General features: G+C 49.2%; 4 protein-coding genes across 7 annotated transcripts in view; 2 read left to right on the top strand and 2 right to left on the bottom strand.

Moving 5' to 3' along the window:
- LOC119096397 (platelet glycoprotein V) overlaps positions 1 to 2818 on the top strand; it is a 30249-nt gene extending 27431 nt beyond the window's left edge. For all 3 annotated transcript variants that reach the window (XM_037219271.1, XM_037219273.1, XM_037219272.1), the window contains one exon: positions 1 to 2818. This exon is cut by the window's left edge and continues 631 nt beyond it. In XM_037219271.1, the coding sequence (XP_037075166.1) occupies positions 1 to 912 (912 nt within the window). In that variant the 3' untranslated portion in view covers positions 913 to 2818.
- A 28130-nt stretch (positions 2819 to 30948) lies between these two features.
- On the bottom strand, positions 30949 to 74722 carry LOC119097414 (serine/threonine-protein kinase par-1). Its single transcript, XM_037220456.1, has 8 exons — positions 74353 to 74722; positions 62529 to 62741; positions 59561 to 59699; positions 56197 to 56323; positions 52690 to 52738; positions 37755 to 37934; positions 33692 to 35879; positions 30949 to 30957 (listed from the first exon to the last, which is right to left on the bottom strand). Exons 1-8 carry the CDS (start codon positions 74538 to 74540, stop codon positions 30949 to 30951), a joined length of 3093 nt encoding a protein of 1030 aa, XP_037076351.1. The 5' UTR covers positions 74541 to 74722.
- Positions 74723 to 80195: 5473 nt separating this feature from the next.
- On the top strand, positions 80196 to 83198 carry LOC119097043 (uncharacterized). Of its 2 annotated transcripts, XM_037220064.1 has the most exons (4): positions 80196 to 80223; positions 80319 to 80706; positions 81000 to 81129; positions 82925 to 83198. In XM_037220064.1, the coding sequence occupies exons 2-4, from the start codon at positions 80477 to 80479 to the stop codon at positions 83024 to 83026; spliced, it is 462 nt and encodes a 153-aa protein (XP_037075959.1). In that variant the 5' UTR covers positions 80196 to 80223; positions 80319 to 80476; the 3' UTR covers positions 83027 to 83198. The 2 variants fall into 2 exon arrangements, with proteins under 2 accessions (XP_037075959.1, XP_037075957.1); XM_037220062.1 differs by having other exon boundaries at positions 80203 to 80706.
- Positions 83199 to 86802: 3604 nt separating this feature from the next.
- Epac (Exchange protein directly activated by cAMP) lies at positions 86803 to 124921 on the bottom strand (the record flags this gene model as incomplete). Its single annotated transcript, XM_037219675.1, is given in 14 exon segments — positions 86803 to 88826; positions 89271 to 89390; positions 90371 to 90600; positions 91432 to 91610; positions 92482 to 92607; positions 93463 to 93563; positions 94722 to 94868; positions 100315 to 100552; positions 106951 to 107098; positions 108959 to 109141; positions 117238 to 117411; positions 119690 to 119834; positions 123581 to 123726; positions 124735 to 124921. Coding segments are annotated over 14 exon segments (2252 nt in total), but the record flags the coding sequence as incomplete, so codon positions are not given.
- Between the last annotated feature and the right edge of the window lie 79 nt (positions 124922 to 125000).

Here is a 125000-nt window from a genome sequence, read left to right as displayed (position 1 = left end):
GCCGGCAACAGCATCACGCGTCTGTCGGCCGACGAGCTGGCGCTGGCCGGGCCACGCCTCACCGACCTCAGCCTGGCCGGTAACCAGCTGACGGCGCTGGCCGGGGGCACCTTCCGTCGGCTGACGTCACTGCGCCGGCTGAACCTGGCCTCCACGGCGCTGGCGACTGCCGACGCCGAGACGTTTGCCGGCCTGCATCGGCTGGAGGAGCTGCACCTGGGCGGCAACCCTCTGTCCCGTCTGGGAGCCGCTGCGCTTAGCACCCTGCCGCGGCTGCGGCTCGTCGCGGCACGCGCGTGCCCCGGCCTCAACACGATCGAGGCGGGCGCCTTCGCGCACAACCCGGCGCTGGACACGGTGTTGCTGGAGGAGAACCCGAGCCTGGCGGCGCTGCCGCGCGAGCTCTGCCTGCGCCTGCCACTGTTGCGCCGGCTCAGCCTGCACGCTAACGCGCTCACTTCGCTGCCAGCCGACGCGGCGGACTGGACGCGCGTGCACGCGGATCTCAGCGGCAACCCCTGGCGCTGCGACTGTAAGTTGCGCTGGCTGGCGCAGCTGCCAGCCGCCGCCAACGCGAGTGGCGCCATCTGCGCTGCGCCGGCGGCGCTGCGCGGCCGCCTCGTGCGCGACGTGGCGCCGGACGAGCTGGACTGCGGCGGTGCTGAGGCCAGCTCGCTAGCGCTCATCGTGGGCTTGAGTGTGGCGGCGGCCCTACTGCTGCTGCTCGCCGTGCTGCTCTGCTACCGCTACCGGCACCGGCTGCACAAGATGTTCAAGGTGCTGCCGTGGCGCGACCGGGTCGGGCTGAAGCGGAAGGAGCCGTACCACCACGGCACCACCTACTACTGCCATGACATGTATGACCCGATCCACCCGCGGGACAGCAAGCCCATCCCCGTCACCGAGTTGTGATCGCGTCGCCGCGCCCGCGGCTGCCGGTAGAGTAGTGCTAGTTACCAAAGACAGGGTGACCGCGGCCGGTCCCTCGATTGGTGGCGGTGCGTGTTGGAGGTTGGATCGCTCAGTGGCCTATGAGGGGTTGACGTGACGGTGGTGCTGGAGTGAGGCCACACGACCGCCGGTGGGCCACGAAGTCAAGCATATCATCTGTGTTGAGCGCTGTTTGGCGGGGGTGCCGCGTCAGCTGCCTCTGAGGCTGCTCTGGTGCCGCCAGCAGACTGTGAGGCTGTTGCGGCGCCGTCAGCTGTGTATGGGGCTACTGCGGCGCCGTCAGTCGTCTGTGAAGCTGCTGTGGTGACGCCAGCTATCAGGCTGCCGTGGTGTCGTCAGCTGTCAGTGAGGCTGCTGCGGCGCCGTCAGCTGTGTATGGAGCTACTGCGGCGCCGTCAGCCGTCTGTGAAGCTGCTGTGGTGACGCCAGCTATCAGGCTGCCGTGGTGTCGTCATCTGTCAGTGAGGCTGCTGCGGCGCCGTCAGCTGTGCATGGGGCTACTGCGGCGCCGTCAGCCGTCTGTCAGGCTGCTGTGGTGACGCCAGCTGTCAGGCTGCCGTGGTGTCGTCAGCTGTCAGTGAGGCTGCTGCGGCGCCGTCAGCTGTGTATGGGGCTACTGCGGCGCCGTCAGCCGTCCGTCAGGCTGCTGTGGTGACGCCAGCTATCAGGCTGCCGTGGTGTCGTCAGCTGTCAGTGAGGCGGCTGCGGTACCGTCAGCTGTCGGGCTGCTGTGGCGTCGCAGCATTTCGCCTCACTGTACGGTCGACGCTTGGCCACCTCCTCCTTTCATGCGAGTCAGGTGACGCGAGCTCCGCGTGGCGAGGTGCCTGCGCGCGGGCACCGCGGCGGGGGCGCACGGCCCTCCGTAGATGCTAGTCTTCCCTCGGTCGTGGTTTTCGCGCACGTCGCGTCGGCATTGTTGCGGAAAGTTGATGGCCTCGAACAGTGAGCGTGCTTCAGCTGCCTTTGCTCCAGCATGTGTTGCGCCTAGTTTAGTGTCGTACCCGTTTTACCACAAGTGATTGAAAACGCGTTATCAATCATGCGTAATCCTTGGAAGCGTCATTTTTTAACGCAGTTATAACTAGCTGCAGCCGAATATGGACGTTGCGTGCCTCACGCACCCAAGCTGTCACGGCTATGCAGAGGAGTGACCTTTGTTGCCGGTAATCCTGGTTTGGATATTATCAGATCGCGCAGACTTGACGTGATTTTGAGTGCGGAGCCGAGCGCCTCAGTCTGCGCCTGCCGCCGCCGCGCCTGCTCAGGGCTACTGGCAGCTTCCCGGCGCGGCGCGCTCTAGTCGTCGGTCGGCGCCGTCCGTTCGCCGGCCTCCGGCTTCTCCGGTGCAGCCGCAGGATAAAAGGCGCCCGTCCGCTTTCTGTTGCCGCAGCCGTGAGCGTTTGTTTTTGTTATGATGCATTCCAGTTTCAATGGGGTGGCAGCGTGCCATTCGCCAGGCTGCCTGGCGGGACCGCCAGGCGCTCGGCCCCCCTCTATCAGCACAGAGGCGAACTGCGCCGGTGCAGTCGGCCCTCTGAGTAGTCGAAAGACGTCGGCGACCGTGGCCTGGCTTCAGACTCGCCTTCGGCCTTCGTCATGGGCTTCAGCGGTTTTATGCTGGCAGCGGTTGTCGAGCCCAAATCACTTCATCTATGCAAAATGTACATATTGCTGTGCGGAGCTCGTGGGGATTGAGGTGATGTGAACGTGCGCAACAGAGGCGTGCACCCCGAGTCCGCGTTTTGATGCTCCCGTTTGTCCGTCGTCTTCGACCGCTTTCGATTCTGGTAAGATGCTTCGTATGTTCCGGTATGTGCCAAGCCTGTCATGACCACGTATTTGCATATTACAGTGAGTTACATTGTGATGCGTTTCCGTTGCAGCTGTTGTGAGCTGTCCCCCGGTTCATCAGTCAGGTTGAGCTTCTGACTGAAGCGGAGCTGGAGCTATCACTTTTGTCCCTGCATGCCCGTAAAGTGGGAGCAAAAATCCCGCAGGGTTAACAACGGGTGCTGCCGGTACAACTGTGGGTCTCGAGGAAAATGAAGCCTAGAAAAATGGCCCACTAGTAAATCAATTTTCAGACCATGAAGCGTCAACAAAGTTTTACGTCACTTGCCAAGCCGGGCAATTTAATAACAAAAAGCAATATTATGCAATGCAGAACTACCCATGCATTTGTTGGCAGTTGGCTAATGGACGGCAGTACGCTATCAATAGCATGGCACAGTAATAGTGAACATGCTAATCAATACTTACAATAAACACCAAAACAGGCTTTATTCGTTATGAAACTGATGCTTTACGCTACAACCATAAATACGTGGTTTGTGACGTGGGATGACGAAACGTATCAATGGAAGGTAGCACGTCGCCGATGACAGAAGTGATAACGAATGTATGTTCAGTGAATACATGCACTATTTTAAGACTAGATTGAAATTCATAGACATAGGCATGAAATTACATCGGGATAAAAGACTATCAAGCACTAAGGGCCCTTGCGCAACGCTCACCGCCTGTCGTTGATTTTCAGTCAGATCATTTGAGAGAATCATTGTCTTTGGAGCGCTAACCACTTACCTTATTCAGCTCACTTACCTCTTACTCGCTTCCTTTTTAAACACGCTCGCGGGTAGGGGTCAAACTGAGCCCCCCGAAGGTTTTTCTAGAGCGATTCTCGAGCGTCGCGGCATAGCCGCGCCAAAATTTTCATAGCCGTAGGGAATTGGATAGCGGATCATTCCATGTTAATAAATAAGAGACACCGTGTGAGGTCGCTGACCTGTGACAGGTCAAAGTCAAGCCATGACTGTCAGCGAAGTCATTTATAGGGAATCATTCAATGTGATGGAATAACGGAGTGTTTGACGAAGCCAGACATATCTGAGATAGCTTCTTAGGCAGTAAACCAGCAAGGTAAATGGTTTCACGGCGGTTGTATGGGGAGTTCTGTAGGCACTGAAACACCAATCTGGATTTTGACCTTGCTTGACCTTATTTGACCCCAAGGTCATGATCTAGGAGCCTATAATTTTGACACAAGTGAGTTCACGTACAGATAAAGCTAGGGCTAGAGATCTCAATGGGTCAAATTGACCCCTACCCGAACGACAGGTAGTCAGCCGATCACCCGGGCGCGTGTCAATCGACGTATTTAAAATGGAAACAACGGGGATTGTGCTAGGGCTATCGCACCGCTGCGATATGACTGAAGCCAATTCAAAGTTTGTTGGCATATCTTATATTTCCTTTTTCCTCCGGACCAGAGTATAAAAGAAGTTTTTCAACATTTGTATGGGATTTTGACCGAAATGACTATCTTTAGATCATTCGGTGCGGTTCACAGTCCTGCCCCTCTTTAAACCTAAAGCCCCCTTGTTCGTGGGCTACACGCCCGTGAAAATGTGCAGATCATTTCGTGCAATAACCGAAAGTGTGAATGCGAGTCGTCACGTTAACATCACGGATAAATTTGCAAGAATATGCGAGAAAAAGTCCACTACGATCCCAGAACGATAACTGCTTCATCAAACACGTCCAGTACAGCCAATGGTATCTCTTGGCAAGTTTAGGTACTACAAGTGGGTGTTCAAGCGACAACTCCGCACGGCCAGACTAACATTACCTTAAACGTCATTTGAACGTTCTATGACGCAATCAAACAATGGCACGCTGAGGATTACATTTATTAGGTCGGGAAATGGTATTGATGAGAGTAGTCTTTTCCACTTCAAGCATACTAGCAGTTACAAGTGAGCATGTTTCATCATGTCTGATGATTGCTTCACTATCTACAAATGTGCAGCATTCTCTTCAAGTCCATGAAAACATGCATATATTTCCGTGCATGTTATCTTCCATGATGTGTGACCGGTGCAGAAGTCTATGCAATTATAAGTTTGTTTGTATGATAACCTGTACAAAATAAGCCCTGAAAATGAGCGGTGGTCAACGTGAGTGGGATAAACACGCATTTCGGTGGAGGTAGGCAATCATCACCTCTACTCGGCTCCTCCAGTCTCTATACACAGTAAGGATCCCGTCACGCCATGCTACAACACGGCCACCCTGCAGCGAGATGACCCCCTGTGGCCAGGTAACAGGCCACGATCACTACATACCTAATGTTCAGAACTCGGAGCTAGCAATCCGCTTACGAAGAGACAAACTCGGTGCTACGGAACACAAGTCATCGAATTATCTTCTAACCACGTGGTCGGCATTCTGGTGATGAATCGTCTTCTGCTACAAATTTTGTGCTGCACAAGTGTTGAAACACCGTTTGATGCTTTTGATGTCTATGCATCTGCATTATTGTCCACATAGGTCTCGTAATTTTCTGAAAAAAATGGAGGCAGAACGATGCCTCTGTGGCTGCAGATAAACTTGACGATTTTCTGCCCAACAATCGACGACACGAATGTTTCACACAATGGGACGTAGTAGTTGAGCGATTAGGACGGCGGGCTTCTACGTGGGGGCCCCCGAGTTCTTTCTGTAGTTTTGCCATGGTCCCTGAGCGCTAATATGGTCAATGCAATGACTGGCGCGACATGCGACGTGACCGCGTGTATCGAGCTCCTTGTTGTTAAAAAGGCCACTTAAGACCTGGCGGCCCTGTCCTGTAGGCGGGGGCCAAGCCTCACTGGCGCGGCCACGTCAGATGGGCTGGAAGGGGTGCGGCGGCGCCCGGCGGCGTCCCCTTCGTCCGCGCCGCCGGGCTTTCACCGCCAACCAGCCGGACTATCGGAGTCGATGGCTATTTGCCCGCTATCGGCCCTGCCTGCGGCGGCCTTATCGGGCCCCATTGTCGCCGCTGAAAGCAACGGCCGTGCGCTGCCAGTTACCGCAGCGTTGCAGGGGACCCCGGATGTGTGTGTTAGGGGGGGGGGGGGGGAGTCCCGACGTCGCAGCAAACCTAGGGAACAGCGGCGGGGCACGTCCGTTCCGCGCCACACCACATCATGAGCAACAGAGTGTCGTGGCAATGAATGAGGCCATGTCGAGTAAACACTATTTTTTCTCCTGTGCCCACCCTGTTTCCACTGACGCTCCTTGCCGGTCGATACACGTGATGGCGTGCTGGAGAGTGCCGCGGACGGCGACGCCCTCTAGATCCGCGCCAGCCGCAGTACCTCGACTAACATCTTTAGCTGTTGGGGAGAGGTGAGCGCACACCTCCGCACATCTGAGAGCTCCACCGACCGAAAATAGCCGTCTTAAGGTGACAAGCCGGGGTTTGGGGCCGGCCAGGGACGCTCTGTCAGCCGACTGCTTACTCAGCCACCGAGCTTGTCTTTCAGCCAGGCTCGAGCAGGGGCCGTTGGGCGTATTAACGCGCCACCCTGGCGGAACCAGTGCAATGGCGCGTGGCGTCAGCCGTCTGGTCACAACTTGCGTAGAGAAGCTGAATGAAGGCCGTTCCGTTCGCGGTCTGGTCAAGTAATGTTAGATGTGACCAATTTCAATTTTTTTCCGAACCAGTACTGATGTATGTATGATGTAAAATGTATGTGATGTACATGTAAAATGTACATGATGTATGATGTAAAAGCCACGCATGTAGGCTTTTTGTCCCAAATCTTAATGTTTTAGCTCTGAGTCCGAACATTATCTGACTTTCTGGACGGGTGATAGCGCGTTAGCACTTCGCGTTTTCTGCATATTTAATTCCCTTAATTTGTTTGTTAATGCACTTAAAAGTTGTGTGAGATGCATCAAAACATATTGGTCAGGATCCCAACAAAATACCATCGATCATGTGCTGAAAAAATCTTAAGGGAGTATTCCAAATTTGTATGCGTTTTGAACAGAAATAGCCATCCTGAAAATGCTTTGGTGCAGTTCACAGCATTGCCCTTCTTAACCCGACATTGACTGGGCTCCCCAGCGGTACACCATTGACCAGATGGTAGCAGATTTGACTACCACGCCCCCTGCTTTTCTCATAGGGGCTGCACCGAATTTAAAAATTCAAACTGCAATCGATAGCACAATGGTGTGCGGTCCCAGAACACGCAGAAAACTCAAGTTTAAGTGTAGTTTAAGGTCACAGATCAAGATTAAATGCTTAAAATGTTTCTTTGAAATATCTGACCACTTCCACAGCGTATTTAATGTGGAAGCGTATCTCCTGGTGTGAAATCACTGCGCCCTGATCAGACATGCTACATTCGAATCTAATGCCATCCACACCGTACGGGGCCTTAAGCCAAGGTCACGTACCGTGCAAATGAGAGCTGAAACTTTAGTGCACATGTCTATTTTGATTTATTCATTTCCGTCACACTTGAACTAACTAAACACAAAGTGGGAGAGCTTAGCCGCAAATGCGGGTATTAAACACGTGGGCAAAGGCTGCTACTTATTCATAAACCGTGTAAGGTCAAGGTCAACTGGATGACCGGCTTGGTGAATAAGCGTTCGGATCGATCCTTGCGTTGTTTTCGACGGTTTAGTCCTGCCGACAGCGCAACCTAATGCCCTTCAACCCCGCCGCCAGTCGCGTGGTCGTCCGTTTGCGTGCGAAACTGGTTAGCGGCTTCAAACCGCCCCGTCACTGCGCTGCTACGGTAGACCCGAGCTTCGCTGCCGACGGTCCGGGCCTACCCGGCCAGGGAAAACACGCGCTGCTGCGGCAGACCTGAGCCCCGCCGCCGCCACCGGCCCGGGCCTACCCGGCCAGGGAAAACACGTGCTGCTGCGGCAGACCTGAGCCCCGCCGCCGCCGCCGGCCCGGGCCTACCCGGCCAGGGAAAACACGCGCTGCTGCGGCAGACCTGAGCCCCGCCGCCGCCACCGGCCCGGGCCTACCCGGCCAGGGAAAACACGTGCTGCTGCGGCAGACCTGAGCCCCGCCGCCGCCGCTGGCCGGGCCTACCCGGCCGAGGAGAACATGCGCTGCGATGCACTTCAAGCCATAACTTAATCATTGCTACAGATAGCTGCTTGAAACTTGGTGCAGGCATCCTATATAGCCACATCTAGAACAGCTTCTTTTGTGTTTTTATAAGCTTGTGTCTGAAACCAAAGAAACGTTGAGTGCACCTTTTACCAATATTTTTGTTATTTGGCATGCTTTTTTGAACGTGCGACAGTGAAGCAACAAAAGGATGAAGCCTATAAATGATGGGCTAAATGGCTCACCTTTGCCGTTTACAGATGTAAAATGCGTTCTGTCGTTAGGATTCTGTGCCATTTTGTCTAAGGCCACGCGCTTTTGTAAAAAGGTAAATATGACGTCGCTCTGACGTATGTTATGCTTCATCTGTTGCTGTTTCATAGCTGTCATTCGGGCACAAGAAGTAGAACTCACAAAGTGACAGCTACTAACCATTTCGCAGCGATATCTAAGCGTTCTTGAAGTATCGCAAATATTGGACAGGGTCGAGGACAGCTTTAACCCCCAATCAATGCCAGGTTAAGACCTAAACCCCTCTAGCTTCTGAGCTACGCACCCAAGAAGAAGTGCTGACTATTTCGTGCGAACTATTTCAATGTCGCCAAGGTATCCATGACGCCATAATAACACTCTTCAAATCTTGTCATTCCATTGGCCACTCGGCGATCAAGGCCAATTGTCAAGTCGCTCATATCTGGCGCGTGTGAGAACGATTTCCAAATATAACGACCGTCATTTGACTCTCACTCAATATTGTGCAAGATGCGAGGACGCAGTCAATGACGTATTGAGGAACAGTGAGTACAGAGCAGAACAGAACAGAACAGGAACAGAACGCAAGTTATGCACCCAACACTCCTTGCGAAGACAATATCAGAACCAGTAGCACGGTGATGTTCTCAATAGTGGCATCTATCGGCCAACTGTTGAGATTCCGTAGATGTACTCTTAATACGCCATGGTTACTGTATACATCTACATGATGCCTCCGCAGATGTAGTTTCACAAACAGAGGATACTAACTGTTTTTGTGCGCCTAAAAATGAGTATCCTCATCGCTGACAGCATGGGGGACGTGGGGCTCGCGTCTTCACAACTTCCAAAACGTGGATCGCTTTCGCCCTCAACAGTACCTTACAACCACAGGAGAAATCCGAGGTTGTTGAAAACATTTACTCGTCTTAACGAAGCGAGTAAAAGCACGAGGCATCATGTAAAACGCTAGTCGTATTTGACACGATGATTACAGCGTCGTGGCAACAACGAACCAAACACAATTCCGTAAATCCACTCAGGAGGCTCCTCGCACTGCAGTGCATGCTCATACTGCAGCATGTTCACGCTACTTCTGTGGCTCAACGCCTTTCCCACGGCTCTTGACATTTATTCCGCACGAGAAAACACAGTCCAATTCGAAGCGGCAAAGCTACATTGTAAGACCGTTCACGTTTTGAATCAAGCACGCGTCCACATCGTGTTCTCACTTCATTGAACGCCGATTTTAAAAAAGGAGTGACGGGAGCGCCCTCACCTGGCACCATGCTACGCGGCCTGTTTTCTTCAAGAAGCTCGATGGAGTTAACGATTTTAAGGGGACTGTCTCACTTTAGGCATTTGTGCATGCAAACCTCCATTTGTATAGGACCTTAGACTGAAAAAGGCATCCTGAAAATCATCTGGTGCAGTTCACAGCCCTGCCCTCCTCAAGACCTAAACCCTCCAGTTTCTGAAGTGCACGTCCGTGAAGACGTGGACACTTGCTCGTCCCGACTTTCAAGGCCATTTAGGTGTGCATGCCGTCAAAGCAACGCCGCTCCCATCCGGCCACCCCGTTGGTTATGCGGCGTTCACGGCCGAAAGAATATTATGGCCGTGCCGTTCAGATCCGGCGTCCATGAGCATGTTTACAAATAGTGACAAATAGTTACTGTATACATCTACGTCAATTGGTTCTCCGTCCATGCTGAGCAAGCTGTGCAAGATTCAATCACGATTACGTTTTGTGCGACATAAGGAGTTGGGCATGGTTGCTAGTTATGACGGACGTAAGACTTGTAATCGTCTAAATTAAGAATAGCGCCATAATCGAGTATGTGAATGCTCGATTCGAACTCAAATCGAGCATCTTAAACTCACAGATAAATATGCAAGGACACCACGAGAAAAAACAACACAAAAGCGATATTTGGCTCAGCGAACACTTCCACTACCGAAACTGTCATATCTCGGCGAGTTGAAGCGCTAGATCCGACCTCTGGGGTGGCAATTTAACAAGGCTAGTTTGACAGTATTTCAATGTCATACAAACGTTCCACGACGCAATCAGGAAATTGCAAAGCTCTTTTAACAAGCTCTCGGGTGGGAGTCAAATGGACCCCCGAAGGTTTTTCCAGAATGGTTTGAGAACGGCGCGGCGTAGCCGCGTCAAATTTTGCATAGCTGTTGAAAATTGAATAGCGGATCGTTTGGCATCACAAATTGAGATGTATCTTGTAAGTTTACTGACCTGTGGCAGGTCAAATTCAGGTCATGGTTTCAGCAAAGGCAATTTCTAGGGAATCCTTCATTCTGATCTAACAACGGAAAGTTAGACAAAGCCATACATCTCTGAGATGCTTTCTTTGGCAACACAGCAGTTGAATGAGCAAATTAAATTGACCTAAGGCCAAGTAAAAAGGTCACACAAAGGTTAAAAAACTTGTTTTGTTACTCTAGGGCTTGCTGCATGAGATAGATTTTGGTGCTCGTTTCGAATTTATTGATAGCAGGAACCACATTATGCATCTTACATGGACCTCTTAGAGGTCAGAATAGGTTATTGACCTAAAATGACACAGGTTAACATTTTGTTTTAGGAACATAATGCCCAGCGTAATCTTTGTCGCTTATTCAAATGCAAAGCTCAAAACAACCTTGCATGATTTTGGTTACCTTGCCCTTCAAAAGGTCAAACAAGGTCACTGACCTTAAATGAAAATGTGATCTTTTGCTTAGAAACGGTTATCTAGGTTCTGGGGGCACTTTAGAGACCAACCTGGAATTTGACCTTGTTTGGCCTTTGTTGGCCTGGAGGTCACGACCTAGGAGCCTGAAGACTTGACATAAGTGAGTTCATGTACAGGTCAAAACACTCCGTAAATTTGGTTTTCTAGTCTTCTTAGTTCTTGAGATTTCAAGGGGAACCAAACTGACCCCAGCGAAGGATATCCAGCCGGCCACCCGAGCGCGTGTTAAGAAATTGCAAAGTGTTTTGCAAAGCAAAGTTTATTTTTTTCTCAGGTGCATTACGCTTGCGATTTCGTGCCAGCCATAAGCGTTTTGAAATGAATCGTTGTCATGGCATCACTTGGCCTATACCCAGGGGCGCTGCCAGAGCCTTGGCAAGGGGGGCACAGAGTTAATAAAGGCCCCCCTGACAGTAAAAGCCCCCCTGCCAAATCGCCGGACATTTTTTGTTTGTTAATGCGGATTTGCTTGCTATATATATATATATATATATATATATATATATATATATATATATGTGTGTGTGTGTGTGTGTGTGTGTGTGTGTGTGTGTGTGTGTGTGTGTGTGTGTGTGTGTGTGTGTGTGTGTGGTGTGTGTGTGGTGTGTGTCGTGCGTGCGTGCGTGCGTGCGTGCGTGCGTGCGTGCGTGCGTGCGTGCGTGCGTGCGTGTGTATGAGCGTGTGTGTGTAAAATACACATCGTTACCTCCTATGACTGGAACATAGGCCAGACGCTACCGCGAGATCAATTCTGCTTTAAGTTTATGGTAAATAAACTGACAAAATCACACGCTAAATGACCACATGAAATAAATCGCCGGTGCTCTTCATTTTGCCACGGGCCATTATACTCTTTTTAAACCGATAGAACTCAGAAACTCTGTCAGAATTTTTATCTGGGTTGTACAGAAATAGCAAGGATTCCGCGAGAGTAGGTTGAGGATCAAAATGGGTCAAAAATTTGTATTAAGATGGCCAGGCCATGCTTGTTTAGTTATCTTCAACATTCAGTCAGAATCGGTTAGTGGTACAAGTTATGTGACGTAGTGTTCAGCATGCGCGCTCGCATAGCATGGAAACAAAAAACTTGACGCCAGGCGTTGCAGTCTCCGTAAGCGGCGCGGCGTCGGTTTCCCAGATGCGCAATGGTTAACGCAGGCGCGTGAACCACTACACTGTCGGCACCCGGCGCGCAGGTTCAAACAATTTCATGGTATTTGTTTCCCTAGTCGATTCTGCAAAATAATGAACGTCTTCAGGAAAGCATGAGATTGCCTTTTGCATTTTGAACCCATTTCGACCCGCTCCATTCAGCACTAATATGGCCCCTTATTTCTTCCCATAAAACGACCCCCTTGAGTACAGCACTACGGGGCACATTTACCCGGTTTACATGGGCAGCCGTGGATAATTCGAATTAAGATCGGAACGGATCATGCGACGTCAGCCCTCTCGGCGAGGGGCGTTTACAGGGGCGAAACCGGCTTTACGTCGGATTAACGGTCGATAGTTCGATCCCGCTTAGTTCAAATCAAGGAACGGATTATGGGCGAAAACTGCGCTTTTGAGGCGAACTGAACAAAACAAGAAAAAAGCCGGTACTCTGCGTATGGATGGCGAATGCCACGAGCCATGGTGGGCGCGAGACAGCTTTGAGGGCGAGGAGGAAGATGGACTCCGTTGGAAAAATGATCTGTGCGGGACTCATAGGCTTTATAGCTACAGCACAAGCCATAGCACTTGAAACACAAGAGTTGCGCAGTCAGCACTGCCAAATCTGTGACATAAACAGTGTTATATGCAAATGTTTACTAGCGGGAAACTTTGGCTAGCAGGAAATCAGTATTTTCTTGTATTGGCCAATGACACTCACAAACTTACCACACTCATATCCGCATGCCACCCAGCATCATGTCATCTACTTTGCGCAGCCCAAGAAACACATTACCTACTCCCACACTAATGCATTTATGAGCAGCCTGCAACAGTGAGCTAAGCTACAGAAATGACTCATGAATGCTACATAGTTAGTGGCAAACATTGTGTAACTGTGTTGTCTTTCCCCATCCAATGCATCATCAGTACCTGAGGGCAGCATTGCCATTTAGACTTGACATGGACTGGCAAGTCAGAATGCAGCTATTTGCTTTCTTGACATACTAGGGTTGAAATACCGCTTTGATATCCTTGCAGTCAACAGCATTGGCTGATATGGACTGACGGCTAGGTGGCACAAACAGCTGTGTTCGCACAGTCCAAAGATCATAACATGTGAACCGGCCCCAGAGCTGTCATGACAAAAGCAATCTGGGCTCAAAATTCATAACAAATGATTAATTATAACAACAGCTCAATTATCCACCTCATGGTTTGCAAAGATACATGTCACAAAAAAGCACCAAGGTAATATATTTACTCACCAGTACAAAACAGGTAATGATGTGCACCACAGATGTTCCCTGCACCTCATGTGGCATTATGTTAGGTTTACTTAGTTTATGCACTGTTTTCTTTCACATGAAATGCACAAACCTGGATTTGACAGAGTACTGATGACAGCTATTTTCATCCAGTGCTCACATTTGCTTTCTTGACATTTTGGAACCTTCACTGGGCAATTTTGGTCCCATCATTAGAAATAGTTCACATTCTGCACTGACTGCAATGATCTATTGCCTATAGTTGTTGATCCTTTGCATCATGCAGGAATTATTGAGTTACCTATCTCACACACACTAAACCGACAAGCAACAAACAGCCTAATCGCATCAAAAACAAATATTCCAGCCCCCGCTTACTTGCCATTTGGTCTACCAGTGTGATGTAACTTCATATTTCCTTGACGAGACAGTCACCAATATCCAGCACATCCCTCCTGCCAATAGGTGGTCAACCAAATGTTCAAGTCACAGGAGGAATGTCTGCAAAATCAATCCTGGGGCATTTATGTATTCACTTAATGAAAGAAACTATTGGTAGTCCCTGCAAGAATTGTTGAACAGTTCAAGTACCTACCTCATGGCCTGCAAAGACACCCATCACAAAAAAGCACCAAGGTGACATATTGAATCATCAGTACAAAAACAGGTGATGATATGCAACACAGACGTGTTCTCCATGCAGCATGTGCCATCGTGTTAGGTGTTAGTTTATGCACTGTTTTCCTGCACATGGAACACACAAACTTGGATTTAGCAGAGTAATGATGACAACTATTTTCATCCAGTGTTCACATTTGCTTTCTTGCTGTTCTGACCCCGTCACTGGGCAATTTCGGTCCTACCATTAAAAAAGTTCACATTCCGAGCTGACTGCGATGATCTATATTTGTTCATCCGTCATATCATGCAGCAATTTTTAAGCTACCTTTCTCACACAAATTTAACTGACAAGCAACCAGCATCATAATTTAAGGAACATCTGCAAAAACACTCCTGGGGCCTTTAGGTATTAACTTAATGAAAGAAACTTGGAGGCATTCTCTGCAAGAATTTTGAGCAATCCAAAAACTAAAGTGAGAACAAGTCAAAGCTATATAAAATAACCATATTACCTCCATCTGGCTTTTGGAAGCATGGAGCCTGCCCCAGATGTAAATTAATCTAACCTTTAGGCGGAAAGACAACACCAAACACCGCCGACGCCTGCTGTCTGCATAGATCACGCGCCTAGCAAGGCTAAATTACGTGAGCATTTCTGTGCTGCTAGCCACTCAAGGCCCTCAATAATAAGGGTAGTTTTAGCAGCATGGTGTCAACTTCACCTTCTTTCTCTTTTCCTCTACCATCTTGGACCTGGACCGTCTCGAGCAATAGCTAAAAACCCGTGGAAAAGCGGCAACACCAAACGAAGCTGAAATGGCCATGAAGAGAACTGCGTGCGCCAGGCATTTTTCTTTTTTTTTTGTTTAGACAGCTGACGGCCGATAATTCGGACGAAATCCCTTCCTGAACGGATGATCCTCTCACGGGAAGGGATTTCCTCCGGCACACGATTCGGATCAGCGGAACGACGCGTGATTTGTATACATGGGCCGGATAGTTCGGATCGAGGACGGGTCCCGGCTCAATTCGAATCACAGCTGCCCATGTAAACAGGGTAAGTGTTGTTTTCGGTCAAGAGCTGAAGGGTCATTCTGTCCCACCGTGGTGTGTTTTCCGGTCGTCATTCTGGTGACGCGGGGCGGCATCCTCTGGCCGATCCGGGGCCCTTAAAAAGGATACATCATATAACATCGGCACGCTTCCTGACGGGAGACGCCTTCTGACCCGCGCAACTGACCCCAGATCGGCGCATGAACTGTTATTGACGCAATAACATCTCTGCTCATTGCCGGTAGTCAAATGATGTCACATAAACTCCAGTTGGGCTTAACGGACCCTTGCTGGAAAAGGGTTGGAGGGCCCACCGTTCAGTAGTGGGGGCCCTTAACTGGCGCAGGATTCTTGTATTACCTCGATGTTCTTGTTTCCTTCAATTTTCGGAGAGCCTCGATCAACGATAGGCCCACTGCCATTCGCGCTCCCGTCCCCGTTCTTCTTGAGCAAATCTTCCCCTGACCGATTCGAGGCACTTTCTTAATACAGAATACCCTGCTAGGCACTGTGAGCTCATGAACGATGCATGACCCCGACCAGCGTAAATCGCGGGTCCGACCTTGACCCTCCTTGGGAAATGGGCCCTAGAGGCCAGACCAACATGAAGCCGACTGTTCATTGCAGACATGTGCCTGGCTCCTAAAATTGGTTCCTGGTTCCCACTGGTTCTTTCGACAAAACGATATGCTAGATCCTGGTTTTCACTGGTTCTTTCGGCAAAACAAGGTGCTGGATCCCGGTTCCCACTGGATCTTTCGACAAAACAAGATGCTGGATCTTTATTCCCACTGATTCTTTTGATAAAACAAGACCCTGAATACTGGTTCATACTGGATCTTTCGACAAAGTAAACCCCTGGATCTTGGTTCCCATTGGTTCTTGCGACAAAACAAGACCCTGGATCTTGGTTCTCACCAGTTCTTTCAACAAAACAAGACCGTGGATCCTGGCTCTCACTGGTTCTTTCGACAAAACAAAACCCTAGATCCTGGTTCCCAATGGATCTTTTGACAAAGCATTATGCTGCACCCTGCTTCCCACTGGTTCTTATACAAAACAAACCCTGGATCTTGGTTCGTACTGTTTCGTTCAACAGCACAAGACCTGTATCTTGGTTCCCATTAGTTATTCTGTAAGCACTGGCTTCAGCTCCAAGTTTCCCTTGTTTTTGTTTTGTCAATAACAGCTCCAGGTTCCCATAAGCTCTTTGGCAAGCAACAGAAATACCAACATGCCGTGAATACTAAACACCATGTCTCACAGTTCACACTAGTTTATTTACCAACACTAGACTCCTGAGGTCAGAATATGGAGAACTCTGACAGTCTTGGGACCTTTGCAAAAATTGGCCTGAAAATTCATCTTGCCCAAATACTTTGCTCTAAAAAGCAGATCAGTACATCACAGACAAGTCAAAATAAACGTCATGTCCTGGCTCTGTATCAACAATACAGCTTTTCCAGAAGCCTGGGCACAAGGCTCAAGCAGATATAGATTCATTATGTGCATGACAAAGCAGTATCAATGTGAGACTAACTTTGGTCTGCAGGTGGGCTGGGCAGGTGTAAAAATTATTGCTGAACTTTGATGGTAACCTGTGATATTGGGATGGTTTTCTGGTATTGTGTGTATGTATGTGTATAGATATAGATATAGATATAGATATAGATATATATATATATATATATATATATATATATATATACACACACACACACACATATATATATATATATATATATATATATATATACATGGTTACTTCCATTTGTCTACCTCCTAGCCACCTCCGAAATGCCTAGAAGAATAAACAGAATAAAATGGAATATTCTAGAATATCTGGAATAGAATATCTAGGGGAACCGTGCAAAATGCTAAGATATTCTTGGAAAAAAATCATCTGAAAGTTCCATTCCCCTCTTTTGAGCTGGGTCTCAAGGTTCCCGGCATATAATGTGCCCAAAGTGCATTTCTTATCATCAGAAGGAGCATTTCGTCATCTACAAACCTTGCTTGTGTCTGATATTGTTGTGGATGATTTAAATTGATTATTACGCGTTAGATGGTGTGTTTTTTGGTGTGAGCAATAAGAAGTCAATAAAATAGAACGGTTGTCCCGCATTCTCACCCGGAGTAACCTCACCACCATTAGCCTTAGTTCCTTGACGTCATATTCCCTTTGGGTTTTAGATATACGAAACATGTGATATCAGCTTCCCTATCTGCGGCCTTGATGAGTAGCGCGCGGTGGCGCCACGTTGGTGCGGGAGGTGCAGTGCGGGTTGTCGTGGATGGTTGTTGCGTGGTTTCATTGATAATCATTTTGTGCTATTCCTATGTAAGCTGGTATATATATATATATATATATATATATATATATATACGATTCATTATTTCCGTGATATCCGCACGGAAGAGCGGGCCTTTCCTTTCAGGACAACATTAGGCAGCTAACAGCCCAGTTGCATACCTAGCAGGTCTGCATCATACCTGTGCGGTGACAAGTTATTGTTGTTGTTCCTCTAAATTTGTAGCATTATTAACATTGAAGCACAGCAAATTTGTTTTATGGTTTATGAGGAACAGCCTGAGCAGATAACCAGCAATGTTCATAGACTTAATTTCATTAATTTACATTAAGAGCAACATACATTGCTGGACCTGAAAACTGGGGGGTGTAAACAGCAACTGCTGTGAAGAAATCATGATAATATTCTGGTTCTTGCTGGCTCCTGAACATAATTTTAGAATGGATCTTGGTTCTTGCTGAAATTGAATCTCCATATTAAGCCTGAGCTGGATCTTGGTTCTTGCTGGGTCACTATGCATAGTCCAGGCTGGGTCTTGGCCCTTGCTGGATCCCTCAGCATAATTCCAGGCTGGATCTTGGTTCTTGTTGGGTCCTTGTGTCCGATTCAAGCTGGATCTTGGTTCTTTCTGGATCTTCCGTCTTCATGTCAAGCTGGATCTTGGTTCTTGTTGGATCTTTCGACCTATTGTCAAGCTGGATCCTGGTTCTTGCTGGATCTTTCGACTTATTGGCAAGCTGGATCCTGGTTCTTGCTGGATCTTTTGACTTACTGCCAGACTGGTTCCTGGGTTCTTCCTGGTTCCGGAAGCAGGAACCAGGAGCCGGTTCCCGGGAAGAAATCTTGGGGACCAGGCACAAGTCTGGTTCGTTGTCAGTGATCTCTGCCCGAAACAGATAAACGCTCTGCCTCAGGGGTCCCTATCGGTGCAAGAGATCATCTTACTGACATTTGAGGCCACGCCCCTATGGGCGGGGGGCCTTATTGTGACCTGCAGTGAGCCCTCGGACCCGTCAGCCATCCTATTGAGCCTCTGATCTTTGGTCTCGAGAGACCCCTCGTCCCCTCATCGGACCCCCTCAAACACCGCTCCGACTCGGGGACACTTGCTGCCAAAAGACCCCTGTTCGGCACTGTGGCCCCTTAACGACACAGGAGTCCCTCATTATGTCAGGGACCTCAAAACATGGCAAATCGCGGACCCTGGCGTCGTTTCTGCTTGAGAAATGGGTCTCAAGGGCTCAGGCGGACATGGAGCCGACTATTCGGTGTTTGTGGTCTCTGACCGACTTAGACACCGGCATTGTCTCAGGGGCTCCTAAAAGGGTGCAAGGGGTCCTCCGACTGATAATTCAGGTCACGACCCTACGGGTCACGATTCTTAAAGTGATCTACAGTCAGTCCTTCTGGTCCTTATACTCTCAAGCCGGGCCTTTGGTAGTCTGACCCAGTGGGCGGCCCAGGCCCCTCTTTGGGTCTCATTAAACACTTCCTTTGGTCGGCTCGGGGCCCTTGTAAGCACAGTGCCCTCTGTTAGGCGCTGTGGGCCTCTGAGAAATACAAGGCCTCCGACCAGTGTAAATCACTGGCCCCGGCTTTAAAGCTGATCGGGAAGTGGGCCCTCAGCGCATATCGACACGGAGCTGACTGTGCGGTAGGGTGGTACCTGACCCACATATAGGCCCATGTCGATTCAGGGGTTTCCCGATCGACTCAAAGGGCCATCTGACCGTTATTTGAGTGTCCGTCTTTGCAGACCTTGTCCCCGGGCTAAGACTCCGACCAGCCTTTTATGCCCTTAAAACCTCCAATCGGATCCTTGATCTTCAGATTGAGTGGGACCTCTAGGCTCTTCGGGCCTCATCCAACACTGCCTCTGGCCGAATCGGTGTCCCTTGACAACACAGGGCACTGTTACGCGCTGTGGGGCCACGAGCAATGGAAATCGCTGCCCCCGACTTTGTCCCTGCATGGGAAATGGGTTCTTAGGCCCATGCCGCTACGGAGCAGACCATAGGCGTAGGAACGTTTCAAAAAGTGTTGGGGGGGGGGGGGGTGCAAGCTCAGGGCGTACCTCATGAACTTTTTCTGGAAAACAAGCCCCACGACTAGAGAGGGGGGGGGGGGGCGGGGGCGGGTAGAGATGGAGGTTATTGCTCTTTATCGTATTGACTGTTATTCTATATATGCATCTAGAGCTGTTCCTCACTGGTGCACACCTTGCCTATCCGATTCATCTATGCCATTCGAAAAATAAGGTTTTCCAGCTTCCCAAGTTAATTTATCCATTTCAACGTTGTCTGTCCTGGGGAGCCGAAATTCCACGAGCGGGTAGGCATTTTGGGTAATTGAGGAGGCGTCTGTCTCCACAGGGTAGATGCCAAAATATGGCCTGAGCATAGGCTGGTGAGAATTTCGAGAGTGAATCGATGGTTCACAGTACAACAGATTTTGCATGCGCCTTCATTTCGCTGGCTGCTTTTCAAGAGATAAGACTTGTCACGGCATTTTAGGCGGAAGAAAATTCGGAGGCTTGAAACTGCCAAAAACCATGTGACAAACGCCACAGGACTGGAGATTCTCCTTTGAAAATCAAGCCGCAGAATGAAGACTATTCTGCCATATGTTCCTTGTCTGAGCTCCGCTCCCGTCCGCCGCCGGTGGCCACTGTCCTAGCCCGGCTGTCTCCAAATGACTGACCGCGAACTGATGGTGTGGCTGCTTTGTTGCACATTTCTGGATCAGCATTGCTACTTATTGGGATGCAAAACATGTGTTCGACACCTGCAGTAGTATCTTTTTCGGAATTATCTTCCCTAACACCACACTACCCCAGAAAAATGCCACCGGGAAGCTGTCTACTTTAGGTTAGAATTGGCCCAGCCGACATTTAATTGCCCATCATTCAACGCAGATAACTTGATCTGTGTTTTGTGTGTCGGCAGGGGTGGCCAGAGCCTTGGTAAGAGGAACACAGGGTTAACAAAAGCCTCCTTTATAGCAATCCTCCCACAAAAAGATATCCACGGATATAGTTCGCTTGTTAGCAAGGGATCCGGCTTTCTTCATTTCAATGGTTATTTTTACTCTTTAACCAGAACAGAATCCAGCAGCTACCGTGAAATCAATTCTGTTTGCATTTTAACACGCGCCCGGGTGGCCGGCTAGATATCCTTCGCTCGGGTGGGGGTCAATTTGGCCCCTAAGATCTCGGGACATAAGAGAGCTAGAGACATCAAATTCACAGGGTGTGTTGATCTGTACGTGAACTCACTTGGGTCAAAGTTTGAGGTTCCTAGGTCATGACTTTCGGGTCAAATAAAGTCAAACAAGGTCAAATTCCAGGTTGATCTCTTAAGTGCATCCAGAACCTAGATAACTGTTTGTAAGCAAAAGGTCACATGTTCATTTAAGGTCAGTGACCTTGTTTGACGTTTTGAACGTCATGGTGACCGAAGTCATACATGAGTGCTGTGAGTTTTGCATTTGAATAAGATTAAAAGATTACGCTGGTCAGTATGTTTATAAAAAACAAAACGTTGACCTAGGTCATTTCAGATAAATGACCTATTCTGACTTTTAAGAAGTCCATGGAAGATGTATAATGCGGTTTCTGCTCTCAATAAATTCGAAATGAGCGCCAGAGGCTATGTCACACAGCAAGCCCTAGAGTACTAAAACAGGTTGGTCTTGACCTTGGTCTGACCTCTATACCTGGCCTTAGGTCAACGTGATTTGCTCATGCAATATTTGTGTTGTCTAAGAAAGCATCTCAGAGATGTATGGCTTCATCATACACCCCATTGTTGCATCAGATAAAACGATTCCCTAGAAGTTGACTTTGCTGAAACCATGGCCTGACTTTGACTTGCTATAGGCCAGCAACCTTGCAAAGTACATCTAAATTGTGTTACGCTAAACGATCCGCTACTCAGTTTTCCACAGCTATGCAAAACATGGCGCGACTGCGCCGCGCTGTTCGGAAACCATTCCGGAAAATCCTTCGAGGTGCGAGTCAATTTGACCCCGCACCTGAACCCGTGTTAAGGTCAATAGGCTGCAGAAATCAGGCGTTTAACGACCGCGTGGAATAAATCACCGGTGTTCTTAATTTGCCATGGCCTAGTGGACTCTTTCTGAACAGATAAAACTCTGAAGGTTTTTCATAATGTTTTATCTGCGTTCTACAAACTTTAAGGACATGGCGAAGGTAGATTGTAGGTCGATGTTTGATCGAAATTTGAGGGTGAAAATCTTGATTGTAGATCGAGTGGTCAACAATGCGTTTTAACATCACCAAGCCATGTTTGTTTGGAAATGTTTAACATTCAGTCAGAATCGATTGGTGATGCAATTTATATAACGTGGTTTTTAACATGCGAACTCGCAAATCTTAGCAACAAAAACCTTGACACCAGGCGTTGCAGTCTCCATAAACCGCTGAGCGCTAGAGCTTAGCGGTGGACTTTTCGTTATGGCCCACCGGTGGGCGAAAATGATAATGGTTTTGAAATAATTACCTTGAAACGCTTGAATCGGCTAGTAATAAAGTCATATGACATAATTTTGAGCATGCGTACTCGCAAATCGTACTCGAACTCGTACTCGTACTCGTACTCGGGCATGCGTACTCGCAAATTTAAAAACCTCGACGCCAGACGTTGCAGTCTCCATAGGCCGTGCGGCGTCGGTTCAACAGCGAATACCGAGTCGTGACCAACGGGAGTAAGAAATTGATGACGCTTCTGAGCGAAGTACTTTTGAATGCTTCAGGACAGCAAATCTTACAATGGAAACGCAGTCTGGGCGCATATTTGACGTGTGTTATTTTTAGACTGGTGGTGAGAAAAGATTGGCCCTTAAAGCACCGCGAAGTAATGCTGGAATGTGGTGGTGGAACTGGAAGAGAAAAGGTAGATTTTCTATTTTTCTTGTTTCAGTAACTATGAATCCGTCCAGAAGACAGATTAACACGGCACCCGCCGTCTGGTGGCACTTGCAGTGGCCGACGCCGTTCGGTTTTACGGAATCTGCAACCCAGACCATCGCTGTCCTTGCTCTGGAGGTCGCGGGCGGGCACGTTCAAACCTTTTGATGCACTTTTCACCAATCCATTCCGAAGAATGAACGTTCTTATGCAAACATGGGATGGCCTTGTTTGTTAAAAAAAAAATCATTTCGACCTGCTCTATTCAACAATAATGAGACCTCCACTCTACTCAACAACAATGAGGCCCCTTATTTCCTTCCGGGCAAGGAGCTCCTCGAGTAAAACACCAGGGGCATATTACCGGTTCCGGTCAAGAGCTGAAGGACCATTCCATCTGACTGCGAAGGGTTTTTTTTGCTGTCGTTCTGGCGACACGGGGCGGGATCTCCTGGTCGATCCGGAAGCCACTGGAAGGATATATCACATTGTTCCCCTCCCTCACATGGGAGGCCTTCTGACTCGCGCAGTTGGCCCCGGATCGGCACAGGAACCCTCAATGTAGCAATAACATCCCCGATCGCCAAAGGTGGTTCAATAATTTGCGTACAGGCTCCAGTTCCGTGCTTTTCTGTTTTCTTCAGAGATATTGAGGAATCCCTAAACATAGATTGTAGACGAAATGGGATCCTAAGGCTATATTAGCATGGCTAGTCCATGTTCGTCTTAAAATGTTCAAGATTCAGTCAGAATTGATTACTGACAAAAACTATGTAATATGGTTTTGAACATACGCGCTCGCAAGTCATAGCAACAACAGCCTGAACACCTGGCGTTGCATTCTCCATAGGCGTGTGGCGTCGGCCTGCTGTGACACTAGGCGATGGCTTATAAGCAAACGAAAAAGATGACGCATCTTGAGGAAGATGTCTGGTGAACTAGTTAAATCGGCATGTATATCTAAATGTCGTGAAAAAGTAAGTTAGAAACAACATCAGTCTGAAAAGTGGGGGGGGGGGGGCTGTTAACACTGCTGCCCCCCCCCCACCTTGAAAAATGGGGGGCATGGCCCACCTGCCCCCCCCCCCCCCTGTTCTTACGCCCATGGAGCCAACTGTGCGTTTCTGGTGGTGTTTGACGAAACATAGGCCCTTATCGACTCGGTAGGCCCCTGGTCAGCGCGCAGGGCCCTTTGGCTGGCATTGGAGTGCCCTGCCCTGCGTGCCGGGGCCCCTGAATAGGACCCCTGGCCGGCTTTTCGGGCTCTTAATCGTAGGTTCCGAGGAGTCCGAAAGGCCCCTCAAAGCCTAGGGGGGGGGGGGACACATGCTCCCTGTACTCTCCCTGCCTGCGCTACTGCATATACCGAAATTATTGTCTCTCTGAAAGCAGTCTTGCTCGTTCATACATGCTCGAGTGCCTCGCACACGCTTTTGAATTGTATTGCCCAAACGACATAGGGTTGTACTGCTTGATTGGCGGTGGCGTGTTTCCTGGTTGGTGATTGTTAAAATTCCTTGCGATGAGCTTCGAATTAACAGCTGCGACATCGACATTGTTTCTCCAGATTTTCGCTTTTGTAGGGTGGCTGAAGTGTAGGTGGCAGCGCTAGCGCCACCTATTCTGGTCTATGATATTTTGCCGCTTGGGGCGTGAGCGTAGCTTTATGCGTCTTAGTGTATTTGCTTTCTATCTTTGCTATAAGAGGACCTGAATTACTCGCATCGGTTTTAGTTGTGTTGTTTTCTGATAAGTGCTAGGCGATGTTATCTAGCAGTTTATTAGTGCGTATATATTCTGATTGCCTAACGCTGTCAAGCAATGCTTGCACACTATTGCTGAACAGCGGCGGGCTTGGTCGACGGAGGATAGTGCTTTTGATGTGTAGGATGGATGTTCCTAGACTGTGTATCAAGTTCATCGATTTGGGTTAAAATATATATTGCGCCTGTGGTTGTGACTGTTACCGCAGGAGCTTGGAGTTGGTGTCTAAGATTTAGAGACGAATTTGGTGCCACAAGGAATTATTTGGACGCCAGGTGGAATTTCACCTCACATAATGACCTAATGACCCGAAAATGACGCGCTTTTTCAGCTTTGCTTTTCAACACTAAATTCTAACATCAGTGAAACTTTCTACAGACTGAGGACTGGCAGCACTTCCCTTTACAAAAACATTCATACTTCTAACAATTTTTTGAGTTTGCTATATTCACTTCTAATTTATTTTGGACATAAACTCAAGTTTGGACATTTGGATATAAGGTCAAAAACAAATTATCTTGTGCCATGCCAGAATTGCTGGTGAAATCCGTAGTGGCATATTCTGAGCATGTTTCATTTCTATGCTGCGCTTATCTATGCCTGAGTGATAGACATTGATAAATGTTGTTGGAAAGGCCCAAGACAATGCTGGCAATGGATTGAATAACTATTGGTAATGGCAACGTAATTAATTGTTGCCTATTCTCATCCAAACGTGCTTAGGACACGGATAATCCTCCGAAAGAAGCGAACCAAAGACATCCGCGGTCCTGGAGTAAAGCGGCAATGAAACGGTTTCACTGAAATAAACAAGGACCTTCCTTCTGAAAATCGACGTGCCCGACAAGTAAATCTAATTTTATTCCAAAAAGATCCATTAATATTGCTACTACCGTGACTGAGTAGAAAGCTATAATGAAACTTCTTCGCGGGCGAGGAATTAATGCATTACCCATCAGAGATGAGTTGATTTGCCGATAACGGAGTAAATCTGCTTTCAGTGTGGAGGGCATCTTGAAAATGACATGTACAGACAAGTTACGTATCTCCAGAAGCTCATGACGGAATTTCAAGTTGTTTGCAACCACTCACGGTTCCGTCACAAATGTGCACAACCTGACAAAGACACTGGACAAACTGTCACTGAACTCACTCTTAGTTGCCTGAATGTGCAAGCATGACATAAAGCAGACCATCTGCTCTCCCTGTTGCTGCGTCATCTCATGCAACTCAAAGTTTTCAAAGACTCTGCTCATCTCGAGTTAAAAGTACCAGCTGAGAGACAAGCAGACTTTCATATGTCCTATGTTGTATGCAGGGGAAATCTGAAGCTGGTAAACTGGCATTGATTCAACTGGAAACGTATCAAAGAAATCCTGAATCTCAAGTCAAACGGGCAGAGCAGTGTGCGCTTCTTCTGACCTACACCGATGATTCGACAACAACCAAAATAGAAATTCAGATCTTTTAGCCACCTTTTGAAATATTCACCCCTTTAAAGACAGGGACTGACGGTAGGCTGTTAACATGCACCATCATGGGCACCGGCCGCAACAAAGGCGCCACTCACGAGCTCGTGCTCCCGGGCTTCGCGTTCCACGACTTACGCTCCACCACAGCTTTCAGCAGTGCAAACAAACAAAGGTATTTGCGTTTTCCAGTCGCCTCTAAAGTGTTTGGTAAGTTCTCAGGATTTCTGAATTATATTATCGCATTTAAACACGCAGCGTCACATATTCTCTCCTTATTCGGCCGCGTCCGCGTCGCCCAGCCCCCTGTCATCCCTGTGTATCGCCATAGGTTCATTTTTTGCTAAGTGCCAAATGCGTGGCGCGGAAGAGACAAAATAATTTCACCAACCTTGACTCGCGTCAGCGCGCGTCGTTTGGTTGTTCCTAGTGTATCGGTGTGATGTGCTGCGTTGGCTGTGGTTGATCCGTTTATGTCGCGTTTGGAGCTAGATATGTTTGATGTCTGAAATGTGTAATGCATGATGCCGTTTGTGTGTGCGGTGGCGACCTGTAGATATTTCAGTTGTGTTAACGGGATTAGTTTTTCACTTTTCCTCGTAATGTTTCGGTGAGGTCGCAGTGGATCGCTGGCTTGCAAAAGAGCTGACAAGTTTTTCAACCCTGACACTGCTCGGATTTGTAGCTTGCATTTTACCGCAGATGACTTTCAATGTGTACCTGGGCCATCTCTCCTGTCTAGGCAGCATGGTCGACGAAAGTTGCAGCCACAAGCTGTTCCTTCGCTTCGCCTGCCATGTCTTGCATCCAAGTAAGTTGGCCATGCATTTTAGATAACACTGACACTTTTGAAAGAAGGTCAAAACGATGCCAGTAACATTGGTACCCATAAACTTGTGTTAGTGTAAAAATCCTAGCAAACCTTTAAATGGTTATGGTTATTTGGGATCCCGTGGACTAAATAAGGGACAAGAAACATAAGTTTTCCTGGGTTCTGTATTGCAAACAGCGAGACACGAATTCTCAACATATCACTCAGCTATCAAGTCTTACAATCCTGTTGCTTGCATTGCAATGCATATTTAAGACTGGGTTGGGTAGCCATGTTACTTTATGTGCACATCAGAAGTGTCTGGGAATAGATCCTACTGACATCAATTTGTTAGCATGGCTTCTTTATCTGTATTGTCACACATACATTGGTCATTTGTAACACATGAATGATATAACAAAGGAATGCGCATAAGTAACCTTTGGTCATGTAAAAACCAATTTTCATGTTTTTCATCAAATATTAAAGTTTTGAAACTCCCATTGCATGTCTTGACGTGCAGAGTTTATGCCCAGTGACCTCCTGTGAGATTTAAATCATTACAAAGGGTATGATACAGCCTGAATGTTCTCCCGACACTTCAAAGGACAACCTGATCTGGTAGCACACAGCATGTTTTGCTCTGATCTCCCAGGGCCTGTGAGGAGACGCCCAGAGACAGACGCTTAAGGGGGAGGCATGAGAGGAAGGATGCTGATGAAGGAAGATGCTTTAGAAGATGCCGATTGGGCTTTTTGGTTACTGCCTGTGTTTGTGGTGTTTAGAATAAGGACACCGCCCCAAGAGCTGATGCCTGCTAGCGTGTACTTGTATACTTGTATATACTATGATACTGTGATACTTGCGCGCGAGTGTTTGTTTGATGTGAGTGTTTGAGTGTATGGTAGCCCTTAGTTCTTGTTTAGAATAAGGTTGCTGAAAACTGTCTTTCAGTTGGTGGTCTAGTCTTTTATTGCGTGCTGCTGAGAAGGACTCTGGGTCCTCGCCACAAATTGTTATGATTACTCTTGAATGTCTTTACCATACTTAATATATGAAATGTGTGGCCGAGTGCTCTGTATGCCATTTTGTGTACAGTGTGCGGCCTCTTGTTTGCCACCACAATTTGCCTTGCACTAAGTGTGTTGCAAATGACAATTTTTATTTTTAAAAATGTTCGAAAATCTTCATTTCAAACCAGAAATAATCGGAGAAGTAGCTGTTTATGACGCAAGTTTAGGGTTAATATCATAATTCTGTCCTGTGCACTGCAGGGTTTCTGAGGTGAAAATTTTGGATTGACTGGCAAATTGTTTTCTTTTTCAGTACTAGAATGATCCGATATGAGGTTTAAGGCGATTTCATGAAAAGCGTAAATGTTCTAAAAACTGTGGCAGGACTAGCCTATTTTAGGCTATGTATGGACCATGTGTGTTTTCATATTGACCTTGCACCTACATCTTGGCTATACTTATCCAAAAAGTTGTAAGTTTTAATAGATAGTTATTATGCGTTATAGGCAAAATGGACGTAAATAGATGTTTTTAGGCACTGACCCCGTGAATATCCAAATTCTCATGCTGGTCTTCCGTGCCATGACCTTGACCTGAACCGGTCATGACATCAGTATTTTAGTAACACATGATCCTCACAAAGCCAACGAATGCTATGTTAAGACGAGACATGCTTAAGTTAGCCTAGAACCGGTAAGACTGATGTTAGCAAGGCTTATGCAGACCTTTGACCTGACCTTGACCGCCCCTATTACCATGCGTAATTGTTAAATTCTCCTAAAGCGACATCCGCGAACTCTTTTGGCTCCTGTATGTTGTATACAGATCATACGATTACTTCCGAGAAAACTTGGTGGTTCGAATATCGCCTCCCGGCCTTACAGGGAAAGGCGCTCGGTTTTGACGCCAATCGATCGTGGAAAAATACGCTTTTGGGCCAATATTATGACCTGGTGCAAGAACAGATAGTAGTGTTACATACAAGCCAAATATATATCCAGGCTTACGGTCTTAAACTAGCTCACCAAGCTTTCTAAACTACGTTTTGCGTGTATCGCCTATGCATCGCAATGGCTCGATTACACTTGTGACGTCATCAGTCGAAACGGCGGAATTTGGCCGGACGATTATACCTTCTGTTCATTGGCCTTGTCGTCGCCCATCAGGTCTCGCCATTACCGCTAGATGTCTGGGGACCCAGCATTACCGCTAGATATCTAGGGACCCAGCATTGCCGCTAGATGTCTGGGGGCCCAGCACTACCGCTAGATGTCTGGGGACCCAGCATTACCGCTAAATGGCTGGGTACCCAGCATTACCGCTAGATGTCTGGGGACCCAGCATTACCGCTAGATGTCTGGGGGTCCAGCATTTCATTTGGCACGAAAGCCGGAAATAAAATGTGATCACCTCGAAAAGCGGGAAAAGAGGGAGGGGGGGGGGGGGGGTCGCGTCGACTACTCCCATCCCTTATCGGAGCGATGGTTATACCCCATTCTTTCATCGCCTTTAACAGAGTGCGTCTCTTGCAGAAAGAAGAGATGGGCCCGCTGCTTTTTTAAGCCACGAGAGCAGCCCCCTGTCAATCACTTCATTAAAACAATTACTTTTAATGGCATGAACATAAAGTTCATGCCGTCGCTACATGTGTTCGATTATGCTCCACCCGCATCTTTTCTCGGTTGAAATGTTTAGGACATAAGGTGTTGGACCATGATAATGAACTTAAGCGTAACTTACGTGGATGTACGCCAAATATTTCCTTAACTACGAGCAAACAGTTACGATGCAATATACATCTTAAACGCAAACAAGGGCCATACCGGGCAGAGCGTGTCGAGTCATTCCGTCCTGAATAATGCGTGACGACAGCACGCGCCACTCCGGCGACCCAGCCGGCTGGCCGCCGCCACACACATGCAAACACACGCATACGCACACACACGCACACTCGCCCATGCTTGTAAGGCCCAGTTTACCGGGACCGGCCGGTGCGCGACCAGACACCATCTCACCAGGACCGGATAAAAAACAACATATGCTTAAGAGGACGATGGAATATACGATCCCGTAAGGAGGATAGTTGTTCTCATTCCGGTCCCAGATCGCTACCATTTACAAACACTCAGCCACCCGAACACCAAGCTCCGCAGCCTCACGGGCGCACACGGGTCAAGGCGGCACCAGAACCAGGCAACCCGTGTAAACAAAACCCACTGAGCATCCAACTACAGAGTCCTATGTCGCTGAACTAATCACGGAGCAGTTCTTTGTCACTGAACTAATCACGAAACAGTTCTTTGATTTTTCAACACTGCCTTCTGTGCTGTCATATTGCAGTACACAGACCCGTTACGATTGGGCACGCAGTGCAGTCGCCTGCGTTTTTTTTTTTAGTTCGAGCAGCTTATTGAAGGTTTCTCGTTTACATTGCGTGGGGCGTTCGCCTGTGAACAGCTCACGGTAATCTCGCTTACCTTTCAACAGCATTCTGTTCTCGCATAGATACTCCTTAGCGACCTGAAGCCTCTCGAACCCGCAGAGGAGTACTCTGGAGCCGATGCGACGAACGTCCGCCAGGTCGTCTGGGTCAACCTCTAGCCGTGGAAACGGCTGCCGCCTGACGTCACGGGCGGCTTCCCTCAGGTTCTGGGGTCAGTCGTCAGCGGCGGCGTCAGGGCGGGGCGCCGGACATCGCCTTTCCGGACAAGATGAGCTCGGACGGTTTCCATTGACTGTGTCTGGGCTCTACGTCTTCCTGCGCTTTCTTGACAACTTGATCATAGGTGGTCACTTGATCATTGACCTTTTTAATCCGGTCGTCACGTTCGGCTACATGTGATTCTAGATGTACAATCTTTTGCTCCAGTCTGACTTTAATAGCATCCAAATTTGCTGTGATTCATTTAAAAGCGAGCGAAAATTAGTTTCTGATCACTGTCGAAATCGTCTCGTGATGCATTATATTTTTTGTCTGATCATGGGCATCCTCTCCTCAAATTTAGAGGCTAGAAAGCTTTCACCTGTTAAACCATGCTAGTTTCCTAACGGTTTTTTGACATTCTCTTGACTCACTATCTTCAATCTTTTCAACATTTTTTTTTTACGGGCTTCTGTCTTTGACCGGCCCCCGTCAGGCGTTTTGGAAAGGAAAACGTACATCTGCCTCCAGGAAAACGTCAGCGTCATCCATGCTTTGACTGGGTGGGTTCACTCTCCACTCACCCGTGCGCTCGCACCCAGCTCACTTCTCACACAAGCTTCGGGCGCTCATCTGCGGGCGAGAAGTATTCAGAGCACTTCACTTCATTTCGTTGTTGGAAACTCTGGCACCGACCCAGCTCAACCACACATCGCCACAGAGCCCGCTGTCACGGCCACGCGATGCAGCCGCCGAGCGCCTCAGAACGCGTCCGCCCTGGGGCAAGGTCAATAGCCGAATGCCAATGCAAGTTCTTCTTGAATATACAGTCGTTTCTTGTACTTCATAATTCACTGGTTTTAACACACATAGGCTATTGCAGCCTTGTACGGAGATTTGCATTCGCAGCTCACACAAGCAAAATTAACATTCTGTACGAGCGTGCATTAATAATTGATCGTGAGCAACACACACTGGCGCATTGCAATGTTTTTTCAGAGGCCTAAATGACAAAATACTGGATAGTGCATACCATCATCCAATTTTTGCTCGATCATGCCCTCTGAAATGAACGCACTGGTGACGTCAGCAGAGTAACCACAAAATGAAGGCGCCACTTTGATGAACAAAATGCACCGAAAAAAACTATATTTGCTGTGCTGCAGCGTGCATCCATTCTGGTCTATGTGGCTCTACTATGCTACCTAAAATATCCGAACCTGATGCTACCAAGGCAACAACAAATAAACTGATGCCTGTTTGCCGAACTCGGACGTCGTCATGTTCGCGGGTTTTGGCCCTTTCTCGTGACGATCTGGTATATTTGTCCGTGTTTTAATCTCTTTAATTGGTATTAAAATACTCGACTAAGACGCTACCCTTAACACGCGCCCAGGTGGCCAGCTGAGTACCTTTCGCTCGGGGATGGGGGTCACTTTGTCCCACCCCCTCCCCTGAGACCTCAAATATTTAAGAGCTAGAGATACCATATTCACAGGATGGATTGCCTGTACGTAAAATGGCCTGCATTTTTAATTGTGTCAAAATTTGTTGTCCATAGGTCATGACCCTTGGCTCAACTAAGGTCAAGTAAGGTCAAGCTAAAGATGGGTGTCAGAAGTGCCCTCAGGCCTCCTCCTGCAGCCACCTTGAACCTGGGTACCTGTTCAAGTAAAAGGTCACTGGTTTCCAGCTAAGGTCGGTTATGGTCATATAAGGTCGCTGGTTTTCATTAAAATATTTTCACCTTAAGATGGCCAAAATGACCAAAAAAATGCGAGATTGCTTCCAATTTTGCATTTGAATAAGCGTCAGATATTACGCTAGGCGCTATGCTTCTAAAAACAAAATGTTGACTTGGGTCATTTTAGTTCGGTGACTCGCTCTGATCTTTAAGAAGTTGATGAAGAGTGTCTGTTGCAAACCCTGTTTTTAATACATTCGAAAGGAGCACCAGAAACTACCATATACGAGCAACCTCACGAGTAAAAAGCAGATAGGTTTTTACCTTGGTCTAACCTTCATAGGTTGATAGAATTTTTGTACTTAGAAATCCCATTATCTCATTGCCTAAAAAACTATTTCAGAGACATATGGCTCCGCTTAACACTCCACTGTCGCATCAGATCGAACGATTCTCTAGAAATGCTCTTCGGTGATAGCCAAGGCCTGTCTTTGATCTGCCATAGGTCAGTGACCTTCAAGGCGCATCTGTTTTTTCGTACCAAAAGATCCGTCCTTTAGTTGTCCACAGCTAAAGCTACGCCGCATCGCTCATAACTCACTCTAGAAAACCTTAAACCCCCGCTCGAGCGCTGTTAAGATAGTCGGTTTCAGGTCTTCTTTCCCCCATGGCCGGAAACATTGCCAAAATTCCTGCGTTATGTAGCACAAAACGTAGGTCGTGATGAAAACTTGCAATCAGCTTGCAACATTCAGAAAACTTGCAGCAATCCCTTGAAGGATCTTAAGAAAAACATTAGCGTGAAGCAGGCCGCAGCTCATAATGCATTTGATGGACCACAGGGTGATGTGGTGTGCGTATGCGTGGGCGTGCGTCTGTGTGCGTGCACCTCTGCGCACGTGTGTATTATTTTACTGCCACAATGTGTACATTTTTACCCTTGAAATGTGCGACTGTGTCTTTCTGTCACCCGCCAAGCGTGAACCTTGGTGGGCGACCGAATCTGGAGCTTTAGGTCTGCATCCATCGGGCCGAGCCATTGCCCTGGTAAGCCTGCCTCAAAGTCATGATACTATTGCCGTGCGAGTAAGCTAGTTGCCTGGGCGAGTGCTAGTAGAGTCGTATGCTGCCTTTTGCTGCGACCACTATTTTGCTTTCTTCGCTGCTGAATAAATTTCTACTAGCCGCACCTACTGTGTGGCTTTACAACCTTGTTCTTTGATTATTTTTGCCTCCTCTTTTTAGCCTGGACTGTCCAGACTTGCGTTTATTATTCTGGGTGTTAATGTAAGGTCCGGAGGAACACTCATCGTCGCCTGTTTATGCGTAGCAAATACCAAAAAATGCCCATTTCTTGGCGTCATGCATAACAATTTCAAAATGGCAACAGCAGTCACCACCAATGTATTGTCAGTATCAGAGCACATGGGATAATACAGACCGCTTCAGTAATATACAAGTGCATTGTCTAACCAATTGGATTACAAAATCAATATATCTTATCCACTTTCAATATGAAGCATTTCTGGTTTAAGAATAGGCCACTCTCTCCTTTGCCACCCAAACTAGCGGATGTGCATCCCGACACGAACGCGAGAAAATCAGCGTATTTGCATTCGCACGTATGTTCGCAAGTGGATGCAAACATATATATATATATATATATATATATATATATATATATATATATATATGGGGGGGTAGGTGTGTGTGTGTGTGTGGGTGTTTGTGTGTGGTGTGTTTACGCCAACAAATGCAGTTGCATATATATGAAAACTTCGACACCGCGTCGAACACAGCCGTGTAGAGAGGAGCAGCAACTCACATCAGGTACACAGCTAGCCCGGATGCACAACAGGTTCGCCGCCGTTCCAAACGTCTACGCTGACCTCAGACCAGGAGTCCTGCCTGCTGTTGCCCCCTCCCTGGGATTCAGTGACCTCGCGCAAGGCTCCGCGGATTGGCGCTGTCTGGGCTGCTTGGCGAGCGCCTGGAAGCGCCCGACGGCCCGCGTGACGGCCCGGCTGTAGACGGAGCCTCGCGGCCGCTCGTCGCCGTCCTGGGCCGAGGTGGCGCTCTGGGGGCGGCCGTCCTGGCCGGCGGCGGCCGCCACCGCCGCCTGGCTGCTGCGCGAGTGGGGTCGCCGCACCAGCCGCGTGGTGACCACCGGCCGCAGCTCGGTGGTCCGCCCGCCGCCGGCCGATGGCTCGGCCTTCTCCTCCCAGGATATGACGTTGTACGACTCGCTGCCGGCGTCGCTAGACACCTCGCTGCTGCCCAAGTCGCTGGTCAGGGAGCTGGAGCGTCGGTGGAAAGGTGTCGTCCTCTTCACGATGATTGGGGGCGCTTTCTTTTCGTCTCGAGCGTCGGATGTAGACGCCAGCCGGTGTACGTCCTCGTCAGTGGAGGACTTGCGAAGACGCCTGCCGTCTTCGTCGGCCGAGGCTTTGCGGAGACGCTTGCCGCCCTCGGTGGAGCCCGTCCTCTTGTCGGTCCTGACCCCCGAGAGGACAGCCAGCCGGCGCACGTCCTCGTCAGTGGAGGACTTGCGGAGCGCCCTGCCGTCCTCGTCGGCCGAGGCCTTGCGCCAGCGGCGTCCGTCCTCGGTGGAGCTGGCGCGGGAGGCGGCCGGCTGAGGTGATCCCTGCTGCCAGGACGAGTCGCGCCGGCTGGAGCGCAGCGGCGCTGACCTCTCGAAGATCGGCTCGCGCAGTTTGCGCTCGCTCGATTCGCGCCGCTGTCGGGTGGGCGGCGAGCGGGGCAGTTCGACGGCCGGTCGGCCGCGCACAGAGCGCGGCCCGAGCGCCTGCGTCTGCTCCCAGACCACGTCCTCGTCTATGATGGCCGCCAGTCGGACGGCGTCCGTGTTGACGGCTCGCTCGCAGGTGGAGGCCGAGACGGTGTTAACGCCGCGCTCCTGCCGATCCAATGACCCCTGACGGCGGCGAGAGGTCGCGGCGGTGGCGGGAGCAGGCAAGGCGGCCACCGTATTCCTGCGCTCCAGTACCGACTGGCGCGCGCCGCCGGACGTCTCGGGCCGCTTTCTCGCCCTCCTTTCTTGACTTTGGGCACGTGATGGTGGACGTGGAGGAGAAACTGGGAATGTGTCTGTCTTCCCGGTAGCCTCACATCCATTGACGACGGACCCAGGTGTTGATACGCCCGTGCCGGGTCTGTTCGACTCCGGAGATCGGCTTTTCCCTGCCAAGGATTGTCTTCGAAAGCCATTGGTGAGCGTCGGGTTGCCGCTCACATGATGAGTTTTCGCTTGGCCATCATTCACGTCGGAAGGATTCTGGCTGGTGTGTGGATGCTCGTCATTGGACAGCTTGGACAGCTTTGAATTATTCGTAGCTGACACCAAGTGAGAGCGAGACATATTTAGCTTTTGGTTTTCTTTTTCTTCGCCATGCCCAACTCCCTGCATTGTCTTCAGCTTAGTGTCTTGCGATTTCCCGGAATTCGTACGGAGCATGGAGAGCTCGTGTTGATAACTATCTACAATGTTTTCTGCTGTACTGAGATTGCCTTCATCCATGGAAGTCAGCGGTTCCTTCCTTGAACTGCGTCTCTGGCGTTCAGTGCGCGGAATTGGCTCAGACCCATCATGAGACGACACGGACCGCTTGTCTAGCTCCTTGTTCTTGTCGCTGTCTGGCGCCAGCTTGCAGTCCTCCGCCTGGGTGCTGTGTTTCCGGTTCAGAGCGCCCTCCTTGTTCCTGGTGCGTCGCAGTGACGACCGGAGGTTGGCCGGCTCGCCGCTCTGTGCTGAGGTCTTCCGGCGGCCGCGCAGGCTGTTGTGGCGCACGAACGGCGGCGGGCCACCGTCCAGGCTCTGGCAGCTGCCGCTCAGGCTGGCCGCCACCTGGCTCTGGTACTGATCCCGCACCTTGAACGTGTTGACCCGGTCCATGGCCGAGGTGGAAACGCTGTTCGTGGGCCCACCGGCACCGGCACCCTTCCACGGCGGCCTGCCACCTGATCCGTCAGCAAGCCGGGACGTGCTAGCTCGGAGGCAGGACGGGAACTGGTCTGAGCTTTTTGGGAGGCTGAACTTGAGGTCACACAGCCGCTCCCGTGATTTGGAGATGTTCTTCTTCAGGTTGCTCTTGCTGACCTTGACGGAGAGCACTTCGCGGCTCTTGGAGATGGATCGGCGCAGGTTCCTCGGTGAGTCGTTGACTTTCGACAGGTGTTCGATGCTGTCGGCGGCCGGGGCGATGACGATCTCCGGAGGGGCCAGGCTGGAGCGACGCTGCAGCCAGCGCATCGCAAGCAGCTCTCGGGCCCTGGGACGCTCTCTGAAAAGAGGTCGTGGTGGACGTAAATGTTTTGGCACCCACCAACATGGTCCGGGATACAGAATGTTCCGATGGGGGTAAAACAGCGTCGCGTTGCGATTGCAGCGACCGAGTACCGGTCGAAGGGGCGGAACAGGTTTATCTTCACAGTGGCTGTCATTTTTAAAATGGATGCAGCATGGCTCACATGTGACACAAGACTATCACGCCGTGGACACATGCAGCTGTTTGGTCCACTTGTTCTCCGATTGTGCGTTCTTTCCTTTACTACTGCACTGTCTATGTGGCACTCAGAAACGCTGTTCCCGTATCTAATCTCTTCGTCGCCAGATCGTCAGTGCGCCGCTTGGCATCAATTCACTAAGCACCAGAGGCGGGACACCCTCCACCCCGACGGCGAGCGTCACTGGGCTCGGCTGTCACGGGTGAAGACAGCAGATCCAGCACAAGAGGCGGGACACCATCCACCCCGGCGGCGAGCGTCACTGGGCTCGGCTGTCACGGGTGAAGACAGCAGATCCAGCACAAGAGGCGGGACACCCTCCACCCCGACGGCGAGGGTCACTGGGCTCGGCTGTCACGGGCTAAGACAGCAGATCCAGCACAAGAGGCGGGACACCCTCCACCCCGACGGCGAGGGTCGCTGGGCTCGGCTGTCACGGGTGAAGACAGCAGATCCAGCACCAGAGGCGGGACACCCTCCACCCCAACGGCGAGCGTCACTGGGCCCGGCTGTCACGGGTGAAGACAGCAGAAACAGTCGCCATTGATAACCGTCCCAAATAAGCAGGCGACGGGGGCGTGTGTGAGTCAGACCTGGTCTGTCCAGTGCTCCCGTCCCTGCCGGCCCGGACCCCCGGATATCAGCTGTGCAGCGGCGCCAGCGGACGGCGGATGCGCAGCTCATCTGCGGCTGCTGCTGTGCTCGCGGAGGGCCATCACACCAACTGACCCAAGGGTGGAGGTCGCCGGTTTTAAGCTCGTTAACACGGCCATGAAGGAAATGACGCGTGGTTGCCGTGCTAGTAGACTCAGACTCTAACCATGTCATAACTCACCTGGGCTCCACGGGCCAACATCTTCCCTGTCCGCCAACAGATTAGCGGACAGGCCAGGCAGGCCACTGCGGTGTCCGCCCGGTCAGCGCACCATAAAGGGACCGTGACTCCCGCTCTCGTGGAAGGTACACCGTGCACCGGATAATGCCCGGCCTCAGGTGCACATACCCGAAACACGGCTGCTCGGCCGCCGACCGCAGCGCAGCCGTCGGCGTCAAACGCTCACGGAGCTGTGTAACTCGTCCGCTTTGTCCGCTCCCGCTCGTCCGCTTTGCACCCGCTTATGTTCCCTCAATTAGGCCCCAACAACCTGATATGTTCATTGTTACGCGGCGCAGCCTTTTACTAACGGCGCTCTGATAGCAGCAAGCGCTTCGGTGCGGGAGGACGACTGAAATGGGACCTTGTCTCGAGCACGCCCGACGTTCGCTCTACGCCGCTCGTCCTTCAGTGCACAGCAAATGTGTGCACGGAAGGACAAGATGTAAACAACGTCTGCGACTCAACGTGACCGATGTCTCAAGAACTGTCAGCCGTGCAGCTCAGTCTCAACTTGAACGCATTTTGCACATGCCTGCGATTACACTGCATCCCGTGCGTGAATAGGCAATCTAAATCGACTTCAAACGCGATAACAATATATATTTCAGCTTCGATGCCTTCCTTCTTTGTGCGGCGTGTAGGGCACTGAGAGGACAAAGACAGACGATTTCTGATCACTGATGACTAATCACTGATCACTGATCGCTGATGATTGATCAGTGGTCACAAATCACCAGTCACTGATCACTCATCGCTGATCACTGAGGGTTCTCACCTTGGGTCCTTCAGCAGACATCGCCGGATGAAATCCTTGGCTGACTCTGACACGTCTTCGAACAGCTCGTCGGGGAACTCCAGTTCGGCCTTGGCGATGTTGCGGAACGTTTCAGAGTCGGTATCGCCACCGAACGGTGTGAAGCCCGTCAACAGCACGTACGCCAGCACTCCGACCGACCTGGGGACACAGGAACGGGTGCGTGTCAGTAAGCGGACGATGAGCGGCTGCCAGCGCCGGCCGTGCGTAGGCTCTGTAACGCGGAACGCACCTCTGACCCCGGCCAGCGTGGGCCAGCGGGCATCACGCAACCCGTGCGGCAGTTGGCGTGAGGTCAGCGGTGGTGCCACGCGCGGACCCGCCAGCTGCTTTGCGGCCCTTCAAAGTCCAATGTCCATACAGAATGCTGGAACGTTAGCTTCGGTCCAGCGACAGAGAGGGCTGTCGCCTCGTTGGACCGGGTCCAAAGCGGGCGTGGAGGCCAGTGCTCGCTCGTGCGACTGTATGGCGTTCCAGGCTCCTTATCTCGTCAGCTAGTATTCGGCACCCAGAAACGACTTGTGCGGTTGCGGGGACGGATAGTGATGTCAGGCGAAGGCAAAAATTAGATCGATCAAATCCGATGTAAACCAATCCGGTTTTCAGTCTGCAACAAAACATCCATAGTAATTTGTATGCCGATGAGCCGATCACAACTTATTGGTTTAGTTTTACAATCAAACAGCTTCACAACTTATGTGTGCTGAGAAAAAAAATTGTTCGACGCCTTCAACATGACCTTGGAAAATCAATGAGTGCGGTGTGGCATTACATGTATAGAATTAGTCAACACCTCATATTTGATTATGAACGGTGCATCCCAATTATCTCTGTCGAAACCTTATATGTTTCCTTGGCTATAATCTCAGCATTGTCAGCTATGCCAATGCTGAGCAAAGTAATAAATCAGCGATTACATAAGGGCAATGGCCATGAGCAAACTGATCTAGCAAACCGCTGCCTCAATTAGATGCTAAATGAGGCAAAACATGACAAATCGTATATACTTGTAGGAAACGCAACGATTTAAAGGTATGGAAGCGTTTTCAGGTGTAAATGTGCGCACACACACACGCACGCGCGCGTGCGGGCGCACGCACACGATATTTAATGTCGTCTTGGCTCGAATAAAATTACAACGCACGCATGCAGAATCCTCGCATGCTTCTTTTGAGAGCAGGCAAAAGGTAAAGTCAACTGGCTGCACGGGCGGGCAGTCGCGGGCAGTTGCGCCATCCCAATTCGGAATGCTGAGAAGATGAATAGCAAGGGAAGTAGATTTTATCGACGTCCACCACATTTGTCAATAAGCAGGCTGCCGTCAGATTAACGGATACCCACAGATGCCGATCAAAAGCAGTACAAACAGTGCTTTAGAGCAAGCTTAACGCGTAGAACAGTGCTCGGAGATCGCGTACAGCGCGAAGCAGCGATTGGGAAATGGCATACAGCGTGAAGCAACGATCGGGAGCTAGCGTACAGCGTGAAGCAGCGATTGGGACATGGCATACAGCGTGAAGCAACGATCGGGAGCTAGCGTACAGCGTGAAGCAGCGATTGGGACATGGCATACAGCGTGAAGCAGCGATCGGGGGCTAGCGTACAGTGTGAAGCAGCGATTGGGAGACGACATACAGCGTGGAGCAGCGATTGGGAGCTAGCGTACAGCGTGAAGCAGCGATCAGGAGCTAGCGTACAATGTGAAGCAGCGATTGGGAGATGGCATACAGCGTGAAGTGGTGCTCAGAAGCTAGCATACAGCATGAAGCATGACTCGGAGCTAGCATTCAGTGTAAAGCAATGCTTGGGAGCTGACACATAGCGTGCAGTGGTGCTCGGGAAATGGCGTACAGCCAGGGAGCTAGAATCGCTTTTGTACTAGGGTGGGAGTGAAAAATTCCATCACAAAAAACCGTGCGGCAGTGAAAAAATCAATTCACAAAAGATGGAGCTTATGAGCTCGTGACTGATGCTTCAACAAACAAAGACATCTATTTCAAGTTGGCATAGACGTAATAGCAAGAACCTGACAAAACTATTTCGTTTTTTAACATCTTAGGGCATTCAGGTGAGACAGAATACATTAACACGCGCTCAGGTGGGGGGGGGGGGGGGAAGAGTGCAAATTGACCCCTCCCCCCCGAGGGCTTTTCCCGGATGGTTTCTGAACGGCGCGACGTAGTTGCGCCAAGTTTTGCATGGCTGTAGAAAATTGCATAGCGGATCGTTTGAGATGCAACTTTTAGATGTACTTTGTATGGTCGCTGACCTATGACAGGTCAAAGTCAGCCCATGGTTTTAGCGAAGGCAATTTCTAGGGAATCGTCCAATCTGATGCAACAAAGGAGCGTTTGACGAAGACGTACATCTCTGAGATGCTTTCTTAGGCACCACAAATATTGAATGAGTAAATTACGTTGACCTAAGGTCAAGTATGATGTTCAGACCAAGGTCAAAACCAACCAGATTTATTACTCTAGGGCCTGCTGTATGGGATGGTCTCTGGTGCTCATTCCGAATTTAATGACAGCAGGAACCGCATTATACACCTTCAGTTGACTTCTTAGAGGTCAGAACAGGTCATTGACCTAAGATGACGCGAGTCGAACGTTTTGCTTTAGGAACATACTGCCTAGCACAATCTTTGTCGCTTATTCCAATGCAAAACGCAGAGCAGTCTTGTATCATTTTGGTCACCATGACCTTCAAAGGGTTGAACAAGGCCAATGACCTCAAATGGGCTTGTGACCTTTTGCTTAGAGACAGTTGCCTAGGTTCTGGGAGCGCTTTGGAGACCAACCTGGAATTTGACCTTGTTTGACCTTATTCGGCCTGAAGGTCATGACCTAGGAAGCTGAAACCTTAACCTAAGTGAGTTTACGTATAGGTCAAGACACCCTGTAAATTTGGTGTATCTAGATTTCTTAGTTCCAGACATCTCAGCGGGGGGAGGGGGGGTGAAGCAAATTGACCCACCCCCACCCCCACCCGGGCGTAGGGTATCTAGCCGGCCAACCGGGCGCGTGTTAAAACATAGTAAGTTCATCACAGTATTATGAGCATAACAAATTAATAACACCAATAATATGATGCCGCACTTTTCAGTTCCCTTCCACAGGACTTTTAAAACAAATCAAAGCAAAGAAATTCAATAACAACATTACAACAGAAAATTCAACAGGCATGAAACACTCAAACAAAACAACCTTGGACTCCTACACATCAGCCCATCGCCAAGTCAAACACAATAGACATACTTCTGGCTTCTGTTAAGATGGGGTCAGGGAAAACAAACATTTTGTCACTGTTTCCCACAAAATACCAATGCTTACTTCCATGAAAGCAGTCTATGCCTAACTTAAATAGGCCTTACATCATCTCATCCTGTATAACCTGTTTGTATCACAGCAGCAGTTGTGAGTTACTGATTCTTGCACAATTCCTATCGCCATTTGTCATGCACTTGACCAACTTAACCAAACTTAGAGTAGCCCATATGACGAACATCATCTAAACTCACCTATCTGTTGACAGCAGCACTTGTGATAAAAACATGATATCTAAAGCTAGTTTTTGGCTGGTTTCAATTTGCATTTTTATTCAGTTTATTTGTGTATGCTTGTTGACATCAGACAAAGTTGACAACACACAAACCAAAACACTTTTAATCACTTTGAACAACCCATTTTGATTGTCATGGTTAACCTATGTCAAGGACAATAATAGGTATGCTCAAAAACAATCTCTCTTCTCCAAAAAAAACATAACTTTTAGATGACCATGCCAGTATTGTTGCTTGCCTTTTCAGCTGCAGCAAAAACATCCATTTGGGCTTGTTTATTCATATTTAATGACAAAGTTTGTGATGTTGGCTTCACGTTTCAAATGGGGCGGTCTGACTAGTTGCTACATATCAATATCTAATTGATGTTACAATTGCTATGCAGCTTAGAGTATCCCTGTGTTAAAACAATGTAGTGCATGTATAGAGTACAGTCATTTCCCGGTCAGCAAACCATGACATTTACAGAAAACATTTGGTTAAAGCAGTCATGAGGAACCGCTTTAAGAAATTTGGTGCAAATAACCAAGAATATGGAACAAAATAGGCTTGTGGCATCATAATTTGTCTTATGGCAAAACTCGATGCATTAAAACAGAAAATGCCTACCTCTGGTGACCTTGCTCATGTCTATTGTCCCTGCTACCTACCTCACCCTGCTTGCATCATGTGTTGAAGGCAGGTAAGGTAAACAATTACTTGGTCCACAGGAGACTTCCTGGCTTCTTCCTGCTCTCCCCAAAAATACAAATTCAGTACTTTTTGCATGGTCTTCTGGCAGACAGAGTCATCTGACTCACCCCCCCCCCCCCCCAAATATAAATTTCAATAATGCCCACCAAACTTCGAGATTAAAATGCGAAACAAGTAAGAGGTGTGCACGATAGACATCTCCAGAGGACAGACCTTTGTCATGAAACACTTCTGTATTAGCTGCGTCAGGTCTGTCCTAAGGCTTTGTATGGCAGCCTTGCCTCCCGTTAATAGCCTTGACAGGTAGCCTGGTGAGTCAAACACTCGAAAGGCTTGGAATTATCATTATTGAGCACCGTCATGAGCCAAGAAAACGGTTAACCGAAGGGTTAAGAGTGCAAAAATGGCGGTAAAAATAAGTTCCGTGCTTCAAATTGGCTCCTTCATTCCCTGTGAATTGTTCACGCTTGGGTGCATATCAAACATGTTTGGGCGGCTGGCGAATTAATCCAATTTATGTATAAAATACGTACAAGTTTGCCGTTGGAGTATCTTATGGAGAAATTGGTCACAATTTTAATCGACCGATGGTACCTTTAAATGCAATCGAAAAGGAAGGAAGAATAAAGTGGTGTCACACTGGTATGATACCAAGAAAAACAAAAGTAGCTAAATGAACATAAAGACTGGTGCTTTTCTCGCGAAATTTTGTAATCAGCTGAGTTGACTTAAAATCTGTTAATGTAAGTGCTCAAATGGTGATATTCATCTTGTAAGTTGGAATTAGAAGACATTTCTTGAACTTTGCACTCATGCATTTCGGGAGTGATGCAATTTGGTGGTCAAGTTTCCTTGGGAGAAAAGAAATACGCGGAATAAAATTATCTATCAGGCCTTGCTGGTGTTTGCACCAGGCTCTGCTTTCGGGGCGTGGTGGTGAGACCACAAAAATAGGGGATGCGTGAAAACTGCATTTGGCGCACAGCTGCAGATTGTGATGCATTTTGTAAACAAACCAAACTTAATTCGTGCAAGCGGCTAAGGTCGCTGGGGTTCTTGGGCTTGTAGGTACCTGGCGCCCTTGCTCTGTGCATACATAGACATGATTCAGATGTAGGTGAGGCAGGTCATATCCATAGGTGTCCAGGTTCTACGGAGCCTCGTTGATGCTTGGTGGTTTCAAGTGAGCTCGGTTTCGGATGACATCTGAAAACCTCAGAGAGGGAAATAGGGGTTTGGCATGTGCGATTAGACAATGTCAGGCAGGAGTGAAAAATTCACATGAAATATGTGGAAAAGGAGTGAAAAATGTCTCCTCACAGGGTGTTGCTTTACACCCAAAGTCGGCAATTCTAGGACGCTGCGTACAGCGCACCGAGAAGTGATAATAAATGTGGAAATTATTTTCGCGGTATACTCGTTATATTAAAATTGAACTTTATGTTAAAGGCAAGGCAGTTTTGACAGCCGTGTTCATTCTGTCCACAGCATCAGAAGGGCCCAGCTTTTGCACTAGATTTGTATTTAATACATTCCATGCTGCATCATTGATGCGCGGTTGAAATACGCTCCATGTACTTTCTTCCAGCTTCAAGTAATTTTAGTCCTTATTCAGTGTGAGGGTTTCTCATTCAGCGTGCTCCTTTTCAATAAATGAATCAACGAAACCTAACATTGCGGTCCATGCGGTTAAAACGCAGTGGTACAACTGCGACCTACGACTGGTTTGCGTACCTTTCTCCATAGCGTGGTTAAGTAGCATTGCAAGCGGAATCCAGGTCGTCGCCATATGGAGTTCCAGATAAGAACAAGTGGGTAGTGTAGTGAATAAAAAATCAAAGTTACCGTCTCCATGCTTTCCACCTTACTTTTCGCATGTCTGCGTTATTATCTCATATTTCTTATTTATTTGCAGCGGACAGGACCTTCTTCCCTGAAAAGGGCGCCTACCCTGTGTGAAAAATGTAAGTGTTTTGCACATGTTAACATGTTCAGATACTGACTTGTACTTTGTCATGTAGGTATGAGAGCACTAATAATTACGTAAGTTGTTTAGTGCATTTGCGAGGAACATTATGTATACAGATAAGACAGCAGTAAAATACTTATTCCTCGTAGAAAAACCAGGACCACGAAGCGATAGTTGAGTTGATATTTCAGGGGAATGCCCTGATCGAAACGAATAACAGTAGTCTAATGAGGACTGCTACAGAATAATAGAACATAACCTAAAAATAACGTACTCTAATCACGGACACCACATACAACAGTAGTCATACTGCTTTTAATAGTTTTGACAAAGGCATGCTGTCAAAATATCACCTCACCTCGCTCTTCATCCTCATGGTTTTCTTCCAGGAATAAGGCTATTATTGCTGTCTTATCTAAAACCTATCAATTATATTAAGGCATAATAATTGGATACGTTAGAACTGGAAAGCTTGCAGTAATTACTGCATTTTCAAGAACATTTAAGAAGTAATTTCAACACAAGACCAATTCTGGTCATTTGATACCGATACTTAAGCTTCGTTGCATCAGACTTGAGCCTCTCAAACTCAGAGAAAAGGGGAAAATTTGTCATATTTTGGTGACATCAGTGATCTTTACACAGGGTCGCGGTTCCAGCCAGGTTTACCTGTGCATGGAAACTAGACATACGAGCTTTGAGGAAACCCGTTCTTTCCAGGCAGCCCTACAAAACTGCTCAGGGTTCTACTGATAACTATCATTGACAACCTCGCCAACAATAAATCACAAGGATTTATTCGCAACGCATGAACGAGCAAAACCTGCCGCGCGTTCTGCGTCATCAAAAACGCGCCGGAAGTCGCACGACGTGACGAAAATCCTTGTACTTAACAAGACCAACATTGTCCAGAAGAACTAGACGTATAGGGGATTGAACAAACACCTTTCGTGCGTAACGTCCGCAGCACGCTCTTACCCTCCGAAACCTGCTGAAATGTCGTCCAGCGGCAGCTAACGCCCCGGACATCCCGGAAGGTATTTATCAGTTTGCTCGTCTCCCCACGTGTGCTCCTTGTCAGTGGGCATTCGCGGGCATATCAGCAGGTCCGTCGAGACATGTAAAGCTGTGATGTCCTTGGACTACATACACGGCGAGCGGCCTGGTGCGGCGGCACCGAGTCTCATCATGGGGCGTCCAGAATGCCGTAGGACGTACGACACTAAACGACATTCACGACAGCTAAACTGCGTGTCGAGTCCCAGCACTCGGGAACGCCAGCATACGCCTAGAATGAGACACCAAGACCACCACGAGGCGTGAAGCAAAGTATATCAGACATAGCAAAACCTACCACATGTGGGTAGGCTAGCAAAATAACTAGATACACTGGCAACCTAACTAGATATGCTTGCAAACGAACTAGATATACTAGCAAAATAACTAGATATACCAGCAAACTAAACTGAACTTTCTTTGGAAGACCGAGGACGGAGACGCCATCAAGGCTCATGGCAGAGCGTCCAGGCTGTAACGCGCTGTCAGCACGCACCCGAATCGCCGGATGAATTACGACGCACTCGGGTAGGATAGGGATGAATCTGACCCGGAAATATCGGTGCGTTAGCACCTAATTCACAGGGTAGGTGAGCCTTGTGACAATTTTTGTGAATTTTGTTCCGCTTAGTCGGCAACTAACATTTAAACTTCACCTTTACATTTTGAATTAAAACCACCTTTAAAAATCATGAGTTCATAGCTCCTATGCTCAATTATCCACCTTAAATACATCAGTAGATGTAGGTTGAAGTACGTTATAAAGAAAACATTTTTTACATTGACAGAACTCGATGTTTCACGCTGCGCCTATGATCGCAAACTGATGACGTATGAGATAGATGATAAGATAAGCTGATGATAATATTGCTGATGAGATACACTGATTGCTAAGATAGCTGAGGAGATCAGACGAGTTATGAGACCTGATGAGATAAGCTGTTCTTGTTCTCGCAAACGTAAGCGCGGCTCGAAACGTCCAGTACTGTCAATATCCTCAATGCTCTATGATGTCGTTTAACCAGTACCCCTGGTGTTTGAATGTCGATAACTCAGCATACAAACTTTGAGGCCATTGCGGCAAAAAAGCGGAAGCTAAAGGCCTTTCTTGTCTATTTTAAACGTTAAGAACTAAGGTACGTGGCGCGTTCTTCAAAGCAAGATGATGGACGTGCAGTTAGAGACAGTTTTGTTCAAGAGGAGTGTTGCGCAAGTTTTTCAGCTTCTACGACAGTGTTACCATTATATTTAAAGGGGGGGGGGGGGGTACGGCCAGGGCTCCCCTGCAGTTTTGTCTGGATATTATATATATATATATATATAATATATATATCTCTCTCTCCTCTCTCTCTCTCTCCTCTCTCTCCCCCCCCCCCCTCTCTCTCTCTCTCTCTCTCTCTCTCTCTCTCTCTCTCTCTCTTTCTCTCTCTCTCTTCTGAACATTCTTAAGCACGGTGCTGAAATATTCGGTGCATAGTTAAAATAAATTAAACATGTCTTACGGAAAGATGAGATTTCTGGTCCTGACGGCTCATGATCACCCCTTCTAAACCGTGATCACGTCAGTGAGCTTCTGCTCAAAAGCGACAAATAACGCTCATTCCTCGGAGGATCCGTACTCAAAATAGGTTTTTAAGACACCGCTTGTTATGTATACCACTCTGGCATGCATTTTTATCGTGCCGGTTCCTGTAAAAGGCTACCTATTCCTAGGCCAAGCTTGGTGCAACATTGATCTTGTAGCCTGATCCGAGCGTTCGAAGGTTGTACATTAATTGGATCTACCGCACGGCTTAGGGAGGACTTTCTAACACTGTCTTCCCATTGGTGAGGATTGGTGAGTACTTGCTCGCCACCCGGATTAAGGTAACAAGCGCATTTCGCCCTTTGACCTAGCATGACACATCAAAAATCACCTGTATCGACGTTTTGAGTGCCTGCCTGACACCTTTTTCTGACAGCTATTTAAAGTTGTCCGTCAAGTATGACGAGGTTGTCAAATATGACCTAGAAATCACAGATAAGGATGTTCTCCGGTATCTGGCAGCTGCTAATCATAATAAACTCATCATAATTTGGTATGGGATTGAGGAAGGGCGTTTTACCTTGGGGAATCATGGGTGACCTACGTTTAGTACAGCCTAATCTCATTTCGTCGATTCTCTTTCAAAACAAGGAAACGAAGCACCAATGACGGGACAAGTTGAAACACGGGCAATGCAACACGGGTTACCGAAAGTAAACAAAACTTGCAAAATGATCAAGCAACACAGTTTATTGACCCATTCAGATTAATTCATTTTTTCTGCTTCGATAATGGTTAACGGGCCTTCTCCTATCAAATTTCGGTGTTTGACCAAACAAAATACTACATCGCGTATTTTGTCTTACTAGACAACATCAATATGCAGAACAGTAGCATGCAGCCACTCTGGAAAAGACCGAGCCAAGTACGTTTTCTTTTTTGAGGCGTCTGTTGACTTAGGCTTTTGCTATTATTTAAAACTAATATCTAACATCTGCGTTATCTGACGATAGCTCGCTAATAATGCTTGTGTTTTACTTCTAATGTGCACAGCCTTCAAGGGCTTATGAGGAGCGGCTCCCACGAGCCTTCGCTAGCGGTCGGCCCGTCCGGCACAGCTCAACTCGCGTCTCGAGCGCCGGGACCGCCGGCCGTCAGGTGGCCTGCGGGGACAGCCCAGCCGGCATGACGAGGCGCCGCCGACCGACCGCACTCGACCCGAGCCGGGCCGCAGGCGCCCTCATTGGTGTCGCGGCTCCGAGTCGTGCGCTGAGTTTACATGCGTGCCGTCATTACGAAAGAATAGCCAGTGTCAGCCTGTCTACTCAAGACGGCGTGCAACTAGCGTGACGTTTGGTGTGATTTCAGCTGTCCTCGGTACTTCCATCCGGGTAAGATCGAGCCCACGCAATGTCCCGGGAGTCGTAGGCGGCTGTGCCGCCGCTGCGGTTGGACTGCCCTGATCTCTCCTCGAGTGAAGAGTCTTATCTTCAGTTACAAATCTTTCATGCCCACATCTGGAAGCCGACCACAATTACCATTTTACGACCAGCAATATTGTGTCGTCGGTCTTAGCATTTTTGGGCCAGTTTGCAAAAAACAGCCATGCGCTTATCCTCTGAGCACCCATGTAAGCAGCTGTTCCCAGAGTCGAGATAGCTGGGAGCTTCGATGCACAGCAGCAATGGAGGAATTACAAGACAGAGTATCACATGCAACGTCGCGACATGATGTTCCTCTTGAATCATAAGCACCAGGATATCATGTTGGATCAAAATACTGCGGCTCATCGCGTTTCCAGTACACTCGTCGCGATTCCAGTGCGCGGTTTTTTGCACACTTTCAGGGCATTTAGGAAAAGCTGGGACATCGCTTTTGCATTTGCTTGTGTGCGTGTAATAATATTCAGCCTCAGTGATTTTGATCCCGATAATATGTTTGACCGCGACCAAAATGTGTTACCAACTCACGCGCAAATAATTATGCGGACAAAAATACGACAACAAAACATATACAACAAAATTTTCGTCACATAACAGCATTTATAAATCGCTATACGTCACATAGGACGGAACAATTTTCCGGGACGTTGATCGCTGTGGAATTCCTGGGAATATCTGCCTTCAACTTTCGGTCTCGGACAGTACCTGCATGACAGCAACTTAGATATTGGAAATTTGTTTCACCGGCCTCATGTGAAATTATACAAAACGTATGCAGAATTGGCTCTGAGATATGATATTTTGCTAGACACAGCTGATCGAGTGAACGCTACCTTCGTCACGCCGATGAAGTGACCCACGCACGAGGGAACAAATTTATCCTGGCTGTTTGGTCAACAGAACTGTGAGACATTTACCGTAAAATGCAACGTCAGGGCACGCTGGCTGAGGTGCGGGTCCCACGCATAGTCCGGGAATCGTGGGAGCTCAACTTTATATCCAACCGGATGGTTTGTCCGAGCTGCACCGTCATTCGACTAATATTACAAATGTTCATTAATCACATTCGTGAATGAGCAATGCACAGACACGTGTGTAACCAGCTGCACAAATTGACTCACACTTGTATCAGTTAGATTGTGTTTTCTCTCCTCTGTCGAGGTTTGGTGGTCTCGTCACGCTGCGGTGCTACTTCCTCGATATCTGGTTCGGGGTTTGCGCTGTGTTGTAGACTTTTCGGAATGCGGAAACTTTACGTTTCCAGTGTTACCCCAATAGGGGAGGCAAGTTTTTCCAGTTGCAGGGCTCCAGGAAAAAAAAGGCTCCCAGTTAACAGCCTGCAAATCATCAACAGCCAAGCGGTACAATTCTTAAACAATTAGGTTTTTAGTTGCTGACCTTAACTTAGGGGCAAAGACATTAGCTTTAAAAGTCATGCCGGTCGAGCTGGGAAGGGCCGAGCCGCCCTAGTTCAAAAGCGTTTCATGGTCCATGTGAGACCCGTACGACCCGCAGCACTCTTCGGAATACGTACTCCAGTGGTAATGAACCGCAATCCTGAGTCTGAAGCAGCAGCATTGGCACGTTCAAAATACAGAACAACGGAAGTAATAGCACTGATGCGACGGCAGCTGCGGCTCACTTCACCTTGACGCTATGGCTGGAATATCATACGGCAATGCCGGCATGTCATAGAAATGCCAATCTTTCATGGGGGCGGTGTTGCCAATAAACCAACGCAAACTGCACATGAAGGGCAAACTGAAAAGACGAACCTTGTATTACATCGATCAGGATGAGACATGGTAATTTTATAAGTTGTAAGTACCACAAAAAATTTTAATTTAATAGGTAATTTTATAAGTTGTAAGAACCACAAAAAAGAAAAAGGACGCAACCAACTGCTTCTCACAATAGCTGCAAACCGAGCAACACAAAGAGTTTATTGCCACACATATTTCACGAAAACAAGCTTTAAAAAGTCTACCAAACTCATCATGACGTACAAATTAGGGCTGCCAGGGTGGGATTTTATTTCACATTGGTGCACGAGCCAACTTGCTTAACACGACCCATCGTTCTTGTGTGTGTAATTTGAATATGTCAGTCAACTGGCCATCGCAGCGCACGTGGCCCATATCTAATTTTGAGTGCAGCTGCCCCTGCGGGGTCCCGCGGGCCCATGCAAGACTCACGTATTTCGAGATCGGCCCGAACTCTGTGAGTCATTTTGGATGCGACAAGCCACCGCACAGGCTTCGCCGCCGCGCGGACCGGCCCCGTGTGGAGGTATATCGGATTTATCGTTTGAGCGGAGTGAAGCGAAATCGCACTTAGTTGATGATTGCATAAAGGTGCTGCCTGACGGCACTGCAAAGCAGGCCGTGTAAGGAAAACTAGATGACATTTTCAGAGGGGAAAGTACACAAGCAAGTCGGAATGTACAATAGCAAATACAGGCTATTTGTTTATGATGTTTCTTGTGTCGACTGAGCCCTATCCAAGGTTCCGTCTGCGTTTGGCAGCCGGGGTTCTGAATTGTGTTCAGTCATGCTACTAGTCTCGCAGCCCTGTTTTGAAGCCTCAGAGGTCAGAGTGGGTTAGCCACGGTGATATGTCGTGGCAGACTAAGCGGCAATAGTCAATGCAGGGTTGGAGGTATGTGGCGCAAATCTGAGCAAGAACGGGCCTGGCAGTGTGATTTGCTGTGGGACAGGTGGGGCTGATGACTCGATTCATATTTTTCGTCACTTCATGGGTGTCGTGAAAGCGTAAGTCATCAATCAATCAAGATCATTTTTACTAGCCTTCCCTGAAAGAACCGGTAGCACCACCATTGTTCAAATCATGGTCGGACAAAATCTCCAAAAGATCACGTGCGATAACCACCCACTAGCCTTGAGGGACGCAGACGATCAGTGGCACACAACAATGAGCCATAAAGCAAACGCAGTTACAGGCATGTGGGCCTATCTACATTCCGCCCGCTGTTTTTGGCAGACAAAGCATTCCTCCCGGCCCGTGCTATCCTGTCATTTCTGCCATGAACAGTATGTCATTCTGGCTGTGAACCCACCATGGACTGAAATCAGTGTTTTCTCTGAACCTCATTTGAACAGATCGGTAAAGACTTGCAAAACTTGCATGCAAAATGTCAACATGTTTCTAACTTAACATTCCAAGATGCCAAAAGATCATGCTGGCATTTTCCATGTGTGCTCAAAGTACGGCCTGTAGACTAGGCTAATGATTAATGTTATCAATTAACCACAAGTCATGGTCGGCGTTACTGGATATTGCTATGTATGTTCTGTGTGATAAACGCGATTGCAAGCTTTATGCCTTAGAATGTCAAGGAATTAAAGAAACGTCGACGAAATACAAAAAAGTCAAGATTGTGATTTGTTTGGACTCTTACCGCCATCAGGTTTACTTCTGTTCACGACAAGCATAGCTCAGAAAGCAAGCGCTTAATGCGCCAGATCGGGAAACATCTCGAACCGTAACAAACTACGAAGCCCCTATCATTACTTAGCGAGTAGCGTTTTCTTTACAACCTGCTTGCAAAATACACGATACATAATGCAGTTTATGTATACACATATACATATATATGCATATGTACACACACACATATATATATATATATATATATATATATATATACATACATACATACATATATATATATACATACATACATACATACATATATATATATATATATATATATATATATATACATATATGTGGCATGTGGTGAGTGGGCGTACATACATATATACATGGCATGTGGGCATATGAGCATGTGATGAGTGTGCGTAAGGGCGTGCGTGTACACGAGCTGCATCACGCATTCTCTCTCTCTCTCTCTCTCTCTCTCTCTCTCTCTCTCTCTCTCTCTCTCTCTCTCTCTCTCTCTCTCTCTCTCTCTCTCTCTCTCTCTCTCTCTCTCTCTCTCTCTCTCTCTCTCCTCTCTCTCTCTCTCTCTCTCTCTCTCTCTCTCTCTCTCTCTCTCTCTCTCTCTCTCTCTCTCTCTCTCTCTCTCTCTCTCTCTCTCTCTCTCTCATTTTCTCCTTCCCTCTTTCAACACCCCCTTTCCCTCTTTTTTCCTCTCTCCGTCGCTTGATCCATCTGTCTATAAAAACCTTCATGTGTGGTATGTTTTATACTGGCTTTGACGATGCTTGCGTAATGTATTAATGCCAGTTTGCAGCGGTTCGTATATCAAATGGTGCACTCGTTCATTCCGAACGACCAAAGCAGAGCCTTGTTTACGTAATACAAGATAATGAATGCAGCATCTCAACGATTTCGCCAATTTCCGTATTCTGGAGACATTTACCATTTTGAACACGTGCAATCCCTTGCAGCAATGCGAACACATGCGTGCTGCGCGGTACAAAGCACTTCAATGTTTACGGCAGTTTCGAACTCAATTAGTAGATACGAATATCACGTGCGCTGCCAAACAACTGTTTACAGATGGAATGGGGTTCCGTGTCTCTACTTATTCGCAACAAACTCTCTGAGCGTTGCTGTCTGGGAGGAGGTTTGTGTGTACGGTGTGCGGTGTGCTGCGGTCGAGCGGCGGGTCAGGGTTTGGGTCAGGCGCGCGCGGGACCGGGCGAAACGCCGCAAACGCTCACCAGATGTCGGCAGCCAAGGTCACCGCGTCAAATCGCAGAATCTCGGGTGCTGAAAGGAAGGAGAGACGAGTCATGAGCACAGCACATGGTACACACATCTTAGTAGGAAAGCGTGCAAACAGCACCAAGTGTGGCAGACAACTGACATCTCATGTAATGAATTCGGACTTGACATCATGCCATTAGTTATATTTGCAGTTCAAAGCCGTGTTTCCTTCAGGCTGCACAGCGCTAGCAGAGACTCTGATATGTACTTGCAAGTTTAAAACTGGTTGCAATAAAATTGACTGCAATGCAAATATATGAATGCATAACGTTTTATACCTGACATGCATGCCTGCATACCTCATCTTTCTGCAAAGCAACAAGCTATTTGCCTCCACCTGTTCAAGCCATATTGACTAGCCTCAGCCAAGAGCGTGAAAGTTGAGTGCTTTAAGTTGGCGACAATGGACTTTTGTTCCAGGGCAGTGTGATGATATTGCATAGATCAGACAATTCGTAGAAGGGAGCTGGCAACCGCCGAAACTATATACCTTACACGGGCGGCCATGTCGTGCACGAGCACGAAAAGTATTCATCAGACCTCTTGGAGCTAACCCCACCTATCCACCCACCTGGTTTACCCGGTCTACCTATCTGGTTGCCTCTCTGCCCGTCTAAAACGGTAGAACCCTGCACTCCACCGCACGTGCTCTGCGTACGATTGTACGTTTTTCTTTTTACCACGACCAACCGTATCACGTGGGACATTTCTGCTCGCAGCGTCTGCTCAATTGCACGCTTCCAACGTCCTCACGTGGGACAATGAAATCTGTGCACGTGTGGATGGAGTGACTTAGACGAGGATGCCTACAGTGGGCTACTGTTAGCACCTTCCTCGAGGTGGGCTTCTATCAAGTCCAGAACTAGATCACTAATGTACATATTGTGTTCGGTTCGGCCCCGACATTCCCGGGCACGCAGGCTGCAACAAGTCAGAGACTACCGGCGTCTAAACCTGTTCGCATGTCCCTGTAAAAAGCCCAGCCGAAGCCAACCGCTCCGCTCAGCTATGCTGACGACGGTGGCTGCCAGGACCTGCTGCTGCATCCGCTTACTCGGCGACCGAGCGAGCGCCGATCGCATCACTCCAGGGGTGCCTAACACGACGGCTACTGATGCTGTTTGTGTGCGGAGCTGTGACCTGACCGTGAGGTGACGCTCATGACGGTGTCGGCACAACATGCACAGACTGCCGCGTCGTGACCGACCGGTCAACAGCAGCCGTCAGTGGAGCGCCCGTCGCAAGCCACGCCGGGACAGCTGGTGTCGGCGGCGCCCCCCTCCCCCCCCCCCCCCCCCCTCCCCCGGCCCGCCGCGGTGAAGCCGCGACGCCGTGCAGCCGACCAGTCTGTCAAGGTATGGTCGGACCTCTCCAGAGCGGGGCGGTGTTTGAGTGATGGGTGGGGACGCGCGAGACAAGACAGCAGTGTCTTCAGCTGCTCCGTGTGCTAGGTCGAACGCTGGGTTGATACTGGTCTGAGGGGCATCCGCAACTTGTCCGGCAGTGGCACGTCTGCGGACCGATGCCAAGTGAAATGCTTCGGTCCGATGCGCATTACTCGCGGAGAAATGCAATGGTGCAACAACCTTGGGTCTCCCCTTCCCCACTGATGACGTTGTCATTGTTCGTGACTTCTGGTTAGGAATTTTTCACTGGTTTGGTTATCTAAGAAAGCGAGATATTCATTTAACTTGGTGAGTTGTGTCAACGAATATTCTCCATCAGCCTAAGGGTAGCATACGCTCAATGCGTGACGTTATAAACACGTCTACATTTGACTTATGCTTAATTATAACAAAATTAGGCGTAATAGGCTTATAACTACGGGGATCAAACAGTATACTCCAACCTAAATTATACGTTCGTGAAGGGTAAGATTATCTCGGCTGGGATCGTATATGAGTAGACGTTTGCTCGCTACGGTCCAGGTATGCAGACAGCGTTTGAACTGTACGTTGAAGCTGAATGATGTTACCCAACTGAGATAAGCACGTAAAAGCTTCTCGTGGACCTACTTTTCCGTGATTACCTCAGATTACTGCAACGCCATGGCTCAAACGTGGTTTGCACAGGTCAGGTAATGAAGAAAAAACATCACACGCAACCAAATGATATTCCAAGCATACTAGAAGGGATCGCTATATTGTTCTTTGTGCTAGTGTTTTTATCGGTGCTTGCGGTCTAGCCGCAAACCCCATTTTAGAAGATAACCCGTGCAGGCAAGCAGCAGCTAGCTTACACTCTTCGCCGACCACACTACGCCTGCTTCATGCCATGTGTCTCTCCGTTAAATGTCGTTGATAGAGCTTTGGTTAATGCCTTCTACACCTTTATTTATGTCGGCCTTCGACGTCAAACACAAATTCCCCGAAAATTGCCTAAAAGGCATTTGGAACTGCAATTAATCTCGACAACCAGAGAAAACATAGTTTTCGCATCCACCCTCTCCAAAAATAAGGTTTTTCCAGAACGATTGCCGAACGACGCGTTGTAACCGCGCTGAGCTTTGCATAGCTATAGAGAATGCAATAGCAGACTATTTGATGAGAAAAAAATAGGCGCGCCTCGAAAAGGTTCTGACCTATGGTAGGTCAAAGTCAGCCGATGGCTGTTAGCAAAAGGCATTTCTAGAAAGTGGTTCAATGTGATGCAACAATGGAGTGTTAGACGAAGCCTTCAAATCTGTAGTAGCTTCTTAAGCAATAAACCAATTTTAAATAACAACCAATTCCATTGACTTAGGGTTATGTACGAAGGTCCAGAAGAGGTCAAAACTTACGTGCTTTTTTACTGGAGGGCTTGGTTTTATGGGGAAGTGTCTGGTGCTCATTTGGAAGCTATTGTTGACAGGGGCCGCATCATACATGCCCCATAGACTTTTTGAGCGTCAGAATAGGCCCCTGAAATGACCCAGGTTAACACTTTTCTTATGAACATAATGCCTAGTGTAATCCTTGGCGCTTATTTAAACGGCAATAAAATGAAGATATAGGAGCAACCTCGTAGATATTTCGTCACCTTGCACTTGTAAAGGTCAAGCAAGGTCGATGACCTCCTTCAACCTGGAACAGGCTCAGAACAGGTATTTGATTCGCGGCGGTTGCATGAGGTCTGAGGGCACTTGGGGCACCAATTTGGAGTTTAACTTTGTTTGACCTTATTTAACCCCAAGGTCATAATCAATCAACATAAACCTTTGACACAAGTGAGTCCACGTGCAGGTACATCTACGATCTAAATTTGGTGTCGCTAGCTATCTTAGTTGTTGAGATCTCACGAAGGGGGTCAAATTGACCCCCACCCGAGTGAAAGCTTTTCAGCCCGGGCGCGTGTTAACTCAGCAAAAAGAAAGATGCACATAACACACACAAACTGATACTTTTACCAAAAACGTAATGCAACTAAAGACAAGTTTGACATATGCTGATGAAAACTAACACCAGAGAACGAAAAGCACTTACAGACGTAGTCCGGGGTCCCGAGCATCTCCCGTATGTCTTGAGCCGGGGAGATGACCCGCGATATCTCGAGGTCGCACAGCTTGATATCGCAGTCCGGGAACGCCCCGGTCAGAACCAGATTCTGGGGCTGAAAGGGGAACTCAATCAGTTGCCGTTGTAATCAGATGTTACAGTTTTGGAGCCCTGTTGGGAAACGGGAGGGGTTACAACTGGGGCCGAACTCTGGGACCAGCCTGCAGGCTGCAATCGGAGGGACTGTCCGCCGGTATATAGACTAACGGTGTGATAGATGTCAAGTGCAGAACAAATTCCAAACACGAAGAGCAGCTGGTTGCGTGGGTGTGTCATATTATGTCAAATGTCAAATAGCTCAAGCTTCCATTTAATACATTTATAGCTAAGATAGTTACGTCTCACGCAAACGAGATGCGTGCCAGGTTTCCTTCACCAAATCTAGAGATCACACATGCAAAACAACAGCATAAATCAAGTGTGCGCCATTCTCGGATACGGCAACAGTGCGGGCAGATTGGGGCCAAAGCCTTACGCGATCATAGTGACATCGATATCAAGCGACCAACTGCATTTACAAAGGCTACATATCCGTCGGGTCTGTGGGAGCACAATAATCTAGCAATGTTTCGACATGGGTTTCCTTCTTAGGCGTAGGAAACCAATGTCGACAATGTTTCAACGTAAATGTCCGGGGCGTGAGCGCCACCCAATTTTTATACGAAGTTATCCACTAGACTCGCTACAGAAACACTTCTGGCTCATCGCGGTGCCCGCTTGCCGGAGGCAGCGGGGAGGGAAGGGTTCGTAAAATGAATAGTGCTGCTGTTACTATTTTTTACTTTAAGCCTTCCTGTTTTCTGTAAAAAGAGTCAACGTTTTTCTCTATAACTTTCCCAGAGATGTCGTTGTGGATGTGACTGTGGATGTGGATGTGGATGTGCGTATGACTGTGGATGTGGATGTGCCTGTGGATGTGGATGTGATGTTTTGCGGTTCACTAATTTTAGCCCAAAGGATGTTGCACTGAGTGTTTTCAGGTTCACTTCTAGCACTGCTGGAGGTAGTTCCATTTCATCTGAATTCTTGGGTCTTGCGAACGTAAAAAGTATGTCTGGTCTTGACCCGCCGGTGGGATTGTAATACGGGCCAATCCAATCCGGATATAAATCAATTTTCTACGGAAGTATGCAGTCCGCGAGGTGCTCTACATGTAACATCACAGTCATTAACCAAATTATTTACCGTTTTCAGATCCATTTTTAGAAAGGCACACATTGTTAGATTATTTCGACGATGACGACGATAGCGGTGACGTAATCAAACTATGCCACATTTAGCAGCATGTTCACTTAACAGAGAATCGTGCTGTCTAGGACTGCCTTTTCCACTGAAAAAGTATACCAATAGTTAAAAATGAGCTGGTTGCATCATGCCTGATGTTTGCTTCAATATTTTCAAGTGTTAAACGTTCCCTTTGAGAATACATTTACAAGCCACGTACAGCTTCAGTTTTCAGTGCAGTTTTCTCCTTCTCTCTCCACTTCAAGGCAGTGTAACACAGTCGAAGCGTCTATCACTCAGCTCCAGGGCCGTAAACGTCAGCGTAGACACGTGGCGGAGTGGATTTACGACCTGGTGCCCAGCCAACGTCAAGTGCGCCTCACAGAATTGGCTGGCCTTTCACGCTTCGTGTCCCCACGTCCAGCAGCTGATGCTGACTGGCCCTGTCGGCTCTGAGAACACCATGCGTTGGTAGCAGGACCTGTCCCAACTGCGCCATCAGCAGAGACACCGACGAAGGCTTCATGTTACCCAATCGCCTCGGGTGGCTCCGTAATTGGGGGCCTGCTTGTTATGACTGGCGGGGCGCCGATCAACGTCAGTCAAACGGCCGCGTCAGGCCAAGGCCCCAGTATGTGTGGCGAACATGTCCGGGTGCTCATATGCCCGCCGCATGCTAGATGAGCCCACTTTGACCGAGTGCTGAAAAGTCAGCAAGCAAGTGCAAGCACGCGGTCACTTGGGATCGGCAGTGATCAGGTTGCATCCTGCGCTACGCAAACTAATAAACCACGGTTTGCAGCACCGTCATGTCACACTGCAGAACGATAGGTTTTCACGGCTGGTAAGCCAGCCAGGCGGTTTTGACCAAGTGCAGATCTTGGGATGCATGGTGATACCGTGTGCAGACACCGGCCTGCAAGCAGCGTCCACCACCTGAGAGGACAGCATGAGAACGGTTGTGTGACAGGGGCGGGGGGAGGGGGGGGGGGGGGGCGGAGGCGGGAGACAGTGTGATGTTTCGGTCGCTCAGCTCATGCATAATTTATGACCCTCCAGACTGGTTTGCTCCGCCATTGGTTGGACAAAGCCACACGGATTTGACGAACGTCATGCGACGCCCACGAAACAGGTCTGTTTCGGTGGCCAGGCCACGCAACGACGATGGTCGCTCCACCGAACAGGAAAGGACCGTGGAATGTCCATTGCTTTCAGAGCCGTTTCTGCACCACCTCTTAATAGTCTAGGGTCATCTGCCGCACCTTTTCTTCCATTTATAGTTTTATTCTGCCTAAAGTAAGTTTAAACCAAGAGTTCCAATCGTCTTCGAGATAAATGTACCAGTATAGTCAGACGGTATCTAATAATGTATGATGAGGTCCGAATGGCAAAATAATGCAAAAGGATTCTGTCGTTCGGCCTGAATCCAAAGTGAACTTCTCCTATAGCGCATTTCGAACAAACAAGGCGGGAGAAACGACATGTAGCTTGAGATACATATGTATCACAGGTCACAGGTATGCCCAAATCCCAAACCATTTTGTTGGCCATGCCAGTTTGTAGTCAAACAAGGTGTCTGAATTCATAAACTGATTTGTCAAACAACATGACTGCCGTGATTGCGTTTTCTATATACGTCAAGTTAACTGTGTTCAGCTACGCTTTGTTTGAATTCGTGTTATTTCAGATGGACTTGTGAGAGTATGTTAATAGGGTTCGTAATGGTCAAAATCCCTTCAGCGGCGGATAGGATCGGAATGAACTCAGCAACTACGAAGAAAGCGCATAGGCGGTAGAGTTGAACCACTGATTCAAAATAACAGGCCAGACCAGATCCTGAAAATTCAATCCACAAAAAGCTATTAAAAACGTGTCGAAGAAGAAAAACGAAAGTGCAATTCATCGAGAAAAGGAAAATCTCACACCATTTGCACTTGGCGGGCACAATGACAGAAGGTTCCATCTCACCAGTGGCGGACCAGCGTCCCGCTGCGGCTGCGGAAGCCGTGGCACCACGCTCCTTTGGCCCCTGCCTGGTGATGGCCCCGGCAGCTTTGGTGGCGCCTACCTTGATGTCGAGGTGGGCGATGCTCCTCTCGTGGAGGAACGCCAGCCCCTCCAGCAAGCTCCTCATGAAGCGGACCACGTCAGCCTCGTACGGCACCTGGTTGTTGTCCAGAATTCCTTGCAGGTCTCCACCGCTGCCTCTGGTGACGACACACAAAGGTCAGCTGAACAGATGTCCTTCCATAGATAAACTATTATTCTTCATGGACCTGCAGCCGAATTTGCCATTGGGAATGACCACTAATTCCGCAAAACACAAACCTGTAGACAAAACAGAGGAGCTGTTTGATGGCGTGCGTGACACAGTAACATGTGGTCAGCAGTTAATGCTGAACAGCATTTCAACGGGTTAGCATATAAATAAAAGCATACTAACTGAACAGTGTCGTTCAAGCTAAAGTAAAGCTTTGTTGAGGCACGTAACACGGAAAACCTTCACGTTACGTTCAGGCATACGTGTTCCCTTCCTTTCTCCAGTCAGTTGTGGTTAAAGCAATGACGTACCGAAATGTGTACGCTGATCAACCGAATCCAGGAAATCTGGCTGTCATTTCGAAATCGCGCATGAACCCTTGTCAGGTGGAAGCTAACCGTATCCGCCTGCTTCGTTGGAGCGGGTTTAAGGATCTCCCCGTTATCTGGGCTCAATTAGGGCTTGACGAGGAATATAGGCGAATGAATCGTTCGGTGCCTACGGGATCCGCCGATGTCTGGTTTGGCCTCTTGCAGCCAGCCGCCGACCTTTCACGTCACGTCAACCCTAATGACGGAGACTTTATGATAAAAATGGTAGCCTTCGCGGGAAAGAACGGCGCCCAAGAAAATAGAAATTGAATCGTGTTTTGGATCAGATTCAGAGCGCACAAAGATCAAAAACTAATCTGAGGTGAAATTAGACATTCTTAGGTTACTGACCTCATCTGAACGTAAAGCTGTCTTTCACCTATCGCTAATGACGATTGCCACTTCGAAGTGTCGTTCTATGCCATTTCCGCACCCTCGGGTATCATTTACTGCCAATGGCTAGCAACAAGACCAACAAAAAGAACATTAACAGAGAAAAACCGGCACTTGGGGCTTCGGTTAAGATGTCTTGCAAAACTGTGCAAATGACGTCGCAGTTGACAGCTGGTCAGAATTGTGCCAAAGCGGAGAATATGAAAGGTTTCCAGATCACAGACCTGAGGGGTGCCACGGTTTGCTTTAGAGACATCAGTTTTCTCCGGGGCCGTCTCCCAGTTTGCATCAGCAAGAGCATTAACTGTTACAGACGCCCTTGAAGCTCTCAAACGTCGTAAAATCTGAAATCGCCATCGCGGATTTTCTCTTTTTTTAACTGTCCATAAAACATAACTTCAGTCACCCTTCGAGGACCTGGAGAAAACCCCACGATCCGTCAGAAGGGCAACTCCGGGTGATATAAAACTCTTAAAGAAAGGGGGCGGGAACAAAAGGAACAGTCGCCTCCTGGCAGATGGCATCACCACACCCCTGGTGTAGTAGTGTCATCTCCCTGCCCTCCTGCCCATTGACGATCGCCAAGGTGGAATGACCCGAGAGAAGTATTTTTGAAGTATTTCTGCACGCATAAACCAATGAAATGGGTACGAAAAAACGCTAAGTACTCATAGCGTAAGAAGTGCAATTAAGTGGAAGAAAGTGCAGTAAGTCTAATAACAGTGTCCCGAAGTGCCATTTTTGTCACGTCGCGTGAAGCGCAGCTAACACCAACCATCATTCGATGTACCCATCATAATTCAGTTTGATATAAATGCAATACTGAGCTGTATGACGACATAGAGAAATAAATGGCGGGGCTAAAGGCATGGCTTTGCGCACGATGATATGAATAAACCCTGTGCTGTACTGGAACCATTCAATTATAGTGTAACTACTCATAGAACGACAGAAGCAAGGATTTTCAATCGTCAAGCAAATAAAAGCGCCTAAAAATTTACATTTATTGTGTGCACACACTGGCGCTTTCCACATGTTTTGGTACGGAACTAACTTCAAGCAGCTGTTAAAGCCTCTTCCCAGCGACACCAGTGCTAAGGTCGCCGCAGGATTTTATGGTCGTCACGATGTGTCGCGTCTTAGTGCGGCGAGGCTTGATATCAGGACTCGGCGCAGCCAATCCGGATGCAAGTCCAAGTGATTTCATGTCCCGTATATAGAAATGGAGTGCCAACCGGTTGCGAAATCGGTCGCTCACTGTTCTATGCCGCGACGACCAGCCAGATCTCATCCCGCAGCCCATTTTAGGTGAGGCTTCACCGGTGGATAATGTTGAACTAATACTGGAAAACTGCACGGCTTCAACGAAAGTGTTTTCTCTCACAAAGGACTGTTTTGTAGAACATACTACAGGTGCTGCCATGCAAAAAAAGAAACGAGGAAAGCCATGACGGTTACCTGGAATATAAGCTGCACAAAAATGTATATAATCATATGTGATCCTGAACTTATTGTGTCACCCAAGCGAGACACTTTTTGTTTGTTTGCCATAAATGGCCAAATGCTACCTATAAGACGCTTCAACATGATTCATGAAGCGTGATGTCAGCCTCATGTTGTAAAGATCCAAGCGATCCAACATGGTATTGGTGACGCAATACAAGTCCAGACCACACCTCCACAGTCCCTTAAGTATTCCATTAAGTAGAGAATAGACGTTGACATCAACCCATCTGCAAGCTTCTTGCAGTTCGTTTCAAAGGCCAACTGCCGGAGAGAGCTCGTTTACAGGTGATATAAGATGTGATTGACGTGCGCTGATATCTGGGCAAAGTTCTGGCTCAAATTGTTTGTACTTTCAGTGACGAAGCACTACTAGTGATGCCGCTACAGATACAGGCGGTCCGTCCCTCGGAGGCAGGAGAGGGTGAAACGACGGGCCAAGCTCCGAGGGTGACGCGGGGTGACTCCGCAGCTCAGTGCGGCTCAGAGCGTGGCGATGTCCCACTTACAGTTCCATGACGAGTATGTACTGCTGCTCGGTCTCGAACAGCTCGTGCAGCTGGACGACGCGTGGACAGCGGCGGCAGCGCAGCATGGCCGCCATCTCATGCACGATCTCTCGGCGGGCGTCCAGACCCAGTCGGCTCTTGCTGCAGAACTTGGCGGCAAACTCCAGCTCGGTGCCCAGCCGCCGGCACTTGTACACACTGGCCCACTGGCCCCTGTCGAGGATCCGCACCGCCTATCACGGACGGATTCACCACACCACACACCAGAGATGACTGATGGCCACACCACGGATGATGAATGGTCACACCATACATGACGGATGGCTACACCAGAGATGGCGGATGGCCACACCGCAGATGACTGATGGCCACACCACAGATGACGAATGGTCACACCACAGATGACGGATGGCCACGCCACAGATGACTGATGGCCACACCACAGATGACGAATGGTGACACCACACATGACGGATGGCCACACCACAGATGACGGATGGCCACACCACAGATGACGGATGGCCACGCCACAGATGATTGATGGCCACGCCACAGATGACGAATGGTCACACCACAGATGACTGATGGCCACACCACAGATGACTGATGGCCACACCACAGATGATGGATGGCCACACCACAGATGACGGAATGGTCACACCACAGATGACGAATGGTCACACCACACATGACGGATGGTCACACCACAGATGACGGATGGCCACGCCACAGATGACGGATGGCCACGCCACAGATGACACACTTCTAACGTCACTGTCGGTTCCCGACAAATAAAGAGGCGTAAATGACGTAACTACATTAATTAGTACCATGTCACCATAATTTAGACTAGATTTAACACAATTTCAAAGCCTTGTGTTCTTACACATTTGGTACGAAAAACAGCTATGATTCGTACATATCTAGCTCTTATCATTTACTCGCCGCTTTCTCACCCGTCCTCTCCCCGCCTCCTCCGTATCTTTCTCTGAGACCACAGTTAGCTCGGCGGCTATTCATATCACTGGGGAGGATGCTCTAATGCTTCTAGACGTTGTCTGCAGCACGGTACTGGCGTGCCTCGTAACTCAGTAGTCCAGCTCCCAAAACTGACTACCACTCGACGCAAACATGTGGTGGCACATGACCAGCTGCATAAGAGACTCTCTTTTCGAACCGAAAACGCGTGCTGGTTTAATTGGAATGTGGTGTAATCAGCTACCCCATAGGCATGCGATGGTGTTCCTATATCGCAGTTAAAACAATATGTGAACAATCGTTTTATCTATAAAACCGTAGTCATTTACCGTGAGGAGGCAAATGACTACGGCCAGCACTTCATAAAATGTCTGATATCTTCAACGTAACATTTCGCATTCACCTGTAGAATTTCAACTGAGATGATAAGATTGCGGCATGTCGAAATCATCAAGAACGCCCTTAAATTCAAATCCCAAATGTTCTATTGCCTCCACCGGAAGGAAGCTGGCCAAACTTTCAGTTCGGTTTGGATCCATTGTAATATAATGTGTGCGGCACAATGTCGCTGAACCGTTTCCGGACTTCTGTGATTTCTCCTGTCTAAGAAAAGCAAAGATAATCCCAGAACCATTACCAACCACCCGGCCTGCCAACAGCAATAATTGTGAAGTCATATTTTGCCGCTACTGATATTTCCCATGGTAAAACTTGCCTTCATCGGTTGGCCAGAAAGGGAGTGCCGTTTGTTTTCAGTGTCTGCCGACGTCAGGTCAGCGGCATGACCAGCGGTGCGGGGGCGGGACGGGGACCTCGGCGGCCCGCCAGGCGACGACATCGGCGACTGCATCACGAACCAGGCTGAGTCATAACACCAGCCACGTTGCCATGGTGGTGAGCGCGGGTCCAGTGAAAGGCGCCCCCGATAGCCGTGAGTATCAGTGCGCGTGCGCAGCCCCCAGTAGCCGTGGCCGCGCCTGATCAATGCACCACTTGCGGCACGTGACGAGGCCGCCGAGAGCATCTAATGAGACCTGCCACGGGCCATGGGACCAAGGTCGCCGCCGGTGCCGACCGCCGCCCGGCCGAAGCGGCGCCGCACGGAATTCTAATCAGTGAGATACCGGTACCATTCCAAGCCTCAAAATTAGCTCATGCCAATATCCTGTCCGAAATGAGCCTTGAAAGACAGTGTTAGGCCGGCACCGCCCGGAGCGTTCCGCCAGCCGTGACCGACGCCGTGCGGGGGGAGGGGAGGGCAGGGGAAGTGCCTCTGCCATCTCGCGATGTCAAAGTCGGTTCGACTTCAGAAGGGTCCTATGAAGTGTCAAAGTCACTTGCATGCGCAAAGCTGCTCATTTTCAAGGGCGGTTCCAGCAGGGTGGGGAACTGGGTCAGCCCCCCCCCCCCCTAAGATAGCCCAGTCTAGGTAGAAATGACGCACTTCTGGCTTCCCTCCAATGTGGTGTTCTGGATGCCTATTTGCTTATTTTTGACATATTTAAGCAAATTTGTATGCTCTGTGCCGTGTGAAGCCCGGAAGAACACCCCCATCTGGCAAACAAGCTAGTTCCCTGTGAGCTTGATGGCTCGAAAAAGCGTAGCTTTTATTTCCAGCTGCAAAAAAGGCACTGGTTTGCCACTTGCCTTTTGTGGAAAATATAATGGCCGCATGTCTGTACAAACCCCAACCGATACAATTATCCTCAGATGTAAACAGAATACGCAACTGCAGTTCACGCAATGGTGACTCATCTAAAACAGCAGATTCGTCAACATGCAATGCGGCGTACCTGCACACATAGTGCGCATACATTATACGCTGTGCCGATCTGATTATCTCAACGAAACAGCCAAGATGGTGCAAAGCGTTAAGACACAACACGATATAACTAGCTATAAGTAGCTATTGAGCTCAGATGGCGTTTCAAATCGGTAAAGCCTTAACTGATTCGCTTGGCCACATATTGTTGTTTTGCGTTGACGTAAGAAAGGCTATGAGCAGAATTAGAACCTATTGCAATGTAACCAAAACAGGTGTCACGCTCAACCCTGCAACACGCAATTTGACCTAACTCTTCTTTTACTTCCAAAAAGAGAAACGAAAACGCAAAGCTGAAGTCCTGAGTCCCGCAGAAACAATCCAAACCGTCTCCCAATGTATTGCGGCAAGAGACGAGCGTGCCTGACGTCGCAGCATCATGACAAATCCCCCGATTCAGCCGGCGTGCCGCTGTCAGGGTCTGGGTGCGGGCCGACCGCAGCCGCCAGCCGCGGCCGCGGCGCGCGCGCGCGCGCGCGCGGGGGCGACCGGCTCGCCTAGCGGGCCGGCCTCGCCCCCGCGCCGGCCGTGTCCGGGAGAGATCAGCCGCCGCCGCGGCCGACGACGCCCAGCGTCTAACAGGCTCGTTACGGAGCGGCGGGCGTTCATGCGAGGCTGGCCGCTGCAGCTGCCGGGGCCGCCCTGCATCTCGCGCCGGCGAGGCCGAGAGACGCCCTCGTTTGACGGACGACCTGGCCTGTCAGCCAATCACTACAGCGCACCGGTGGGGCTGTCTGGCTTCCGGATCATCAAACGTGCATGAACTAGAAAAAAGGTGAGAGAATGGTGGCTGGATTTGCATGGGATCTATAAAAACGGATAAGACGATGTCTTACGTACCTCTGCAGTCCCAAGCTACCTGTGACTCGTCCAAACAATAAAACAAAAGCCCAGTTGAGGTACGGAGTACATGCTTACGGTACAACGAGGGTATTACGGAAATGTGATCGGTTTTCTGTTATATGAAATTGCTATCGAAACAAGTTACTATTTCATTCAAAATCATTGATTATGCAGTTTTAAACTGTAAACTTCATCTGCGTATCCGATCAGTTTCGGAGGCACCGTGCCCGGCCGTTCCGCCTCTGAGCTGGGGCGGAGGCAGCCTGCCCGCCTGCTTTGGGTTGCGGCGGGGGCAGCCTGCCCGTCTGCTCTGAGCTGGGGCGGAGAGCCAAGTCGCTCAGCCGCAGTCGTACCGTACTAATTAACAGTTAATTCAGAAGAAAATGACAATATTTTGTGTACATTCTTGGAAGATTTTAGACAACATTTAAATGTGATGTAGCCATGCGGTAAGTATCAATATGTGCTCGCGAAAATCACCTTGACACGGGAGATAAATTTAATAAAGACATAAAAACATGAGGCTTGTTATATGTTGCATATATATATATATATATATATATATGTATATATATATTGTTATATATGTTGTTATTGTTATATATGTATATAGTCATGTGTACGTTATGTCATTTCGTTATACACATTTGTGTTGTAATAGTTCGGGAGACGACCAAAAGAAAAGACAAACTGGACGGTATTAAGATGTATCGTAGCTGGACAGTCAACGTTATAGTCTGTTCAAAGGCCCCTGCGCTTGACCTTTCAAAGTTTTGACCTCAAGTTAATAGTAAAGATGGTTGCTTCCTTCACAGCACAATCAGTCTGTCATCAAGTTCATTCGAAACGAAAAGTGAACCGAATCGATGATAAGGAAAGTTATTGCTGAGATATATTCATCGGTACATGTTGGCTTGCTCACACATCAGCCAGATGCTACGTTTCATACGGTCCGAAAGGCAATCCGCCGGAGATCGGGAACCATGCATAGTGTTGGCAACACGAGATATGTATTCAGTGGTGAGGCCACAAGGCATCGCCACGTGCTAAGACATAGAGGCCACCTCTCAGTCGCCGAAACCGACTGGTTCCTCAGCAGACTCTAGAATTCATAGCACAGCGCATCAGCTTGGCCTATAGTCATACCTCTACAAACTTACCAATTAATTGATAAGGGCCATTTTTTTCGACTGATGAAACACGTAATCATGCTGTAGTCGATTTAAACTTCATTTCTGGACAAATTGTACTTGCTTTAAAGAACGGATTTCAACGATAGCTCATAAATGATGTTGCAAAGACAAAAAAGGTCATATCTAAAATCAGGTTACCGAGTTTCTAAGTACCGGAATCCCTGCTCTTCAAAACACAACATTTTCTTGATGCGATGCATAAGGTCGATGCGCGTGGTATTTATGAACTTTACGGGTAGGGAACACTCTACGTCTCGTTATGTTTCATGCCCCCGTTCAATTTTGTATGGTTTAAGATTTATAAAAAAGCAAATCATGCAGGGAGGGGCAATAAAATAGCACCACTAGTACCTGCGGAAGATTTCTAGCAGATAGCATTGCACCAGGAAGCAGTAAGTACATCTTTCACACTATATATTCATGTACACTTGTTCCGTGCCATCTTGTTCCACCTTGGTCAATATCTTGTAAGCTCATTGGAGTCACTACCTCCCTAGATGGTTTTGCAAAAACTAGTAACGTAGATAATAGACATGGTCGCCTGCGAATTTTCTAGCATCGCTGCTTGATTTGTTGGCTTTGACAAGAATGCATCTTTACACGACTGCTTCCGGAAAGGCATGAGTTTTGGCGGGGCCCATGCTGATTATTATTGTCAGGCTGCTTGAGGAATCCACTTCCAATGAGGGAGCGGAAGATTCAAGCAAGCGCCGGCGTCTAGAATGTGCGTGCTAATGATTGCTTGATCGGCAACTAATCCCATAGTTCATGATTTTTTAAGCACAGAGACCACACCTGCCCAAAGAAAAACAGTAAAAGAAACAGCGATGCGCCTGGAACGAGACAGGAACACCAACTAGCCGGGACAAGACAACAGACGAGCAGCTAGAAACGAGAGAGAGACAATGATCATTAAAGGAAGGCGTGTCGGACACGACAGACGGATGTCAGAGACGCGAGGAGCTCCATACGCGAGAGAGGGACGAGGAAGTCAGAGACACGAGAGGGACAACCGAGACGAGAGGGACCCCGGAGACAAATAGGGGGCAGTCAACAACAAGTCAACAAGTCAACAACTTCATGTCTAGTGAACACTAGACATGAAGGCATCAGAGACAGGAGGGCGCCAAACGGAGGCAAGATATGCGTCAGAAATGGGATCATTAGAGACCAAGGCGGCAAAAAACCAGAGGATCAGAGTAAGAGCATCAGGGACGATAGTGGAATAGTCGGATGCGAGAAGACCGCGTATAGAAATGCGTTGTGTCTGAGAGCACCCACGCGGATAGAGCCGGGTAATGTGACTCTGGTGCCACGAACGGCCGTCGCCGGTAATCGGCTGGAATCCGGTCGCTGGGGGAGTGGCCGCCGGGGACCGCACCAGCCAGTACCGGGGACTGCACCAGCCAACCCCGGGGACCGCACCAGCTGGCTTCCGCACTGCACGCTGGCTCCCTGATTGATGGTATCCGGGAACTGACATAAATCCTGTGCTTTGGTGAGAAGATCCAATATGGTGTACATATGTATAATTTGGTGTGCACTGGGCATATACAGAGTGGTTTTGAATTGTAAACATGAAATACCAGCATGTTTTCAATAATAAACGCACCTAGCTCGACACAAGCTGCATAATCAAATGCCCCACTTTCGTAATAGTTTCGAAGATCTTAGACAATGACTGTCACTTTCAAACAACCTCGAGGTAAGGATCCCGAATGGTCTCGAAGGTCGCCGATTTGTAACCGTTACTGCTCACCAATGCCTTTACAATGTCATTAACAAAATGGAGAACATGCCATGACTCCAATACTAGTGCACCCACACGCGAATGACATTCAAGGCAGTGGGACGTTTCGGGCGGCGTGGGACGGGCACGGCGCGACACGGCGTTATTTGTTCTGCGGCAATACCAATAGCAAGGTGGTAAGGCCAGGCACCTCCGAAGCAGATAACGACGGCTTTCGTCACCGCATTGGGTAATGTGCCTTTCAAGAAAGTTTACCGCGCGCAGGTCCAGTGACGCAGCAATGAAACGTCAATATAACAAATAGTTTGAGTTAAAAATGTCTATCTGCCTCTCTGATCAGGCATCATGATATGAACTGGTGCCTTCGATAGATTCGCGATGATTCACGGTTTTTTTAAGCGTAACTAAAGTGCTGAAAATGCACACGTTTTGGATGACAATGATCACAATAAGACGGGCCAAACAACTGTGTAGGCATGACTGATCTCTTTCTCCGTTTAGGCCACAGCCTTTTGGACTTGAGATCGGTTTCAAAAACGTCAAGTTAGCTGTAGCTGGTTTGTTGCTGTATATCCATCCTGTTTGTTGGCATTAGTCACGCGGGAGATGGAGGCTATTATTGCAGAATTCTTTCCTGCTCTGCACTCTCTCTGTTTCAGTATTCTCTGCGGGCTGATCTGGGAAGTTTTACACGCCACTTTTGCCTGAATTAGCCGTCTTCTAACACAAACGGATAAGAGGGAGGTGTCGGTGCTATCCCCCACCATTTCTAATCTAAAGATGATGGCACCCCGTAAAGAACAAAAAAAAGCAGTGTCCACGGGGCCGGGTCAAATTTTGATTCTCTCGAAAACTGGATTTTTGTAACTTAACATGCTAATTGAGCAGAAGCATTGCAAGGTAGGAAAACTTAAGTGATACATGCATATATATGTATATATATATATATATATATATATAATCCTTCCTTAAGTTTGGATATATTGGTATGTGGTTTTGGGTGCTTTCGGCAAATTTTGACGATGTAGCATTCCGTAAATGTTAGTGTCGTTCCACCGCCCGCAATCGGTGAATTCATCGGTTATCCCCTACCGACCGCGCAGGTCTTAGATCACCATACAGCGTTCCTAACAAGGCGTCCAAACTCAGCAACCAGAAAGGCCAGAAACACGTTTTTGTGTCAAAACAGCGCACTTACACGACATGGCAGAAAAATATCACAAGAAAAAACCTAATGGTGAGGGGGGGAAGGGATAGGTATCGACCTCCCTATCAGGGCGGTGGTTATGAAAATGATGGCATTTTGTTACGCTGGTACCCGTACTCATACCGGTGCTTTGAAAAATCCACACCCCTGCCCACACCGGTGCCCGCAGTACCAAAATCTCACGCCCACCCGTGGATTCACCCGTCCAGTACGGGGCAGCTGCTGTCTCAGCCGGCCCATAAACGTCTGTAATAACTTTTCTCGCTGATGAATCACGCACCTTTTTTGGGTGGCCTCGAAAGGTGCTGCTCTCCCTTGGAACACAGCATCACTGTCAAGACATCAAGATATGAACAAGCCGGTTTTGAGGCCAAACAGTGAATGAGCCTGTTTGACCTCACAGGGCTGTTTTTAGCCATCGCTGCCCGGATCGGCTGCAGTGCAGTACGGTCGCGTGACGGCGGTGCGGGTCCGGCGGCGGTGCGGGTGGGCCCCCGGACACGCGGTCCTGCCGCTGCCGTCCGCCGTAAAAACCCGCTCGCCAGTGGACTGACAGGACCTATCGCTCGGGTTACCCAGCAGGCACCGCGGCCGGCAAACGACAGGCCCGGGCAAGCCAGCACACGGCACGCCCGGCTGACCCCGGAGGCACCGCGACCGGCAAACGACAGGTCCCGGCGAGGTCAGTCAAATGACAAGCCCAGGCAAGCTAGCACACAACACGCTCGGGTAAACTGAGAGGCACCGGCTCTGGTTTCCAACTGCTGGCACGACTGAGCGGACGCAGGCCCGGCGACGAGGCGGTCCTGCTGGCGGCTGCCCGACTCAGGCCAGCAACCTGGTAGTCCCTGTTGACTGCGGGCCTGGCGGTCGGACTGGCCGTTGGATAGGACGACAGCCGGACAGTGCCCCCTTCCCCCCCCCCCTTGTTGGTTGCGGGCCTGGCGGTCGGACCGGCCATTGGATAGGACGACAGCCGACAGTGCCCCTCGATTGCGAGCTTCTTCAACGCCCGCCGCAGTCGACAGGTGTCACGAATATGATGGCCAGATTCCGCGAGGCGGTGTCTGTCTCAGCCGCGTCACCAGCAGACTCTGTCGGCGAGCGGCCAACGGCATGCGTTCTACAGGGAGCAGGTAGAGGCTAGTCCGGTCGCAGCTATCTATCGGTTAGGGATGTTGAACGACCTGCCCGTGATCTGGCGTGGGTACGTCCCGCCCGTGACCTGGCGTGGGTGCGTCCCGCCCGTGACCTGGCGTGGGTGCGTCCCGCCCGTGATCGGGCGTGGGTGCGTCCCGCCCGTGACCTGGCGTGGGTGCGTCCCGCCCGTGATCGGGCGTGGGTACGTTGGGCCTCCCGAGCCCAAACAAAGCACATTGCTATTCAATCGACGCCACAAGCTCTGTCGGCGGCCCCAATGACGTCAAGCGCAAACTGCTACGTGCCAGGCACAGACGATCACATTCTGCTACGTGCCAGGCACAGACAGTGCCAGGCACAGACAATCACATTCTGCTACGTGCCAAGCACAGACGATCACATTCTGCTACGTACCAGGCACAGACGATCACATTCTGCCACGTGCCAGGCACAGACGATCACATTCTGCTACGTGCCAGGCACAGACGATCACATTCTGCTACGTGCCAGGCACAGACGCTCACATTCTGCTACGTACCAGGCACAGACGATAACATTCTGCTACGTGCCAGGCGCAGACGATCACACTCTGCTACGTGCCAGGCGCAGACGATCACATTCTGCAATCGTTCAGTCGCGTCGCTTAAGGCTGCAAGCCGGTCGTGCATGGTTAAGCAGAACCCATTGCAAGGCGTGCAGACGTTTTCCGAACGGCCCGCATAATGGAACGGTTGGTGGTCACGTGTGTGCTCATATGTGCACCGTGTTAACGCACAAGAACTGGGTGAGGGTGTACACTATTTCACGATCGGTCGCAGGACTTGAAAGTGGAAAGAGAAGACAATCATTGCCAAGGTCTGCCATACGCCAAACAACCATCCTGGATGCAAAGAGCCTGTGCTTTTGAGCCATTGCCGGACTTGAAGCTCGAGCGATGCATCAAAATGCTCTGGTAATAAGCCGGATCACATTTCTTTAAATTAGGAACAGCTTAAAAACTGTCAAATTCAAATGTGTCTAAAATTATAGGCATGCGTGTGAGCAGATGGTCCCGGTGTCGATGCCTTACCAGGTGGCACCAAAAAGAAACGAGTATAAAGATGCGATAACAAGCATGCATTCGACCTTGCGTGATATAAAAGCAAGGTAACTACCTGCAAATATGCAGCTTAGCTTAAGATAAGCCACCAAATGTCCTTGCCGTCCGGGAACAACTATCACAATGCATCAAAGTAATGCCTGCCAACAAGCGGCGCTCATGAAATCCTCTTAGAAGCATTAACGTAAGCTTCAAAGAATGCCAGAGGCTACCGTCCATGATATTTCCAAGAGAGCTTGCATTTTCATTCTGGAGCACGCAACTAGCCATCCACCATGACAGGAAGAGATGACGCATTTCGGCTTGAAAACGCTGTCAGCACCCATGCTGTTTTCGAGTGCTGCTCCACAAGCTGCTGCGATCAGTATAGCCGTTGGATTCAGGTATGTACTATGACGGTAGCACAAAACAATCCCGGATTTAGCTCATTGAGCGGTGTACTGAGACACGTTGATGGGGAACTGCGAGTGGGGTTTGTGCGCAAGGCATCCAGCAAACGACAAGGATAAGCCGAGCCTCTCTGTCTGGTGATGCGCTGCCAGGACCGCGGCTGCCGGCTGAGCCTCTCTGTCTGGTGATGCGCTGCCAGGACCGCTGCTGCCGGCCTGTTTCTGGCAGGCGATGTTTTCGCACGCGTTCGGTCATGCAGACATGAGCGAGTGATTTTTGTAAATATTTCCAATGCATGACGGCTATTTGCATAATGGTGGCATTCCTTTACCAATATATATATATATATATATATATATATATATATATATATATATATATACATTTTGCGTGTGAGCACCAATTGCTGTATCACAATGTATGCAGTCACTGGCTATCCGGGGAATATGACCCAAGTCGTCGTCACCTCGTTTTGACCTAAGACCATCTGATCAAACTAAAGTTCACAACGCGTGACGTTAATTTATCAGGCAGGCATGCGTTGCATCAAATTCGTTATTTGTCATCAACGGCTTTAAACAATGAATGTTTGTTTGCTGCAAGAAGATCAGTGGCTGCTGAAGCATAATTATCGCCACGGGTCCTTCTTGCGTTGCACAAAACGCCTAGAATGTGATGTTGTTTACATTCCTCAGCAAGTAATGCAGCATGCTGGTTGGTGGCAGCACCAGTCTTACGACCCATTTGTTTAAGTTTGTACCTCATCGAGACAGAGGGGTGCGCAACGTCTGTCTGATGGGAAAGACGACCGCTACCATCTCGCAATTCTGCTCGCCATCATAGCTTAATAGCTGGTGGAGCAAAAACCAGCACGTGTCTCATATTGATGTGAGGTGTTTATCTGAGCGCAGGTCGACGATCCGGCCGCCGCAGCAGCCCTCGGAGGTCGTCTTCTCCGCATCTCTGCCACTCCAGCTGAGTGGCAGGAAGTGACTCAGCCCGCGCGCAACGAGTCTGCCGCCCGGCTCTGTTTGGCCTATCGAGTCCGCGTGCCCGGTTTAATGAGTCACGGGTTCTGAGATACGCGCGCTGCATCGCCTTATCTGGTGTTGAGGTGGCGCGCGCCGCAGAGCAAATGTGGCAACAATATTGTGGCACCCGGCAGGGACCTGACGGGCAAAAAAATATCACGGATAACGTGAAGTGCTAAGATCATGTAATCGTCGCTGCATGGAAAAAGTCGTAAGTAGAGGAGAAATAATCGTTGGGGAAACGCAGAACAAAAGGGATATTATCTCGACAACTTGCGTTGATATTGATGGGGGTTTGGCGACACCTTAACAGTTCAGGTCATATAGCGATGCAGTTTCTCACGGCGATTCCCACGAGGCGGTCAACTTACGTGGATATTGGCGTCGGGTATATCTCGTAGTATTTCTCGATGGGCTGCCGGCGTACCATGGCGCTGTGCTCCTCGTCTGAGAGCGTCATGAATCCGGGTGGCAGATCAGAGGCGGCCGGCACCTGGGGCATGACGGGGGTCGGCCCCACCAGTGACACGCCGGTCAGCGGCGGGTGAACGTCACACATGCCGCGGCCGCTCGCTCCCAGTCTCGCACACGGCCAGCAGGCGACGGGCCGGATACCAGCGAACGAATGCCGCCGCTGGCTGGCAACCGTCGGTGACCTGGCGTCGGCGCCGCTCCCTCCGAGTCTTCCGGGACGGACACTCGGACGGTCGGCGGACGGCTGTCGCTTGCTCACCTGCAGGCCTGGCGGCCAGTACTGAGCGCCGTGGCCGACGCCAGGCCGGAGCGCGCGAGAGACCCCACCCGCCCGACATCTAGCGGAGAGCTGGGAACTACGGGCGCCGCCGTAGTGCTATGCGGGCAAGGTGCGTGTTTGCGAAGCATCGCTCTTTTTGATTGGGACGCCTGCTCGAAGGCGGCGAACGCGGCCGCCCTCACTCACTTTTTCTCAATCGCTGTTTTATCCTAAATTCTGTCAAGCAAAGCCTCACCGGGAATACACTGCGGCTACGAACGATGACCTTACCTCGGTACAGGCCCTGGCGTCCAATCCATAGCCTTGCCGGGAGTACACTGCGGCTACGAACGATGACCTTACCTCGGTACAGGCCCTGGCGTCCAATCCATAGCCTTGCCGGGAGTGCACTGCGGCTACGAACGATGACCCTGCCTCGGTACAGGCCCTGGCGTCCAATCCAAGCATGTACACAATCAAACGAGCCTCGCGATTTTATTTTCTGAAATTGTCAACAGCACATTTGTTCTTGATTCCATTAAATCTAAGACAAGCCGACAGGGGCAAACAGTTATATGTTGATGTGATGCTATTTTAAGAATGTTTGATGTTTTTACGACACGATTAAATCAAAGACAAGCCATCAAGGGCATTAAGGATGAGCTATCAACAGAGATAGCATTGAAATTCATAGCACATTCCGATTGAAATCACCACGCTGATTTCTTGATTGATGGTGATTGAAATATCCATTGAAATCTCCATGCCTCTACAATTTTGGGCGTTACCCTTCCCATCACCATATCAGTGAAGACACCGAGCTAACACTCCTAACTAACACTAACACAGCTAACACAGCTATCACCATATCAGTGAAGACACCGAGCTAACACCCCATGTAATACAGCCATCACCATATCACTGAAGACACCGAGCTAACACCCCATGTAATACAGCCATCACCATATCAGTGAAGACACCGAGCTAACACTCCATGTAATACAGCTATCACCACGCCGCAGAGAGCGAACAACTTCAACGTAAGACGAGAGCAATAAACACAAATTGTCAGCAAGTCCTCATTACATGGTGTAAGTGTCCTGGGCTCAAATCCCGGGACATCCCATTCGCCCGTTGACACGCATCGACGAAGTAACAGTTGGGGAATGCATCGCCTGATCACAAATGTGCTCTGTTTGCCCTACTATTGAGCTTTACGATATCTGAGTTCTCCAAACCGTCACACAATCACGTCTTATGTCAAGACGTGATAGGTCTGGCAGCTGGGATGTTTTGGGGGAAATCATGAACCTGCACCGGGTGAAGGCAGGATTCGTAATATTAGAGAGGAAAGCCGCCGCGCAAATTGTTTTATGCAAGCGCTAAAACAGCATCGCCTTTCAATCGATCTGCGTGTTTCGCATAAGCCTGTGTATATTATAAAGTACGCCATGAGTAATCATATGTCTCACACACACACACACACACACACACACACACACACACACACACACACACACACACACACACACACACACCACACACACACACACACACACACACACACACACACACACACACACACACACACATATATATATATATATATATATATATATATATATATATATATATATATATATATATGCAAATAATTATGCTATAAGGGTGATGATATAACTTAATGAGGATAATAAAGCACATACCAAGTAAAGGGACGTACTTGATCTGAACCATTCCTTACAGCTCCATAAGGCTGCCATGTGTCCCCAAGCTGACCAGGTCTTGATCAATTCTTGAAAGGTCGTCAAATCCTTCATACAATAGAAACTAATAAAAAGGTCCCAAAACGATCGGAGCCCTCAAATGGTTCTTCGAACAAAGCTCAAGTCTCTGGGTGGTGTCGGCTATCAAAATGAACACCCGCACTCTCCTGGGGAATCGCTACATTGGAAACCATCAATAGAAAAACGAAGAATCGCTATAAACTGACACAATGCATGGACAACCATTGCCGGGCGGACCAGCGCGCCGCGGCGCTCCCAGCCGGCCGACCCTGTGGGCCACCCACACCCCTTGCCGACCGGTCCAGTCTGCGCCAATGCTATCAGCAGCTGGCGGCTCCTTCCCATGCTGGTCCAGAAAGACAACGTCAGAGGGCTTCAGCTTTTTGCGTAAAGACGGCTTCTTTATTTTTTCCTTTTCTCCAATTTAAGGTAAACTTGGTCGGTGATTCGCTCTATTCTAGCTGATTGTAAACAAGAGAATCGGCTAGAATTCCGCTTATACCCCTGCAAAGACAAAGAAGGGGGTAGGGGGGCAATGGGAGCGCGCGAAGCAGTTCGATGCATGCTTTTAGCGTGGCCTCTTATTATGCAGAGAATCCCCACAAATATCATCAGTTTCTTTTGAATCATGGCTTATTACCTGATGCCATGGTTACCAAAATAATTTGAGTACAAGATGTGGTGCCTGTTTTTGAGACACTACACACTCCTGTTTGCTGCGGCACTACCGGAGCCATCCGGTACCATTTCCGCGCGGTCTGGCATGCTTAGTTTCTTTTGCAATAAAAGGGAGCCGTGCGATGCCACCATCATTCAGCAAGGTGACGACAGGTTGGTCCGGCGAGGGTTACTATGGTGTACAAAAGCGAATATGCCAGCAGAATTGCTTCGGCAGCCCTCTTCCTCTCTCATTCCTTTGTGAAGCACATCCGAGTGTCCGGATTAGACCACATCCTCCGTAATTTTGGCTGCGTAAACCAATAATGTATATTAAATGGCAAGCTGTCACAACTTATTTTGAGGATTTCATGTATCGTCCTTGGTTCACGTACTTGGCTGGCATGGATACGCTATGGCGGCGAAGGTTGATACAAGAACAGCAAATAAAACAAAATATGAGGATTGGCGTTGAACAGTGTTGATCGCGCAAGTACACCGTGCTGCTGATATTCGCCGCGCGCTCAGGGGGGGGGGGGGCTCAATTTGACCCCAAAATATTTATCAGATAGCTCCTGAACAGAGTGGTATGGCAGCGCCAAGCTTGTTATGACTGCAGGTAATTACATGACCGATCTCTTGGTAAAAAACAACGTTCTGCGGTCGTTGACATGTAGCAGGCCCAAGTCAGACCAGGATTCCCAGCGAATACATTTCTTGGGGAAAATTTCAGGCTGATGCAGCATCGGAGTACTAAACGATGTCATACCACTTAGTCCACCTGGTCATTTCGAAATGTCCTCTTAGATAACCAGAAATTAGACAACTTGAAATTATATCTATAAGTAATGCCATTGACACCATAAGACAGTTCTAATTATCAGATCAAAGTTAAAAAGCAAACCGCCTTTTTACAGGAAAATTTGCCTCATGAGGTTTTTTGATGTTGATTTTAAATTCATTGTTCGCAAAACCGTCACTGGACCTCTTGATTTAACTTCATGTAAATTCTAGGAGTTTCCTGATCTTATATGATGGAGCTTACCCTTTTACGTTGAGGAGTGTGGTGGCTTGGGCAGCTCTTGATCACGATCTTTAACTAGATATAACTATAGTCTCAAAGTTTTTTGGTCAGATTGACCACACGAAAGTCAGACAACGTGGCGGTGATCTCATGTGACCTCAAGTGACCTTTTGCCGACAAGAATGCATCGGTCAAAGCTGGCTGAGTGAGGATGTCTGCTGGCACTTCGGACAATGAAGCCAGGTCTGACTTTTATACCGTATTTGACAAGATGAGTACAACTTGGAGGCATCAGACTTTGACCCGACTGAGATCACACAACGGCCTAAGTACCCTAGCAATGTGGTTTTTCCAGCCTCCTTAATTGTTTGTTTTTGAGGTGGTCAAGTCCCCATTACGGAGCGCATCTCATTCAAGCGGTTGCCCGAATGGATGTTAACAGCGGTTGGGTACGCTTTCAGCGATAATCAAAAGATTATGGACCTGCAATTTATAACTGTCATTGTTGTATTATGTCAGAGACCGTAGTTCCAGGACGTCGGAGAAACGTTAATATATGCAGTTATGGTGTGCTTGTGAAAATATGCTTTTGGACATCTTAGTCCAGTTGAGAACAATACAGGGGACCCATTAAGGTCACAGCAGAACATTTCTATTGTCAGAAGCTGTATCCGATTTATTGCGCAAGAGACGAGATAAAAAACAGCGGTGGCTCCAGCCGATTGAAGGCCATCTATTGTCTTCGACCTCGCATTGTGGGGCATAAAATAGGAAGATCCTTGACATCTGGCATCCGTTCAATGTTACTCAGAGGAAACAGCTTAGATTGGCATGAAACCTACGCTAATAAACCGCACTCTTACCAGCGGCTTATTTGCTTTATCACGTCTAAGTCGTACGATCAAGAGTGCAAAAAATGATGGCAGACGGAGAGAGAGAGAGAGAGAGAGAGAGAGAGAGAGAGAGAGAGAGAGAGAGAGAGAGAGAGAGAGAGAGAGAGAGAGAGAGAGAGAGAGAGAGAGAGAGAGAGAGAGAGAGAGAGAGAGAGAGAGAGAGGGAGAGAGACCCAAGGAAGATTGAATCAATGACGCAGTGCATATGTGTCAAAAAAGCAGCGCCAAAGGCAAACTGTGCTTTACGCACCACCTCACGCTCATTCATGCTACGTTCGGTATGCTCGTAACGGCGGAGTAGCAAGCAAATGCCGTTTTCGGTATTGCTGAATTTAAATTATGTAAAAATAAAGGCAACCCAGGATAACTGAATGATGATTTTGCTATACCTGTGTATTGGATGCGTCATTCGGACGTAGAGAACAAAAGGTGTTCGACTTATCGACGAATACTGTGCTACGCGACGTCTGGTATCTTGTACCAGTAGCGCCAGTCGATATACTGCATTTTTTGTGCAGTGATAAAACAAAATACCATCACTTCAAAGATTAGGCCAGGCCAAAGTCGTTGCTTGAAAGAAGAAAGTGCGTCTCGTTTTTTAAATCCGGTTTCTGTCATTCTCTAAGTATTCCTACGTTTTGGTATTTTATAAAGTTTTGGATTTAGCACTTGCTCGGTGGAACGTGGAATCACCTGACGCTTTTAATATCTTTGATCCTCTTGATTTGTTGGGTTTGTGGAAGCACTTATCGGAGTAAAAATATTCTTCTTGCCCTCGGCAACACGAAACATGTGAACATTGTTTGTACAACTAGCTCTTACTATTGATTGCCAGTGGAGACCGGGACATGTATTAGGGTCATTCTCAGTCATCATTTGATCAAGCCTCAGAGAGAGCTGTTGTCAACAAGCACATACTTTTGATCCTCCCGGACCAAAAGCTATAACTATTGTATGCTGTCATGTACTACTACCAAAACATGCCGTTAAAGCCGGATGGGTATAAATAAATGGTATCCTTTGGTTTGGTGCCTTTGCAAGGAAGTCCATTGGAGTGAGACGTCACGGATTTTTATTTGCTTTTATTTCGGTTCATTGCTCAAGATGCGCAGATAAAAACACAAATCCTTCCGGCAATGTCAACCAAAGTGCGTGATTAAACCAGGGAATTCAATGCAAATGGCGGTCTAGAGCTGGCATTGCTATATATCTACACATAACTATCATATACATTCTTTTACAGGCTTGCCATTACCGAATGCAAGATGCAGACTGATTTCGTTAAATTAATTTTGTTTCACACGTCGTCTTGTATTGCATAATTACAATACGGCTATCCAGAAAGGGCGCACACGCTCGGTCTCCGCCGCTGAAACGGTCGCCGTTCATCAGGAACGGAAAATGCCGCACAAAAAGCATCACTACAAACATTACAACCCGGACCCGCCGACGACAGCTACACAGCGGGACCCCCGGGCACCTGTTGGCCCACGTGGTCCCAACGATGCTCTGATGGCCACAACCTACCGTGTGGAGCTAAATACATGTCATAGCACAACTGCTGAGAAAACCTACAGAAATGTGTTCAAAGAAGGCATTATGGAAGAGGAAAGAAAGGCCATTACATCCAAGTGAGTGCTTTTTTGAGGCATCGAAGGTTTGCACAAAACCATCACAACAACAACAACAACTTGATAAGTTGTTACTATGCCTTTTTATTATTATTACTGATTTGCACACTAATTAATGACATGAGATCCTAGTATGCCTATTTCCTTTCAACCGTTCCCGGCAATCCAAAATGTAAAATATGTTGACCCACGAAGTTGCACGGTATGTCATTGCTGTGACCAACCAAACTTTAGCATAGATTCAGTGCAGTGTGCGACCCCATGTATATCAGTTGACTGAGCTCTTGTTTCAGCCAGCAGTACCTGCAGCGGAACGCCGATGCGTGTGAGGGCAAGCGGTTCCTGCGCGAGCAGAGCGCCCTCCGGCGGCTGAGACACCAGCTGTGTGAGCAGCTCCAGCTGGACCACCGCTCTCTGCTCGAGGTAAAACAACTGATGCTAACGGTTGGCTCAACTTTTACGTTTAGCTATCAGATGCATCACATTAAAATCATTAGAACAGAAATTTTGACATTTTCGTACCATCAAAACACATTTGCAGGCTTCTTTCCTCGTGTTACAATCACTCAGAAGTCACTCTGCGATAGAGAAGAAGGCAGATCCCTGAAGCGCCTCGTAGGACCGGGTTTAAGAATATCCGATGACATGAAGAAGCATTTTGTCTTGGATATTCTAAGAAAACGCGGCACAGTCACTTATGTTGTAATGAGAAAGACTGCCCCAGGCACCTAATTCACACAGCCGTTCTGTAAGCCCTGTTCCCACTGCGATCCGTCTGATTTTGAGATGACCGATGAGTCCAGCTGCTCCTCAGGCAAAGGTAGGCTGTGCTGCGGCGATTCATCAACGACAAGAACAACAACAAATTGATTTCAATAACGCACATTTGTTCATGGGCTGGTATGATCCAAGATCCCTTCCTACCGAAAGGTTTCAATTTTTATAAGTGTTCGATGACATGTCTGACGCAGACGAGATAGCAAATTCATGCATGCTGGCTGCGTCCCTGCTCAAAGGAATGCATTATTTACAGAGCCTTTATGCCTTATCATAGCACATGATGACTGTTCCTTAGTCAAATGATCCTCAAAGCTTGCCTTCCCACCCAAAGCACCGATGAAAACAATCATGCCATGGCCGGTATCCCACGCCCCGGACCGATTCACACAGCTGATTGTCATTCCTGGTATTCTCCAAGGATTTGAATGAACTGAAGGGATGAATTGGAGAAAAACAAAAACGTTAGAAAAATAGGACTCAATCCTGGTAGAAAACGCGTGGCCAGGCTATTGAATGTGAATGAAGTGAAATGGAAGGCGATCCTTTCCTTGTTAGGGTTCTGAGTATATATTTAAACATCACAGAAACATTTTAAGTTTAAAAAGTCGTATACACAAATTAATCCTGAAAATGACAACAGAGGAATGCATTGTAGCTCGGTGCCAAGGCGAATTCACTTAACAAGAGGTGTATTTGTATGTATATTGTGGGTGTATCTTAAACGGTAAAGTCGTCTGGCCGCCGCTGCAGACTTGGCCCATATCTTATTTTGAGTGCCGTTCCCCAGCGGAGACGTCCCCCCCCCCTCACCCACCCACCTACTCGAGCCGCCTAAGGTATACCGAAGTCGGCCACGGTGCAGCTCTCGCTGCCATTCAGACCGGTCTTGTGCAGTAGCATGTTGAAATTACCGTGTGAGAGCAGTGAAGCAAAGTCGCATTGTGGTGTTTTTAAAACGATTACAAAAATATTTCCTAGCAACACCATACAGCGTACAGTAACTGATAGAGCAGTAGATCATCTGCTGGGATGAAGGGATGACTTTGTGAAAAGTGTATCATTCTGAACTGCTTTATATAAACGTTGAGATTTCCTTCATCGTTCGGTTACAAGGTCTCATTTACAACCCAGTCCAATTCAACATCACCATCTGTATTTGAGTCCCTCAGGAAGCAGCAGCCCATGATCGCCCAACTCGACCTTAGATGAAGTAATATGATAATACCTCAGACGCGATGACTGCACCTAAACGGATTGCGGGGGGGGGGGGGCGAGGATGACCAAGATGGCGCTAACGTGAGTGGGTTGACAGGCGAGGATGACCGAGATGGTGCCAACATATGTGGGTTGACAGGCGAGGATGACCGAGATGGTGCTAACGTGAGTGGGTTGACAGGCGAGGATGACCGAGCTGGTGCTGAAGTGAGTGGGTTGACAGGTGCGGAGGGCGAGGATGGCCGAGCTGGTGCTTGCCGAGGGTCGTCAGCTGGACGAAGAGCTCGCTCAGCGTGGCTTGGCACTCTACGATCAGAGGATCTAGATAGCCGCTTTTCTCCTCATCTGTGCTGCTGAGAGCGCCATCAACTGCGGCCGATGGACAGGAGTGATGTGATTTTGTCCAGAAAATGTGACGTAAATGAGATATTGTGAGCTACAAAATGTCGCTATTTTAACCCACAAATTTGTACAGAAGGAAAACCCGGGCTGAAAAGTGCAAGAAACCAGATTTACAAAAGAGTTTTCCAGCTTTGCTCGCTTTCAGAACATAAGATATCTCTAGTCACCCATCTTATGGATGACCTACCATCTTCACCCATAGTCTACACCACGCGATCCGCGACCCACCATCTTCATTCATAGTCTACACCACCCGATCTACGCACCATCATCATCATCCTAGTCTGCAACACTTCATCCACAACTCATAATCATCACCCAGGTCTACAACACCCGATCCGCGATCCACCATCATGATCCATAGTCTATAACACCCGATCCGCGATCCACCATCATGATCCATAGTCTACAACACCCGATCCACGAACACCAACTTCATCCTTAGTCTACAACACCCGATCCACGACCCACCAACTTCATCCTTAGTCTACAATACCCGATCCACGACCCACCAACTTCGTCCTTATTCTACAATACAACTGACCTAGTCTCCGCCACAGTCAGCACTGCAGCTCTGGCCACTCGATGACATAGAGACTCCTCCAAAAATGGAGGGCATAATGCATCACTCACGGAAAATGCATCTTCGTTTTTGGAACAATTTAAAAACGCGGCGAAGACAAATGGCTAGCCAAGAGCAGTGCTGAGCTAGCTCAGAGTGAATTTTTCGAGTGATATTTTGCTGGCTGTTTTGTGACGCCACGTATTACAGCGTAAGGTAATCCCAACCATAGTATTGGTTGAGTCCAAATAATTACACAAGCAAGCATTCAGAAGGAATTTAAGTAACAGCAAGGGACTGGGGAGATAGATGCTTGGTTGTGCCTCCGTAATGCCCCATGCTATCCCTTGGTTTTGGTGTGAACGACAATTGCAAACATAAAGCACTGCATTCCTTACATTGCGATTCCAAGCACTTCTCTGTGCAGTTATCATCATAATGAAGAAATAAGTTTGCAAATCCCGGCACGCTCTGGAAGCGAAACTACTCGCTGGCTCCACTTGAGTCATTCGTTGTAAAATCAACGCATAGTACGGTTAATCTCAGTTTCGCTCGCACAGGCATTTTTCTTAAAGTTTAAGCAGCATATGTGTAGACGGGAAACAACTCACCACCACGACCAGCATAATTTTGTTTTCACTGGGTGTGGATAGTTCACAGCGTCCAAGGCATCCATTTTCTGGTCAAACAGAAACCCCCGCCGGACCGTCCATATATTACGCTACGAATGAAGGGGAAAGGTGTTTGGACGAAACTCACTGACGCGCAACGATGAGTGTGGAAAGCGCAATATTACGCTCATGTTTGGTTGCAAATAATATCACACATTTCTTGGAAAGCTGTAAACCTTACAGCCGGATGCCATTGAGATTTTCATGACAGGCAACGAACTCGTCTTTGCTTTGCACCACTAGCACAGCTAGGAACCAATGGACTTGATTTTTTCGAAACGTTTCTTAAGTAATTAGAGAAGAGAGATTTCGCCCATCATAATCAGCGTGTGAAGAGGGGAAATGGAAGTTGAGAAATAGTCAAATCGTGCCAGCCTGTTTTGACAACCTCAACTTCATTCGTCTTCGAGACCTTTGACTCATGTCACCGGCAGCCCTGCCCTGAACAGTTCAACAGTTCGTCAGTTCGTGTAATGTTTCCATAACTTTTTCCAAACGGCACCATATATAGTTTAAATGTTGTTAAAGTTTGCGTTATCTGACTCTTCTATATTCACAGCCTACCACGTGTGACCAAATGCTGCTGTATTCGAAATTAAGTAAATTATCGATGCTTCTAAACGAGCCGCTAGTAAGAACATGATAGCTTGAATGATTGTCTCCACAAGCGATGTTCTGTTCGAGTGAGTAACTCGAGCTCTTAATGTATGACTGCCAGCGCGTGGAATTTGCCATTGCTAGAGCTGAGTTGAGGTAAATGTATTGATGCGCTTACATTGGTGGTTATCGATGTCGACCATCGCTTGCCCTCGCCTCATCGCTACCCGGCACTCAAGTATCGTATTTCGTTGTTGGTTTCAAATTCCTGATTTCTCCTTACCGGACTTCGGTGCCCGATTTCGGGCTTTATATTCCTGGAAGTCGGTTATTACTGGTCTTTAGACAACGTCGCTCCTTAATTCGTTCAGTGCAACATCCTGAGCAGGGAGACTCTGCGGTGACCCTGGACAGCTCCGGCAGCGGTCCAAGACAGGTCTGCAGCGATCCAAGACAGCTACGACAGTGATCCCGGTCAGCTCCGGCAAAGATCCAAGATAGCTCCGACGGTGATCGCTGTCAGTTCCGGCCGTGATCCCAGTCAGTTCCGACCGTGATCCCAGTCAGCTCCGGCAGTGATCCCGGTCAGCTCCGGCCGTGATCCCGGTCAGCCCCGGCAAAGATCCAAGACAGCTCCGACAGTGATCCCGGTCAGCTTCGGCAGTGATCCCGGTCAGCTCTGGCAGTGATCCCGGTCAGCTGCAGCAGTGATCCCGGTCAGCTGCGGCCGTGATCCCGGCCAGCTTCGGTAGCCGTACGGGTACAGGCCGGACGACGACTACGGTGTGATCTGGCGGCGATCGTGGCGCAGATCCGTCGGTAATTTCCTGCCGCCCGCTGACGTCCGAAGGTCGCCGGCATGACGCGGGCCGGCGGTATCGTGTCGCCATCGCTGCCGAGGCGCCGACACTGCGGCCGCCGCTCAGTTGGGCGCCGCTGTTTTACTGATGGGGACGGGGAGGGGGCACAGGGCAGCGGTCGGCGGGGCCGGCAGCCGCCCGCTGCCAACGCACCTCTGTCACTCGGCTCGGTCCGAGCGGCGGCAGCGTTTGGGGCCCCCGATCGCTCGGCCGATGTCCGGTCGCGGACTGTCCGTCGGTGACGATATCTCCGCTCCCATCGCGTCATTCTCCTCACCTCTGCACGACACAGACGGACGTCTTGAGATGGCGGTCCGCTAACGCATTGTCTTCTGGACGCCCAGGCAGACACCATCAATTACTGGTACACCAACGCAGAGCGTTGCCCTTGTGCCACGTGTTTCCGTTGGGTATTCATACACACACGCGAGGGCATGTGTGCGTACGTGCGTATGTGCGTGCGTGTGTGCCTGCGAGCGTGTGTGTGTGCTTCCGTGCGCCCGCGCATGTGTGTGTGTGTGTGTGTGTGTGTGTGTGTGTGTGTGTGTGTGTGTGTGTGTGTGTGTGTGTGTGTGTGTGTGTGTGTGTGTGTGTGTGTGTGTGTGTGTGTGTGTGTGTGTGTGTGTGTGTGTCGTTGTTTGTCCGGTCATGTCTCAGTGTGTGTATTTGTGTGGCGTGTGTGTGTGTGCATGTACGTATGCGTTGTGTTGTGTATTGGTGCGTGCGTGCACTGCGTGCGTGCGTGCGTTTGGGACGCACGCTACAGGCATTGTCGTTAGTACATGGTCTATAAAAATTACCAATATACCATTCTGGATGAAGACAATGAGAGGGACATAAGAAGTTTTGCACATTCGCGCTGTCATGTTCGAAAGCATTGTTTTGGAATAAGAGCGCAAAGACAGACTTGATTCTGACACATCCGCATGTAGGTCAATTTACGCTCGTGGAGCTTTCTCGAAGCGGCGTGACTCTTCGCAAGTCAAGCACATCGTGTGACACAAGCAGCAACGTACCCACAGTTGTATTGATATCGAGGGTAGACGGAATGGATGGATGGTACGTTACACAGGGCGATGTGATGATGTCAATACTCATGACGGCCTGGTTACATTGCCCGACCGACGCACGTGACTTACAAAAGGCGGTAGACAGAAACAAGCGCCACATTGGTTGCTACAGCACGGACTTGTACTTTCAGTGGTGGATATATGAATTAAAACGAAAACAAGCGCGAGAGATATCCAGGCTCACTAAGTTTAACGGCCGAGCTACACGCATCTTAGATACCGGGGCTTCTTGAGAATCCGAATAAAAGCGGACATCACAACGCTTTATAAGCTTACTTGCGGCAAAAACATGGTCCTGTTACAAGGGTCTTTAAGACACCGATTGCTGTCCGGTTTAGACATATGTATATGTATATATGCATATCATTAGATTTTTCTTGTTTCAGCACGATGTTTGTGAAACATTGAATTGGATCTGAGCATTCGGCACGGATGTGCTATTCGAATGTTTTTGTACAACTTTCATGATTTGCTATTCGATTGCCAGAAAGTGTAGCATAAATGATATTAAAAAACTTCCTATGTGCAAACTACGTGATATCATCCAAGCTGACTGAAGAATGGGGTCACATATCTGAAGGCGTTGGCTGTGCATAAAACTTTCCCCAGGATTAGGAATGCTGGAACTAGCTTGTCTTGTTAGCTTTAAAAATGTTGTTAAGTGCCTCAAGAGCAGTGCAAATACTGTTTCTGTTAAATGCAATACAGTGTATAAATACGCATTTTCCTATCACGAAAGTCGCGCGTGCGCCATACATGGTGCCCAGATCCACATAACAGCTCTGGAATGCGGGTTCAAAACTTCAGGCTCCGTCATGAAACGGTGATGGAAACACCACCCGCAATATCAGTAAGGAAATCCGATCCAAATCTAGCCCACTCGTGGAAACCAGACTATTGAACGACTTTGGGCACATCTGTGTGCCTCTTTGAACAAGCGTTCGAATATTTCCGACCACTTGGATGATAAGCTTCACATTTTAATCAGATTTCTTGATTAAACCTTCGAATATTCCGACTCCGAATGCTCAGATCCAAATATAACACGCACTCACACCGCGCTCCAGGGACTCTGCAGCGTAACAGTCGGTAGGCGTCGGAGGGTCACAGAGCTACGGGCGAGCCGTCCTCACCGGTGACATATCCACCCATCTAAGCGGAGTAGGTCGTGGTTCTAATACTGCGGTTTCACATGTATCAGGTTTGACCACGTTAAAGACACCACTGCCTTATCATACGCCAATGCCTTCCACCATATTGAGCCAACACAAAATGACGGGAGCTGGTAGTCGAGGCGGCTCATTGCATCGAGGCGGCTCATAAGCTCACCGAGAAAATGTGGATTGAGGACTAGCATAACCTTTGGTGCGTGATACACAGCCACATACGCAGGCTAGAATTTGCTGGGATGAGACATTCCCTACAAACGGATACGAGCCGCGGGGCGGCGCGTCCGACCACAGCACCCGGTCTTACGTCAGCGATCGCGCGGAACCGTCCAGCAGACCGTCGCCACTACAGACAAACCATAAGCTGAGGCGCCACCGGCGACACCCGGCTGTCCTCCGCGGGACGCCAGCCGATGACTGGCGGACAGGCCGGTCCGCTCACTCGGCTTAACGACTCGGCGGAGCAGCTGTGACGTCACTGGTGCTCGTCCAGTCACGTCTCCTGGCGCGGCGTCTCTTGTGGCGGCCAAGTCACGCTGCTCAGAGTAGGACAGGAGCTGCAATGTCCCTGCTGGTGTGGAAGGCGACCTGCGGCACCGTGCACCTGGCGCGATGGTGCCAAAGCTCAGATTGACGATGCCCCGCGAGATGTCGCCCGGGTCACTCTCACGTTCTCCGGCTCTCAATCTTCTGGCTGAGCGTGTTCAGGATCTTTTGATTGTCGATGACGTACAGAGAGCGCAAATGGCGCCGGATCTCGAACTCAACTCGCGACACCTGGTCCACATCGGACTCTGTGGGTAGGAGAACGCCGGGTGACATCTCATTGACAGGTGGGCGACAACTCGCTGCTGCGCGGGAGCGCGACAGGGGCGGTGCGTGAGCTTCTCTGAATCAAAGGAACCCGCCACCAGATCCTTAGATATGGCACATTTCTGCGAACAGAGCCTGGTTCGCTGCATCCTCTGCCAACATATGCAGCAGGGCAGTGTTGTAATTGTTACGCATTCTATCTATTTCATCAGAAAACGCAGAGTACTTGCTGGCACGAGCAGCCCTAAAGTAAAATTATTCCCTAACCTCATAATGTTTTCGGGATATGCTATATAAGGACATGGACATGCTATATAATAAATATTTCTTCGAATGCATGGCATTCACCAAGTTCTTTTTTGGCCAAAGCTGCCCATTCTGCAGTCATTGACACGTCCAAAGCAATCTGCGGGCCTTCCACCTACCTAGTGGCCGACTGCGACAGTAGCGAAGCGTTCGCATGGTCTGCGCCAACATGTGCATCTTCTCAAAGTTCACCAAACCGTTGATGTGCGTGCGGTTGCCTTCGTGGGTGAAGGTCATGTCTGAAGACGGGGTCATGACCGCATCAAACACAGCTCGGTAGGTTACACAAGTACCATTCAGCCCACGCATCGCGCATGTGAAAGGCCCTCAGGCTTTGCTTGGGGGCCTTTGATCGTCGAGATTCCTTGCAGCGCCGTCTGGTGCGACAATGCTCGCTTCGCGCTAATAGGAGACCACGCACCAAGCATTGAGAAGGAGCCGTGGAAAATAACGGTGGCGACGCACAGGTTATACAACAGTGCATTGCCCACACGTGAGAGCTGTCGTGACATGCCCAAGGGTTCTAGAAAACACGAGATCGCACCATACGCTCTCTGGCAAATCAGTAACACTAACACCACCGGTGCCAAAGCAGTCTACGGGCCGCTCTAAAGGGTGTTCGCCTGATGTTTTTGTTTCAAACGATGGTTTGTTGCTGGTGATAGGTGGTAGATAGAATATATGATATGGCCTATATGACAAAACTGACCCGCTAACGTGCAGGCATATTTGGGGCAATCAGCTTATAACAAGAAAATAAGAGATAACTTAAAAAAGAAAGAGATGCTGAACCATGAGCTTCTGGACTGGCGGCATTCGCCATGATGGACATGGTATGCAACAGAGCGCTTGACTTGGGGACAGGCGGCGATGCGGGCGACCCGGCCAGCCCAAGACGGACGCGCGGCTCGCACCTTTGGGACAGGCGGCGACACGGGCGACCCGGCCAGACCAACACGGACACGCGGCTCGCACCTTTGGGACAGGCGGCGACACGGGCGACCCGGCCAGACCAACACGGACACGCGGCTCGCACCTTTGGGACAGGCGGCGATACGGGCGACCCGGCCAGCCCAACACGGACACGCGGCTCGCACCTTTGGGACAGGCGGCGACACGGGCGACCCGGCCAGACCAACACGGACACGCGGCTCGCACCTTTGGGACAGGCGGCGACACGGGCGACCCGGCCAGCCCAACACGGACACGTGGCTCGCACCTTTGATAAGCAGCGGCATAAACGGGATGATGGGCGGCAGCAGGTCGGCCATGTAGACGCGGTAGGCGCGGTGGTTGCGCGTCGGGTCGATGAGCACCTCGAAGGCGGCGTACATCTTGCGGAATTTGGACGGCAGCTTCTCCCACGTCTGCGTCAGTCGCGACACGGCCGTATTGCTCAGGCCCATGACGATGGCGAAGAAGGCGTTGAGGTTCTTCAACTCGCGGCACCTGCCGCCAGAGGCAGGCTAAGGTCAAGAGCCTGCCATGGTCCACAGACGCCATGGCTGCGACGGCTGGCGCGGTGCCCGTCTCAACACAGGAGCGCGGCGGAGTGGGGAAGACAACCGAGCCAACAGGCGACAGAATAAGTGGCAACAGGACGACTATCTGGGCAGCAGCCCACTGGACGAACGACAAACCGGACAAGGAAACATTCCAGCCACGACGTCACACAATTCACGTCTCTGGTTACATGTCTCGAAAAATAATGGACGAGATTTCTTTTCGAGATGCAACTGCTGCAGTAACCTTCCAACCTGAACCACCATTGTTGGGGATAGCTGTGGGAGAGGGAGGAGGCGTAGCGGCTCAGCGACCATAACTACCATTAAGCATCGCAATCCTTCAAACCGTCTTTCGTTGGGAAATACAAAGTCTAGGCCCGTAGGGACGAACGAGATCAAGGCCTTAGCCGAGCACCATGGCCTCAGCCGAGCACTGTGGGTAGGCGCCCAATCAACTGAGATAATCCATCCCAAAGTGAGATATGCTAAAGCGCTGGTGACCAAAATATAACATTGTTCCATATATATATATATATATATATATATATATATATATATATATATACACCATTATCACGTTGGACAGATATAAGCTATGCTCGAAGGCGACCAGAGCGGCGCTTTTGTCGCAAAGTATGTCGCACTGAGAAGCATGCGCTCCAGCGCCACTCCAACACCGTGAACCAAGGAAACACATTCCGCGTGGTTCAACAACGTCTCATCGCTTTGTTGGCGCTTCAGCCGGTTATAAGCACAAAACAAACGCGAGACTCACGCGGTGGCCAGCTTGATGAACTTCTTGAGCAGGCCGACGCGTCGATTGAGATTGGCGCACAGGCACGTCTCCGTGATCACCCAGTGCTGGTACTCGGTGAAGCGGCACAGAAACACGTCCAGGTTGGCTGTCGTCCGTCCCGGCTGCTCCCGGCCGCTCACGTGGTACAGAATCTCGTACTGTACACAGCACAACACACACGGGTCACGCCCGTCACGTGCTACCGCATACTGGGATGCCAGAAGTTGAGGGACCCGTCACGTGTCGTAATGTCGTAATGTCGGTCCACGAGGATCCAACTACAAGAAGCGATCCCCGCCATGCTGCAGTGACGTGGCTACTGCGTCGCTGCAGCATGACGAGAGATGGCTTTCCCGGGCCTCCCGTAATACAAAATCGAGATCACACTTCCCATTCCTGGTGGAGCAGCATCGCTTCCCAAATAATTCGTATTGTGAGCCTTATAGCGTCCGACCACAAAATGTCGCCCTTACTGGTCCCCGCATGACCTGGGACTGTCGCCCGGACCGGTCCCCGTCTGACCTGGGACTGTCGCCGGGACCGGTCCCCTTCTGACCTGGGACTGCCGCCCGGACTGGTCCCCGTCTGACCTGGGGCTGTCGCCCAGACTGGTCCTTGTCTGACCTGGGATTGTCGCCCGGACTGGTCCCTGTTTGACCTGGGACTGTCGCCCGGACCGGTCCCCGTCTGATCTGGGATTGTCGCCCGGACCGGTCCCCTTCTGACCTGGGACTGTCGCCCGAACCGGTCCCCTTCTGACCTGGGACCGCCGTCCGGACCGGTCCCCGTCTGACCTGGGACTGTCCCGGTCTAACCTAGGAATGCCGCCCGGGCCAGTCTCCGCTACGGTGGACATTGGAAGACGGGTCAGGATAATCCAGCTGCAGCGACGCTCCGCAGTGCAAGTCCAGCCAAACAAGTTATACACTTTCCACACAGCGGCAGGTTTAGTGGGCGCGAAATAATTCATATTGCCAGGGCCCAGCTCGTTCTGCAGTCGTGACCTGATGGCCCGGCGTGTATGGGTACCTCGTGTATCTTGTTGAAAGCCTCCCAGTCAAGCTGGGCCATGGCCACTGCCATGTCTCGCGTGTTGTATGCCTCGATATCGAAGCAGCTGCTTTCAGTCGGGCCCTCCTGTTCCGGCAGTGGCGTCTGCAAATAGGTCAAAGGTCAGAGGTAACTTCGCAGGGCCTGCGTCCCCGAGGACTTCCGCGACAGAGACTCAACTGCACCCTGCAACGGCTCCGAAATACCGTGCAACTCGGTCGGGAGACGTCAGCGTACATGAATAAACCAGGGGCATGGCAGAGGCTGCTTGCTTGTAGCACTAACAGGTTTCTGCGAACTGCGGTGTACGTGGCGATGTGTAGTACGTGAAAGGCAGCCTGAGCGTTGTGTCACGACTATTAGTTGGTAGTTCCGACCACGGAAGCCGGGAAACTGTCAGCGAGCTGTCGGGCTACACTGCTCCCGATGACATCACAAGAAGTGTCTGTCATGCGCCTGACAGCGCGCAAGCCGCCCGTGAACGGGGCTTTAAAGGGCTGATGTGGAGCCATGAACGTATTTCGTGACGCAAACGGTGTTTGACAGGCACTCGCGTGCTGTCCGTGAGGCATTCAGCGCAGCCATTCGCAGTAAGAGTGGCTCCTGTGTTTAGCGCTGACCTGTACCGCTAAAACCGGCCGCTGCCTTGCACGTAATGTAGTGGCGTAGCGTGGCCACGAGGCTAATGAACATACAGAAATTGGCACTGAGCGCAATCCGACCCGCGTGGTGCCGTCACTCGCCGTGACATCTCGCCACTGATGCACGCACACGGGCGGAAGCACCTGGCCGGCTCGCACCGTTATTAGCTTTGGCTTCCCACGCTGCATGTCTCCAATAGCTTCACCGAGCACGTCTGCGAGATGTGCGCTCGTCTTAATAGCAGAAGCGGCACGCGGCAACAGCCTGCGATGACGTCAACGCCCTGTGTAGGGGGAGGGGGGAGGGGGGGGGGCGTACCAGGGCGTCGAGATGGTCCTTGGGCGAGACGAAGAGCCGGCCGTTGAGGCTGAGCCCGGTGGTGACACTGTTGGCAGCGTCCCTCAGGACCGTCCGCTCGCCTGCCGGACACGACAGCCGGTGATGCGGCAGAAGCTCCGGCGAGGTCACCGCCACAGTCCCTGACAATAAGCAACAGCAAGTACCGAAGGCAATTGTGGAAGGGAGAACGAGAAATGGAGAGAGAGAGAGAGGAGAGAGAGATGAGAGAGAGAGAGAGAGAGAGAGAGAGAGAGAGAGAGAGAGAGAGAGAGAGAGAGAGAGAGAGAGAGAGAGAGAGAGAGAGAGAGAGAGAGAGACAGAAGACAGAGACAGAGAGACAGAGAACAGAGACAGAGAGAGAGAGAGAGAGAGAGAGAGAGAGAGGAGAGAGAGAGAGACAGACCAGAGACAGAGACAGAGACAGAGACAGAGACCTAGACAGAGACAGAGACGATACAGAGACTAGACGAGACAGAGATAGAGAGACAGAGACAGAGACAGAGACAGAGACAGAGACAGAGACAGAGACAGAGACAGAGACAGAGACAGAGACAGAGACAAAGACAGAGACAGAGACAGATACAGAGACAGAGACACAGACGAGACAGAGAAAGAGAGAGAGAAACAGATACAGAGACAGACAGAGACAGAGACAGAGACAGAGACAGATACAGAGACAGAGACAGAGACATACATATACGAGACAGATACAGAGAACAGAGACAGAGACAGAGACAGACAGAGACAGACAGAGACAGACATAGACACAGACAGAGACAGAGACAGACATAGACAGAGACAGAGACAGAGACAGAGACAGAGACAGAGACAGAGACAGAGACAGAGACAGAGACAGAACAGAGACAGACAGAGACAGAGACAGAGACATACAGAGACAGAGACAGAGACAGAGACAGAGACAGAGACAGAGACAGAGACGAGAGAGACAGAGACAGAGACAGAGACAGAGACAGAGACAGAGACAGAGACAGAGACATAGACAGAGACAGAGACAGAGACAGAGACAGAGACAGAGACAGAGACAGAGACAGAGACAGAGACAGAGACAGAGACAGAGACAGAGACAGACAGAGAGAGAGAGAGAGAGAGAGAGAGAGAGAGAGAGAGAGAGAGAGAGAGAGAGAGAGAGAGAGAGAGAGAGAGAGAGAGAGAGAGAGAGAGAGAGAGAGAGAGAGAGAGAGAGAGAGAGAGAGCCAACGCCAGGGAGTTAAGCTCACCGGAAGACTTAAGTTGCACCAGCAGCAGATCGTCGTTGTTCAGTCCTAGCTTATCGGCGGCGCTGCGCCTGATGGCTGCCACCGTGGCTGACAGCGGGAACTTGAGCGTGCAGAACGTGTGGTCGGCGCAGTACACCCGGAATATCACTGGAACCAGACCTCGAGCATCAGCGGCGGCTGGGCCGGGTAACAACGAGCACATAACGCTGTTATTGCCCGCGGAGCGCGGCAATAAACACACTCAGCGTTCCGTTGAGTACATATGAGTCGGCTGAGAACGGTGAAAGCAAACAGGACCCGCCACGCCTGGGTAGCAGGAATAACACGAACAGAACAAAAACGCTTAAAACTGGGCATGCTCGGGAAAGCAGAACAGTTTTGGCATCCACGAAGCATGCAGAAATAGTGGTATTATTGCACACACGGTGCTTCCGCAATCTTACAACATGATCGACTTAACGATAGTTTTGTTTTCTGAAGGAGCTTATCAATCAACCAGCTACGAAAGCTTCTTGGCTAGTGCCAACGGACCGACATCGAGCCGAATTTGGCCTGCACAACGTACAACTGCACAATATCCTACGGACACATCTATTTCATTATGACTTCTCCATCACTCATAGCCTGCATGGTTCCCGCTGCATTGTTCCACCCCTGACGCTATCCTGAATCGCATTCATCATCTTTTGTCTTGGCTTCCCATATCGTAGCACAGAGTGGTGCGAAGTATTCCGTCATATATTATGTTCTATCATCACCGTAATGTGTTCTGTTCTCAGGAATCAACACACACAATCACACAATCAACACATTTCATTATGATACACACAATCAACACATTTCATTATGACTTCTCCATCACTCATAGCCTGCATGGTTCCCGCTGCATTGTTCCACCCCTGACGCTATCCTGACTCGCATTCATCATCTTTTGTCTTGGCTTCCCATATCGTAGCACAGAGTGGTGCGAAGTATTCCGTCATCTGTTATGTTCTATCATCACCGTAATGTGTTCTGTTCTCAGGAATCAACACACCGAGTAAAATGCAAGCGCTTGCCACTGTGAAGGAGGCCGACACTTATGCCCCTCACCCATTCATGGCTCGCAGGTAGAAAACATGTCCCGCATTGAATACGATTTAGAAATCAGTCGAGCAAGGAACCACTAAAGAAAGCGCCTGGCACAGCCAGAAATCACTGTGCGTGCTCGCCTACAGCAAATAGTCTGCCTTATGGAACAACTTCCGTTTAGTGTTTTTCCGTGCAGTCCACTTCAGAAACGTAACGGTTGGCAGTACGGCATTTCTTCGTGTCCATCCATATCTCTGTATGCCGGTTTCTCTGCCACAGCGTACGAAGTAGACTGTCCGCTTCTGTCCAACTCGGGTTGCCGAACTGGGACTGGTTTCCCTGATTCATACTCTAAGGAAGCCGATGTTTTTTCCACGCTTGGTGCTGCCTGTCTTTGCCCAAGGTAACAGACTACAGTCGTTCCGCATGATTCATGGCAGCAGAGCACAGTCGCTTCGTCCCATTCATGGTGAAACACTGCCAACAATCTGTCCCACCCATCCCTCAAATCTCATTTAACTTCTGCTTTGCCAACAGCAAAAATCAACAGCTCCAGTGTCAATCCGGCGCCGGCCGACCCGGGCCTTGGTGACGACCCATTGACAGACTGAGGGGGGCGTCGCTGGCGGCGGGCGCGGCCGCTCCGCCACCGAGCCGCGGCTGCTCCGCCACCGAGCCTCGCCCGCTCGGCCACGCCCAGGGCTGCATACATTGCCGACGGCGGCCCCCAAATGAAATTGGCCGGTGGCTGTTTCCTAAACGGCCGGCAGCACACCGCGTCAATCTCTCTGGACAGACAACGGCCGGTCTGGCCGGGCGGAAGCGGGATCAGGAGGGAGGGACGGGGGTCTCGGTGCCGTCCGGATTACCACTGTGAGCGGGGCGACATTGGTGGCAGTAATGCGCAGATAGTGTCCCAGGCGCAAAGCACACTTCGTACGTGGCAGATCTTTGTGCGTGGGGTGTAAGACAACAATGGAAAAGACGGTGGTACATTGAGACGGGGGCTAATCACACGCGAACAGAAAAGCCGTGAGCTTCGCGCCCTACAAAGCTCAAAGCTCATTCCCTCACGGCTAACTGCTTCCCACACACGACGGCGATACGCTGTCGATGTCTGGGAAAACACGCCTTCAAAACACTTCAGTGGGGATGAGTTGAGCTCCCGGCTGCGCACTGGAATGGTATTCTTCAGATGTGTGATAAAGAGGCCAACAACCTATCAGACTTTTGAGAGCATCCGGCCAAGGATTGAACATGCGGCAAGCGGCCGGTTGAACGTAGCGCGCTCGGGGAAGGGTGGGGGTGGGGTCAAGTTGATCCCGCGGGATCTCAGTAACTAGGAGAGCTTAAGATACTAAATTCGCAACGGAGGTACGACTTCATACGAACTAGTTTGCGTTAAAGTGTAAGGTCCCTAGGCTGTGATCTTCGGATCAAAACGGGTCAAACAAGGTAAAACTTCAGATAGGGGCCAGGAGTGTCCTACGACCACACGTAACCAGTTCTAGCTCAATTTATCATCCGGATATTATGTAACTGGTGCTCATGACATATCAGTGACCTTATGTGACCTTAAGAAGGTAAAAATTGACCAAAAACTTCGAGGTGGTCATTACATTTAATTATGGTTTATTACATTAATTATGGTTTAATTGTAATCATTACATTTAATTATGATAATGATCGCAAAGTATTACTCTACCCGACATGTTCCTCAAAACAAAGTTGACCGGTGCCATTTTGGGTCAGTGACCTCCCCTGACCTTCGTAAAGTCAGAATAAAAACACATTTTGACGTGCTTGTGGTCCATGAACTTGGAATGAACGTGGAAAGTACCTCGTTAAGCAAGATTTCTGAGAATATGCAGTGTGGTTTTAACTTTGCTCTGACAATCGCAGCTGAACCAAGGTGAATGGAATTAGTCGTAATCCTCATTTCAGTCGTCTAAGTAACCATTCCAAAGTTGTAAAGCTTCGTCTAACGATCTGCCTAGGAAATGCCCTCCCTGACAGGCGGGACCTGGCTTTGACTTTCTATAGATCAGCGACCTCGCGAGCTAAAATTGATGTTTAATACCAACACATCATCTATTCTATTGTCTACAGCGAACCAAATTTTGGCAGGGCAACCCGATCGCATCGTTCATGAATCAGTCTGAAAACAGTTGCCTGATCCCCACGCGAGCTCACATACAAATATAACGCGGCTGCGAATTGAGTCGGAGATGTGCTGTTTTAAGTGCATTCTTTACAGTCACCTAGCCCTTTGAATATAACGATACTGTCATGTCAACTTGACTTCCGCGGCTGACAGGCCACATATCACCAGGATGGGGAACAGTTGAGACTTTAGAAAAAAACTAAGACGTCCCCAGGCAAAACGATATTTGTTCTGCTATTTGGTTTGATGTCATGGGCAGCTGTCGGCCTGATATCGTATGCATTTCGACGTCTTTTGGCTCATGTTGCACGCATGTACCTCATGAAGCAAAACATTTGTATGCAAGCCTACTATCTGATTGGCCTGGGGTCACTGTTGTCAGGTCAGGCCAGCTGCAAAACGTGAAAATGGACACAATATTTTATCCACTACATACGTGTGAACGCTGGAAAGAGGAATAAGATGCGCCTATCTGTTTGACATATTTGACCTTGTTCTACGTTGCGCGATCCGACCCAGGTCACCATCTTCTGTCAGTCTGACAAGGTGAAAATGAGGGAATAAATGTAATCAAGTATGACACGTTGGTGCTACGTTTCTGAATAGATTACTTTATACACATATACATATATATATATATATATATATATATATATATATATATATATATATATATGTATATATATATATATATATATATATGCATATATATATATATATATATTTGTGTGTGTGTGTGTGTGTGTGTGTGTGTGGTGTGTGTGTGTGTGTGTGTGTGTGGTGTGTGTGTGTGTGTGTGTGTGTGTGTGTGTGTGTGTGTGTGTGTGTGTGTGTGTGTGTGTGTGTGTGTGTGTGTGTGTGTGTGTGTGTGTGTGTGTGTGTGTGTGTGTGTGTGTGTGTGTGTGTGTGTGTGTGTGTGTTGTGTGTGTGTGTATGTGTGTGTGTGTTTGTGTGTGTGTGTACTGTGGAACATACAATATCTATGTTGACCAGCCATGCTCCCAGTTATACGCACGTAAGGCCGAATATTTCAACCCAGTAGGGTGTTCACACAGGTAAGGTCTCTTCGAAGTGAAAACCGACGGACATCTAACCAAGAACGATTTTCTTGTCAGCTTAATGGCAAAGACCCCGGTTAGAGTCCTACGCAGACCACCCGGCTTGTGACGCGTATAGGGTCGGAAGCCGTGCCTTCTCCATTCCTTCTCAGGACTTCAGAGCACCTGACGACGGCCACATACTGAACCAGACGAAGCATTGTGTTCAGGCTTTCATCCCAGACGTGGAAGATGGTCCGGCGATTGTGCCGCCACACCAGCCCTGACGTGGAAGATGGTCCGGCGATTGTGCCACCACACCAGCCCTGACGTGGAAGATGGTTCGGCGATTGTGCCGCCACACCAGCCCTGGCGTGGAAGATGGTCCGGCGATTGTGCCACCACACCAGCCCTGACGCTTAAAACTGCTCGTTTATGCATAAAGGTGGGGAGCTGAGGAGCACTCGTCAGAAACTGGATGAAAAGCGTGCGCTATATGTATAAGAAAAAAGCTCGCGGTTATCATTCCGCTGCCCAAGACGGAATAGAAGTTTCATATTTTTGCCCGGATTTGCCTAAAAAATATAAACCAGTGAATAACAATGGCTGAAATGGGAACCAGCTGCCACTAGCACTGAATTAGGCTCTCGGTTCCGGGTCTGGATATCCTTTGAATACAACATGCTGCGGCCTGGGCAACGCCCTGGCCGACTGCGACACACCCAACGTTAACAGAAGAGCGAGGCTTTGATCTGCCGGGCGCAGCAGAAGCTTTTGTCTACTATCCCGCCTCGAGGGAGGATACTTTTGGAACCAGACGCCTCAGGGATGCGGATGACATGCAAGCCGGGTCTGTTTTCTCCCGTTTGTTAAGTCCACTCCCTGCTGGTTCTACTTTTGCCACAAGTTTGTGCGATCAACTACAGTCCTCACCTGGCAGGACGACCGTGTTGATCATGGTGCGCCATGCGGTAGGCCTAAGCAGGACTACGTTCGCCATACAAATCGGTAATGGAATTGCCTACACTCACCGTGGAAGCGACACGGCGCATCCCCAGAGAAACATCACTGACGCCAAAGCTCACCTGCCACTGGACAAGGCAGGAACTGCAAGCGTCAGTCATGGAAACTTTCGATATGTCTGCTGTATCACCACTTGCCTCCATACTCTCGCCACGGGAGGGTGTGGTGTCGGTCACTCTCGTCGTGGCAGGGGTGATGTCACTCATTCTCGTCATGGGACGGCGAGACGGCGCTCACTATCGTCAAGGGAGGGTTGACGTCACTCACTCTAGCTATGGGCGGAGGTGACGCCACTCACTCTCGTCATGGTGCTGCATGGGGCGCGCCCGGTCGGCTGCCTCCTCGTCCACTGAGCTGCCGCTGAACAGGAGGACGCGGTGGCCCTCGGACGGCATCTTCCACTTGCGCACGCCGTACGAGTGCCGCTCCTGGCGTGCTTTCTCCCTCATTTCCATCAGGTCCATCATTAGGTGGGTCTCCTCGCGGAACAGCTGGCCGTAGGTGGTGGCGTCCGCCTCCACCAGATGGTACAGGTCCTGAGATACAAAGCTCGGTCAGGAGAAGTAACACAAGGCATAGGGTCTAGGGCAAAGAAAGGGTCAAACTACCATGAACACTATTCACGGGAACAGCCGGGCATTGGGTACAACATGCGGAACAGTTTTGGAGACATAAGGATGCTAGTCAGACTGACCCTCATGAAATTGCAAAGTTGAAATATGATCTTCAAGGAAAGATAACATTGGCTCTGCTATTTCAGAGGATGTCTCACGTGTGGTTCGCAGTTTTGAGTACAGAAGCCGCTTAACCCGCGCCCTGATTCACCACTTTGTATTACGCGGACAAATAGGAAGGGGGCTCGATGCAGCCCCTGGCGCTCCAACAAAACAAAATTAGAGCTTATCAGTTAACACCGGTGAAATGGTATTCACAAGATCTCGCAATTGTAACTAGTTTTTCTGTTGGTAGGTCACTAATAAACCCCATTATACCAGGTCAAGCGTCACATTTTCCAGAAAATCGTATTTTTTAGCTTCCAAATATCGTACATCTGAGCCCACTTATATGGCGACACAAAACTTAATCAGGCGTGTTCCTTTTTATGTCGAGTACATTGGTGTACAGTCCTATGTATTTTAACCATACGGTTATGATGCGTGGCACGTCAATGTAGCAATGTCGGCCCGCCACGCGCGTACTACAGCATCGTCGGTTGCCGCCCGTCACCCACACCGGCCGTGGATCATAGTGCAGTGTTCCTAAAAGCTAACGCAGATCAAAAAACTCATGAGGGGTAGCATAGACTACTTCCGCTCCCCCCTCCCCCCCCCCCCACCAGGGAAAGGGATGAAATGTTCCACAGTTGTTTGGGGTTCGAACTGAAAAAGGCATCTTGAAGATAATTCAGTGCAGTTGATAGCCCTGCTCTTCTTAACACCTAACCCCTTTTTAGTTTCTTAGCTGCACGCCCACGAAGACGTGTAGACTATTTCGGGAAGGCTATTTAAAGGCCACCGAAGCATCCATCACGCCATAACAACGCCATTCAAATCCTGACTTGCCGTTGGCCATGCGGTAATCAAGATAAAAAATCAACTGTGGAGTCACTCATATCTGGCGTTTGTGAGCACGATTTTCAGATATCACTCCTACCAATTGGCTCACATTCAGTGTTGTGCAAGGTACGATGTCGTAGTCAAACGATGATCTTTTGAACAGCATATTTACCAAAACGGAGAAATTGTGCTGTTTAGAACAGCCTCTTCCACTTAAAGTATACCAATAGTCAAAGGTGAGTTTATTTCATTATAGATGATGCCTGCTTAAGTAACTTCAAATGTGAAACACCCCCTTTAAGCATGAGTGTGTAAACAACAAACCCAACAGGGCGTCAAAAGCATACACATGCGGGCGCGCGTCGCTGATTTCACGAACAACAAGCGTCGGTTTTACAGACACACATCCGCTATAGACCGGGCTTTGAATCTCGCTCCGACGGGGTGCACGACTGGTGATCCCGCCCCAGTGCAGCGCGCGACCGGTGATCTCGCTCTAGCAGCGCACGCGGCTGGTAATCTCGCTCCAGCGGCGCGCGCGACTGGTGATCTCGCTCCAAAAGCGCGCGTGACTAGTTATCTCGCCCAAGCAGCGCGCCCAACTGGTGATCTCGCTCCAGCATCGTGCCCAGCCAGCGTCCAACCCCGCCGTCTAAATGGCGTGAACAAGCACGGGGTGTACTTTGAGGGGCAGTGCAGCCTCCACAACTCCAGGAGGGAGCCCACCTTCTGCTGTGGGCACCGATAGCATCATGTGCGGGCTCTCGGAGCCCTGACCTGTCTTTTCAGCCCTAGTGACCCCAGGAATGAATCCGGAGCGTCCCCGTCACCTGCTGCCGAGACACACGGCAGAGTGTGCTCCCTGTAACGGCTCAGGCGCACATGCGCTGCACGAACTCGCAAGTCGAAGTGTGCTAAAACGCCAGCACTCAGGCAACAGCCCTGAATGTTGGATTTTATCGCTCGACTTTGAGGAGCATTCGAATGTGCGGTGAAGGCAATAGGCGTAAGGCGGCTGGCCGCAGCGGGCGCGGCTGCTGACTTGACCTCAACGACGATCTGGCACGACCAAGCTGAAATGCAAACATTCTGTCCGTCCCTTTAACAACTACGGTACACTGTTTGCTCTCGGGGCCTGCCGTTACACAGACAAAGTTAACACACTAGACAAACTTTGGTGATGGCGACGCCAGTGACCGTGGTAGCGGTGGGGAAAGCACGGCGCTCATCCCCTGCGTTCTTGACGGGAAGAAGCTGACGCATCGGACGGACCGGCCAGCCCGACTTTTTCGCCCAGAAGGCGCAAGCGCTCAAGGCTTTTAAACGAAAGAACAGAGTACCAAACGCTTCGTGTGTCAGGAGTTTCGAACGTTGGGTGTTCGTCGTGACCAAGTCTGTTTGAGCGAGGGAGGGGCAGACAAATACCCGTTGTGACGTAATAGGCGTCTGAGCTCAACTCCTTTCGTTATCATTTTCTATTAGAAATGAGAGGCAAAATCGACGCTCCCGAGCTATACGGAAGCTCAAGTCAGGCCTAACCCTCACAACAATAGAAACAGGAGAGGGGGTGCGGCTCCCCTAAGATTCCCAGAGAATATCCCATCGGCATGTCGTGATATCTCGCCAGAATGGTAGCCTGGAGGGGAAACGATTACGCGTGTTGTCACTGAAAGCGTATGCCTAGTACTTCTGGTTTCGAAGAAGCACCGGTCCTTTTGGGACACTGTACAGCAGTCCACGGCAGGCGCGGGGAGGGACAGAGGCAGCCGACAAAGCCGCCGATCGCGCGCGTGAGGGCAAAACTTTGACATCAAGAGGGGCCTGTGCGATAAATATATGCTCAAAGCACATATAACTGGACCGTCAGTGTGCTTAGACTTTTATACAAAAACGTCATTGTGAGTTTCGTCATGTTAAGTGCCGAAAATATGAGCATGCGAAGCAGAAATGGTGCAATTTTCAGGAAAACCTTACTTTCGACCAGGCGCAAGGGGCAACTTGTTGACCTAGCAACATAAAGCGTATTGCCAATCGCGAGAAATAGTTGACACCAATCCACAATACGTTTTTCGCGAGGCTCTATCTTGCTGAGTTTGGAAACAGCACAGGTGGGGGGGGGGGGGGGGGGGCCGCATATCGACCCCGTCCCCTTATCAGACGTTGAAAAGAGGCTTATCAGAGTGGCTGGTAAAGAAAGTGTTTCCAGAAATCCATTGTTTTCCGTTTCCAAGAAATAATCTCAAGGAGAAAATCTAGGAACGCTGTCTACAAAACAAAATTCACATAAAATACTTAAGATCCCAACAAGCAAATGACATTTCGTGATTACGCATGCTTGAAATCGCACATAGGAATTTGCCTGCGAGTGGCAGGTAATAATACTCATAAGCCAATCATAGATCCAAACGGAATCTACTGCCGCCCCTCGATTTTCTGCCCCAGTTGCGATGCACTTTAAAAAGTTTAAAAAGTCATGTGGACAGTTTAGTTTAGACCGTCGTCTCAATGTTACTTGCACAGTAAAAAATTGAAATTGGCCTAGATGTGCTACACTTAGTGTACACCCTGTAGATGTTTGTTTCACCTTCACCCCACGAGGAGAAGGCCTCAGGGGCCGTCCCTTCAGAGGGCCTCTGACGGCCCTATGAGCTCTAGGGTCATCGGATATAAAAACTAATCTTATAGTGCCCTGAAACTCGAAAATCAATCAAGCTAGTGGCATGAGGAAAACAGCATTCCAAGGCTCTTGTCTAACTAAATCAGATACCTGATGCTGAGGAATTGTGAATGTGATTTTGATGCACGAAACACGTCAAAGAGGTCAAATTCACAGTTGTTGGACTTCCTTGCTAATTCAAGAACTGAGCATACTATAATGCGGAAGATGACGATGAATAGCTCTTAAAAAGGAGGAGGGGGGGGGGGTCAGGTGGGAGGGAGGGGGTGTCCTGCCCCATCGTTCGTAGGGCGAGGATTGCCCTGAGCGCGCATGTCTTTGATGTGTATGAGTGTGTGTGACATTAACTCGTCCGCAGTATGATTTTGGTGGGCCCACACCGGGTTTTACAGGACATGGCCCCGGACGACCCGCCCCCCCCCCCTCCCTCCCCAAATGCCTAGTCACTATCCTAGCTCCTGTTTATTCCAGTGATGGAAAGCGGTGAACTCCGTGAAGCACGGAGTACTGAAGCTGACAATGGGACCGGCCTGGGCAGGGGTGGTAAAACCTGTCGACTTGTTGGATAGGATCAGCGACAAAAACGTATATAATCACGTGAAGCTTTGTGCCAAAAATGCTTTTGGACAGCAAATTTGTGTAACGGCCAAGACAAGATGTTACAGTACACTATACAAAACTTAACACGGTGTCTTTATACATAGATGTTATGCCTCCACGGTAATGCATTTCGCCACACAACACAAACAAACCTTTCCGTAAAGACACTTTCCCGTACTCTATGGTACCCTGGTATCTTTTCCAGGTTTCCCTCCAACCCGGCAGCAAAAATTTGCTGTGATTTTTAGTTGGTCGTCCGACTCGGTGACAGGTCGGCGACAAATCCGAATATTTCCTGTGACCCGGTCGGTCGGCCTATTCGCTGTTTTGACAGCCGACCCTCAGTGTCCCAGACTAGACAGCATCAAGTACTGAAAAAATCTAAATATGGGGATTGATCTGGGCGCAATGGCATGCTTCATTCGTTGCAATGGACAGATAGGAGGTCGGCGGTGACTTTCAATGCGCTGCAATTTTGCAAGTGGCATCCGCATTGCAGTGTTATGAATACCTACCTAGGGTTTAGTTTTTCGCATTGCTTACTTCGTTGGCGGTGCCGCAATTCAGCATCCCATCCTCAGCGACGAGAGGCATTGACAGTTCAGGGTAAGTCGGCGGGATGACCCGATCAAGGTAGAAATTGACCTGTGATTATCCAAGCCGCCTATTCAAGACACTGAAAAGGCTGTTAGCTCACTGAAACAATCACAAGCAACCATCTATCTTCCCTTTAAAAAGAACCGTGGGTTCGATGTTAAAGCCTGATGGCACTTTTCATGAAGGGGCATAACAGGAGGTTAGAATGTTTCCGAGATGCCAATTTATGGCATTTTTGCTCTTGTCCTGATTGAGAATGGTTAGCAGTCACATAGACTTCCAAATCAGGGGTGCTCCTACTTTTTGATTCAGTTCAGGGTTCCAGCCCTCCCCCTGGTGTTTGTGAAAAAGTGTGCTTATCTAGGAGACATCCATATTTGGAGAGTATATTGCATAATGTTTTAGTGCTCCCATGCCCATCGTCAAAAGCTATGTCCATGCTGGAAATACTATTATGTCATCAATTGTTTTTATAGCTTTAAGCAATTATTCATAGTTCAACCTTTCGCTAACACCAATCTTGGTTGCCGAAAATTTATATGATATCCAATGACGTAGGCTGTGGAAAGGCAATGAAAGTGAGGGGTAGGATGGTGTAGCAAATGTCATTGAAGAGGGGGTATAGATTTCATTGTCATCTCCCTCTTTACCGAAAGTTGAAATTCAAATAGCAGGGGGTTTTATGGCATTGTGGTCCAACCATCCTACGAGGCCAGTAAAAGGTTGGCATTTGGTTGTCTCTGGGGACGGTGTTGGTTATTTCCTGAAGATAGCAGCCCTACTGTAACAGGAAAGCTCTGAAAGTCATTTACTCTGCATGGCTCATAAATGTGCATATTTTCTTTGCACTTTTGAGCATGGCATTGCATGCATGCAAATATCGTATGTTTCAGTACTGTTTTTGCTAACATGGAATTTAAAAAAACTGTTCGAATGGAGCCGTCAGCATAATAACTGTACACATTAACTACAGGTTGTGAAGGCCGACAGCGTACTCTATCTGCGGCCCACATTGATAGCAGAAATCAATATAGTTTGTATGGTGGTGGCATAATGGCAGGAGTGTCAATTTTTATGCATGACTAGGGGTAGGTAGAAACCAATGAATCATAGGCAATAAACAAAGCCCAGAAAAGATGGTTTTTGCTATAGTCAGCTTCTTTCTCATATCTTGTGATTGAACTCCTCTTGTGATTGGGCTACCTCATGATTCCAGGGCAGGTGTGCCTGCTTTCCTAGCAGCAGCACTTATTCCATTTGTTGAAGAACAGTGTTTGATAGAGCGCTTCGATTGTGTGCACGATATTGCAAGTTGCAGTGATGAAAGAGACTTTCATTGATAGGTAGATCCTTCATGGCGCCATTGGATATGTACTTTGTATTTTTGCCTTATGATATCGCATTGCGCTACTGGTGACAATTGTTCTTCCAGAAATTTGGCCCGTGACAAAAAAAGTACACTTAAACCACCCCTGGGCCTGGGTGTTGGGAGCGCGTGTCTCACCTCGAGAAAGCTGGAGTTAGCACTGCTCAAGTCTTCCAGCACCGGCTCGCGTATGGTGCTGGCCCACTGGTGCAGGAACCGGATGACGCGTCGCTTGCAGGCCAGCACGTACTCGCCATCCGGGTTCGACTCTTGACTCGCGCGGTACGTACAGGCATCCCGGTCAAGGAAATAACACACTGCACCTCTGGGGAGGTACTTCACCGCACGACAGAGCCGAGCCGGGCGCACGCTCGTGCGATCTACTGTGCGGCTGGCTGGCTACTGTGGCACGCAGAGCGCATAATTGCTATGGAAATCACGGAAGCGGAGGTGGGATCTTAATTTATGGGTCCATACCAAAGTTAATTGACTGACTTGGAAATTCTGCTGATACGTAACTGTCGAAACCTTCCCGTCTTTCCGGAAACCGCTTCCGGAAAACGTGGGTAGCACTAGATCATTAAAGACCTGAAGCCCCAATAAAGGCACGAGACTGATCACCGCGACAACGCCTTAAATGTCAGCCAGTACCACGCGTCTCTGAAGGCTTCAGATTAGTGACGTCACAAGCCTCCAGACACCCGGCTGCATGGCACCTACTCAACGAAAAACTGATCATAGAGGTAAGCAAGAGATGCCCAAAGCTTCTGATTTTTCGGCGTTATGAGTTTGTATGCTGAAAGTAACCGACAATCCAATCAGCATTAAAAGGGATGCTGCTGAAACAGCGATAGCAAACAATTGTTGACGTATATGTATATATATATATATATATATATATATATATATATATATATATATATATATATATACATATGACAGAGAGAGAGAGAGAGAGAGAGAGACGAGAGAGAGAGAGAGAGAGAGAGAAGAGATTATTATATATATATATATATATATCTATATATATATATATATATATATATATATATATTATATATATATGTGTGTGTGTGTGTGTTGTGTGTGTGTGTGTGTGGTGTGTGTTGTGTGGTGTGTGTGTGTGGTGTGTGTGTGTGTGTGTGTGTGTGTGTGTGTGTTGTGTGTGTGTGCGTGTGCGTGTGCGTGTGTGTGGTGTGTGTGGTGTGTGTGTGTGTGTTGTGTGTGTGTGTTGTCTGTCTGTGTGTGTTGTTGTTGGTGTGTGTTCTGTCTGTCTGTCTGTCTGTCTGTCTGTCTGTCTGTCTGTCCTGTCTGTCTGTCTGTCTGTCTGTCTGTCTGTCTGTCTGTCTGTCTGTCTGTCTGTCTGTCCGTCTGTCCATCTGTCTGTCTGTCTGTCTCTGTGGTTTTTGGTCAAGATTTAATCCGGACCTTTTGAATGAATTAATTCTGGGATCAGAGCTGACACTAAGCAATACTTGTGTGAACCCTGACCCCTACCATCCGATCGTGCAAATCCAGGTCAACGGCACAAATTGGAGGTGAAAGTTGAACACGCCGCAATGCTCGGCACGATTCGTCCTTCCCTCTATATGACGTCACCTGACCTTCTGTAGGATCGTTGCCCCCGGCCGCATGCCATACCAGTCAACGGCAAATAACGAGCGCCTAAACCGCCTCGAACCTATCCCGCCATGGTTTGGTTCGCAATAGGCAGACGCTCTAACAAACTGAGATTCGGAAAGGACAAATTTATGACATGTCAGAATATTACGGCATGCTTTTTGAAAGAAATCTTGGACCATATTATGAAACTATTTGACGTTGTCCAAAAAACGACACCGTCCTTCAGTCATTTACTTTGGTTACATTCGACTCAGGGACTGGATCTGTGCGATAGGGCTACCTTCATTGTTATCCGCTTTTTCCCTGGCCGCGCGTCAACCGGTGCGGATAACTAAATAACGAAAGTACCTTTTTTAAACCGCATGTCGGACTAGCCAACACATCAATCGTGCTGAGACGAGACTTTTAATTGAGCTGTGAGCTGGCTTCTTCGGCAGCCAGCTCACCGAAGTACGCACATGTCCGAGTCCGGGTCCGTCTTCGACAACAGACGAAGGAAGACGACGAACAAATAAAAGGATATTTGTTGATGAGCTCTTCAGTGAGATCCTTGAACGGGAAGAAGATGACATGGGTGAGGAGGAAGTCATCCAGGAAGAGATCACTTATAGTGATCTCGGATGTCTTGGTCTCGGAGAAGCCACTGAAGCGAGTCTCCAGCAGATGCTCTAGCATCTTCTGAGGCGTGCCCGCCATCACCGAATACCTGCAAGCGTACCTTCGCTGTCACTCTGCACAACAGAATGTAATTACGCCATCATTCTGGCTATGCACACAACTGTTACGGCTAGCCAAGGTGCACGGTACGATACAACGGTTGAACAGAATGGGTGCACTAAACGGAGTTTTAAACGCAGGTACGAAAGCAAGAACATAATTCTTCGTAGACAAACAAAACTCGTTTAAGCTGTAGCACGTCGTCACCTCCATTGCTACGTCACAGGGAACAGATTGTACAAACCCGTTTACTTCCACAACAGGAGCATGATTGCAAGAACAGAAATTGAGTACCAAGAACTATCAAATTATCATAGATATTGCACACCGAACATTTTCAAGAAAAAAAGCAGGCCACCACACGTTCAAGCCTCTGCCTAGTTGGGCACTGGGCAAAATAATAACGTAACACACGACCGACATGGATCAAAGCGTCAGTTTTTGTCAGCCGCTGGACAGTCACAAGCGTCACCCCACTGCCGTGGGCAAATACGCCGTCAACCATCGATGCACATGATGTGTAAGTCAAAAGAATCGACCCACACACATACCGCAAGATGTTGTTTGACGATAAAAAGTATTCAATCTACTATAATGTGTAAATTCTTCAAGTATTTCTTTAAATACAATCGTGCACCTCCTGAAACATAAAATGGAACTGCGAAGTTGGACGAGGACAGTATGTGGCTACAAACGTGGGGCCCGCTGGCCATGTTCTGAGCTCTCAACTGAAGCTCTGGGTGTTAGTCTTGTACGGCGCGCGAGTGTTGTTATTGACAAGCCAGTGCGGGCTCATCCTGGCCGTCGTCACTCGTCGCATGCAGCTTCCGTGATTGACTTACTATGCCAAACTCGATGGTCACTCTGACGGGCCCGGGCCCTGGCCTCCCTGATAAGCCTGGCCCTCCTGTCCCCTCTGACAAGCCATGAGCCTGACCTCCCTGACGTGCCCTGCCCCTGGCCTCTCTGACGAGCCCTGCCCTGGCCTCTCTGACGAGCCCTGCCCCCGGCCTCTCTGACGAGCCCTGCCCCTGGCCTCTCTGACGAGCTCTGCCCTGGCCTCTCTGACGAGCCCTGCCCCTGGCCTCTCTGACGAGCCCTGCCCCTGGCCTCTCTGACGAGCCCTGCCCTGGCCTCTCTGACGAGCCCTGCCCCTGGCCTCTCTGACGAGCCCTGCCCTGGCCTCTCCGACGAGCCCTGGCCCTAACCTCTCTGACAAACCCGGGCCCTGGCCTCTTTGGCGAGGCCTGGCCGTAGCCCCTTTGACGATTCCTGGCTATGGCCTCCCTGATAGGCCTGACCAGATCAGGCCTCTCTGGCCTGATAGGCCAGAGAGGCCAGGAGGGCCTCTCTAATGATAAAGGTGATCTGTACGCTGGGCATTGTCTAGTTGTCACAAAAAGGTTACTTTCCACTATTGCCAGCAAATTACAACTTTTACCCCTTTGAAAACTATGAAGCCTGCATTTCAGACAAGACATGAGCAGAGGGTTCAATTTACACAGCGGGTTCAAAATACATTTCGCTAACCTGCTCATGGCTACTGAATGCCTTTCAAATGTCAGAATAGGTTGCGACAAATTACAGGTTTTGATCTCGTCAGGCACTAAAATGACCCGATGCAAAATTTAAAGGTAGTTATATTGTGGGATAAGCAATCCGGAAGCATGTATTACATGACTAACTTACTGCATGTCATGTTGACCTCGTATGACCTCATCTTGGCATCCCACCTACATCTTGACAGTGTACTGACTAGGAACAAATCATGGACACGAGTGGCTCGCTGCGGTGCCCCCAAATTTGTGGCCGGCCGAACCCTGTTCAACAACGCAGGTGACCGCGCCCGCCGTGAAAGCCAGTCGCGGCCACGGGACTTTCTTAAAACGCCGGACATTTTACTATATAGCCAGATCATCTCTCGATGTCATCGTTTACCCACCACCTCCTGGCATAATGGTCACCTATTTCCAGAAAAACTCATAACTCTGAACAGCAACACTGCTACTCAACGAGGTGCTTAGGTCGGGTCGAAAACAAGGCACCAGCAGCGAGATATTGGCAAGGCTCACTGACTGGCTGTCAGGACATCAGAATCAGGCGCAACCAACATCGGCCAGCGACAGGCCAGGCTCCCGGGACAGCAGATGCGCAGCCACCGACACGGCAGTAAGAAGGGCCTTCGGGGCAGTAATGCGCGTCGCACGGGCCCAGTCGGTGACGCGGCCGACTGCGGCTGGAAGCGCCCTTCGGTGATTGTCGCTCTGGCAGGCGGGCGCACGGCGCTAATCAGACGCCATGCAATATACCGGGTCGGCCTTGCAGCGAAAATAGAACGATCTGTCACGGGGGCAGCGAGAGCAGGAGAGAGACAGGGGGAAAGAGAGAGGAGGGAGAGCGAGAGAGGGGAGAGAGAGAGTGGGGGGGAGAAAGAGAAAGAGGGGAGAGAGAGAGAGAGAGAGAGAGAGAGAGCGAGAGATGCAGGAGAGCTAGCGAGAGAGATCCTCTAGAGCTCTCTCCCGAGAGGAGAGATGAGAGAGAGAGAGAGAGCGCGAAGAGAGAGAGAGCGCTCCTAAAGAGAAGAGAGAAGAGATAGAGAAGAGAGTCAGAAAGATAGAGAGGAACTAGACTCTGAGACACTACCTCTCGCGCTCATGCCTCTCCTCTCTGGATGGGATGACCTAACCTTCAGGTGGTGTCACAGGGAGACGGGGAGGCGCGGAGACCCCGGCTGACTGTCACAGATTGCCGCGGACACGGAGGTGCCTCGGCTGTGCCAGACACCAGCCGACGATGCAATGCATCCAATGCTCCGACGTTTGGTAAGAGCGTGCATATACGCATCTGAGCAGTTACTTCGCTGACGCTAGTACCAGTGTTCGGCAAGGAATTACATCCACCTGTTCTTCAAGCAGTGTTGATACCTATCGGTGAACTAAAACCCTGAGCGGATGACCGAGATTAGAAATTATAGCAGCTGAATAGATGAGTCAGGATTACACATGGCAATCAACTACGGATTTCTTAGACTAACAAATCAAGTGTCCCCTAATGTGATTTGGACCGGTATGAAAAAGATCGCAGCAGTGTGATCAATGTGGTGTAAGATAAGTGTTTTCGTGATAGGCACTAATGTAGCACCAGCAGGGCAGATTATCGTAAGCAAAACGCTGAAATATTGGTTGCATTCTGCTGCAGGACGTCTTGCACTCTAGAGAAGGCAACTAGTACCTCGTGGGATAAGACTAATCTGACGACTCATCCCTTTATGACTGGGGATGTTCCGGCCGCGCGTGTCTGTGCTTCTGGTGCCAGACACCAGAGGCCAGTGAACACCGTGACATTCCGAACGTCTTTCAGAAATGCGACCAACAATACTGGCTATCAACGTCGCGTATTCGTTGACGAACGCGAGCCAAAAGCCCAAGTGTGTTTGATGTCAATAATCAATGGCAAAGTTGACCACACATCAGAGCGGGCCGCCCAGCGTGGTGAAGGCGTTTGGTCGGCTGTCTGGAGCTACGGTGGCGGACGTCTGGATACCTGGTGACGTCACAACTGTAGTGACGTCACAGCTGAACTCCGTGGCCACAACAGTAGGCACCAGCCGAGGTTGGGTGCATCGCCAAGCCCCAGCAAGCCTCTGCGGCGGTGCGGGCTAAACGGCGAGGCAACACACGCTGACCTTGCGGGTGTTCTGAAACGGAAAATTTGAGAAACGTCTAGCGAATGCAAAACAAAACCGGCAAGGGAATTTGCGTTCCATGCGTTGCTGAGAATTCCGCACTGATTCGTATTTGAGGGTATCAAGCCGCGCATGCCTGGGTGGGCGGTTTGATACGACGCGTCCTGGTGGAGCTGGGCGGGAGAGAAATCAATATGATACACTTCCGGAGTCATGCTTAAAGTAGGAAAGCTAGAGTTACCAAATTTATAGAGTGAGGATATATATCCCAAACGAGCACCTGTTTTCGTCAACTTTTTAGATATATAAATCGGGACTTTCGAATCAACTACGTTTTGCCAAGGTCGAACTCAGATTTAGTGACGAAAAACCCTTAGAACTTCTCACACAACCAACTTTATGCAATGTAACTGTTCCAGCAAGAGATCAGTCAGCCATTCAGCTCAGTTATCTTATCTGGCCTATGGAGAGTCAAGGGATTCTGATCAGTGCATGCCAAATGATCGTTAAAACTATATCAGGAAACAAGCCTTCCGACGAAAAGTTGTTTGCTTTGTACATTGAATTAACCCATAGTGCTGCACCAAAGTAATCGGCATAATTTGTCAACCTGACTTAAACTGTTTAATCGTCTCTGAAAAATATATCCAGCCTCCAATACCAAAACAACCTGTCTGGTTTTGTCTGAAAATCTCCTGTTGCACTAGAAAAAGTTGTCCTAAGAATTGCATTTCCTGGCAAACATGACCTCAATATGATACGCTATAGATCAATGAACTTCTATGATATTTCTCTTTTTCTAGCTCTATAAAACAAGTCGGTTACTTATTTCCAGCTCTTCAAAGTTGTGTGCATCTCCACCGTAAATTTCAGAGGTTCTTAAAAAACGTACGCAGGCTAGATTTTCTCCCACGTTGACGAACGTAAGTAACATAATTTAGCACTGCAACAAATTTGCACCCATGTTCCGGGTCTTTTATTGGTCACGGTGCTGAGCCATAGCGCAAAGCTCGGATATTCGCGCGCACCCGCATGTGTGATAAATCATCTGCGACTGCCACAGAGTTTGCCAACGTGTGACCAGTTCTTGGTGCAGTGCATTGACACTGTTGGCACACACTTGACACTTTCTGGACACTGTTCTTGTGCAGACAGGTTCTAATGACAGCATAGATGACAGTCCACGTCGAAGTTCTTGGCACCGTGTTTCAGAATAACGCGACAATCATCAAGATGAGAACCTAAGCACTAACGCCGTTCTAAGAGAAACGGTGATTCGACCTAGAAGGTCGAATCAATCATCAAAATCGGTCAATCAGTAGGGATAAAATCGAAGATCGCTGTGTTTCGTAGAACAGGTGTGGAGCATGCTACTTCTTTATTTACAGTTTTGCATAAGTAAGCTTTGGGTCAGGTAACAAATATGAAATTCTTTCCGACCAACCGCGGGGTATGAGCTTGGCCTTTGTTATATGTTCTTATTCTGTTAGATGTTGTCCCTCACATTAAGTGTACGAGACAATCATGCCACGTCCCCTGGTGATAAGCTATATGATTGCACAAGTATCAATTGATCCACAAGGAATCTTCTGCGTCCGGCACCACCAACGGCTAGCCATGCCCGGAAGCACACCGGCGGCCGCAACTGGAGCAGTGTGCGCTGGCCTGGAACCGGCAAACGAACCTGTTCTAACTTGCACTCAGTCTCCATTACTGAATGTAAGTCGCGGCCGGCCGGCTGCAGCTCCGTTCTCAGCCGCCGGCGCTCGTGCATTTGCCGCCGGCCACGAGAGGTGACTGACTTCCGCTGCGACGCCCAGTTCCCCGGGGAGCAGTCCTCCTGTCTACTTGGCCGAACAAGCTCTCCGTGGGGCAACAGGCAGGCCTACAGTGGACGTGACTACAGTGGACGTGACTACAGTGGACCTGACTACAGTGGACGTGACTACAGTGGACGTCACTACAAATGGAGCAAGTTACGAATAACGCTCAAGGTTTCGGAATCATGTTGCCAGCGAACGTGGACACTGTCCGTACACTGAGTTGAATGGAAAAGTTCCAAAGGTAAAAAGTCGAGCGAAAAAAGTCGACAGAGCTGAAAGTCAAATGTGAAAAGTAGAAGAGCAAAAAGCCAACAGGGACGAAGTCAAATCGAAAAAAGTCGATCAGGATTAAAGTCGACAGGAATAAAAGATTACAAAACATTTCATTAATAAACAAAACATTATTAAACAACACACTGTTGGAAGCCATGACCAGACCCTGGTATTTTGGAACAGGACTTGTCGGAACTAGGAAGCCAGGATCTCTTGTTTGTGGAAAGCCAATGACAACCAAGTACTGTACTGGTGAAAGAACCAGCGAGGACCAGGAAGCAGGATATTATTTTTGCAAAACAACCAGTAGGATACGGAAACCAAACGGCGGGTTTATAAAATAACTACTGGAACCAAGCAGCCAAGATCTTACTTTCACACAGTAGAGGTGGAAACCAGGAACCAACGTTGGGAAAAAAGCACGTGTCTGTCCAGCAACTAACAACTAACAACATAGACAGGCGCCGCCGCTCTGCGCTACCTCCCTCCGTGCGAGTCTGTAGCTAGCAGGCCATCCGTAGCAGCGACAGACCCCGCCGCTCTGCGCTGCCTCCCGCCGTGGACGTCTGTAGCTAGCAGGCCATCCATTGCAGCGACAGACGTCGCCGCTCTGCGCTGCCTCCCGCCGTGGACGTCTGTAGCTAGCAGGCCATCCATAGCAGCGACAGACGCCGCCGCTCTGCGCTGCCTCCCGCTGTGGGCGTCTGTAGCTAGCAGGCCATCCATACCAACGACAGGCACCGCCGCTCTGCGCCGCCTCCCTCCGTGGGGGTCTGTAGCTAGCAGGCCATCCATTGCAGCGACAGGCGCCGCCGCTCTGCGCCGCCTCCCTCCATGGGCGCTTGTAGCTAGCAGGTTATCCATAGCAGCGACAGACGCCGCCGCTCTGCGCCGCCTCCCGCTGTGGGCGTCTGTAGCTAGCAGGCCATCCATAGCAACGACAGGCACCGCCGCTCTGCGTCGCTTCCTGCCGTGGGCGCCTGTAGCTAGCAGGTTATCCATAGCAGCGACAGCTGCCGCCGCTCTGCGCCGCCTCCATCCGTGGGCGTCTGTAGCTAGCAGGCTATCTATAGCAGATCAGCCACCTGACCAGCCATAGTCTTTACACGCATTTGGTATGGTTTGGTCGTAAAGTTTCAAGGGGTTGCTTCCTGCTGGGAACGTTTGTTGGGTAGGCGTGGGCGGGCCAGGGATGATAAGGAGTTAACCCATTGAGCCAGCGGGCGCATCCCAGTGCAGTCGGGAAAATCACTTTCTTGCCAGACATCAAACCATGAAGAATCTCTTGCCTTCAATCGATTTCATCAATGCCGGTTTGTTGTTCGTTAACTTATCTTTCGATGTTACATCCGTTGTTGTTTACATTTTTTCCTCACGACTTTTTCAACACAAGTGTAAGCCCTGTCGACTATTGGCCTTTGCAGTGTATTCTATTATTTTGTCGCCGTCGACTTTATTCCTTTGGATGTTTGCGATTCGATTTGATACCTTCTGAGTTTTGCTCCTCTGCAGGGCTCATAAATGTGCATATTTCATTGATATTTTAGTAGTGCATAGTGCAGATTTGTTTTGATCCCTTCTGAGTTTTTGTCCTTCAACTTTTTCCGAATAAACTTTTGCCGTTTAGCCTTGTATCATTGTAAGCAACCTTTGACTGGCTCGATCTTTTATCTTTCGATCTGCTTCAGATTTGAGTTCCATCTCCATTGAAATTTATTTCACCTGATTTTTGTTCCTTGGTTTTGGCCCGATTCGAACTTGATCTTTGTCGACTTGTAGTCTTTTGTACCATTGTGTTCGTGTATTTTCGTTACGGCTTTTAAATATTGCTTTTGTCCTTTCGACTGTTCTGTCCGGGAATCAACATGGACATTGTAATGGGGAAAACGAAGTATTACAACCATAGTTCATAGCTGTTACTGCATAGCAAAACAGGCGATCGCAGATGCTGAGTAAAGTGGTCTGCCCGGCAGAGATTCTTGGTGACAATTCGGTGCCTGCATCACTGTCACGAGACATTCCACCGCTGCACAGCTACCAGTTCTGTTGGAACGTTCGCTGAAAATAATGTTTGAACCTCAGTTTTCCAATCTCACAGCTTAGTACGGAAAACCATATAAGTTTCAGTAGTGTCCATTAAGTTCTGGCCCGCGTCCACGATTTCGAACCGCACGGGGAGGCAGGCTCGTCGCCTCTGTCCAGTGATGTGACGACGCAAGTGCGTGGCTTATGAACAGTGCGCGACTCACTTGAACGCTGACGTCACGATTCTGGCGCGTGATATGCCAGCGACGCGCGACTCACTTGAACTGGGCAGCCGAGCCGGGCTCAGCTAGCTTCTCCAGCACCAGGACGTCCTTGCCGTGCTCCTTGAGCCTTACGGTGTTGGCCTCGACGTCGCGCAGGATCCGGTTGAAGTCTTCCTTGTCCACTCTCAAGAAGAAACAGCTGTTCTCCCGGCAGACGATGGTAGCCGCCCTGGCGAGCGCGGACACCGCCATTAGACAGACGGACACCGCCATTAGACAGACGGACACCGCCATTAGACAGACGGACACCGCCATTAGACAGACGGACACCGCCATTAGACAACGACTGGGCCGACCACAGCGACGGCGCCAACCGCGCATGCTTATGTATGGCCGCCCGATAACAGTTCATCTGAAGTGGGAAAACTGGAAACTTTTGCGCTGCTTAAGCTAGGTGAAAGCAATATTATTCCAGAATGTCTTCGTACTCGTATTTACCATGGCATGAATATGCAAGTGGGAATGCGGTGGAGCATGGAGCATATTCAAATCGGTAGCGTAATTTCATCGCATTTCTGGTAAGCTACTCGGCACGCTCGTATATTATGCAACACGCAGCCGACTGTAATATGCAAGTCAAGCATCTGTGCGTGCATCTGCATACATGGTATGATTGAATTTCTACGCGTTTGATCATGCCGGAAGTGGGACGTTGTTACTCTGTCAGCAGTAGTCAGAGTGAAAACAAATCCACGTCCGTCTCTTTACTGAAATGGTCACAATGAACTTATGAATTTATGATACGCAACATAGAAGAAACAATGGGTAATGCCGAGCCGAGGTTACAACACAGACCATATCGAATGAAGCTGTCTTACTGACTTTTCAGATGAACAATTCCAGAAAAAACAGATGACAGGAAACCATATTACCCTTTCCAGAAAAAGCTAGATGACAGTGAATTATACCAGTTGTAATGCTTAAATTAGCAAATTTTATGCATCAACAGCAACGCAAGAAGTTCTGTATAAGAAATGAGTTATGAAACCGTGCCCGTTATGTGAGCTGAACTTGTCAGTTAACGTTTTGCCTACTTTCGCTTGTCCAAGAAACACGAGCTGGCCCTTCTGCCAGCTGGTGTTTCTCAGAGAACAATTTTGGAAATCATTGAGCACAAAAAATTATATAAACCTGCAACGGTTCCATTGACAGCATTTATCTAAGAGAATAAACATATGGATTTACGTGAAATTTGCATTTATATATGCATCATCAAGTGTCCCGGAGTTATTTTGATTCCAGCTGACGACACCACTCTGGTTATATCTAGAACTTAACCTAGAACAATACAAACTATAACTTATATCACAATCCAGGAATTCTTTGGCGGCTGTTGCAAAGCTCGAATTGCTTTTCACGAGCTGCATCAGAAACTTATGTGAAGATCGGATGAGCGTGGAGTGCGCCACCTTTGCAGCAAATTTCAAAACATGCTCTGGTGAAACTTGATATTAATGCTAATATCACTGAGGTATGCAAATGTATCACCAACGGGACATCATAGAGAAGGTACTTGATTGCGAGTCCATAATTCAAAATTTTGGAACAGCACTAGACATTTCTTTATTTTCGTAGGTCCAGATGGCTTCCCGTGATGGACGATACTGTAGCACCAGGCATTACGACGTTCGCCAGCATACAGTTCATGTTCGCTCCATGTATTGACTGAATTTCGCACACAATCGGAAAATTGCGCGGGAAGATTACCAAGATGTCAGCAATGACTTGCTCAACATGTGTTGGCTGGTTTTCCCTAAAATTGCTTAAAGGGGATGTTTCACGTTTTAAAATATTGAGACCAGTATCAGATATGATGAAATAAGCTCACCTGTAACCATGTATTTGCTTTTATGTGTAAAAGACTGTGCTAGACAACAAAATTTAACTATCTAGTAAATATTTTAATCAATACGCGAGCGTTTGTTTAGATCATGAAACGTCTTTACGACGTTAGAGTAGGTTCCAGACTGGTCGTGTCCGAATTGACGCTGTAGCTGAGGGGATGGGTCACTTGTAGTTCTCGAAATATTTACGCATCACTTGTGCATGGGCTGGGTATAAATGACGTCAGTAGTTCTAAAAACGTGGAACGTTAAGTGAATTACGTCTGACTACGGGAACGGACTGCCTGACCTCTACGTCTAGGTAAACGACCGTGGTTGCTGCAGAGGACAGCCCTCAAGGCTTTCGATCACTGGTGTAGTGTAGAATACAAATTCAATGTCATGTTCTTGATTCTCATTTGTTCTACTTGATTAACTGCGCTATTTCTGTTCAGCACCTGCAGCTACATCGTGACCCACTTACACCCCAATGTCTCGTTTTCTCTGAAGCGCTCAACAAATGGCGCTACCCCACATTGCGTCAGCGATACGCATCTGTTACCCCCCCCCCCCCTTCCTCCTCCCCGATGCCCGTCGAGCCTCCTCAGCGGCGCGCAGATGTACCTTGGCGCGTCGTTGATGAGGGCCAGGTTCCCAAAGTCGTCTCCATCGCTGAGCGTTGTGACGGTGCCTTTGCCGTGGATGACTACGTTTACGGAGCCGCGCAGAATGATGTACCACGACTGTCCCTCGTCCCCCTGGTGGAACACTGTGAACAGGTGACACACCGGTCGTACCATCCGGGTCTCGCGAGGAGGACGAGCCTTGCAGGCACTCATTCACGCGGAGTGCCATTGTGGACGGGCGTCGGAGGCGGCATGTGACATATTACGTCACAATAAACATCGTGTGTATGACATGTTAATTTCCATGTCGAGGGTTCGGGAAAACGTCGCTAAAGTGCTTTACGATCGGCCCCACAGTTCATCAGCTGCGCGATCAGAGACAACATGCACGAGTCCTTGAACAACTGAACAATGCATGAACCTAGACGTGCGACAATCGACTGCAACGGAACATCCAGATGGGTCCACACCGAAAGGAGACACAATTAACGACACGTTGGTCCTCTGGCGACGGAGGACGTTAATCAAATGTAAAGCCAATATCCATCCCCAGAACGGGTGTCAACGTCTTCTGTATCCAGTGTGCCTTATTGGCGGTTCTCACCAATATCGCACAGCCAACGCTAATTTGGGTGACTACCAGCACAAAGTGCCATTGCTTAGGCCGGGTTCAACTGACTTCCACTACGGATGCCATCTGTGTGGATTGGAGAAAGATCGGCCATCCGAGCGGCAATAACTGTCACACCGATGCACTGTTCCCGAGCTTCCTCGCACTGCCCATGGGCTGTTAAATCAGGCGAGAGACGGACTGGTTAAGTCTCTAGGTGTCACCCGCAGCCGTGGGCGGCATGGACGCCGTGCAACGGAGCACCGGCCCTCTGCCAAGCGTTGCCCAGGCCGCCTGGGAGGGGTCAGCTGCCGCCGGCCGCCGACCGCTAGCCGCTGCCTCGACACAAACCGTTTCGGGGGTCGGCGGCGGCAGCGCGGCCGGCCGGTGCGACCTGCCGCGCTGTAATAATGCTCGCTCCGCGTCGTCAGACATAGCGGACGCTGCCGGCCTGGTCAATTAGAGGTGCGGGGCGCGGCGGAGCGCTGGAAGTGCGGCAACCCGACGAGGGTAGCCGACTGCACCCACTGACTGCAACCACTGACTGCACCCACGGCACCCCCTGCCATCGCTGGAGCTATCTGGTTACATTTACGTGCCGGCAACGCTCAGCCCAGTGCTGGGCGCAAAATGACCGCAGTAGTCGACGCGCCCTAAAACTCCAATCAACAACAACAACAGCCCAGTGCTGAGCTGTAATGACATGGACTGAAACGCTGCCCAAATGAAAGCACCGTCAAGTGGTACAGGCTCTCATTCGACCAGAGTTAAAGCCAAAGTTGACAGAATTATCGCAGTGTAAAGAGACAACTCCTACTAAAAACAAATGCACCATACCATCAGGAAAAGGCTCTGGGATTTTATACATTTGATCTGGCATTACCCCATATTTTATGATCAAAAACATTTTTAAATGAGTAAGCCCACTGGCAGTTTTGGCGGTCTTGACAGCGATACGACCGGTTTGTAAGTGACGTAATACTGTTAAGACCTCCTCAAGATGAATCTAGTGTTTTAGCCCGTACTGTCTAGGCATTAAGTCACCCGCCGCGGAATAAGTGAATGCTTACAGCGGCTTTGGACCCAGCCGTTCCCATCGCATAGAAAAATTGAAACGGAAGTCGTAGCGTTGATCATTTTCGTCCAGTAACTTAAAGCAGACATCCGTAATGGGACCGAAGACGCCACAGGTCACGGAAAAAGTCAGTGCAAAATTGTCGTTATCTTCAGCAGCTTCATAGCAACTTAGCAAAGGTCGTAGCGATCATTCAGCTTTGCCGCCGAAATCGAACAGAAGTGAGTATCCGCGCTTCAGAATCGTACCATGAGTTTAAAAATTCTGGGCAAAGTCACAGCCATGCCAGTGCAAGGTCGAGTAACCTCGTTTGGTGAGATTTGCCTGCTCGTTCCATTCACATGGCATGTAGACGAACACGAACATGTGTCTGTTATGCCGACTTATTTGTTCTAGATGTGTGTAACGTACCATCCTGATTTGACAGGTATTAGTCCATCTAACATGACCTACGGTGCTGAGTTGGTGCAAACGTCTGTTGTTTGGATGACTGACTGACAGGCAGCCAAAACATTTGCTAAATTACATCTAGATGGCAGCCCAAAACGGGAAGATGAAGCGGGAGTCAAGAGACAAAACCACAGTAGTTCTTTACTAATGACATAATAAATCAATGCCCTAAACAAACTTCAAAAAGTTTTCTTTATAGAAGGTTCCAGCTTGGTCAACTTTAAGGTACTGAAATTGTGGTGGACCCGCCCAGCAGGCTTCAGAAGCAATTCCTGACACTCACGGAGAAATTTGAACCTACATCGAACTGCTGCAATATGCAAATGTGGAGTGATGCGTGATGCAAGCTACCGTAATCACACGTCATTGATACACTTCTGACCCCCAGGCGGCCGTGGTTTAACACGCGCTCGGGTGGGGGTTAAATTTACCCCCCGAATGTTATTCCTGAATGGTTTCCGAACGGTGTGGCGTGGCCGCGCCAAATTTTGCATAGTTGTCGGAAATTGAATAGCAGATCGTTTGATTTTAAAAATATAGATGTATTTTGTAAGGTTGTTGACCTATGGGAGGTCAAAATCAGTCCATGGTTTCAGCAAAGTGAATTTCTAGGGAATCCTTCAATCTGATGCAACAACGCAGTGTTAGACGAATCCATACGCCTCTGAGATGCTTTCTTAGGCAACACAACAATTGAATGAGTAAATTACATCGAACTGAGGTCAGATATGAAGGTCAGACCAAGATCAAAGTCAAACTGTTTTATTGCCCTAGGGCTTGCTGTATGGGATGGCTTTTGGTGCTAATTTCGAATTTATTGACAGCAGGAACCGCATTATGCACCTTTCATTAACTTCTTAGAGGTTAGAAGAGGTAATTGACCTAAGATGATCCAGGTCAACATGTTGTATTTAGAAACATACTGCCTAGAGTAATCTTTCTCGCTTATTCAAATGCAAAACCCATAGCAGTCTTGTGTGGTTTTGGTCACTATGGCCTTCAAAAGGTCAAACAAGGTCACTGACCTTAACTGAACATGTGATCTTTGCTTAGAAACAGTTTTCTAGGTTCTAGGGACATTTAAAAGACCAACCTGGAATTTAACCTTTTTGACCTTATTTGATCCGAAGGTCATGACCTAGGAACCTCAGACTATGACCTAAGTGAGTTCACGTACAGGTCATTACACCCTGTGAATTTGGTGTCTCTAGCTGTTAGTTTTCAAGATCTCAGAGGGGGTCAAATTGACCCCCCACGCGAGCGAAGAGTATCCAGCCGGCCACCCGGGCGCGTGTTAAACGTCTTCCGCTCAGCCTCGCGGCTGCTGGCAAAATTCATATGCATAGCGCATCGGCAACATTTTTGAAAGATCGTGTTCAACTAAGGGCAACTTCAACTCTCCCTAGAGCGTCATCAAGGGAAACTCGACTAAATTTGCATCCGCATTCTGCTTCCGCATGAAGCAACTAAATCAGCCGCAATGTGCTGACGTCAGTCGGCGCGTGTTGAATATAAGAATGTATTCCGGCCGACCTACGAATGGTGCCCGTCTTGATTGGGATGACACCACCTTCCCGCCCTCAGGTGTGACTCAGGGATGGTGCTCACCTTCTTTCAGTACCCTTCTGGCCGAGTCATGGATGGTAAAAACAATTGGGTGTTTCATGAATGCTGTCCGCCCTCATGTGTGGTGTATAGACTTTACCCGCCTTCACGTGTCATTCCTGTAATGGCCGCCCTCAAGAGTAACTCACGAATGGTGCCAGCTTTCAGGTGCGACTCGAAGACGATGACCCCGGCCAGTTCGCGCTTCACCGAGTTGGTCAGGTGCGAGAGCGCCTTGATGTGCATCAGCTCCTCGTACACCATCTCCAGGTCCTCGCAGGAGCGCTGGCTCGACCTGCAGGGACGCCGCGGGGTCAGCACGACCACCTGGTCACATCTGGGGTTGGAGGTCCGTCCGGCCCAGACGCAGCCGACTTCCAGTCCGACACGGTCACCACATGTAGAGAATACTTCAGACTGACGTTCAATACGCGACGAACCGTGCTGGAGCCGGGCTGGACTGGGAGCTTTGCAACCTGACCCGACGTGAAACGCCATTAGATGACGTGATGGATAAACGATGGAAAACAACGGCGTCTTACTGGCTCCGTCTGTCGCTGTTGCGAAGCGGAATAGTACGTTGTTAATGCTCTTCTGAAACAGCCTTGCGTCCCAGCCGGAGACCCTGTCCTGAGGCCACCCTTACGTGCATGGCGCTAACTCGTTCAAACTGTCACACTGACATATGCAGTGGCCGAAATTGGAGCAAGACTCCAAGTCTGCTCCCGTAGCCAATGTAATCGGAAGCTTTCGGAGAAATGCAAGTTCCCGGACGTGACCTTCTGCTAGTCACGGTAAGTTCAGCCGGCGGCTGTTGTGAAGAGCAATGGGTGCTTGATTTGCAGTTATGCAGCGAGTAGCGCATCAGGTCACATCTCATAGGTAAGAAGGCGAGAATGATGGACAGCATCGACAGTCTGAAGACTGCACTTTTGATTTACGGTTGGCAGCTGCGTCTCGCTAACGGTGTGCGGAGAAAGAGTGGGACTCTCGTCTGCTGAGGATGTGTGGGACTCTCGTTTGCAGAGGATGTGTGGGACTCCTCTTTTGCGGAGGATGTGCGGGACACCCGTACCCGTAGGATGTGATGGACTCCCGTTTGCGGAGAATGTGTGACACCCATTTGCGGAGGATGAGTGGGAGTCCTGTCTGCGGGGGATTTGTGAGACTCTCGTTTGCGGAGGATGAGTGGGAGTCCCATTTGCAGAGGATCTGTGATACTCTCGTTTGCGAAGGATGAATGGGAGTCTCATTTGCGGAGGATCTGTGATACTCTCGTTTGCGGAGGATGAGATGGACTCACGGCTTGCGGAGGACGAGCCGGATGAGGGCGTCTGGCGCGCGTTGCTGCAGGGTGGCCAGTGCAGCCGGCAGCTGGGACTCAGCCTCGCGCCTCTCAGCCGTCGTCGGGTTCATCGACCCCATGACGTCCACGTCGTCCCGGAACCGGTAGAACAGATATTTGTCGCGAAACGGATGCTCCCGAGTCACTGAAATCGCCGGAGAGACATGTCAACGTCACGTTTCGAGCGATATTTGCGCCATTATCCTGCGCGGCGCGCTCATGGT

Source organism: Pollicipes pollicipes, unplaced genomic scaffold (assembly GCF_011947565.3).
Source record: "Pollicipes pollicipes isolate AB1234 unplaced genomic scaffold, Ppol_2.1 Scaffold_4295;HRSCAF=5057_pilon_pilon_pilon, whole genome shotgun sequence".
NCBI lineage: Eukaryota > Metazoa > Arthropoda > Thecostraca > Pollicipedomorpha > Pollicipedidae > Pollicipes > Pollicipes pollicipes.
This window is presented reverse-complemented; position numbering and strand designations above follow the sequence as displayed.

Excerpts from the sequence above, each read along its gene's own strand:
- LOC119097414 (XM_037220456.1), bottom strand. The coding sequence starts at position 74,540 with ATGTGTGACGTTCACCCGCCGCTGACCGGCGTGTCACTGGTGGGGCCG. Across the intron at positions 62,742-74,352 it reads TACCCGACGCCAATATCCAC|GGGCCAGTGGGCCAGTGTGT; the intron begins GTAAGTTGACCG and ends GATCCTCGACAG. Across the intron at positions 37,935-52,689 it reads ACCTTGGCTGCCGACATCTG|GTCGGTCGGAGTGCTGGCGT; the intron begins GTGAGCGTTTGC and ends CTGTGTCCCCAG.
- LOC119097043 (XM_037220064.1), top strand. The coding sequence starts at position 80,477 with ATGCCGCACAAAAAGCATCACTACAAACATTACAACCCGGACCCGCCG. Across the intron at positions 80,707-80,999 it reads AGAAAGGCCATTACATCCAA|CCAGCAGTACCTGCAGCGGA; the intron begins GTGAGTGCTTTT and ends CTCTTGTTTCAG. Across the intron at positions 81,130-82,924 it reads ACCACCGCTCTCTGCTCGAG|GTGCGGAGGGCGAGGATGGC; the intron begins GTAAAACAACTG and ends GTGGGTTGACAG.